General features: G+C 53.7%; 14 protein-coding genes and 1 non-coding gene across 15 annotated transcripts in view; 9 read left to right on the plus strand and 6 right to left on the minus strand.

Annotated features, from left to right (window-relative positions):
• NCLIV_047560 (hypothetical protein) overlaps window positions 1–416 on the plus strand; it is a gene marked incomplete at both ends in the record, with an annotated part of 14,852 nt that extends 14,436 nt beyond the window's left edge. Inside the window, one exon of the mRNA XM_003884307.1 lies at window positions 107–416. Coding sequence (XP_003884356.1) covers window positions 107–416 — 310 coding nt within the window. The remainder of the gene's footprint in view (window positions 1–106) is intronic.
• A 2,621-nt stretch (window positions 417–3,037) lies between these two features.
• Window positions 3,038–8,980, plus strand: NCLIV_047570 (putative rRNA processing protein; the record flags this gene model as incomplete). Its single annotated transcript, XM_003884308.1, has 10 exons — window positions 3,038–3,117; window positions 3,513–3,637; window positions 4,370–4,408; window positions 5,087–5,136; window positions 5,711–5,764; window positions 6,339–6,386; window positions 7,550–7,678; window positions 8,062–8,098; window positions 8,523–8,566; window positions 8,951–8,980. The coding sequence occupies 10 exons, from the start codon at window positions 3,038–3,040 to the stop codon at window positions 8,978–8,980; spliced, it is 636 nt and encodes a 211-aa protein (XP_003884357.1).
• A 4,194-nt stretch (window positions 8,981–13,174) lies between these two features.
• NCLIV_047580 (uncharacterized protein) lies at window positions 13,175–17,990 on the plus strand (the record flags this gene model as incomplete). The annotated part of the gene is made up of 2 exons (XM_003884309.1): window positions 13,175–14,993; window positions 15,685–17,990. 2 exons carry the CDS (start codon window positions 13,175–13,177, stop codon window positions 17,988–17,990), a joined length of 4,125 nt encoding a protein of 1,374 aa, XP_003884358.1.
• Window positions 17,991–22,866: 4,876 nt separating this feature from the next.
• Window positions 22,867–31,944, plus strand: NCLIV_047590 (hypothetical protein; the record flags this gene model as incomplete). The annotated part of the gene is made up of 11 exons (XM_003884310.1): window positions 22,867–23,109; window positions 23,410–23,570; window positions 24,166–24,295; window positions 26,219–26,284; window positions 27,745–28,158; window positions 28,601–28,683; window positions 29,154–29,209; window positions 29,646–29,719; window positions 30,294–30,391; window positions 30,742–30,877; window positions 31,501–31,944. 11 exons carry the CDS (start codon window positions 22,867–22,869, stop codon window positions 31,942–31,944), a joined length of 1,905 nt encoding a protein of 634 aa, XP_003884359.1.
• A 3,495-nt stretch (window positions 31,945–35,439) lies between these two features.
• On the plus strand, window positions 35,440–40,943 carry NCLIV_047600 (hypothetical protein; the record flags this gene model as incomplete). The annotated part of the gene is made up of 8 exons (XM_003884311.1): window positions 35,440–36,162; window positions 36,737–36,833; window positions 37,396–37,569; window positions 37,989–38,066; window positions 38,490–38,794; window positions 39,115–39,586; window positions 40,036–40,282; window positions 40,775–40,943. 8 exons carry the CDS (start codon window positions 35,440–35,442, stop codon window positions 40,941–40,943), a joined length of 2,265 nt encoding a protein of 754 aa, XP_003884360.1.
• A 2,410-nt stretch (window positions 40,944–43,353) lies between these two features.
• Window positions 43,354–47,430, plus strand: NCLIV_047610 (conserved hypothetical protein; the record flags this gene model as incomplete). The annotated part of the gene is made up of 7 exons (XM_003884312.1): window positions 43,354–43,570; window positions 44,126–44,204; window positions 44,995–45,089; window positions 45,555–45,625; window positions 45,944–46,069; window positions 46,526–46,633; window positions 47,383–47,430. The coding sequence occupies 7 exons, from the start codon at window positions 43,354–43,356 to the stop codon at window positions 47,428–47,430; spliced, it is 744 nt and encodes a 247-aa protein (XP_003884361.1).
• A 2,172-nt stretch (window positions 47,431–49,602) lies between these two features.
• NCLIV_047620 (conserved hypothetical protein) lies at window positions 49,603–57,892 on the minus strand (the record flags this gene model as incomplete). Its single annotated transcript, XM_003884313.1, has 5 exons — window positions 49,603–49,781; window positions 50,253–51,545; window positions 51,761–51,923; window positions 52,193–52,419; window positions 52,741–57,892. The coding sequence occupies 5 exons, from the start codon at window positions 57,890–57,892 to the stop codon at window positions 49,603–49,605; spliced, it is 7,014 nt and encodes a 2,337-aa protein (XP_003884362.1).
• Window positions 57,893–59,880: 1,988 nt separating this feature from the next.
• Window positions 59,881–61,136, plus strand: NCLIV_047630 (putative 40S ribosomal protein S18; the record flags this gene model as incomplete). The annotated part of the gene is made up of 2 exons (XM_003884314.1): window positions 59,881–60,084; window positions 60,870–61,136. The coding sequence occupies 2 exons, from the start codon at window positions 59,881–59,883 to the stop codon at window positions 61,134–61,136; spliced, it is 471 nt and encodes a 156-aa protein (XP_003884363.1).
• Window positions 61,137–61,830: 694 nt separating this feature from the next.
• Window positions 61,831–64,537, minus strand: NCLIV_047640 (conserved hypothetical protein; the record flags this gene model as incomplete). The annotated part of the gene is made up of 3 exons (XM_003884315.1): window positions 61,831–62,504; window positions 63,120–63,389; window positions 64,096–64,537. 3 exons carry the CDS (start codon window positions 64,535–64,537, stop codon window positions 61,831–61,833), a joined length of 1,386 nt encoding a protein of 461 aa, XP_003884364.1.
• Window positions 64,538–67,364: 2,827 nt separating this feature from the next.
• On the plus strand, window positions 67,365–72,858 carry NCLIV_047650 (putative nnucleoredoxin; the record flags this gene model as incomplete). The annotated part of the gene is made up of 8 exons (XM_003884316.1): window positions 67,365–67,477; window positions 67,966–68,044; window positions 68,503–68,587; window positions 69,206–69,315; window positions 69,776–69,936; window positions 70,322–70,391; window positions 70,836–70,937; window positions 72,790–72,858. The coding sequence occupies 8 exons, from the start codon at window positions 67,365–67,367 to the stop codon at window positions 72,856–72,858; spliced, it is 789 nt and encodes a 262-aa protein (XP_003884365.1).
• A 960-nt stretch (window positions 72,859–73,818) lies between these two features.
• On the minus strand, window positions 73,819–75,780 carry NCLIV_047660 (hypothetical protein; the record flags this gene model as incomplete). Its single annotated transcript, XM_003884317.1, has 2 exons — window positions 73,819–74,945; window positions 75,474–75,780. 2 exons carry the CDS (start codon window positions 75,778–75,780, stop codon window positions 73,819–73,821), a joined length of 1,434 nt encoding a protein of 477 aa, XP_003884366.1.
• A 4,277-nt stretch (window positions 75,781–80,057) lies between these two features.
• On the plus strand, window positions 80,058–92,296 carry NCLIV_047670 (putative myosin heavy chain; the record flags this gene model as incomplete). The annotated part of the gene is made up of 15 exons (XM_003884318.1): window positions 80,058–80,102; window positions 80,875–81,041; window positions 81,699–81,838; window positions 82,667–82,994; window positions 83,531–83,822; window positions 84,404–85,168; window positions 85,576–85,778; window positions 86,578–86,794; window positions 87,339–87,644; window positions 88,174–88,379; window positions 88,999–89,112; window positions 89,759–90,180; window positions 91,119–91,240; window positions 91,458–91,618; window positions 92,191–92,296. The coding sequence occupies 15 exons, from the start codon at window positions 80,058–80,060 to the stop codon at window positions 92,294–92,296; spliced, it is 3,594 nt and encodes a 1,197-aa protein (XP_003884367.1).
• A 340-nt stretch (window positions 92,297–92,636) lies between these two features.
• Window positions 92,637–92,708, minus strand: NCLIV_t120001. The gene has a single exon. It is a non-coding gene; the product is annotated as a tRNA-Pro (tRNA).
• Window positions 92,709–96,288: 3,580 nt separating this feature from the next.
• Window positions 96,289–101,012, minus strand: NCLIV_047680 (conserved hypothetical protein; the record flags this gene model as incomplete). Its single annotated transcript, XM_003884319.1, has 4 exons — window positions 96,289–96,851; window positions 97,214–97,425; window positions 98,102–98,304; window positions 98,823–101,012. 4 exons carry the CDS (start codon window positions 101,010–101,012, stop codon window positions 96,289–96,291), a joined length of 3,168 nt encoding a protein of 1,055 aa, XP_003884368.1.
• A 2,948-nt stretch (window positions 101,013–103,960) lies between these two features.
• Window positions 103,961–110,305, minus strand: NCLIV_047690 (conserved hypothetical protein; the record flags this gene model as incomplete). Its single annotated transcript, XM_003884320.1, has 8 exons — window positions 103,961–104,771; window positions 105,316–105,543; window positions 106,046–106,161; window positions 106,877–106,989; window positions 107,560–107,835; window positions 108,403–108,715; window positions 109,143–109,278; window positions 109,749–110,305. The coding sequence occupies 8 exons, from the start codon at window positions 110,303–110,305 to the stop codon at window positions 103,961–103,963; spliced, it is 2,550 nt and encodes an 849-aa protein (XP_003884369.1).
• Window positions 110,306–113,873: the final 3,568 nt, after the last annotated feature.

Genomic DNA, 113,873 nt, shown 5'->3' on the forward strand with positions numbered 1-113,873 from the left:
GTGGAATTGACGAGATATATACTGATCAGCTGATGATGTACGCAAGGGCTGTAGTTTGTGAACTCCTTGAGGGTGTCCCTGCGCGTCTCTTGTGATGTCCTCTCAGAGGCCAAACGTACTTCGAGAAGCTGCTTGCGGAACATCCGAAGAGGACCGACATTTGGTCGCAGTATGTAGATGCGCACATCGCAGCTCACACGCCTCCCCGGTGTGTCCCAGCCAATCTGCAGTCGATCCGAGTTCTGTTTGAGCGGACGACATCACTTCAGCTCAAGTTGCGCAAGATGAAATTCTTCTTTACCCGATGGCTCGGCTTCGAGAAACAGCATGGCACTGCCGAAACGCAAGCTCGAGTGCGTGCCAAGGCTCGGCAATTCGTTCAGAGCGTCGAAAACAAAATCCGGCAAGAATCCTGAGTTTCTCGTTCGGGAGCGGCGGGGCTTGGCCTGGTGACCCTGCTGTTTCGTGCTTGGCTAGCGTCGGAAAGCATCGCATCTGGCAAGTCGGGCATGAAGAAGCACCTTCTTCGCAGCGCCCACATGTGTGTTATGCGCGTTGAATGTTGTAGCCGGTAGTCTTAAATACGAGTTACTGCACGGGACTATCAAATAATCAAAGTCACGTAACAGTGAATAGGGGAGATTTACCACCTGGCGAACGGCGAGGTGCAGTTGAGATGCAAACGCGGATTCACGGAGTGTTGGCGAATATTGACGTAAAGAGAGACAGCGCTGCGCACACAGTCAAGTGGCGGGTGGGGTTGAGCTCTTGGTCAGCGTTCTGCCCGCCGCAATCTTGAAAGTGAAAAGTGCGGGAGCGCCATGCCCAGTAGTTTCTACGCATGGCCCAGAAGCAATATTCGCCCCTCCCCCGAAGCGATTTGTCTGTTCAACCGAATCTAGACCTAGTCAGTATGGGAGCTGGTAGGCGGTGGCTCTCAACGACGAATTGAAGCGTTCTGTTCGAATAGTGCACTGAAGTAGTCCACACCGATTGTCCATCAGCAACCTGAGGACTGTTCTAGGTCGACAACACCCTGTAGTGAAGACGAGTACACCATTCAAATTCCGCGACTGTCTTTTAGGTTTCCAACTCCTCCAATTCATGATAGTGTGTGGCACCATTGAATTTCTGACACTACAGAACCCACAGGCGTCAAACCAGCGATTCGCCCCTCAGAAAAATAGTGATGAAGTACTGACCAAGCTATCCCACAGTTCCATCTGTCGAATGCTTAGGTGGCGGATTCACCGTGCCGTGAGACTCGCATGCGCAGAGCTGGCCATCAGAGGTTTGATCTGGCAGCAGCACACGGTTAATCCGGCAGACGTTCGAGAGTAAATGGAGTAAACGTAAGTCCTGTTCTGCTTCTGCTTCAATCTGCTTGACACTAAGGGGCTCTCCGCCTTGGGTGGTGGCAAGCGTCCTGTCGGCAGCGATGGCTGCTACAGTTATCTGATCAATCGCTTGGTGAACAACTTCAACCTTTTGAGCAACTAATGATTTGATTCCGGCACACATTTCTCCTGGATTACTAAGCACACGGCACCATCTGTGCGTGCAATGTGGTTTTCGCCAGAGGGAAAAACTTTAGAGGCACGAGTAAATGACATGGCACCTACCCGGTTCATGCATCTGCTCGCACACGCGGAATGTGTGGACAGTGCCGACGTCGGTTTTTGCTGAAGGAGCTTACTACATGAGGGCGCATAGGTCGTGAGCAACGTTAACATTGTCGCAGGCGGAAACTGTTAGACTTATCGTTGGTGAGATAGTAGGACTTCCCATTCTTCGGTTGGCGTCGCCGTCCACTCTTTGGACGGCTGGCATTTCGGTGAGAGAAGACAATACTATATTTCCAAGCTAACATGCTTGTGCAGCTTCGGAACGAATCCTGGCGTTTGTATCTCTCTCCCTCGAATGTCCCAGCCACCACAAGCAAGGAGACACGTTTACCCCTGCATTATGAAAGATTGTACGAGACGCACGTGCCTCACACAGCTGCGTGTTCCTTAGTAGTGACCGTCCGAAGAAGTCGGAAGACTCGAGTGTAGCCCCACACGTCACTATAACCTCACAGGGGATCCATTTGTGGGTCAGGGATTCGGTCTAGCGTCTTGTCATGTGAAACGAGATGCCAAACGTGGAAACAAAGAACATGCTTGCGTCTGTAATTCATACGTCATTACTGCAGGCAACGGTTGAATGTATCAATGCACTGGGTAGGGGCAGTAGAACGTGCACTAAAGTCCCAGCAGGTCGTAATTCGCAAACCACGTGACGATCACGTAGCACCACATCCTCTGATCATGCAGCATCACACGGACGCAAAAATACTACGGAGCACGTCCTCCTTCCTGTGGTAACTCTCGTAGTGAAATGTATCGGTCGGCAGACACAAGTTGTTCTTCTCGGATCTTGACTATCGGTACGTCTACAATTGTACGGCTCGCCTCCTTGGCTCTGTAGAAGGATTGACGTCGTTCCCCCAATAACTGCGGCGCCGCGATTGTCAACGCCCCAGCTTACGAAAAGGCGAGAGCACGCGTCGTGTGTCGCTGAAGCAGTGTAGCGTAGACGTATTCTTCCACTTCATGACGGCGATCGAGACGAACGTACAACAACGCGCAGAAGCCATTCCGGAAAACGACGTAGTCACGCCCCCCCATAATCTCCTGAAGGCCGTCCGTCAAGTTTTTCCTTGTTTCATCCTATTGGCTTACAATTACACACTTTGGAGAGACGAGAGAAATTCCGTGTGGTACGTGTCACTGTGTGGGTTATGCCCCCCCCCTTGTGTTGCCGGTGGCGTCGCAATAGCTTTTCGTGCAACGCGTCAAGACCCGGTGAAACACGTTTCCCCATTTCAAACTTTATATTTCTGCCGCCAGTGATGGGCGGAGTTCGTGTAGTATCGGCTAACGATGTCCTGCGTTGAGTCTTTCCCGCATTGACTTTGGTGGTCTGGTCAGAAAAGCCGAGTGTAAATTCAAGGGATTTGGAGTGGCTGAACTCGCCCTGAGAATGAATCTGGAAGATGGCGTACGACAACGTGATAAACGATGATATAGAGGAGGATTTCATTTGGAGACGGCCTACAAAGAGAACGCGGGGAATGTACGTGCTTTATTTACCTAGATTGGGACCGGGTTTGTCAGGCGGTACAGAGGAGAGCGGCTGGCAGTCGTAGCGGTGTCGTACGAGCAAGATGGGTGACTGGGAAGCGTTTGATGCAGTGTTGGGTACGATGTGCACTGGCGAGAAAACGAAGGACGATTTTTTTCATTGGTATTTGGACGGAGATGGCCAGCATATATCCGGACAGCCAGGGGTCTACTGCCGTTGCAGTTTGTCCCGATGAGGCATATGTTGCAGCAATTAGTGTTGCCAGATATTTCCCCGCTGAAAGGACAGTCAACTTTTGTGTATGGGGCGGTGATGTCCTGGATCATGTTGGATCAGCTGAGGCATGAGAGGTCCATTCCGCTACCTTTTTGTTTCTGTTGCTTCAGCACGTTTAATACGTCGTCAAGGACAGGCATTTGGGGCAAGGCTCTCAAATGGGGGACTATGGCCCTGATTGGAGCCGCGGCCCTTGGAATAACAGCGAAAGCTGGCCGGGCTGCCTTAAATATGTGTAAGACGAAGAATAATGCTTGAACTGCTTGAAGGTCGGAGAGGTGACTTCCTTCGGGGCTCTTGGAAGTAACCGTCTTTTTGCTCATGGGGCACGAGTGGAGAGCATCTCTAAGGCGTTGACCAATGCGTGCTTCTCTCCTTCCATGACAAACAGTATTTGAGTTTCGTATATTTATCTGTGGTGCGTTGACAGTTCGTACCCGCTGGGGCACTGCTTTTCTCATACGTTGTTGCTAGTGTAATCCTGCGTGCGATCGTGCAGGGCAGTTGCTCCGGTGCCATGTGTTCTTCATCTGTTCGTAACATGTTGTTTTTGTTTTCTCTTCGTGTATGTGCTTCAGACAGAGGAGCAGAGTAAGTCTTACCCCCATGTTTCAAGGTACCACGGATTTTAAGCAGTCACACGATTGTGGCAGTTCACACAAGAGCCCTCACCTGCTGTTCGTTTGTTACCAGGCCACAGCCAGTAAGTGACTCCGACGTCCAGTCCTTGACGTCATGCTTGGGTTGTTAAGACGATGCATGTGCGTCTCGTACACGGGCTGCGTCGTGCGCCTCCAAAGTTTGACTTCGGCGGCGACGGCAACAGTGCATTCGTGCTGCCAGTTGTTTTAAAAAGGGAAGATAGGGGGGAACCCAGTTTTACAGGGGGGACTATTTCACAAACTTCAAGGCATTGGAGAGGCGGAGATTATTATATGTGCCCGGGAAACCGCTCTTGTGTGCGTAGGGTCAACAACCTGTCCTGCGCGGGTTCCCACGAAGGGCGGTAAGTAGATCCAAACACCATCGCAGCTCGAAAGGCCTTAATGAGCCCGGTGCAGTTGCGGGAGCAGCGTGTTTTATTACCAACGGCCGACTTGCGCAGCATACCGGGGGGGGGGGGGAGCGGGACATTCGTTTCTTCGTGATCGTAGTCTATAACGGTAAGGCAGCGATGCAGATCGTATCTCGCTGTGGCACTGCATAGCCCGTCATATTCGGAGCCACGTGGTGGCGGTATGTCGCTCAGAATTTCAACAAATCGTTATTGCGGCCTTCTGATTTTTTTTGTGAGGAAGAGGCTCGTGTTTGCGGAGAAACATCCAGTGCTTCCAGTTTCATGTTTACGTATCTCACCTTCATCGACACCATACTCGGGTGTTCGGAGGCGAGGGACTTCCTGAGGGGGAAGACAGACAACGAGCTGCCCTGGCAAGGTAAAGGGAAGATGTGTCTGGCAGTATTGCATGATGGGGGTCGAGCACCATTTTGTTTCTGTTCTGTAGTGGATCCTTGGATGGAGGCGATGGGCTATCTGCCTTGCGTTGGGACGTGCATCACGGAGAAGCCTTCGTGCTGTTCGGAAGCGTTGGCTTTTCTTGTTGGCAACAGAGGGGAAAACTTCAGTTTCGAATTGAGATGACCTTTCTGTTTGACGGTTACGGTTCGTGTTTGATTCAGGCAGGCACCAGGGCGCATCGAGCTCGGGGATATCTTAATGGTTCCCTGGATCGGGTAAGGATAGAATTTGTTGGGGGTGCTCGTTTCTCCGTTATCGTACTCTATAACGGTAAGGCAGCGACGCAGATCGTATGTCCGCTGTTGGACATAGCTCGTCATATTTGTCAGCCACGTGGTGGCGGTAGGTCGCTGAGAATTTCATCAAATCGGTATTGCGACCTTCTGATTTTTTTTTGTGAGGAAGAGGCTCGTGTTTGCGGAGAAACATCCAGTGCTTCCAGTTTCTTGTTTACGTATCTCACCTTCATCGACGCTATACTCGGGTGTTCGGAGGCGAGGGAGTTCCTGAGGGGGAAGACAGACAACGAGCTGCCCTGGCAAGAGTAAACGGAAGATGTTTCTGGCAGTGTTGCATGATGGGGGTCGAGCACCATTTTGTTTCTGTTCTGTAGTGGATCCTTGGATGGAGACGATGGGCTACCTGCCCTGGCGTTGGGACGTGCATCACGCGCAAGCCTTCGTGCTGCTCCGAAGCATTGGCTTATCTGGTTGTCAACAGAGGGGAAAACTTCAGTTTCGGATTGACAGGAGCGTTCTGTTTGACGGTCACGGTTCGCGTTTGATCCAGGCAAGGACGTTGGCGGCGGGAGCTGGGGAATTGTTTAATGCTGTCTTCGTGCTGGTAAGGACAGTTTTTGTTGGGGGCGCTCGTTTCTCCGTTATCGTACTCTATAACGGTAAGGCAGCGATGCAGATCGTATCCCCGCTGTGGCACTGCATAGCTCGTCACATTCGTCAGCCACGTGGTGGCGGTATGTCGCTGAGAATTTCAACAAATCGGTATTGCGGCCTTCTGATTTTTTTGTGAGGAAGAGGCTCGTGTTTGCGGAGAAACATCCAGTGCTTCCAGTTTCATGTTTACGTATCTCACCTTCATCGACGCTATACTCGGGTGTTCGGAGGCGAGGGATTTCCTGAGGGGGAAGACAGACAACGAGCTGCCCTGGCAAGGTAAAGGGAAGATGTTTCTGGCAGTGTTGCATGATGGGGGTCGAGCACCATTTTGTTTCTGTGCTGTAGTGGATCCTTGGATGGAGACGATCGGCTCGCTGCTTTGGCGTTGGGACGTGCATCACGCGCAAGCCTTCCTTCTTCGCTGAAGCGTTGGCTTTTCTTGTTGGCATCTGAGGGGACAGCATCAGTTTCGAATTGACATGAGCTTTCTGTTTGACGGTTACGGTTCGTGTTTGATTCAGCCTCCGCCGGGTCAAGCAAGGGAATATCGTAATGGTGCACCCTTCCCGGTAAGGATAGTTTTTGTTGGGGGCGCTCGTTTCTCCGTTATCGTACTCTATAACGGTAAGGCAGCGATGCAGATCGTATCTCCGCTGTGGCACTGCGTCGCTCGTCATATTTGTCAGCCACGTGGTGGCGGTATGTCGCTGAGAATTTCAACAAATCGTTATTGCGGCCTTCTGATTTTTTTTGTGAGGAAGAGACTCGTGTTTGCGGAGAAACATCCAGTGCTTCGAGATTCATGTTTACGTATCTCTCTCATCTTCATCGGCACCATACTCGGGTGTTCGGAGGCGAGGGACTTCCTGAGGGGGAAGACAGACAACGAGCTGCCCTGGCAAGGGTAAACGGAAGATGTTTCTGGCAGTGTTGCATGATGGGGGTCGAGCACCATTTTGTTTCTGTTCTGTAGTGGATCCTTGGATGGAGACGATGGACTATCTGCCCTGGCGTTGGGACGTGCATCACGCGGAAGCCTTCGTGCTGCTCGGGAGCATTGGCTTACCTTGTTGGCAACGGAGGGGAAAACTTCAGTTTCGGATTGACATGGGCTTTCTGTTTGACGGTTACGGTTCGTGTTTAATGCAGGCATTGCCACCGGCGGAGGGAACTGTGGCATTGCTGGGAGGGGGTACAATTTGCCTTCCCGCATGCCTCGGCTGACTGTTGCTTTCATATCGCTGATGCGCTGACGGGGAAATGGTGTGACGAGGCTTACGAAACCTCTCCTCAGCTAAGGCGGGTGTGGTGTGCAGGTTTGTATGGATTTTCTTCTGATGTCCTCTTTTCCGTGGCTCTTTTGGTCAGCAAGATCGGCCAACTGTTTGGGGGGGCAGCCCATTTTGGGTTTGCTTTCTGGGTGGGATATTCTGGGTGTTTTATTAAAATATTTTCTCATATACAGGAGAGAATGGCTGATTTATCCACTGGGTTGCTGACGCAGGCTGGGCAGGACCGGGGACAGCATGAAACCGTCTTGCCAGCGTCATCAGGAGCCCCGGCTTGGGGGCTGCCGGCAAGCTTCCTGAGCATGTAATGCTCTAACGGCACAGTAGAGAGATCGTAAACGCGACTGTGTGGATCACACATATTTTTCTGCGGCATATGCCTGGGTGGGTATTATGCTGTTGTATTTCTGTTGTTAATGCCATGCGATCCCTTGTGTACTCAGGGAAACGAACAAGAGGGCCCGGCTCCGTTCGTACCCCTGCTGCCCCAACTAAGCTGGTTACGAGGTCCGGACGACCAAGTCACCGAGACGATGCCGGTTATACCCCTGCCCGACATGAGGAGGATGCTAGTAAGTTGCGTCAAATCCCACTTCGAAAAGTGCTTACGGTTACGCATCGCCTGCTCAAGATGGGTGTCTTTCCAGGCGTATCCTGGAAGATATGGTAGAGGGAATAACTGTTTTTGGCAGTCAAAAGACCATTCAGGACACAGGGCTTCAGATAGACTACATGCCCATGTCCGTTCCTCTTTTCACAGAAATTGGGGTCGAGTTCCGCGTACCCAACTGGTGACTGCAGTAGGTGGTTTTCGATATCAGTTAGTTTGGTGGGAGATGGCACTAGCTATCAGAATGGAGCGGTGTTCATGCATTGGACCAGGATATCGTCAACACAGGTTTGGCCCTGTAGGGCCCTGATGATGCTTTGGGATTGCGTGTCGTTTGGTGTGCAGGATTACGTGCCTTCGTCCGTTATAGAAACTCTGAACAGTGTAAGCATTTCCGCACTCCTCCGTGCCTCGGTTTCTCAATCAGTGTGAGCCGTACCCATCATAGCGCGTCCGTAACTGAGACTGTAGACTGTGATATGCACAAAAGAAACTCGCTTGCTCCAGTTTTCTCCATTATCTGTGAACCGTTTCGCTGTTACGTTGGCTCTGTGGCGTCTTCTTAAGCCAGGTGAACAGGGAATTTCATGTGGAGTGCTATTGTTGGTGGCATCGATGAGCCCCTGCATCACCTCTTCTGTTTCGATGACCAGAGTATGTGTTTCATGAACTCTAACGTGAACTTACGCACTAGCGGTAACATTGCCTTCTTCAAAGAACCCACGCTGAGGAATATCGATATGAAGATAACAGAAGACGCTGTCACCGTTGTAGTTTGTTTGTTTGTCATGTTCGGAAATTCACAGTGGGGCAACTACATCCGACGGGATTGAGGGACACAAGGGAAAAAGTAGGTCCGAGAGCAGAAGTTGATAGCATCGCGCTTCCCGTGCTTCGCCACTTCAGGTGCAGTCTTCATAGCTGGGAATTCTGTTTCCGATGGCTTCAGATCCATTTGGAGTTTGAATGGATAGGAACTTACGATCATGTGTGAAAGTTACCAGGGAATACGGCTGTCGTTTGAGACACTCCCTGGCTTGTGCAGAGTATGTCGAAAGCTGCGTCTTGCCCAAGAGTAGTTGCCAGTGTGTCCCAGAGCTCACCCCCCCCCCTCCAGGTGTTCTTGTGATATGTTCCCCGATAAAGGAAAGTTAGCGCCATATACCGGTGACAAGAGTCGCTCGGTTGCTAGATCTGACAAAGCTTGTGTACGGTGCCGTCTGTTTGTTATCAGGACATACACCTAGAGCGAGGGTCACAGTAGTCGTCGCAGTTCATAAATCTTCACAATTCCGACATTTTAATGGTTCTCCGTATAAATCAATCGTATATCTCGTGGTCTTCTGAATCGTGCTCTAAGTGGTGAGGCGGCAGTGTAGAGCTTCTCGCTCGAACAGCATTGTGAGTGTTGCAAGGCACGGAAGAGGCGGGCGTCCTTCTGCCTTCAGGGTATGCACGGTGTCCGAGGTACAGCATTTTGTTCCAGGGAAGAAGGAGCGCCCTTTCAATAGCGTTGTTTTGTCAGTGCATCTACGGAAATGCCTAGGGATGGTATTGTCTTGTTGAAGGAACCAGCTAGTTCACGACACCACGACTGGGGACGTCCGCAGCAAGAAAGGGAGATGGTCCAGCAAAGACGTTTCTGGCGAGGATAGCGACGTCAGTGAAACTATATAGAGCCGTATGCATGGTTAAGTTGTCGTGGGATAGTCGTGTCGGTATGGGGAAGACAGGCGCCAGTGACTGATCACAAAACCAGGGGATAGAGAATGAAGACAGAGTAACTTTCATCGAGAAGGGAATTCGTGTATTTTACAACGTACCTGTTGTGTAGTATTTTTACAAGCCGTGCTTTTTGAGTGATAACTATCTGTATAACGTTGTGAAAACATTGCCTTTTCGTCGTCCGTGTTTCATTACACGGCAGCGCAAGGAGGGGCAGAGAATGCGCACCACAATCGCCGTAGAGTGAGCGTGGGTGTTCTTAAAACATTTGTAGGCTGTGCCGCTGTCTAATGAGCGTATCTAATCTCCTTTATTGACATAGGGCGGTCCTGACGTCTTGGAAATAAGGAATACAGAAATAAAAAACTTTTAAAGTCTTCGGTATATGCAGACTCCGTGACGTTTTCTGACACACTTGTGACTTGCACGCCAGGTCCGGCTCGAAGGCGTCTCGTATTCGCTTCCGGAGCCGATTGCTTACTTCCTTGTGCCACAGGGCACACTTTTCGAGAAACAGTGTATAGATGATTACACGAAGACTTTCCACGCCGCTTAGATCCGGGAGATAGGATTTGTACCACAAGCTTAACAGACTTCTATCATTATTCCAAGTACTGAGCGGAGAGCACTCCTGACCCAGCATTTGAAAGAAGCGGCAGGACAATTGACCCAAAGGCAGCTGTACGAGACTTTGCTGTTGCATTTGTTTGCGGTGGCAGTCGACAACGCTGCCCGAGGAGCTGTCCGCACGCTGATCATTGGCTGATATCATGAGTGTGCCTGGCTTTCAAACTCTCTGTAGGAGGACGCGGGTAAAAGTTTGCCTGTTGCATGAAGCAAATTGATGTCGATTACGGTTGCCTGTCCGCGCTCCCATTACACTCGGACAAGGGCTGGCCAGCGGCTGCGTTGTGTCTCTGGAGGTGTCTGTTGCATACGTTTCTAACGAGATGATCTGTAGTTCGGAAGATTATTTTATGCATGGGAAGCTGTGGAGAGCAAACCTTGTATTTGGAGTCTCATAGGGTATGCGTGTGTACTAGTTCGACTTGATCAATAGTAGAAGGCATTTGCTAGAAGTGTTGACAAAAATTATTCCACATCGGATGTGTTCTCGGTGTTCTTTTTCTCCCAGTCTGCAGCAGGTTCCTGCCATTGGAGAACTCATCATCACGAGTCATCCCTGTTCGTCAAAGCCAATTGAACCACACTACGATAAATAGAGGTAACTCGCTTGCGAAGACGCTTCCCCCCCCCCCCCCCCGCATTTCACCTGCGACGCTGTGAAACTCGCCGCGGTATCTGCAATGGAAAATGAAAAACAGATGGAATGCATCCCTCGGCGGCAAAAATACACACATCCCCACTGTTAGTGAACATCCGATGTTCCCAGACTCAAACAAGAAGATACTTTTCTAGGGTGCGGTGGACAAATAGGTCACCTGTCGTGCATTGCCCGCGAGCACGAGAGAAGCTGGCATCAGGGCTGCAAAACTAGAAAACGAGATACGGGGAGACACGATTCTGCCATCTCTCTGCTTACAACGAAGAAGGTAAAACACCGGTTCTTTTCCCCTTTTCGGGATCCTAGGTACTCTCGAACTAGGCAAGTTTTATCTGGGCGTACGGAACCTTTGATTGTTGCCCCGGCAACGAGACGGCCCGTGGATACCTCTTCATTGAAGCTAGATTTCTCAGATATAGCTCTCAAAATGAAGAGAAACGGTCTCTCTGAAATGGCATCGACGTAAACGGAACGGAAGACCGCCGAATCACAGAATTCTGCTCAGGGAACTGGTATACTGGCGGCGGCACCCGCTGGCCCCACCGTGTCGGCGCACCCCGCCAGATAACGCTTGGCTTAAACCCGAGTTGTCGCGAGTAGTTCTGTAACACCTGTTCAATCTGCGTTTCCCCAACATGCCAGGATACTACACGAAGTGTACTTTTCCATCTAACCATTCAGACTCGACGGTAAGGGCATGTTCGGTCACACAGCAGGTTTCACGCGTGGATTCGGATTTGTGGGCAGGAAAAGTAACATGGCCCGCAGCTCGTCTCTGCCATTTTCGCCTGAGGTGCGTTCGCAGTCTCTGAGATCCGACCAAATACGATAGCACAGGAAAGTGACAGTTGTCCATCAGGTTATCTCTGAGTTGGAGAGTACATACTCTCGAGAGGGCAGCTGGATGGCCAGGCGGGAGGGGAAGTGGCGAAGGTGACTCCAGTCGCGGGTTGCGTTCTCGCACCAGCTCCCTCTCTCCCTTTCGCGTACGCCTCCTTCCGTGTTCGGACCGCGCGACCACCGGTTGGACGGGAGAGACACTGTGTCGCAGTCCTGTTTTCTTTCGCAGGCTGAATGGGGTCTGGTTTCTGCCAGAGTTCAGAGAACGCAGTAAATGTTTGTGCTTTCTCGCGGGATTCGCGGATTCTTTCGCCTTTTGGCCATGAGTTTGCTTCTTTGCTTCATGCGTTCTGTACGGAAAAAGGGAAAAGGCGGCGGGGGAAACCCCACGTGGTGAGGCACCGCCTGGTCCAACCGATGCAACGCCGTGTGTGGGCACGTACCAGCAAGTGAGTCCAGTGGAGCGCGCCGGTATATAATGGCGGCGAAAGATCGCCAATGCTTTTCCCCACGTACGCCACTTTGCAGCGCTCTTATGTTTTGTTGAGTTCTCTTTTTCGGCGAGGATTTTGTTTGCGCTTGCTGCCTGAGCAGGGCCTCTCAAGAGGTCTCTTCCTCTGGAAAGATCCCGAGGCACCACGCGGCCCCCGGCCATGGACGAACACACTAGGCGCATTAGTCTGCGTGTGCCCGGCGTGCGCGAGCGTGCTACACATGCGTTTATATATGAGTTTTGGCGGATGTGAGTGCTTGACCGTAAACGATGTTCATGTTGGTCTACACAGGTTGTTGTGCCTATTCATGCACATGCGCACCCTCGAGAGGACTTTAGGACAAAGCAGCATCTGTGCACGCGTTTGGGAAAACAGCTGCGTTGCCCCCCCCCTCCCCCCGTGCGCGTGAGATGCCCCTCTTACTTGATTTCGTCTGCCTCCTCCATTTTTGGCATCATACAGAGAAGTGGCCTCGGCGGGTTTTCTTCATCATGTCAAACACCATGGAAGGATCGACATGAACAGAGAGGAAAACTTTTTTCCGAGGGACGCCGATGGCACAGTCGTTCGCGTGACGTTTTTGCACATCGTGCCCACGTTCACTACCTAGGTTTTTCTACCTTTAAAATAACACAACGCAGTGGGATGCACCGGAGAAGGCGCCCAGAATTATTTGTATACACGTCCGGGAACGTTTGATAGACGTTACGCGACGCCTTCCAAAGAAGAAGCGCCACCGGCGTCGGCGTCTGCATGTAATGCTGTTTGTGGATGTACACACATCTATACGAGTCTATGTGTATACCAGCGTGGAAGCTCAGAGGGGGGATTTGGTATCCTCTGTGATCCCAAAGTCTATATGTGAGGCAGGCGAAAAAGCCTGGCTGCCGTTTTCCAGGAGCAACTCGCACAGGGGGATTTCGTGAAGTACAGCCCCTGGGGCGCCAGCGTCGGCTTTCAAAGCTCCAGCGCTCAAAGAAGCCCTCTGAGTTGTGTCCCATTCCGCAGCCCAATCTCCATGCAGTGATCGCTTTGCTCCGGCTTTTCACTGGACGTTTCCACAAGGGCGATTGGTTGCCTCGCGGAACGACCCGTGCAGAGGGACGGCCGGCCAATGCCAGAGTGGGGTTGGGGCGGAGACGACGCCGAGATCATGTTGACTGGTCTCATCAGATGCCCCGTATCTCCTGGCGAGAACGCGACAGGAAATTTGGGTGACCGGCATCAGGGACAAATGGGGGACGGCGTCAGTGAGGCCACCGGTGGCTCCACGCCTGGGAGACGTCGTAGACCGCCCTCTCTGGCGAGCTCCTCAGAGCGACAGGGAGATCAAAGACCCGCGAAGAAAACCCTCGGCTCTCACGGAAGACATGCAGGGAAGGGCGAGGCAACTGCACTTCCCTGCAGCTCCCATGCTATAGGTCAAGGCGGTGCCGGAAGACCGGAAGAAGAGCTGAGAGGCCTCAGACGCGACAGCGGGGAAGAAGGGCGAGCGAGAGGCGGCGGAGTGGGGAGAAATAACGACGACAGGCTTAACCAGGATGACACCGGGCACGAGCTAGGAGTGGGGAGAGTCCCAGAAAGAGCGTTAGACGACGAGAAACGGAGGACCAAGAGGCGACGCGGTGCCGACCGGGACTCCGGAAGAGAGGGCGAGTCCGGTGGAGCCGGGGACGCCTCTGATTCGCTCGAGGCGCTTCTTCTCGGCGGTCCAGAGCCGGCGCTGGGAGACGTGGAGGCGAGCTCGGCGATGCAAGCACAGTCGAGCAAGACGTGTGCCGAGCCTCCGACCTCTCAGTCTCTCTCGCTCCTCACGGACGGCTTGGACAGCGTCAGGAGAATGGCAACCTATAGCTCGCGCTGCAGCAGCGTCGACACCACCGCATGTGGCCATGGCGGGACAGCCTCGAGCAGGCAGACGGCTTCCTTCCATAGGTCTTTCTCCTCTGACTGTGGTCTTCCCTCCACGGTGATGGGGTCGAGTGTCTCGACAACCCCTTCGGGCGCGGGTGCCGATTCCCACTCGACCGCAGCCCCGAACACGGGCATAGGGTCGATGTCTCCGGCCTCTAGGTCCCGAGACCCCTCGCGCGTGGGTTCGCCCACTGTGGTGCAGGTCGGTCTGGAGGGCTCCTCGCGCAGTCCGTCTGGAGAGCTGCGAGGCCGGTCGCAGTCGCCAACAGACGAGTGCGGGTCTGTGGCATCCGCAGTCGATGTCTCTGCGCAGAACGCCCTCCGCGAAGAACTGCAGACGATGGTCAGCCTCGGACTCCTCTATTTGAAGCGGGAACGCGAGTTCGATGGAGAAGAGTCCCCCCATCCGACTCGCCTCTCTGCCTCCAGTTTCGTCGACAAAGACGAAAGAAGCGAACAACCCAGAAGCGACGCGCTCGCCTGGCTCTCCGAAAATGATTGGACTCACGAACGCCGCTCGGCGTCTCTCCCCCTGCAAGGTGGCGAAGACGACTCGGCCGCAACGCAAGCGCACTCGGACCAGCCTCTTTTCTACGGGGCGTTTTGCTCTGCGGCGGGCCGAGTGGGATCTCAACTGTCTCTCGAAAGAGAGCCCCCAGTGACCCGGACCAGCCGGGGGGACCGAGGGAGCGCTGTGCAGCGCCCGCGCGTGGGCCAACCGTCCCCTTGGGCCACCGACGCCCGGCAACCGAAGGGAACTGTGGGGCGGCTCCGCGCACAGGAGGCAGAGGGCGAAGAGAGACAGTCGCGGGGCGGGTTGCAGACTGGAGATGACGGCGACCAGGTAGAGGCTAGGGGTGGGGAGGAGGCAGGAGAGGAGACAGAGACGTGCGAACGGAGACGAGGCATTGAACACGGAAAAGACGGCGCCGCTGCTGCCGCCCTGGGAACTGCGGAGAAACGCCTCGGGGTTCACTACAGCCGCTACGATCGCTCCTGGGTTGCGCGTTATACTCAAGGTAAGAGGCGGTTATGTCAAGTTTTCGGCGGTGTGTGTACTGTGCTGTGGATGGGTTTAGATCTTGAATGTCTGTGTTTTCCGGATCCAAAGCCGATTGTGTTTGCACGGTGTCGAGACCGCTCAGGATGACTCGATTCCGGGGACCCTTGTATGGTATCGCTGTTTCTTTAGATCGAAATTCATCTTACAAGCGTAGGTTTCGATTTGCAGCGGCGCGTGCACGCCAAGAACGTATAGGGATCCCTCTACCATTTCGATACACTTTAGAAGCCTCGAGGAAGGCAAATGCTGCACACTTTTGTCCGACGGCGTGCATTCGACTGGGATGTGCATGCGCCGTGGATTTTCCCAGCTTTCAAGAAAACGACACGACGTAGGTTTCGCCTGGCACACCCGCGCGTGTGGGGGAGTAGCCAAGGCTGGAGGAACTTCCTAAGGAAAACGGCCTTCAGGGCGTCGGTGTCGGGGACGCGGTGGATGATCATCATAGAACTGAACTGGCGACAGTCGCGAAGCGGCGACGGCTTTCCGCTGGTCTTAGGCTCACGCGTCTGCGCCGACCTTCTCGAATGCGTCAGCGTTCCATCTGTTGCGTCCTGCGCCGCGGCGTCCGAGTGTGTGCATTACAGTCGTGTGTGTCGTGCCAGGTCATTGTGGATGTCTCGTGGATCGTCTGCTTCCTGGTTCAGGCGGACGGGTTCTAAAGAAGTACTTCTCCACGAAGGTGTACGGACACGAGTTGGCCCGTGCCAAGGCGGTTGCGGCGCGACTGGAGATGGAGCAGCAGGGGCAACTGAGCGCTGGAGGGGCGCCTGGGCCACTGTCGGCTGCGTCGCCCGGCAGCGAGAAGGCTGCGTCTCACATTCAAGACGGCAGCGGCGAAGCTCCAGGGTTCGCTTCCGCTGGCCTTGCAGGCCCCGGGAGTCAGCGCCACGTCCCTTGCGTCTCCTCTGCCGTGGGCGCATCCTTTGCGTCTGCTGCGGAATCCCAGGGAGGCGCGCTGAGCTCGTCGGGGGCCTGCGTGGGAAATGTTGCGGGTACAGCGCCCGGGCAGTCGTCGCTTCATCCGAGCTTTGCACCATGGCTTTTCTCCGTGGTGCAGGCGCCTGCAGCCTCGGCAGCGCGTTCCCTGTCTCCCTATGCGTTTTCGGCCCCGCTGTTCTGCTTCGCTTCGCCCTTTTCTGGCCCGGCCGGTCTCTGCTCTCCCGGTGCGCAGCCTGTCTGGTGTACGTACCCCCCGAACTCATGCGCAGCCGCACCCTTCCAGCCTTCGGCGCAGCTCAGCAGGTTTTTCTCCCTGGAAAGGTCCCACGCGGGCGTTCCAGAGAAGCCCAAGGGGAGCGAAGCTGCGCATGCGGTCTACTCGGAGGCGGGCGCTGGCCAGGCCCCGCCGGCGACTTGCGTCACTCCCTACGGATGGATCACCTTCACCCCCTTCCCGTCGTTCGACCGAAACACGAGCTGCAGTTCGCGCGAGGACGTGAAGCGCCGCGGCGACGGCGAACAGAAAAGCCGGGAGAACGCGGACGCCTCACAGAGAGGCGAGGGGGACCAGTCGCGGCAGAGAACCGCCGAGAAGCGCGCCTCCCTCGCTGCTCCGGAGACAGGCGATGACCAACCACCGGCAGAGAGAAGAGAAGACTGGCGACCCTGTCAGCGAGGCAACGGCTGTTTTTCGGGCAACGCTCATGCCCCGCCTCTCGCTTCGACCTCTGTCTCTCTCGCCTCGTCCGTCCAGGGTTCTGTCTGTGCATGCAAGATCGAGCCCCGAAGCGACGGCGATGGAAAGCCCGAGCTGGGACCGTCTTCTCGGCCGATCGAGGAACTCAAGAAGAGTGCCGCGCGGCAGACGCGAAGTGAGTCTGTGGGGGCGTCCTGCGATGTTTCCCCACTCGGCTTCCCAGGCCCGGTGATTGGTCCCGGCTGCTTCCCGCCGGGTTTTCCGTTCTCGCCGTTTCCTTCCTCTATCGCGAGTTTTCCTGTGCCAAATGTTCAGCCCTCGGCGGAGATCTTCTCGCCCTTTTCCCCCTTCCCTCTCTGCTCCTCTCCTGTCGCCGAAGCCTGCCAGTCTCCCGTCCTTTTTGGGCGTGCAGCCTCGGGCTCTTCCGCCTCCACAGAGAGACCGGAGGCGAGCCGCTCGCCGTCGACCTACGGCTCCGTCGACGGCGGCGACGGCGCGCAGGAGTTGGAGCGAGAGAGCGAGCGGGAAGAGAGAAGCGGCGAGGGAGAGGAGGGGCGACTAGGCGAAGAGTTTGAAGCGAACAAAGAGCCGCGCGAAGGCGAGGGAAAATCCGCAGGCTCTGGCGCAGAGGAAGAGCATGCGCCGCCCGGGGGCTGCGAACAAGGGACACAGGCGAGGAAAGAGCCTCAGGGTGGAGAGAGCGAGGAGGGGCGACGTGGCAACGAACAGAGGAAGCTCGACGAGACAGCAAGGAGGAAACCAACTTCGCTGTCACCGGTCGCCGATCTCGAAGGGCCGGTTCCCACCGAAAGTCACGACGCAGGACAGGACGCAGTGGAGAGCCGGAGAGAGAGTACGGAGTCCTCAGAGGGTCAGGATGATTTGGAGAGGCTGAAGACGCCTCGGGCGTCGCGAGATGGGTCTGACAAGCTCTCAGAGGACAGGTCAAAACACCTGCGCAGCGGTGGCGCGCGCCCCTCGGGCTGTGTCGCCGGGTCTCCACCTTCCTCGCTAGGGCCTCATGTGTCGCCGTGTCCTGCCCTCGCGCGGTCGCCAGCAGGCTTCGCCTCACACCTCCTCTGCCACGGCTTTCCATCGGTTTTCTCCGGCGTCTTCTTTCCCCCGAGTCCCCAGAGCATCTTCTTCCCAGCTTTTGTCCCTGCCACCCATCCGCTGTCTCCCTCCTGCTTCTTCCCTTCATATTCGCCGGTCTCGCCCCTGGGCAGCGTCGCCTCTTCGCATTCGAGCGTGCCCGCGGACCCGACGCACCTTCCGTTTCCGCCCTGCAGCCCTTCGCCCCGCTCAGCTGCATGACTGGCCACTGTTCGCTGTTCTTCCTTCTCTTCGACGCTCACGCTGTTTTGTGCTGTCTCTTCCTCGGGGCGCTCTCGTGTCGCTCCCACGCGAAACGTGACTGTGGTGGGCGTGGGCGCGGATGGGGCTGCCAAGCGCTGGGGCCCGACGGCCGCATGCAGAGGAAAGCTGAGAGAGAGGTGGTGGGGAAAAGGCGACAAGAACAAAAGGCGATGCGTTTCCGAGAATGCTGTCCGGCAAGAGACGCGACGGAGAGAGCGAGAAATGGAGAATTCTTGGCCGACAACAGGACCAAACAGACTCTCGATCGGCGACAAAAAGTGGACGTCGGGGTCCCAGAAAATACTGGGAAGGACGGCAAAATGCCAGCTCTATATATGGAAGCCTGTGCTTTTCCCCAAGGCGCAAAGCGTCACCCGTGGACACGATGGACAGCGACGTCTCCTGTGGCGCTCCACACTCGCGGCAACTGAAACCTTGTGCGCGCGTCTGACGACTTCGTTTCCTAGCTGTCGCGCAACCTCTCCCCATGGTAGCGAGAACGGCGAGGCCGCCGCGCGATGCAAAAAGCGATGCAAGAGATGTTCTCCCCTTGTCCCTTTTCGTAGGCTGACGGTGTCTACTTGATGTCGTTCAGTGGAGTGAAACAGGGAGGTGTCCATGATTTGCTGCTCCGTCTTTCCTGCCACAGGGTAGCACAGCGAACGCGACGACGCTTTCACGCGAAGCGGTTCCGTTTTTCCCGAAACTCACGCGTGGAGACGTGGAGATATCCCTGTGACAGCCAAAGGTAAGCGGAGAGCGTACGGCGAGGTCTCGTCGGTGTGCTACACTAGATGTGGCTTTTGCACCTGACGAGGAACCGAGCAAGCATACGCACTGCGCGAAATGGCGTCTTGCCTCGCGTTTCTCTGCAACTGAGCAGAGAAAAACGCGTGCGGGTTTGTTTCCAGAGGCGAGATGACGTGGAGAACCCCGTTCCTTGCCTCGTTCCTACTACCGGGTGTCTGGAGGGGGGTCGGCTGTATCTGCAGAGGGCGCCCAGAGACCCCAGTGTGTCGACTATTTGTCAGTGTTTTCGTGGCGGTTTCTGTCTGTGCGTCGACGCACTCGAACCCAACCGTGCGAGGAAACGTTCCGTGCGTGGTCCGGCCTTGTCGTTGTTTGCATGATGTTCAATGCACCAAAAGTGCCAGTCGAGCGCGGACCTGAATCTGGCGCTTGCCGATCTCATTTTTTGTACGCCTGTCGCGGCGGCTGCGCGGTGACGTTTCACAACTGCGCTTTGTCCAGCTGTATGTACACCCGTCGATCCTCGGTGCTGTGACCTGGGCTGTCTTTCTTCCGCCAGTTTTCCATCTGACCCCATTACGGGGGCAGGCACGCCTGCGAGCCTTCGCTGTGGATGTTTTGTGTGTTCTGTCGGACGCTTGGAGAGCGCGAGCCCGCCTGTGAAGACGCGCGCACTCGACGGGGAGCGAGGCCCGTTGCGGCGTTTTCGTCAGCTCCTCTTTTTTTATCACCTGGCGTTCTGTATCCGTGGGAGGTGGCCGTCGCGCAAAAGGCAGCCGCGTTTGCGGCGTTCAAGGCCTTTGATGGCGCGCGTCACGAACGGGCGTACAGAAAAGGAAGAGGAAACAGGCAGTGCAGCACACCTGCAGGCGTACATTTCGCCCGCTCTCTCGTGTGTCTCTTGTCTGTGAGAGAACTCACGTCGCCCGCCCCAAAGTAAGCGGAAATCCTCGCTCAGCTGGACGTCAGTGCAAGGCCCAGGCCCTCAAATTTTGTACCCAGTGCATTTCTCGTACAGGGTCGAGACGTTCGCGGCAGGCACTCACAACTGTCTATGTGTGCGTGATTCGGTGTCGCTTGTCGGTGCATGTTAATGGCCGGATGTTCCGTTAACCGTGTGCAGTTACCCAGCGTTTTGCCTTGCACTGCTTTGACCGGTGGAACCTTTCTGTTTCGAGCACAGGGGACTGTTTCTGTTCACGTCGTTGGTGTGTCGGGTTAGGGTCCCCCGCCCGGGGGCTCTGCGATGGCAGTCTGCTCTTAGCGTTTTGTGCACCGCCCGACGGCAAGGGAGCTTCTCTCCCGGTTCTCTGACGCTCGCGTGTTTGCTTGACAATCTGCATTTCTGTTCCGGCGCTCCAGCTCCTCTCACGTTCTGCGCCCGCCGCAGCCCAAACCCCGCCACACATGCGCCTTCCATGAGTGCATGTGTAGCGCTTCGTGCGTGTGTAGCGCTTCCAGTACCACAGTCTTCACAGTGTGGCCCCTGTGCATGTTTCGTTTTTTCATTGGCGTATTTGCCTTTTCTCTGGCATCTATTTTCGAGCTTTGCTGAAACTCGCGCGTGTTTCGGACACGCCCGACACATACTTTGCTCCGTCCGGAGCGTAAGCACTTCCTCAGTTGTGCACAGATTTTCCCTTTTCCCATTTTTGGGCCAGACGCCCCTCGACGCGAAACGATTTTGCACAGCAGGAGGGTCCCCCCCGCGGGGAAAACGTGTGGACGAGGACCTCGGCACACACCTTCTCCGCAGTCGCATTTGCACTCCAAAGTCGTGGTAGCCAGCACCAAGTATGGAACCGGATAATTTCAACACCTGACCGCGTGCGCAAGGGCCCCAAAACCCGCTTTTATCTCGAAGGTATCGGCAGGTCTTCCGAAATGAAGGAACGTGTCAGTGGAGCAAAGAAGGAAACGACGAGGAGAAGGGAAGAAACGCACACATCTCACAGTAGGCAGGCCGCCTTTCGGTCCTAGTCAGCCTTTGTAAACTGAGGCAAAAAGCCGCGTTTTTCCCGGGGAAGTCGTCGGCGAGAAATAGACGTTTCAGGGTGACGCGGATAGTTCGTCAAATCAACAACAAGGGAAAGTTTTGTGGCACTGAATAGGCCCGGCGGCGACCCGCCGCCGCCACATGTGATAAGGAAAAATGATGCGCTGAATTTTAACTGGGTGAGAACTAACAGAAACAGAGACTCGTTCGTTCATGCACAGATAAATCTAGAACATGAATGTGGACTCGAACAGAGGCAGCTCGAAAAGAGAAATTTGAGTAGAGACCGAGTGCTGTCTTGAATGCGCTGGCTTTTTACCAGGATTTTCGGTGGAGCTGAGGCTCCACGGGCTCGATCTCGCAGGAACCTTCAGAGATCAGTGAAACAAACAACACATCTGGGGGGCGTTTCTGCCGCACATGGCGAGGTTGAAAACTGTAATGCGTTGAGAAAGTCGGCCGATACGCCATCCTAAACTGGGGAGCATTTTGCGGAAAGTGCTTTCTTTCTTGCGCCTCGAACCGGTTACCTGCGAGGTCCTCAACGAAATGGGGCGTCTCGACACGCCGACTCGAGACCCGTCTTTTGGATTTTCCTGGCAACCTGGCCAGCTGTTCATCCAACAAATCGTTCTTTTCAGCGTAGGCTCACCTCATCGGCACCACTGAGGACGAATTGCTAGCTCTGTCTTTGGTGTTTCAAGTTACCTTGTCCCGTCGAGAGGCGGTCTTCGCAGGCACGCGCAGTCGAGACTGCAAAAGGCTGGGGTTGCGTCGCGAGAGGCGTTGTGGGGGCAAAGATCCGAAGATTCAAGTTCTTTCGGTGCACACGTGGCGGTGCTGGAGTCTACTTTTTTCTACAGGACATCTTTTTTTGTTAGTGGTATGATACAGCAGCGCTGTAAAGGCGTCGAGTGCGGTGTGTATCGGCAGGTTCTCAAAGACTGTCGGCTGTGTTTGACTTGTAGCCGGCACGACCACGAATAGGTGAAAGCTTCTATGACAGTCCAGCCGATCCAAACAAGTCAACACATCTTTGCAGTGGCTAGGGTGTGCAGGATTGGAGATTCTGAATAGATGTCCTACGCGGTTTCGTTCCCGGTTTCGTTCTCTTTGTCGACGAACAGCCCCAGTAACAAGCCCAAGGTCGGCACACACTGCGGCAGCGGCAAAGGCCACTCGCTGTGGCGACCGTTTGGGACTCTTTCTCGCGATTTCCCCAGCAGGCAGAGATGCGCGAGGCCCCAGCGACTTTTCGTCGTTTCCTCTGTAAAAAACTGTTTCCGCAAGGCACCGACTCTGACACCAGGAGCGGAGGAAAGAAAAATGAAGAGATGGAGACAGGGACAGAAGAGGGACATAGAGAAAAGGAAAGAAGGAAGACGAGAGAGGAGGAGAGAAAACTCGGAAGACTAAGAAAGATGACGAAAAGGGACGGCAGAGAGAACGTCGAAAGACAGTTTGCGAGTGGAATTTCTCGGTGTGTATCGGCATCCCTCCAAAAGCGGAGGATGGCTATGCGACATGCACATCTCGGCAACGCATGCACGGCAGCGATTTCCAGGTCTTCGGTTTCCTTCAGATTTTTTGCTGGGAAGAAATCGGGAGAAACACAGAAACCGACTCGACAAGCGTCTGGATGCATCCCTTTCAACTCAGTATCAAACCTCGATGCGACGGGAGAAATCTCGCTCTTCGTCGGCGTGAGGGTTTTGTCTTGGCAGCACTAGAGACACAGCCTTCTTCACAAGACACTCCGACCCCTCGCCGTTTTCCTTTCTCCTTCTAACTCTTTCCTTTTCTTCTCCGTCTTTCCCCTTTTTCTTCTCTCTTCACATTCTCCGGCCACTTCTTTCCTTCTGCTGAGTGTGTCGGTTTTTTCTTCGCTGCCTGGCCAGAGTGTCGCCGCACCGGGAGAGTCTCCGTATTTCACGTATTGCCGAAATACCTTTTTCCAATTTCTCTGTTCGTCCCCCACCGCTGGGCCGCTTCCCTGCCGCTTCTCAGAGGCAAGCGTTTTCTTTGCACCGTCACAGCCGCTCTCACTTGGTCTTTTCTCCTTGCTCTCTGGCCATCGTTTCTTCCAGAATGCCGTACAGACCGGGCCCCGTGCCTCTGGGCGCACCGCCTGCAACTCCTGGCCGTTATCGCGATTTCTTGAAAGCAAACGGCCTTCTCGACACAAACGCACGCGCGTCTTCTCCTCCGCAGGCCTCTCTTTCTCTTCCTTCTCCCGCCAAACAGCCTCACTGCCCGACTGTCGCTTCCGCTCCGAGTTTCCTTCGTTCTCCCTCGGCCTCCGTCGCCGGTTGCTCTTCTTCTTTCGTCAGAGTAAGCGCCGTGTTGCAGGCAGAAGAAGGAAGCCGTTACACTCCCTCTCTCGCCTCTGCGCGCTTCCTACTTCCATCTCTTTCCTGTTCCTCGGTTCACGCACGTTTTCTGGACACCAGCTTCCTGGGTCCCTCCTGCTTCACCGCCTCTCTTCGCCACGCTGGCATTCTTTCGAAGCGCAGTCCTTTTGCTCTGTAGATCGTACCTTGTCTCAGCTAGACAAGCAGAGATGCTCACACAACCCTGTTCAGACTCGCACCCGAGTCTTCGTTTCTGTCTCTGCGCTGCGCCCCACCGCAGGAAGAACCGCCGGCGAGATGCGAGAGTGATGCCTTCTCTGGCCTTCCGGAAGATCCGCCTTCCTCAGGTGTGTATACACCTGAAAAGATGCGACGCTCTTCCCTTCCCTTCCCGGAAGAAGCGCTGAGATCCGCTGACCCGGTGCTCCTCGATTTCCTTCAGTAAGCGAGCAAGCAACTCCTTTTGTCCAGACTCCGTTTCTCTTGTGAACACTCCGTCGCTTTTCCTTCCCCGTCTGGGCATGTGCTTTCAGTTGCTGACCCGAACACGCATGCAGAATTTCTCATTCACGCAAGTACTCTCTGTGAATGGATCTGGGAATCCCCACATACGGAATATATATATATATATATATATATAGGTATACCTTAATGCATGCAGAGATGTGCATAAAGAAAACTATACATATACGCACAGCGTGGCGTCTTTTTTGTGCCCATCTTGATTTCTGGATACTTTGGTCTTAAAATCAGGACGAGGTCCGGAAGGTTATACACGTAGGTGTACGTGCACCTCAGCAGAGGGGACAAGCATGCAAACGCTCGTGTGCCTGGCGCACGCCTGTTATCGTTAGCACTCGAGCTGTCTGTGGCGCCCTCTACCTTTTTGCATGCAATACATACACATATATATATATATATATATATATATATATGTTTCCGCACGCATGCGCGTGCTTAGATCAAGCCCGTGTCTCGCGCCTTTTTCGTTTCACGTGTGAATTTTGACGCACCCGAGCGGAGTTGTTTTCTGCAGACACCTCGAGCAGTTGTCTCCGGCGCAGAGACGCTTCTTGATGAGCCCCTACCTGCCAGAACGCGATCGCACTCCTGCCGCCGTGGGAAGTCCCTTCCAAGAAAGTGGAAAACTCGAATTCTGGACGCGAGTAGGTGCAAAGGCCCGCCTCCTTGTCACAGAGATGCGCGGAGCCGACGAAAACCGGGAACTGGCGAGTTGTACAGACACCGCAAATTCGCATCTACACCTGCTTCCTTCGCAGATGTTGCTCTCCACACGGACCTCTGCGACATTCCGAAAAAGTCTGAAGAGCTGCCTAGTCGGCGAAGCCTGCCGGTTTTAGGGTCGACTCGCGTCCGACTTAGCCTGGCCGTCTTGAAATAAGCATCTCAGTTCCTTCACCAGTTGCAGAGACATCATTTATCTACATATATATGTATATATATGCGTATACCTGCCATATTCATACGCATCTATGTTCATGTCTCTCTGTGAATATAGATGCCTCTGTGAGAACGTTTATGCATGTGAATTTGTAGCACAGGCATGACAATGTCTATAGTTACCTACTTACATGGGGTTGTCGAATTGGCGCATGCCGAGGTGCGTCGGGGGCTGTGTGTTTTCAGGCTTCCGATGCGCTTTGCCGTCTCCGTGGAAATCCGTTTTTTCCTTCTTCGGCTCTCGCGCGTTTCCTACCTGCTCTCCTCGGCTCGACAGAATGTCCCTGGACCCTCATGGGTAAAGCGAACGACAGGGGACGAGAAAGAGCGAGAAAGGAGAAAGAGAAACCGAAAGCAGAAAGAAGACGAGAAGGGAAGCGTGGACAGGGGGCGAGACGGAGATGTCTCGCGGTGAACTGTGTGTTTTCCGTCCCTGATGCAGCTTCGCCTTTTGTCGGTTCCTCCTTTTCGTCCAGATCCTCAGCGTCTCCTTCGAGGCCTCTGCGACGCAGGAGCTGTCAGGCGAGCTGCCGACTTGAGAGAGGTCTACGGCGCTGCCTCGCGGCGAGCGACTCAGGATGCGCAAACGGAAATGAAAGGACGGTCCGAAGAGAAGAGTCACACGCTTTTCGAATCTGTCCTGGGCGTGCAAAGCCCGCAGAACCCCGCTGCCCCTTTCCTCGGTGCTCCCCTGTCTCCCTCGCCGTCTCAAGCTGCCTCCTCCCCACTCTCTTCCCTTTCGTCGCGACACCAAGTCGCTCCTTCCCCCTCTTCTTCCTCTTCTGCTCTCTCTTCTTCCTCTTCTTCTCTCTCTTCTTCCTCTTCTTTGTCTTCTCTTTCCTCTCTGTCGTCTGTGTCTTCGCTGCTTCTGGAGAAGGCGGCGCCAGTGTGCCGGAGTATGTACACCCGAGTTGACAGAACCGCGCACCGTGCGTTGGCTGCGGCGTACCGGAAGGTCCAAAGCTCTCTGCAGAGTAGAGATAAACGCGAGAGTGTCTCAGCGCGCAAGAGGCGAAGAGGTGAAGAGGACGGGGGGACGAAGAGGCGAGCACTAGACAAGAGCCGCGAAACAGACAGCGACGTGTACATCTGCACAGCTGCGATGGAGGTAAACAGTCTTTGGTGAAGAATGAGTAGCCCAACGTCACTCTTTGTCAACTGTGCTCAACTGACGGTATACATTTTTGCGGTCATCCGTACATCTTTGCACATGCAAAATGAATATCTGAGTGTCTCTTCTGTGAGTGCTCCCTCGTGATTCAGCCTCGTATGTATCCATGCATCAAACATATATATATATATATATATATCTGTATATGTATGTATGTTTTATGCGGGTATGTGTAGGCGCACGTGTACTGAAGTTGTGTGTTCCTCTTGTTAGGAACGTGATTGAGGTATTGAAAAGAGCGCGTCTGTGTCTCGAGGTTCAATGAGGTGGAGTGGGAGAATGAAATCCAACCCACTTTCAGCCGTGTTAACCGTACCTGTGCGGGGTGGTGCACAGCAATCACGAAGAACGTGTTTGTGTGCATATCTCACAACTGGAGTCCGTTTTCCCCCTGGCCATTCCGCACAGAGGAGACGGTTGTGTTTGTCGCCGCACGAGCCCTTTCCTGTGCATGCAGGAATGGACAGTTGAATTCATCCACTGGCTGCGCACGGCCCAGGCGCCTAAGGAAGGAAATTTACTGGTGAGACGCGATGCCTTTTCAGGAAAGAAGGAAAGTTGCAAGAGAGGACGAAGGGCGAGAGGAAAAGATGCGAGAGGCTGACAGAATAGACACGGCACCCCTGAGGAGCCTCCTGGCGTCTGTGCTCTCCGTTCTGGGATTTCTGGTACTTGGAGGCCTTTGCTGTTGTGGACTAGAGTGCACACTATGGAGAGAAAGCCTTTGAAGCGGAACGCAGAAACACGTGTTGTAGCGGCTCTCTCCACAGAGAGATGCTTCCTTCTTCCGTCGCGCATGCAACCCCAGTCTGTCTTTGCACCCCGCGGCGAGGCAAAAAGGCGACGCGTCTCAATGAAAAAGAAGCGAGGGAGAGGATAGAAGAGGAAAAGAAAAAAGAGAGAAGGTGAAAGAGAGCAAGGTCGAAAGAAGAGGCGGAGAAAAGAGGGAGAGAGAAACGGTAGGTCTTGAAGAAGAAAACAAAAAGTTTCTCTCGGACGAGGCGGAAGCGAGTTTTTTGTGAGATTGCTGTGAGCTTTCTGCTCACATTTTCTTTTTTGCTGTCACATCTCTCTGGTCTTGAGAAACGCGGTGTTTGTTCTCGCGCCTGTCGGGTCTTTGTGTTTCTCCTTCCCGTATCACCTCTGTTTAGTTCCTTTTGCTTTCTTGGCGCCTCGCTTCCAGGACGAGGAGGGGGAAGAACGGGAACTCGCCGCAGACGACGAGCATGCAGGGAGCAGAACAACCTTCCTCCTGCCTGAGCAACTTCTCCTGACCTTCTGGAAGACGCGCGAGACGCCGCAGGTGAAAAAAGCGAACCACGAATCAACCTGGCGCAAAAGGTCAAAACCATTATTTCCTGCTCAACAGCTCCTATTTTTATTTAGTTTTCACGCTTACATCTATACGCATATACATCTACATATGTATGTATCGATGCAAAGATATTCATATATATATATATATATATGTAGGTATATGTACACCCTATATGTGGTGATCTGTGTTGGGCTCAGCGCAGATCCGTATGTGTACGTGTGTGCAGTGCGTTACTTGTATAAGTTTCGGTACAATCTGCGACCATGTCTTTGTGCTTGTTGACAAGTTGGTCCTTCCTGAACTTTCGACGAGTCGTTGCGGCTCCGTATAGCGAAGGGTGCATACGCTGCCCTATCTGCATCCATTTCGTACGTCTCGCCGTGGCTATAAGAGCAGTGAGTGAATATGGAAAAGGGGGAGAAGAGCGGATGCACTTTGAAGAACGGGACGGCGTTTTCAGAGGAAAAGGAGGGGCGAACGAAACAGTATGCCCAACGCTTCTCCCTCCGCAGGAAGAAATCGGACGCCTAAAGAGCCATCCTTTCTTCTTTGTAGCTGGTTGTTTCTCCAGCTTTTATATCTTGTGTCCCTCGTCTGTTTCTCCTCTCTTTTGCCCTTTTGCACAGGTCTCGAGCTCGTCGTCTCTCCCTTCCTTCTCCTTCCAGTGCTTCCTCGGCTACCTTCTCAGTCGTCCTTCCTCTTCTTCCTCGTCTTCCTCTTCTTCCACGTCTTCCTCTTCTTCCACGTCTTCTTCCTCTTCTTCCTATTCATCTTCCTCCTGTTCCTCTCCTTCCTCTTCTGCCTCTTCTCCCGCCTCTCGTCTTCGAGTCAGTTTGTGTCACTTGCCGATTTCTGCGATGAGTTCGTCTTTGCCGTTGTCTTCCGATCGAACGGAGGATCAGGTCGGGAGAGACGCAGCGAGGACAGGAGACGCCCCTCAAGCGGCCGAGCGGAAAGAGTCTCTCTGGCGTCGTCTTCGCCGCCTGTGGTGGAAGTTGCGGGAGACGCCTGCGCGAGACACCGCACAACCCCACCTGCTCAGAGTTGTGAAACTCACATTCCGCGACACAGAACTCGCGGTAGGACACGCATGTAGAGGAAAAAACGGATGCGCCCAGCACCAGCAAATGTCCAATAAATTCTTTTTTAGCATTCTTTCAACCTTTACCCAAATGCGGCTGTCGCGGCTGTCTGTTTTTGAAAAAGGTCAATCCACAACGTTTTGTCGAACGTATTCATTATAGGGAATGCGTGTGTGTTTTACTGACGCCTGTGACTGCATGTGGCCACGTCCCCTTGCGACCGCGGCAGCTGAGGGCTTCTAAAACGCTTGAAAAAATCCAGAAATGGGAGGGAATTCTCAAAGCTCGCGACAAAGCTGCGCCGGCTGTCTGTGGAACAAGGTTCCCTCATCGAAGACGTCACAGCTGTCGGACTGTCTCCTTTTTTCGCATGCCTCGGCTGTCCTTGGCCGTGCATTCTTTCAGTTCGGTTTTCTCTCCTTTTTTGCAACCTTCCCAGGTTACACAAACCGAGAAAAGCGGAGCTCTCTGTCGCCATGCGGCGCGCCAGCTCACGGCGTCAGCAGGCCGACTGCGCGATAAGTGAGAACGAGTGTAGTGAAGGCGCTGCCGCTCTCGTGGTGCCCTTCTTTTCTTCTTCTCTTTGTCTTTCCCTTCCTCTGTCACTTGCTTCTTTCTCTCCATTCTCAGTTTCACTCTCTTCTGTCTGCATTTTTTCTCGGCCCTTCTCCTTCTCTTCTTTTCCTTTGCCTCCGTTTCTTTCTTTTTTTCATTCTCTTCTCTCGCTTCCTCATTATTCTCTTCTGCCCCGCTCTTCGCTTTCGTTCTTCGCTTCCCTCAACTCTCCCGCCCCGAGTGTTGTCTCTTGCCTGCCGTTGTCTCCCTACACCCGTTTCTCTCCCTTTCTCGGATGAGCACTCAACAAAGCGCTCCTTCTTCTCTCGGCGGCGCCGCGCGTCGCGTGCCCGTGGCAGTGTATGTACACCGCAAATCCATTTCGCTCTTGCTCGCTCTTCTTACCTCTTTTCGTTTTCGCTTTCCCCTCATTTCAGGATCGCCCACCTCCGGAACCAGGTCGTCGCGGCGGCGCGCGGTGGAGACCGCAAAAGTGAGAAAAAACCTCGCATTTCTTCTCGTATTTTCTGCTCTTACCTTCTCTCGGAAGACGGCGAATCGAACGCGGCGCGCGAGCTCCAGGCAGTCGCGTGTGCGCGGAAAACGGCAGTCTTTCTCGACTTTTTGCGAAAAAAACTGCGTGGTTGAGTCGATGCCCGCGAGATGTTTTCCCGAGCAAAGCAAGTCGGAGCTCTTTCAAACGGAGGGAACGCCGCGGTGTCTGTTTTTTCTTTTCGACGTGCACGTCGTCGCTTGTGTTCTTCTTCCTTGTGGGCCGCCGAGGCGATGCATCTCTACAGACGTTGGACTGAAGACAGAGACAGCTCTGCTGGGCCTTTCTCTGCGCTTTCCTTTTATATGCACACTCTTGTTTTTCGGCGCACATCGATATCGCACGATGCCGCGATTCTTCCCTCTTTTTCTCTCAGGTGCGTCCCACCTTCTTCGCTTCCTCAAGCAAGTGGAACAACGCCGCGATGAAGTTGACTTTCTTCTCTTGCAGGTGCGCCTCTCTCCCCACTTAACAACGCTCTCAGTCTTTTCAGGTGTCCAGGGCAAAAAGCTCAGAAGAAAGATCAAGAGAAAGAAGAAAGATCGAGAGAAGATAAAGGAGAGGGGAGAGACAACCCAGGGGACAAGAAGGGGAGGAAAAGGTCCGGAGATGCCAGAGAGCCTCTGTGAACTGTTTTTGTGTTTTATTCTTTTCCTTCATCGATTGATCTGACTTCCTCTTCATTATCTCAGTTCCTGTTTGATGCGCCACTCCTTTTTCCCTCGTGTTTGCTTCCTCGTTTCTGCTTTTTCCTCTTCTTCCATTGTTCCTCATGTTCTTCTCTTCGTCCCGCTTGTCACATGCCTTTCTTTGTGTCTCTCTCTCTGCGCGCATGTCCCTTCCCCCCTTCCTTTTTGTTGTCTCTTTTCCCCCTTCCTCTCTCGTCTTTTTCGACCTCTCTGCTTCTGGGCTCCGTCGAGCGCCTTTGCCAACCTCCAGTGTTTTCCTACGTTTCGCCTGTCATTTCCGCTCCAGCATGTCGTCGCCTCTCCTTCTTTTCCATGCTCTGCGTTTCCTTTTTCAGGTCGAGAATTCTCTCGGCTGCCAGGCTCGCATCCGGTCGCTCAGCGTCGTCGCGGAAACCCTGGCCGAAAACGATCAGGTTCTCGAAAGTCATCGACAGTAAGACTCTCTCGCTCTCTCACTCGCGTGTCCTTCCATCTCATCTTCCTCTTTCTCTGTATACACGTCGGCACGTGTATGTACGCCGCTCTGTCTACATGCGGATCTATGGACATATATATGTGTATGTAAGTATATGTGTGTATACGTAGATGGGTATTCGTGGTGTATCGGCGTCTGTTCCTTAAGTATCTATTTTTGTATGCCTGCATCTCTATCTGTACATAGATGTATGCATCTTTGTTTCCTTCTCTCTCCCACGCGTGTTTCTCTCTCTTCTTGCTTCCATCCGTCTCGTGGTTCGGTATTTTTTTCTCAGTTTCTTGTCTTGGCTGCATTCTTTTCTTCAGAAGCAGTGCCGCACTACTCGGTTTGTCTCCCGAGAGCCTCACGGCCACGATCGCAGAAACGCGAGAGACGCAAGAGGCCGTTCAGCGCGTGGCGGATACGTTCCAAGTCTTCATCTCCCCGGGTGTATCTCCAGCGGTAATCTCCACACGAAAAAACAAACACGCAAAGAACTTCTAAACGAGCTCACCCTATGCGACACAGTATATGCGTGTGTATAGCCGTATACGCATGTGTTACACGCATACGTCTAGATATAGATATCTACATATATGTGTGCCTATGATGGTCCATTTATGCGTAGATCGGAGCATGCATCTTCGTGTTTTGATCCACGCATTCCCAGCTGTGCATGGATGGGTTTTTAGACAACGCTGGAGAGACGCAACAGCAGAAACTTCTTTCGGAGCGGAGAGGTCTCCGTTACGGGATCAATGTGAAAAAAAAGGATCGGCAGGCACTGAACAGAAACGTTAGAGACAAATGCGCACGCAGCACTCGCGGGTCTCCATATATCCGTCTATACATATCAGTATGTAGACACACGTTTTCCCATATTGATCTATGCAGACGCAAGATATCTATTTATGCTTGTATAAATCTGTGTGCCATAGCGTGTGGTAAGTTGCTTTTTCGTGTTTCCTTCTCTCGTTTGGACTGGCACTCGAGAGCGAGATTGTCTTTGCGTCTCGTCCTCGTGGAAGCTGTGGCGAGTATTTGCGCAAGACGCGAGGGCCCGCTTCGAGTGTTTGTGTTTTCAGGACGCCGATGGAGCTTTGAATGCAGAGTTGGAAGACCTCGAGAGACGCGTTCTTGAAGAGAAGACGGCGTCTCTTCTCTCTGCCTTGCCCGAGGTTCCTCAGGCGCTGTCTCCTCTCGCTTGCTCGCCGCTCCGCGTTGTCTCTCCCCGCCGCGCGTCTCCGTTCCTCCCGCGAGTTGCACTACTCGCAGGCCGCAAGACAAGCGCCGCGCGGCCGACAAGGAACCTTCCAGGGGGTCAAAAACGCACAAATTTGTCGGTTTCTTCTCTTCGGCCTCCCTCTTCGATCCAAACAAAGTACAGAAAGGGAAACAACCATTCCACCTCTCGCCTCGCCAAACGCAGACAACCGCCGCTCCCCTCTTTCCCGTCTTCCGCGTTTAGACATCCACATGCTCTAAACACAGAGAGAACGCGCGAGTTTACCTTAGGCAGTCTCGGCTAGAGGACAGCAAGGCACATCTCCAGAGAGGAGAAAACTCAAAAGGCGCATCCAACTGAGCAACTGACGAATGTCACCAAGCAGGTCGGCGCAGAGCTGCGCTTTGAGTCCATGTTGAGCTGTACTTCTTTGCGTGCACATAGCCAGTGTAGACGAATCACTCATCTGCATACCATGTACATTCCTTTGTCTACCTAAACATATATTCATACATATATACATATACATATATATATATATCGAGGTGCGTTGTCGAAGTGTATTCGCAAATCAGTACATCGCGAGGACGCGTTGGAGGGGTGGGATCTTCGATTTCCACCAGTCTCTTGACCTCTGTGTGTAGACTGGCGCCCTCCCTAATTGTTCCACATCCCTACGTTCCGACTTATGTCGAGGCAGACTCGCAAACTCACTTGAGAGAAGCACCGCCCGTGCAAGTCTTGTCGACTTTTTCTTGAATTTCTTTCTCGCTTGTCGGAGACAGGAAATGCGATGGTGCATGCGTCCTGGCTTTTGATCCTGGCCAGCCACGCGAAAAATCAAAAGCGCGAACGGGCGCGTTTTTCGAAAATCTTGTCTCCACTTGGTCCGTCTTGCGGCGGTGTGCTGTAGCAGGCGACTTCAGAGGTCCCCGGTAGAATGTTTTTTATGGTCGGATTGTCACATTCTCGATTTTTGGTTTTTCGTAAACCACTTTCAACATTCTCTCCCTTCATGCGTCTTTCGATCTGTGTCGCCGCTTGGGTTTCTTTCGAAAGCGAACCTTTCTCTGGCGCGGAAAAATTCGCCAGTTCCCCGCCGTGGACGCTTCGTCACAAGTCCACACAGAGCGTCGCGCACATTTCCATTCTAGTGCCTAAAATTCTCAGTTGAAGTCTCATTGTTTGCGATTCCTTCGATGCCGATGCCCGCGAAAAGGTGCATTACCCCAACAGTAAAAAGGGCGACGACACGCATACACAGACGTACCTATTCACTGGCGCATAAAAAACAACAACAGATAACTGACCTCGGTGGGAGCCTTACATTCACTATGCCCCATACTCAACTGTACGCACATAACTGCGCCTGCATAATCATACGCATTCATATATATATATATATATATATATACTTATGTGTATATATGTGCGTGGGCGTCAAGGATAGATGTGCAGATGCGTAATGTGGGACATAGGACAGGCGGTGTGAAGGTGTTCTGTGGACTCTCCTCGCTTCCAGAAGGGGAGTTTGTGGCAATTTGCGGAGTTAGACCGCCAGCCTTAACGACTCTTTCTTTCAAGTCTCTCTTCCAGGCGAGCAAGAGACATTCGCCCTTGGAGAATGTGCTTGGCTTGAACCGTTTATTTCGCACAACGTCACAAAAGGCCACCCCTACACAAAACAGCGACGCTTGAGGTCTCCTGCGCTCCCTGGTTCGAAGCAAGCGAGGTCTGCGCCACCGTTTCCTTCTAGCTGGGTCCACTCAACTGTTGTTTATAGTGGTGCTCGTCACGAGGAGGTATCTTCCCGCAAGGTACTCGGGAAAACTGTGTTTCGAAAGCTGCAATTCTACGGCAGGTGGTGCGACTTGTGTTTCTACGCTTCTGAACGCGTACTTCAATGGCGGAAACAGCCGCTCAGCCCCGCTTGCTGCTCTCTGAAGCCAGCGCCTCTGGATTCACCCTCACCTTATCGTCGGCGCCTTGCTCAGGTCGGGAAGCCGGCGCGATAGACCGCGCCTGGAGTCGACGTTTCGGGAGAAACGCGAGAAAGTGACGAAAGCCCTCCACCTCGCAGCTGGCGTGGCGCCAAGAAGCAAACGGCGAGGGGCAGATTCGTAAGAAAGAAAAGCGCTCTCCGCGTTGTCGCCGACTTTCTGGCTGCTACACCCCCCTCGGTGGACAAAAGTTCTGCTCGTCTCCCTGTGCCTCAAGCTTCTCTTGCCCGTTTGTTTTCCCTCCAGCGGCTGTTCGCGCGTTCGCGTTGTTCGAGGGAGGACGGCGATTCTGCGACGTCTCCAGGGGTTACCGTCGGGTCTCTGAACGAAACTTTCAAGCTAAGCTTGTTCGGGCCTCCACCTTTTCCCTCTGGAAGTCTCTGTTTTCTTAACAAGTGCACGTACCCCCTCGATGTGGAGCCTCCCTCTATGTTCTGTTTGAGTGCCGAGGGCCACCGGCCGAGCCTGCGCGCTTTTCGCCCTTCTTGGGGAGCGGCGAAAGAACGATTCACTGGCCACACAAACCTGCTTCCGCAGCCAGAACGAACACTCCACCTTTCTCGTCCGCATCAAGAGTCCTCGTTCCACGCGCTGGCGCGTCCTCTCTGTACCCCGGGAAGTGTATCGCCGGGATTCGCTGACGTGCGGTTTTTGCCTGGAGAAGGCGAATTGAGCAGGCAAAAGTGTCGAGTCCGTGTCTGTGTCTTGCAGATGTTCATCTTAACACGAATCGCGAAGGAAAAGACCCCAAACGAAGAAACCCCGAGAGTAAGCTGGTGCTTTTTTTCGCTTGGGGACCTCGAGTTTTCGGCGCCCTCTCTTGTCAATTCAGTTTCTCGTGTCTGTCGGAGTCGACACTCCGCGGAATCTACGGCTAGCACGTCGGGCAAAGCCTCGCGTGCGGGGTTTCTCCATTTCCCGGTGAAAGGTTTTTCCCAGCGGCCTTTCTGGGGACAGAGAGACTCGGGAGGAGGGAACGTCCTCCCCTTTCGTTTTCTCCCGTCCCAGAGAGCGAGTGTGGAGGCTGCTTTCCGAGAGTTCTAACTTTGCAAGAGAAGACTCAGCGGGGTCAGAGAGTACAAACACGCGCAGCCTGCGGCAGTGCCCAGTGTCTTGAATTTGAGAGAGCGTTCGCGGCAGAGAAAGGAACTAGCGACGCGGCAGGCAGGGACACGCGCCCAATCGTATCGCTTTTTCTCGCTTTCGGATCTTTTTTCTCGTCACCTTACCTTTCTGTGGCCGGATTCCCGCAAGGTTTTGCGTCGCCGGCGCTTCAACCGGCAGTCTCAGCCTCGCGGAACAAAACCCGAAGTGCGGCACTCGTGGCCAGGCGCTTTCTGTTCGCGGGAAAACGCCTCAAGGCTCTCTAACCAACTTCTTTTCTGCTTTGTTCGCCTTCCTTTTTCCTTCTCTTGAAAAGGCCAACTCGCCGCTTCTCCGCTAGCCACGCGAGTGTAAATGTCGCGCTCCCAAAAATTGAGGGCTCGGGAAAGCGCTGATGAGGACGGTCGCGCGGACTTGAAAAAAGAACTGAGAGCTGGGGGGGGGGGGAAACACAACACGAGAATCGGAGAAGAAGTTCCCGGAGTTGGAGCCGAGGATTCGCAGAGTCCCCTGAGCGCTGGGGCGAGAGTGGATGCACGCGCGCGTCAAGGCTGCCGGAGACCCCGAAAACGAGCGTGAAACTGACACAAACGCACTGACGCAGTGCGGGGCCCAGAAAAGCGAAGGAGGAAGTGGTCCTCCTGTCGCGACTGTGTCGGTTGCCTCGAATGTGTCTCTCTCGTTCTGCCTGCACAATGGAGGGCTCTCGCGTCGCCTCGCGGCCGTTTCACCTTCCGCTCCTCGCTCTCTCCAGTCTCGTGTCTCTCCAGTGTCTCATATCCGTCTCGCTTTTCCCGGGAACCTCCCTCGCCGCCGCGCCGCCTCTAGACTCCATCTCTCCTTCAGTTTCTTCGCCGTTTGCGTCCCCGTTCTTCTCTCCGCTCCTTGCTCCGGTGTCTCCGCGCTCGCCTGTCGCTGGTGCGCCGCTCTTTGATGTCTCCCCGCAGTCCCCATCCGACCCCGTTTCGCCCGCCGTGCGCCCGGAGACTTCCCAATGGCCTCTGGCGCCCGGAGCGCCCGCGTCAGGGCCCAGACCGTCCTTCCTCTCTGCGGTTTCTCGCGCAGAACCCGGAAGGTTCGCGAAAGCCGCGCCTCGCCTCTCTCTCCTGCAGGTGCCGCTCGAAGTCACAGTGCTAGAGCACCGCGCAAACGGCGAGATTGTCGAGCACCCGGGACTCGGGACCCGCCCCGCGACCCCGGCGCGGGGCGAATCGGAGGGGAAAGAAATCTTGGAAGAACTGGACGCCGCCGGGGCTTCGACCTCTGCCGTGATCAGTCCAGGACTGAAACGCGCCTTGTCGGAGGAAGGCGACGACGAGGCAGGCTCTTCCGCCTCGTCTCCCGGAAAGACGCGAAGCGCTCAGAGCCGCGGCTTCCTTGGCGGAGCCCGGCACTGGCTGAAAAAGAAAATCATCGGGGTAAGTAAGAGACTGGAGATGGGAAGGTGTCGGGATGCGGAGGCGAGGAAACACACACACACCGCAGTGAAGGTCTGGGAGAGAGATCCAAAGGCACAGGCAGTTTGGATGAAACCCTCGAAACGGCCGGCAAGAGAGACTTGGGAACACCTCTGGGTTTGCATGAAAACGTTTTCTGAGAGGAAACACAGACCGGGAAAAGCTGAAAAACGTGTGCTAGGAACCGAAACCTACGCACGACCGCACTCACGCCTTCGCAGACCTACGAAAACAGGCGGGGATAGGTCAGACGCGGCCCGCGTCCAGATTCAGTCGTTAAACATAAATAGATAGGAAGATGTTTAGGTAATCCCATCCGTATCCATCTATAGAGAGACATATCGTGTGACGTTCGAGAAGACAACGCATTTCGAACGAGGCAGTCCTACGTAGATTCTATTGGGCCCAGGAAGGACGCGTAAACACTAAACGAGTCCTGACAACCGATACGGCAGCCTCCGTTTTCAGATTCCGCGCGGTAGTCTGCTCCGCCAACGTGCCAGAATGTGCCTGTGGCGGTGCGTGGGGGGTTCAGTTTTTCATGCGCATCTTCAACCCCACAAGTCTCAAGAAGAAAGGCAACGAAGCCGCAGCCATCGACAAGTACCTCGAAGACCCGAAAAAACTTGACGGTGAGCCTTCCAAAGGGCTGAGTGACCGGGAGATGCGGGAGGAGACAGACTCGCGCGTTTCCCAAAACGAACCTTCGCAACAGAGCGCCATCGAGAATCGCGCCACAGGCTTAGCGGTGCAATTGGTCTTGCTGGGAGAAGCGAAGAAAAACCCAGGACTTACTTGGAATACAACAACAGAGGCAGAAATCTTAACCTGCTGATGCGGAACTTGGGCTGTCTGGATCCTTTCACAATTCTCCGTCGCCGCACACGGCTTGGTTCTCTTTCTTGTATTTAATACGTAGTCTTCAAGTGGTTCTTTTCCACTAGAGATCTATCAGCTTAACTGTGCATTTACAGATAGAAATATGCATATGGGCGCTACTCGTTTCTCTCATATATATATATATATATAGGTGCATATGTATCTTCACATGGATATGGATATACATGAATATTGTTACCATAGGTGAGTATGTATATAGCCGTGTACACGTCTGTATTGTATCTGTCGAACGGTAACAGCGTGTACACTGTCTTGCGTACGTGAAGTGCCTGTGGTGTGCGTCGTGTGTTGCAGCGGAGCTCAAGTGTGTGCGAATTCGTGACGAAAAGGCGAGGACCAAGAAGTTCTCCGCGTTTTGCAAGAAGTTCAAGGGATGGCCCAAGCTGATGGAGCTGTGCACTCTCTTTTCAGGACGCATCAATCACAAATTGGCCGACAACCTTCAGTGCAACGGCCTCAGCTTCCGAGGTGAGAAAAGCGAAGGGACCGAACCAGAAACGAGCCGGTGTCTTCCAAACGGCGTCGCCCACAACTTTATTCAACCGACTCGGTCCTCTGGCAGAGAAGGCAACCGTTCTGCTGTGTAGCTCCTTGGCAATAATAATGCCGACGTGCCTACCTTTATGAGAACGAGTGCGTGCAAGCAAACAAATATAGAGTTACAGCGCAACTTACTTGTACCTGCGTCTATGTTTTTTCTACCGCGCCCTGGTCGCAGATGTACCGCTCTCTCCCCCTTGTCCGTGGATCTGTGAGGAGCTCTTTCTCTGTAGCTCTTCCTCTCGACATCCCTTCGGTGAAACCTAAGCGCGAGGGCGCTCCAGTGGAGATGAAGCAGTGCCCAGAGTGGACGGACACGCGATGTGCCTCTCTGTTTCGCTTTTCAGAATGCTTGGAAGCCATCGAAATTCCTCTCGTCCAGCCCTTTTTCACTCACATGAACGAACTGACGGTCCACCACATGAGTAAGAAGACACTCGCAGTTCGATCCCACCCAGGCGCGTCCACGAAAAGGACGCGAAGGCAGTCCGTACAGCTGAACCGTTTTCCTTGAACCAAATGGCTAGGTCGCGTTTGAGGCTAGCGGGCTAGCGCACGCGGTTTCACATGGTGTCACTTTCTCCTTCCTATCGCGATCCCTATTGGTTCCCTCCCGTTTCCTGATCCGCTCCCCTTCCCGACCCTCCTTTTCCCATTGTTTCAAATCCGGTTTTTCCTTCTTAGCTCCTTCATCTCTCCTTGTACACGGCGCAGTGCATGCACCAGCTGTCCATCCATCTCCCCAGGGTTCTCCTTTCGATCCCTTCCGTGCTCGGGTGGCCTCGCGCTCGCTCGTGGCCTTTTCGTTTCGCTCCACATCCGCGCCTGAGTGTATGCGCTTCTCTCAGGCGGAGACGCTGCGAACAGCGAAGGTTCATCTCCGCGGAGGCGACGAGGCGCGTTCGATCCAATCCAGAGAATACCGGTCGGGCCTGCCTCCGTTCGGCTGGGCGAATTCGTCGTTGGCGTCTCTGAATCGGCCTCCGCCTATGCAAAACATCTGGCGTCTGACGAAGATGGTGGTCCCGGCAGTTACCTCGCGCCCTCGTGTGTGTACCGCGAAGAAGTGTCGAGGAACGAGAAGACAAAGACCAGAAAACTGCAACGTGCAGGAAACAAAGGCCAGCGAGACAGGGTTCAGCACCTGCACAGTGTACGTTTGTTCCGGTCTCAGTGTTTGGTTCCGCCCCTCACACCCCTTTCACCAGGAGAAGGCGAATTTGCCAGGTTGTAGCGTGTGTCTGGGTGCGGCCGACGCGCCTTCCTCGTTTTCGCATGCTTTACATTCTCAGAAACCTAACGCATTTGCTTCTCTGGAAGAAAATAGTCACAGTCTCGGCGGGGAGTGCAACTGCTGCTTTCAGAGCACATGCGCGGCATCTGTGGCGATGGGAGAACTCTCCGGTTGCGCGTCCTTCAATCTTCCCGTTTTCCCTTGGCTCCTCTTGGCGTGTGCCTGCGGTGTCTCCTCAGCTCTACAAGCTAGTTCACCTCGCAGAGTTCGGGACGCCCGCAGCTTTTGACGGGATGTTCATCGCGCTGTTGACGCAAGTGTGGACCACCAAAACGTGTCCAAATGAGGTGCGGAAACTGCGGCGGAAGAAGCACCTTCTGAAGACGAGTGACGGGACGGTCCGAGTCTCCGGCGGCGACATTTTCACCCGGGCGCTGATCCTCAGCGTGGCCCGAGCCGCACTTCCTTCAGCCCGCGACTGCCTGGCGTCGCACCCCCCTTCGGGGAACTGCCTCGCCATGATTTTCTCCGTCAACATGGAGCAGCCGTGGAAACAATTAATGCACCTCGTGGCGGGAAAGGACACAGCGGCCGCCATCAAACTCATTGGGGAACTCCCGCACATCCTCCAGACGACAATTCCCACGGCTGAAGCGCTCGACAAAGCCCGAGGCCGTCTCACGGAACAACTGCAACAAATCTTCTCTCTTGGTAAGCCTCGTGACCACGTGCTGCGTGGGGGGGCCCTCGCAGTGCGCCCGTTGCGCCGCTCTGTCGCCAGTTTGAGCCCTTCTTCCGTTCGAGAAGGCGGCACAGTCGTGTCCCAGTCGGCACGACACGGCGTTCCTACGGACTTTTGGGGCGAATACGCATCTTTTTGCCATCTATCTCCCGCTCGTATCGCGGCGCTCTTCATTTTTAGATTCCGGGTGATGCACAAAAGCAACCGAGGAGGCGTGCACTGAGCACTGTAGGAGGCCCTGGAATTTCGTATTTCGCGTGCACGCAGATGATGAAGTGGAAAGCTCTGCACGTGTTTCCACTCCGCAGCAAGGCGCACGCGGGGGAATTCCGGTGAGGCACAGAGAAAACGCTCGAGAGCAGAGGGGACACCAAAGCAACCGACTGCCGTTTGTCGCGTGTGTTGCCTCTCTCTGCAGTCAGTGGTTCAGGGCGAGCAGGCCGCAAGGTATTGAACGTGATTGCCAAGTGGAAATGGCTGCTCAAGATGATTACAAGGCTGGTGTCTTTTCTGAGCAGCATGCACCGGGGTAGTTCGGGGGCGTCCTCGGTCGCGGCGCGAGTCGGACAGAGACTGGCGGCGAAGGGGCAAAACACTCGCACGGGGCATCTGGTCACGGATGCGATGCTGCTTGAAATGGCGTCGCGATCGGGAGCTAATATGAAGTGCGTCACAGCTTTGGCTGGCTATGGGCAATTCGTTGAAAAGTGTTTTAGGGCTGTCGCGAACGCGGAGATCAAGAAATCGAGGAGGGCAGTCGGTTCCTCTGGTAAAGGCCGCCGAAGCGCATCAGCTGCCTTCGTCAGTCTACGGGAGGAGAGTGGCGAAGACACGCGACGAACGGACTTGCGAACACAAGATTTTAGCACTGGCAGGTCAGCGAGCAGGAAGCGAAGAGATCAAGCAGGGAATGACGCGGCTCAGGCAGCCGAAATGCAAGTCATTTCGTTGCCTGACGGAGAAGCGAGAGCCCTTTCCTTTTTAGGAGACGAGAACGAATCAGACGACTCCGGGAATGTAAACGAGAAACAAAAGTCCAAAACGTCAAGGCACAAAAAGCTTTTTTATGTAATATTGGCTATATCCATTTTCCTCTTCATTCAGGCTGTTATCACTACTCCCACAGGGGTAGCAATCTTCGTCGGTGTGCTTCTCAGTATCGTGTGTGTAATTATGTACTTCCTGCCGGAAATCATTGCCATGGTTCGAAACCGATCTGTAGGCGGTGGGGGCTCGGAGGAGGAACCCCTGTTTTCCGGTGATGATGGAGATGGCAAGGGTGGCAACGAAGACGGAGACAATGATGGCGACGATGACGCGCTTTAAAATGTAAAGAAAAGCTTCGAAAGACTGGGCCGAAGTCGAGCCAAGAAGCGCCAAACGGAGATCGAAGAACAGACACTTCATCAGCCCACTTCTTCCCAGAGACACCCTCCGCTGCCTCAGCTGTGCGACCGACAATGCTTTTGCAGTGGTTGCATGGCCCGGTTTCCGCACGACGTGGATTTGCAGGGAAGGTTCAAGGGCAGCCAGGAGGTAACGAGGGAAAGGAAGCAAATCATATATGGCAGAGGGAAGAAATCGGAGCAAGATTTTCGCCTCAGGCTCTCGAGGTCCCTCCAGACGTGAACTTCATCATCCATCTGAATAAACGCTGCTAATGCTACATTGTGTAGCAATTCATCATTTGAAAATCGTGTTGAGGCAGCAAGGTGGTGTGACAGCGTTTTCTGATTTGGCAGACCTGCCACTGAGTGGAGGGTTTTCCCAGAGCCAAAGTGACGTTGCGCAAGTCGACCAGAGTTGGACACCGTTGCTGAACACGTTTCATGGTCAGCCTGCAGAAAAAATACTGCTCCTCTGAACAATATCACCCTACCCTCTTGTAGGAGCAGTGTCAACTCCTTAGCTCTCACCCAGATGCTGTCTACCAGGAAACATGTATCGTTCACTCCCAGCAGTTCTAGTGCCGGGTAGAAAAACGCTTCTCTACAACGCCAGCATTTCATGTAGCATTGATTAGATGAACTGCCGAGAGCCTACGGAAACAGCAAAACGTTCACGACTAAGTCCTAAGTTAACGCAACTCTCGGGACAATTCCGAAGGGGGAACGAACACGATGCTGTAGTACACAGGCGCATGCCTCAGACAGGACGGTTCCTTTCGTGATGAATAGCAAGGCCAACTTCCTCACACGCGCCTCGATGGAGATTGTGACATTTGTACGGTGAAGGGGTGTTCGACTTTTTATAAATCGTGGCTAGCCCATGTTTGTGGGGGAGCACAGTTATGTCGGTGGCACCAGGGCCTGGTCCCCTCTATACGTGCGTACTGCCGTGCAGTACGACTTTAGCTGCGAACCTTTTGCTTGGGAAAGATCAACAGGGTTTCTCGCTGTTTGTGCCTCGGCAGTTCTCTGAGACTGCCACAGCGGAAGGGAAACAAGCGTGGTACTTCGGGCCGCAACTCCGGAGTTACGGCAATCTACACTGCGGGAGGTTGTTCCGCGGCAGCCCCCAGTGGTATTAGCGCGACAGTCCTGGAGCTTCTTATCTCAATTTTAACTGGAATTTTGAAAGGTACTCTGTTCGTTGTTCTATGCGAGACGCGGCAGCGTCCATGGCTTCCGGTCCAAGCGGGTTGTGAGACAGAGCCAGTGATGTTAATGACATTTTGTTCATTGTGGCCGAGCCACCCAATGCACGAAAAGCCTTCTCGTTTGGCAGCCTACAGCCCACCGTGTGAAATGGGGAAAGCCAACTTTCCCCGTGTGTCCGAAATGATGTAAACGCTATTATGCGCACTTGATGCCCCAATGAAGCATGGTTTATTTACGGCGGCGGACTCTCGCACGCCACCGACGCTGCAATTCAGCTTACGAATGGATCCTACAGCGGTGTGACACACCAAGGTGTCGCTTGTAGAGACTATAGATTAAAAGCGGTTTTGGAACGCTTGTCCGTATATGAAAACGTTCGCAAGCTCAATTGTCTCTGAGGTCCGTGACTCCAGCTGTTCTCACCCTGATCTTAGGGTACGGAGAAAACCTAGGATTCTCCGTCCGTCGCATGCCGGCCTGCCTTTTTGGATTTCTCATGGAGTCTAACCCCATGGTAGTTCACTCAGTCATATTTGAACTGCACCTGTGTCACAGTCACGCCGACGTATTGTCGATGTCCAAACCAAGTCTGCCGGATGACGCTACGGGACGGTATACGCAGTTCTCGAGTTAAGATCGTGGTGCATGCAATCATCCGATGAGGGGCGATCATTAGTTTTTTCGGGCGCGCATGGCCAAGTACAGCGCATTTTCTCCTTGCATCCTGTCATAACAAAACACCTGGTTTTCTCTTCCCTGACCTTCTGTTAGCTGATATTAGATCCCACCCTGACATGTTCAGGGCGCGATCCCGGGCAGCATTTGCGCTTGCCCAGACTAACTGACTCAAACGTAACAGAGGAATCCAAATCTGTCTATCTTGGTTACTGGAACGCAGGTGAAATCAGAGTATATGTCCCGTGCTAGTTCGTATAAATGATGATTCCTCCATAGCATCGCTCAAAGGAGGATTACATCAAGGCTGCTCAAGGCCAATCCGACAGTACAGGCGACCTTTGTTTTTCGTCCGCCTGGGTCGCCGTGTCACCAGAGAGACAGACCCGTCAGTTTCTCTCTTCAGTAGTTGACCGTGATTGGTGCAGTGAACACTCTCATTTATAAAGACTGCAAAAGAAATGGGCGAGCCAGAGGAACCATTGTTTCCCGCTTCGGCCTTCCAGCCGCCTTCACCTTCACAGGACAGTGGAAATACAGCAGTGCAGGAGGCGCCGGCAGAGCCTCCTGCTGCGGCGCTGACGTTTGAGGAGGCGAAAGTCCGAAAACGGAAAGAGAAAATGCGAGAGTTCAGAAAATATCTGGTCGATACGCACGTCGTCGATGCGCTTGCCAAGCGTGAGCACAATCTAACTCAGAATATTTTGGGGCACGGTACAGAAAGATCGCACACGAACTTCGTGGAGTCGCTAGACCTCAAGCGCGAGCGGCACGTTCGTTTCGGGGCTTCTCGGTCCCTCAAAAGAAAACTGCTTCTACTTCGGTGGCAACATCGGAGACATAGCTGGAGAATCATGTTTTATTTCAATCTACGAAAACGTCACTGCGTTCAGATCCTTACACCCTGATGGATACTTTTTGTCAGCGCGCCACACACCGGCCTGTCTGCAAGTGTCTTTATCAGAGCTAGCAAAAACGTTTACGAAAAGGCAAAATCAAGAAACACCTCATTATTTGTGAAGATGTAAAGGTGCGAGAGAGTTCTGTCGCAGCCACTTTTCACCGGCAAATCATGTCGCTGGCCCGGGAGGAACGAAACCGCCTAGCCACTTATGTTCCACTTGTTGATGATCCATTGGACTCATCCCTGCTTACCGGGGGAAGCCGCAGCAGAAGGTCATTTTTACTTGTCAGCTGTTCCCCATTTATCTTTGTGAGTGCACTACGATGCAGTGCTCATTGCACTGTATGAAGCTGAGGACCGACCGGCGCGACCTCAAGAATATTTTGTCGACTACTTTGGGGAGTACAGGTGAGAGGTGAGGAGGAAACTCTACTACGGCCAAACTAAGTTGACATCATCCGTTTCTTGACAGTAGAAATATTAACGCTGCCTACCCTCGCCAGAGGAAGCTCTCCAGTACCCTTGGTGTCACTCACGGATCACCTGGTCGATCGAAGGAGAAAAATCCCTTTGCTGCGCTAAAACCGTAGAAACAACTGTATACGTTCTTTCTTGGGCAGTCCACACATGTCAAACCCCTGAGTTTCTTCCTCGTTGCAATCGGTACCTGAGCCTGAAGGTAATGAACCTTCTCTTCATCTCCGTCTCTGCTCGTGAAGGTCCCCATGATTTGTCTTTCTTGCTGATGGCCTACGAAGCGGGCTGCGCCACACGTCAGGAGCAGTGAGCACTGGTAGAACCGGAGATCAACCGGGATTCCTTCATGATGGTCAAGATGTCGCAGATGAAACTACAGTCGAAGACGCATCGGCACATGCATCTGTTTTGGTCTGATCATGTGAGAGAACTCCCACCCTGTCAGGACACAGGATTGCATGTGACACTCGGCGATTCTATTCGACGCGTTACACAGTTTCTGAAAGTTCACGAAGAGGCAACGTCATGAAGTTGAACGGAGAAATCTCTAAAACCTACGAAGCCGTAAAGGGAGGATTTGGTCCACCTCAGCCCCTGTTCTGGAAGACATGCCGGGGGGCTGGTCTAAAGCGATGCTGCCGCGCACATTCGGTCCCCGCAAGTCGAGCAAGAACGTCCGTGTTTGGACTGTCGATCTGCTTTCTTTTGGCTATACATGCAGGGATCCTGTGTTGGATGAGATTGAGGAGCTAACAAAACTGAAGAACGAGCTCACTTCCTCTAACATGCAACTGCTTGAAAAACAAGAAGAGCTTCGTAAGGGGAAAACGGAAACGCAGTACTGGGGTTGGTCCGCACTGTTGCAGCCCGCGCTTCTTGGCAACAGGGAATGCAAAATAGAGAGTTAAACAGAGCGACAACCGGTCAGCAGAAAAATCCTGCGAGCGTTGATACAGCGAGTTCCTGGGCACCCCGTCCACCTCAGGATGGAGGGAGGATCTTTACGAAATGCGGCGAAACCGAAACTTGGGTCCCTTGCGCATGCCTGTTGGAATCCTGCTACCGTGTGAAAAAATGTGAACGGGTGGGCCAAGCCCGACGGGGTCTGTGAGTCTACAGCGGCTGCAGCCTGGCGATGCAAAACAGAAGCATCCGTCTTGTGAAAGAGGAAGCAAAAGTGTTCTGCTGCTGGGAGAGAGCCTGGAAAATTGTCCCAAGCAAACCCTTCCTCCAGTGCGTGTTTGCGAGAAACCTGTATGCCGTGTGGTATGTTCATTCCAGGCGACGCAATTGTTCTGGTCACTCAGCAGCGCATGCGCCAGAAAATCTGGACAGCGATCTCTCGAGAGGCAGTAAGAGAAACGAGAAGTGCCTTCGGTTTCTCTCTGCATACCCCTCGACATGGCGCACTCACAGGGACGACCTGCGTAATGAAACCAGTCGGTGAATGCTCAGAGCGTGCAACCCTTCTCGGATTAGTGCGATGGGGCTGCGGACCAGTGCCCGAACACTTTCCCAAACATACTTAGCCAGAAAAAAAGCCTTCCGGTTTGCTTTCTCTACGAAAGTTCCATTCAGCTGTCTTCGCTTCTGCCTGCCCCATGAGCCTCCAGCGTGCTCTTTCCCGTTAATTTTGCTAGCACCTGGCCGTCTCCATGTTCGTTTCACAGGAGCGCATGACGAGCCTCCAAGTGTACCAAAGGCTCTGCGACAAAAAGAAACCAAAGACCACGCTGAAGGCTCACACATTCAACAAATCGCAGTTCCTCCGATTCCTGGCTGTGAGCACTCCACAGGTACGTGCCGTGCAGAAAGGACGGTTTTCTCAACAGCGAAAAAGGTCTAAAGCTGCCATACCCACGTAACTCTAAAGTAATATGCATCGTTGTGATCGTTTTTTGAAACACTGTATATCTCTGGATGGACTTATTTTCAGTCGTCTGTGTTTTCTTGTCGCCAAGGGGAGGACCACCACGGAGTGCGACAAGAAGTGTTCCCACTTGGCAGCATTTGCGCACGTGTACCAAGACTGTCTCTCTCTACCGGGGGTAACTCTGTGTAGGCGCGTCTACTGCTCTTTTCACAACTCCTCTTTTCGAGACAAAAGACGGAACAGGAAACCTAAAAATCGGAAAGAGATGTTGCCTCCACCCCTGGAGGCGAAACCTGCGTCTGAGTTTTTTTCTGCTTTTCCCGAAGACCGTGCTAGCGAATAAGAACCAGATACGGCTTCTGTCGCTTTCCTTCTGTAGGACTGGCAAACCCGGATTCTGTCAGCCCTCTATCCGCAAGGGGATAATTTCGAGTGTGCCACAGGCGCTCCGTTCAAAGCAGACCCCGACAACGATCTTGTGAGTTTGGTACGTCTGACACAAAATCGAAGAAACCGAAACCCCCGGTGGATGAGCATTCTCAGTTGTTCGTCTTACGGCGGCACACACGCAGAGTGGTGGCCTACAGTACGCCTTGAGCAACGAAAACCGAGAAGACGTATACAGGGGAGAAAGAAGGGAAAGAACGTTCAGTTACCAGGGTTCCCCTGATGACTGGACAACTAGGCTGAGAAGAAAAGACGCAAAGCGTCATTCGCTAACACGTGTACGTTTTCATTGTGCGATCGCTGACGTTCCCGGGACACGATGCCGCTTGCCGTGACGCTCTGATCCGTGGGTTACCCGAGAAAATCTGAAAGGACACTCTATGGAAGGCTACCTTCACCTGAGGAAAGCGATACACGCTTCCGGGCTGGTGTGTCAACCAAGGGAAGAACGGAGGAAAAGCTGAGAACCGTTTTCTGAATCCTTGCGGAGTTAGGCACCTGGCATTTGCTTCGCGCTAGGCTTACCTCATTTAGATTGAGTGCACGTGAAGCGTCTCGGGAAGGAAGGGAGGACCAGAAAGAGGAGGAAAAGGACATGAGAGAAACATGAGGAAGAAACGGACGAGCAGAATCCAAAATTAGGGAGGGATAGAAGGAGGAGACAGAGGAGCGGAGAGTGTGTGCCTTTTTGGTCTGCTTCGCGAGTTTCGGAGACCCCTCAGCCTGTTGCCCATCCGGAACAGCCCTTAGGCCCCTTCCCTGTTTCGTTTTGGTGGCCTTTCTTCTCAGTTTGTGGAAGCGAACAACATGTATGACACGAAGGCCACCGACGTGTGAGAAGCAGAGGGAACGGCGAGCCCCGCACGCCAACTCGGTTGTGAACGCTCCTTTGAGGAGTTCTCACAGAGTGCTGTGGGCTCTGCGTTCCTGTGCGCTTCCAATATCAATCCGTCCGACGAAGATTCGTTGTTCTCTCTGTTGTCCAAGTCTTCCTGCCCGTCATTTGCGTTTCCGGAACCCTCGGAGGGGATGAACATGTCATCCGCGGTTTTTTGTCTCGTCGCGCTGCGGCACGTGAGCGCTGCTTGCAAGCTCCGCTCCCTAGGAAGATACCTTTTCACGCACACCCCCTCGAGATTTCGACTGTTCGCGTAAATGGAAAAATGAGGAAGAGACAGAGGCCTGTCGGTGCCCGAAAAATATAAAGATGCACGGAAGGATCAGGCGCCCCGTACACCGGTCGCTGTATACGTTTATCGTACGTCTCTCGTACCTTTTTTTCGCACGAAGTCTCGAACGACGTTAGGAAAAACAGAAACGTCAACTGCTTTCCTTTGCTATTTCCCGAGAGGTGATTTGTACTAAGAAACCCGTCCTTCATTGCGAGTTTCTTTGCCGTCCACGGTCCCGCCTTCGAGTTTGCGGGGCATCTCGTCCTGCCCAGGAGACAACTGACACAGGCCGTCTGTCTTGTTCTCTCTCTCGCCCTCTCCCTTTTTCTTTCTGTGTGCTCGTTCCCTCGGTGTCCCTCTGTATACTCTTCCTTTACGGAGAGAACCCCAGCCGATACACAGAAGCACATGATATATATATATATATATATATAGCATATGTACATGACCGTGAAGATAGTTTTATGCAACGATGCACATACCTCTTCATGCAGGTACATATATAAAGATATACACAGGCACAGTTACATGCCTTTCGATAGAGATAAACATTCACATGCACCTTTCTATGTGACTCACTATAGACGTATATATATATATATATATATATATATATATATATAAGCTCCTCTATATGCGTCCATGCGTATATATATACATGTGTACATGAGCATAGATGCGTTCCTGGATTTGCCTGTGTAGCGTGTTTTTGTCTCGGTGGAGAGCAGTCACGTTGCTGTGGATTGGATACGGGAAGCGGTTTCTGTATGGACTCTACAAGCCGGTGCCTTCCGACCTTACAGCTGCATGCGTCAGCATGACTGCCGAAGCGAGCGTGAAAAGACGGGAAAGGTTTGCTTTCAGGGTCGTTTGCGCCCTGCAAGACATTTGCGGAAGAGCAGGAACTTTCGCTCCCTTCTCTGGCGCTCTGTGCACCTCACAGCACATCGCACGGAGTGTCCCACGCCAAGGAAAAAGAAAAACTCGGAGAGGGCCGGGCGCCTCTGTGTCGCCCCGAAACCACCTGTCCGGACGCGACTGGGTAACCTCGACGCTTGCACAAAAATATACACAAAGTAACACCTCCTAAACAAGCCTAGGGACAAAGTCCCCCTGCAAAATACCCCGCTGTGGAACGGCGCCTCATTCGATTTCGACACGGTGCAAAACACAGATGCGCGAGGAAACTAAATTGCATGCAAGATGCTGTGTAATGCTGGCCTCGGAAACACACCCCGGGAGAAGGGCGGTGAGAGGTGCGCCAGTCTGTAGTTTCACGAAAAGAGTTTCACTCTGCGGTCTTCTTCTTTTCTGCCCCGTTTCCACAAGACAGCGATGCCGGACCGGCGGCTCTAAACAGCCACCTCCCTGTCGCTTTGATGGTTGCGAACTCTGCCTCTCTGATTCCTCTCTCCTAGAGAAAAGGCGACGTCTCTGCTCTCCTGTTCTTCTCCAGTTCTCCCTGACTCCTCCGTCGCCTCCTCACCGATCCTTCTTCTCTTCTCCAGTCCTGATCTTTGCCTTCGTCTCTTCTCGTCCCCCCTCAATCTTCGTCTTTCCACTTTGTTCACGTCTGACACAAACGGGCCCGGGACTTGATCTATGCTGTGTCTCTCTGCTCGCCACCTCCGTCTTCCTCTTCATCCCGCTTCTCTCCCAGAAGAGGTCCAACCGTCTCTCCTTTCTCTCCTGCATGTGCTTTCTTTCCTTTCTCTCCTGCATGTGCTTTCTTTCCTTTCTCTCCTGCATGTGCATTCTTTCCTTTCTCTCCTGCATGTGCTTTCTTTCCTTTGTTCCCAGTCTTTCCTTTCTCCACTTTATTCCGCTTTCCTCTCGCCTAGATCATCTGAAACGCCGCGAGTTGGTCGACGGTAAAGTATCCCCAAAAGGTGACCGCAGCGTGAGCGCCGCTGCGCTGCCCCGCCGAGAGAACGAGTGGGCCGCCTAGCGGGTGACTCACAAGGCTGCGAACGACGTGCTGGCTCGATGCGGAGACCGAACAGCTGTCAAGAAAACCTAAAAACACCGAAACACAGCAGAAATGGAGAAGGAGCTAAGGCTCGGAACAATTTCTACGAAGATTTCCTGCGCGGGAAACCGACGCGGCAGAGAGCAGCTCAAAGCAGAGAGACCACGAGGAACGTGGCGACGACGAGAGAAGATCCTTGAAAAGACAAGGCAAACGGTCGCGCGGAGCTGTCCCTCCAGCGTTTCTCCAAAGACCGAGGCAGACGCCTGGCCACGCGAACCAGACACCTCGAGTCCACAGAACACACATCAATGTTTGTGCATGGAAATCGCCACTCAGATTCTTCCGGTCGTGTCGCTGTTTCTCCCTCTTTTGCCAATGCTCGATCTTCTACCCCCCCCCCCCCTTCTTGGTTCCTCTGTAGTTCCACACAGCTGTCCTCCCTTCTTTCTCGCCTGGTTCCCGCGATTCCAGCGACTGCTTCCCTCCGCTTCCTCTGTTTTGTCCTGCCTGCGTACCTGTGGAAGCATCCCAGAGTTTCATTGCACCCGCCAGATGCACAGGCCCGCCAACGCCCACGACTTTGTCTCTCCAAAAGACGCACTCGAATCTTCGCTGCGGCCACGCGGCGTCTCCACCCAGGTCGCCCTCGAATCGTCGAGCGGATTCGCGCATCCAGTCGAACAAGCGCGCCTCGCGTTCGTCCTCTCTACTCGCGTCTTCTTCCTCTCCATTGCTCGCGTCTTCTTCCTCTCCATTGCTCGCGTCTTCTTCCTCTCCATTGCTCGCGTCTTCATCTTGGCTGTTTTCAGCTTCATCTCCGGTCTCGTGTTTGCAGTGTTCGCGGAGGCCCAGGGGACCGATTCGGGTGTTCGGTGGATCGGAGTTTCTGTCTTTCTCTCTTTGTGTCGACGGCTGCAAGAGCGAAGGTGCATGCGCCGGCGTGAAGGCCGAGGCATCGTCTTTTCCTCTCATCTCGTTCTGGATCAAAACCGTCTCCATTTCCGTCTTCTCCTCTCCCTCTTCTTTGTTCTCGAGACTTCTCCCCCTCGCGCTTGTGAGATCACGAGCCGCCACGCAGGCGTGTTCCTCGCCCCGCGCGCACGGGGCCCCGCGGCCGGTGACCAGCTGAGAGAGAGACGGGCGCGCTGTCTCCTGCGTCCCGCGGTCCTTTCCTTCTTGCAGGCGCAGCCCTGGAGCCTTATCGAAACTCGCCGCCGTCGCACCGAGAGAAGGACGAGCAGGCGAAGACGATCGCGGGTAACGAGACGCACTGGTATTCAAGTACAAAAGATACGGAGGAACAGAGCATCTGCCCATCTCTTCTCTTTCTTCTCCTCTCCCTACCTCTCTGTCTTCTCTTTCTTCTCCTTCTTTCGTTTCCTTCACTGTTCTCCCGTCTTTCTCTTCAGTCTCTTCTTGCGTGTCTGTCCTGTGCCAGGCGCCTGCGCAGTTCCAGGTGTGTCGTGACAGTCCGTTTGGTCCACTGTCTCTGTTCTTGGGGTTTGTGGTCTCCTTTTCGAGCTCTCGCCTCCGGGAGCGTTTCACCTTGTCGCTCTTTCTCGCTTGCGGGGCGGTCTTGCTCGCGAGGGGGAGGAGGTTGTCCTCGCGATTCACTGCAAGCGCTCCTGGGAAGAACGCGAACGGCAAGTCGAAGAGAGGCGCCGAGGCGCATGCACGTGCGCTCGAAGCGACCCGGCCGCAGGGGTAACGCCGCATGTGGGGCCAGAACGACGCGAAGGTGTGCAGTTTCGCGCGCTGTTTCGGGTTTTGCAGATCCCACACTTCACAGAACGGATAGGACAGCAAGCCTGGGGCGCAGCGACAGCACACACACCAGCCAAAGAAAAAAAGAAATGAAAAGGGCGGAGACCCCGTGCGCGGCTGCCTCAGCATGCGTCGGCTTCTCGTGTGTGACGCGAAGGGCGGGTGTGCGCGTGCCGACATCGGGGAAAAGAAAAAGAGGAACCACATAACGCGGCAAGGCCACGTGGCGAGTGTCTGCCGCGGCAAAGCAGAAGCTTACGCGTGGCATCGCGCATGCGCTGAGTGTGCTGCCGTTCTCCCTGGACCAGGAGACACCGGCTGTTCGGGGAGAATGCGAGCGAAGAAAAACAGTCGAGCTCGTTCAGCGAAGGAAAGTGGAGAAGCTGCTCGCAAGGCTCGACGCCGATCGGCGAGGTCATCACCTGCACACAGGCGAAGGCAGAAAAAGGAGAGACGCGGAGAGGTGTTGCGGTCCGAAAAGAGAAGAAGGAGACACGAGGAAAACAGGCGACAGCGAGATCGCACATGGCCGAGACAGACGAGGTCGACAAAGATCCCACAGAACGACGACAAAGAGCGCAAGTACGAGGAACGCAGTGGACGCTGTCTACCTCCTCGCTACGGCGACGCAGCCTGTTTCCGTTTCCTTCGTCTCCTCAACGTTCTCCGTTCCGTGACTCTCTCTGCTCACCAGCACCTCTCCAGAAAGGCTCGCGACTGCGAAAAGCGTCTCGTTCACCGAGACGCAGAAAGCCGAGACGCCGCTGTCGGTTTTAACCGCTCGGAGCAGCCGCTCGTCCCACGGAGAGCAGGCGAAGGAAGAAACGGATGAGACGGAAGAGAATGAAGAGCGAGAAGGCAGAACGCGGAGATCCCAAAAACGAACGTACATTTCTGTCGACGACGACGTGGCACAAACTGAGCAAGAAAAACACACAGCGACACGCACAACATATATATATATATATATATATATATATGCATCCGTAGATGTGTAAGTGAAGAGTACATTTGATGTATATATATATATATATATATATTTATATATGGCTATATAAGTGTGTGTGTGTTTTAGAGTTTGCATGGGGTGGGAGTCGAGCGCCCTAGGGGAGAGCTGAGAGGTGAACAGGTGCGCTGCGGATGCTGCCTGCGAGGGCGAGCATCGTGTTTAGCAAAGGAAGAGCCCGATAGAGAAAGAGGACAGACTGCACAGGCCGGAACTTTTTCACGAGAGCGGACCGTTGTTTCCAATAAACTGAAGTTTTTCGACGGGGCCGCGATGTGCCTGCCACGCCGTCGCGACTCGCTGCATCCGCGGATCGAAAATCTGCACTGCGCCGCGCTCGCGGCCTGCGCCCAGAAACTCTGCGCGTTCGTGCCAAGAGAGCGACGCGACGTTTTCGCCCTCGCAGCCCTCGCCGCCTGCTCGACTTTCCTCCAGCGCCGCTCGAGACCCGGCCAAGGCGGACGCAGAGGCGGCAGAGAGGGGACCGACGCGCGAGACGGCGGGAGAGGCGACGTCGAAGAGACCGAGAAGGCCTCGCCGAGTGCCGGCGGCGCCCAGGGACCGCGACGGGAGATACGCGACGGCTGAGGCGGAGTCGGAGATCTGAGAAGAGCGCGCTGCAGACGCTTGCAGCTCCAGAACGTGTGTAGGAAGAAAGAGCCCTGGACAGCCTGCATCGACGGTCTCGTACGGGTCTGCAAAGGCGGGCGGCGCAGGCGAGCACGCTGCGCCCTCGCCGAGACGCTCCTCTCGGCTTCTCTTTGGAGCGGTGAGCGCCGAGCCTCGGGTTTCCTCGTGGGTGTCCCCCGTCTGTTGTTGGGCCGCAGCAGAACGCGAGGAGAGAGACAGAAAGCCTTGTGCAGAGTCTGCAGATGTCGGATCGCCGCGCCTTCGAGTCTCAGCCTCCGTTTCGGCCTCGTCCTTCGAACTCTTGAAAACGCCCTCACTGCCGGGTGCGCGTCTGTTCCCGCTTCCTGCCACCGTGGCCCCGCTCCCGTCCAGCTCAACGTTTCGTGTGTGAGCGTTTCGTGGTCTCGCTCTTGTCTCCAAAGGTCGTCTAGGTCGAAACACGTCTCGAGCTTTCCGCATTTTGTGCAGGAATGACGCAGCCCCACTGCAGCTGGCGGTCTCTGCCGCAGGCTCCGACGCGATCGAAGCGAGGCAGCTTTTCTGACACCTGCACGCGTCATCGATTCCGTCCTCTCCTTCGCTCTCTCGCCATGCGTCTCGCTCCCCTTCTCGCCTTTCTTCTTTCCCACTTTCTCCGTCCAGGAGATAGCTGTGGAAGTCGCCCATGCTGCCTGCGACCTCACTGGCCAGTGAGGCCCGCGTGGCCTTGGCCTCGCGATCGAGGAGACTCGCCTGCCGAGCAGCTGCCTGTAAGGAGGCGAGCAGAGACAGTCCCTTTGTCCCTTTCTTGTCTCCACAAGGAGAGGAAAGGAAGGAGGGGGGCGACGGGACGTCGCCTGAAAGACAGGCGAGCATTGCCTGGGCTTCGTAGAAACGGGGACGCGGAGGAGACGACGCGTCTGCGCACTCGGTCGCCTTGGTCTCGCGCCTCTCCGCGTCGTGTCGCGCGCCTTGCCCTCTCTCCGCTTTCGACGTCTCTCGGCTGCCCTGGGGTTTTGCCGGCGCTTTTCGCTCGCGTTTTCTCTGTTTTCTCAGCTTGCGGGAGAGAACTGCCAGGTCCGAAGCAGCCTTCACCGCCGCCCGAAACAGCAGACTGCTCGCCTCTTCCCTCTCGCGCTTGCTTCTCAACCTCCCCCGTTCACAAACAAGAGACGAAGAGAGTTCTTCGTCTTCTGACTCGTACGACATGTCAGACAAAGACGAGAGCGACCAGGACCAGTCACTTTCACTCTGCGGCTTTCGGGCATCCGGCGTTGCACTTCCTTTCTGTCCTGTGTCTTCAGTTCCGCCCTTCGCTGCTTCGCGCTCGAGCTCGGAAGCCTGTGTCTCCCCCTTCTCTCTCGCGGTCCATTCGCCTTCGCTCTCGTCCTCTTCCGACTCTGAGGACTGCGCGAAGGCGTCCGCTGGCGCCGAGCCCTCCACTAACTGCGCGGCCTGCATTTGCCGGAGATAGGCGGCGACTTGCGAGTCTCGCTGCAAGGCGCCGCGCGAAAAACCTCGCTTCTCCGCCGCCTTGGCCCCGACGAAACGCCTCCCCAGCGGCGCCAGCAGAGACGGCCGAGGCTCAGCAGACTCCGGTGCGCCCAGAGGCGAAGCGCTGCTGCCGCGTGCACTCTTTCCTCCCTGGCACGAAATGTCCCCCTCGAGAGAAGGCCTCAAACACACAGATGCAGAAGAGGAAGAAGAGGAAGAAGCAGAAGACGAGGCGGCGGTTTTCTTTTTGGGGCGTTTGATAGAGACGCCGCCAAGAAGCTGCTCGCGGCTGAAGACGGGAGCGGGAGACAGAGTCGAGGGAGGCAGAGAAGAAATCGAAGCAACTTTCGGCTGGGTTGAGGAGTCTCCCCTTTCTTCCGAAATCTTCCGGGGTTGCACATTCCGTTTCGCCAACCGCGGATCCGTGAAGCGCGTCTCGCGACTCGGCGTGTCCCCGTGCTTCCCGTTCTCTTCCACTTTCTTCAGAGGCTCCAAGCGCACGTGCCCGTTGCTCGCCTCGCCTCCCACCCCAGCAGACGAGACGGAACGAAGCGATGCCAGGGAAGAAGGCCAGGCGGTCGAGGGAGGCGAGACCATCGCACTCGAAGACGCAGAAGACTGGAGAGAGAGAGAAGGGCGGCCAGCTCCAGGCTGTCTCCAGGGGCCTACCGTCGGTCTTTGGTCCGGCGCTTCGCGCTCGTGTCTCTTGTCGCCTGTCTTCTCGGTCGCCTCCATCGTTGCCTCCCTCCTCTCTGTCTCCTGACAGGGAAAACCAGGGTCAGCCGGAGTCGGCCGTCCCACACGCAGAGGGAAAGGCGGGCAGCGCGGACGGGGAAAGAGACACTCTGGAGGCGGAGGAGGGACACTCGGGGCGGCGCGCTGGTCGCACCCCCGAGGCGTCGCAGAAGGCGCGTGAAAAGGCGGAGCAGCGGGCGGAGCAGCGGGCGGAGGAGGGTCTCGGTCCACGAAGGGGAAACAGGGAGACGCGGAACCAGTCGAAACGGGAGGAAAAAGAGGAGGGGCGTGAGAGGAAGACATTAATCGCAAGTTAGGGTCACAGCCGGAGACAGTCCACGAAGAAAAGTCCGGAGAACTGTCCGTGGCTCTGTCTCCCTGGTGCGCTTCTCGCCACTGCGACGAGAGAGCCTGAGACGAGGCACCAGACGATGCAAAGGGGGGCGATGAAAAGGAAGAAAACGCAGAAGAGAAGGAAGAACGTGAAGAAGAAAAGGACGAAGCCGGAGAAGGAAACGGAGAGGAGGAAAACGAAGAAGACGGCAGCGGATCAGACGATGGAGGCGGAGGAGGAGGGCGAGGAACAGCAGAGAAAGAGGGAGCGCTCAAGTCTCTTCCCGCTTCGTGGTGGGGAGGAAGCGAGAGCGGTGGATTTGCCTCGCGAGAGGAGGCACAGAACGAAGTCCAAGGGCCCCGAAAGGAAGCAGCGGGAACCGCGTCCGAGTGAACGTCAGCTGTACCTACACCTGGGAAAAGTTCGCGGCCAGATCCTTCGGTTGTAGCATCACGTGGACGTTGCTCGTGAACCAGGTGTCGGCCGTCATCCGCCGACACGCGGCGCTCTTCGGGGAAAACAAAACTTCCCGTCTGTCTATCTTCGCCTCCGCTCGAAGAAACTTGATTTCGGTTCGCCAGAGATCCACACGCCGCACGCGGAGTTAGCACAACGGCGGGCGACGAGGCCGGTCCAGGTGCACATGCACGTGGAGCAGAAGAGGCGCAGCCGACAGTGCAGTCTGAGGACGCGGGGGACGAGACGAATGAGAGGGAAGAAGGCGGAGGAAGAGAGTTGTAACTCGAGTGAGAAGCCGAATTGGCCGCGCCCGCACTGGGGAGGCTCGACACTGAAGAGGCATGCACAGTCCCGTCTTGAGCGTCTCTCGTTTCCTCCCTACCTGGAACTCGGGCGACGACCGAGACGGAGGCACTCGCGACGCCTTCGTTCCTGTCTCCAGCGTCCTCCGATCTGTCGCCCTCTCTTCTCTCTCTTCTCTCTCGTCCAAATTCGCGACTGCCGTGCACTGAGGGAGGATACTGCTCCCGCGAAAACGAACGGCCGTTGCGAGCGAACATGGGAGCCGGAATGCCGCGAGAAGGCGAAGACGTTCCTCTCTCGTCACCCTTTCTTCCTCCGTAATCCTCTTTCCTTCCTCTCTCTGCCTCCAGATGCCCGTCGCCATCTCCAGGTCCGCGCGACGAGGCCTCGCGGGCTTTCCTTTCTCCCTCGCGCGGCCACCCTGCGTCTCGAGGGATTTCTCTCCGTGTGTGTTCACCGAAGCTCCTACCTGGCGAATATCTCTGACGAGACGAAGCCGTTCTCCCCGGGGAGTCCCCCTCTCGCTCCTGGCTCTCCTCTCTCTTCGATCTCTGTCTCCCATTCTGTCTGCTGTCTTGCGCTTCACTCATCCACGACGATCTCTCCGGGCTGTCCCGTCGATGGGAAGTCCTGTCTTCCCTCCCTCTCCTCTCTTCTCTTCCTGCACCCTTTTGGGCTCTCGTCACAGACAAGGAGCGAGAGCAATCTTCTCGATCTCTTCTGCTCCACAGCCTCTCCTCTCGTCTCTTTTCTCTCTCTCTTCTCTCTTCTCTCTCTCTTCTCTCTTCTCTCTCTCTTCGCTCTTCTCTCTCTCTTCGCTCTTCTCTCTCTCTTCGCTCTTCTCTGTCTCGTCTCCATTCTCCAGTTCCCTCTCCTCGGTCTCGTCTCCATTCTCCAGTTCCCTCTCCTCGGTCTCGTCTCCATTCTCCAGTTCCCTCTCCTCTGTCTCGTCTCCATTCCCTCTCCCTTCTCTCCCCTCGTTCCCTCCTCTCGTCTCTCTCTGTGTTCCTCTCGCGCCTCCTCTGAGGCGACTGGCGACAGCGCCGCGAAGAGGCCGAGAAGTCGGAGTCGCTACAGCCCGGCGACGTCCACTGGTGAGGCCGGGAAGAGTCGCTTCGGTGATGGAAAGACGAGAAGGCGTGAGCACCGGCAGCCGACTCCGGGGAGTCTCTTCTCTCTAAGGCTCTCCCTCTGTGTCCTGCCTTGCGGCCTTCCCGCGACGAGCTCCTCGACCGAGTTCTCCGGTGACTTCCCTCCCCTTTCCAACGGTGCGCGTCCTTCCTGTCTCCCTCTCTCTGCCCGTAAATCGTCCTCTCTTCACGGCTGTGCCCCCGAGGAGAGTCGCTGCTGGAAGGTTTCCTCTCATTGCCTTGCCGTCTTTCTTCTGCGTGTCTATGTCTCTCCCACCCTCGCCCTCCCTTCTCTCTGCTCTCCCGGTCTCGCTCCCTCATTCTTTCTCCGGATTCGTCTCTTTAGCTTCCCTTCGTTCCAGTCGCCTTTTTCCTCCCGGGCTCTCTCCGGCTTCATTCTCACCTGGCGCTCCGATTCCTTCCGATCTTCATTTCCTCTTCTCAAAATAAAGCGGCAGCGTCCAGGTGGGCGCGAACGGCTACCCACCGTCCATGCACGCGGTAGGGCCCAAAGGTCCGTTCGGAGTCTCGGTTCGCACTTGCCGACGCGCTTTCTGTCCTCCCTTCGCGTTTTTTCTCTCTGCCTCTCCACGAACGCCAGGCGACATTCCACACTCTTACATATTTTCCTCACAGCTTCTCTTCACAGATTCGCTTCGCGTCGTTGCGTACAAGGATAAAAACGCCCTGCTGCATCTCGATTTCTCGCCTGCTGTCTTGAGGGCTCCCTTTTTTTGTCTCCTGTCCCTCCGCCATCATCTAGTTCACTCTCTTCAGCTCCTCTCTCTTCTCCCTGATCGTCGTTCCCGCGCAGCTGTTCCTCCCTGCCACGCGACGCACCACTCTTCGCAGCACGCTTCACGAGGCACCACAGAAAAACGTTGTTTTCCTGCCTCCTGTTCTTCGCCGTGCCGCTCCTCGGGTGTCTAGCCACATGTGGAATGCACTGGAGTTCCGTGAAAAAACAACGAGTCAACAGAATGTACAGACAGTTCCGTTCAGAGCCGCCTCCATGTCGCCTTGCCTTTTTTCAGGAGAGTGCCTGGGCACAAAACGGCGCTCGCGAGGCGGTGACAGCCAGGGGTGAGATGCCACAAGCGAGGAAAAGGAAGCGACAAAACAAAGAGCCTCTTCACAAAGACACAGACCGCAGAGAGGAAAAACAACAGGCTGTGCACGGGCACCGCGCGAACCGCCACGTGCGAGGGAGTGTCTCGCTGTCGAATCCGTGAGATTCGCGGCTCTTGGCTGGTTAGTTTCCTATTGCAGGCAAGAAAAAGAGAAGCCGCGTGCAACTGTGAAGGGTCGAGGGGACTTGTACTCAACGGAAAGCGTCCAAGGAAGACCTCGAAGTTTCGAGACGACGCCACCCCCGGAGACGGAACGACGGGGCAAGTGGTGAAAAGGCGCTCCAGGCAATCGAACAGCGGAGGCACACGGCCAGGAGCGCACAAGAGCACAAAGGAGGGCGTGCACATGCGGTGGGCTGTGAAAGCAGTTCGGGAACTAGGGAAAAACGGCTTTTGCCTCATACGAGCGTGTCGAGGCAAAGTAAGTGTGCGCAAACAGCGGACGCGGTTGTACATAGAGCGCGCGCGTCGTTTGTCGCGTGTCGCGGCGAGTCTCTGTGCAGAGTTTGTCAAGACAAGGGCGGGCCCTTTGAGCAGTTTCGTCTGTGTTTCTCCTTGTTCCTGAGAGAAAATGCACCGCTTGCAATCGGTACGGAAAGCGTGCGCGAGCAGTCGGAAGTGGATCGTTCCGAAAAGCTTCCAAGACCTAACGAGCGCGGTCACGCGTCAACTCAAGGCGAGACTTTTCTCGGTCTTCTCGGTGACCCGCGCGAAATGCTGGGAAAGGCTCGGCAGCACAGCGCCCGCCGACTCGCCATTTTCTGCATGCAGGCAAGTGACAAGATATCGCCGGGGTTGCCTCGCTCCTCCCACAGATGTGGGGCGCGCGTGAGCCTGGCGGATGCCGCCTTAAAAACTGTGCGCGCCTTTTCTTCCCAGCAACGAGTGGAGGGAGAGGCCTTTCGCATGCGACCGCGCGGGAAAAAAAATCCCCCAACCCTGCGACCATGTGGCGCAGAGGAGCGACGTCTCCCTCGGCTGATTCGAGTCGCATGTTCGCAGGAAGGAAGCAAAGCGGAGAGACATTCTCTGGTTGTTTGGAGATTCCTGTGTTGTGCGTGGTTCCCAGCGTCTCTGTGGACGTTCATGTTTTTTGCTTTGTGACCACTTCTCTTCGCGTGGGGAGAGCCGCTGGCGCCTGAACATCGCCGTGTGGGTAACCGACCGCGTTTTTCCAAGATGTCGATCCAAGTCTCCAACAACCAGGACTTTCAGCACATTCTCCGTATCCTCAACACCAACGTTGATGGACGCGAGAAGGTCGTCATTGCGCTCACCGCCATCCGCGGCATCGGGCGCCGTGTGTCGAACTTGATCTGCAAGAAGGCAGACATCGACACCAACAAGAGAGCGGGCGAGTTGACGGCCGACGAAATCAGCAAGGTGAGATTTCCCTCTCTGGATAAGGGAAGGCGATCTGGGGCGAAAAATGTGGACGGGGGACGCTTTTGCTTGGACTGCATACGGAAATCTGCCGCAGAGGGGAGATGTCGCGGCAGAGGAGACACGACAGGGTAAATACCTGCGGCGCTGAGAGGGAGTATGCAGCGACGGAGAAGAACGCTTTTTTCCAGAGTTGCCCGCCATGTATCTGCGAGTGTGGCGAGGCGCTGTGGTGGAGCTTGACGGGGAAGCGAGTCAGATATGAACAGCGTGCTCAACTAAGTGTCGCTCTGTAGCGAGGTGTCTCCGCTTCGTGTCGCTCTCTCAACTCTTGTCGAAGTTTTCGTGGACCCGCGGGAAGGGGTCTTCTCCTTTGTGAAGGGAGTTTTCGCGTGCGCTGGTGGAGGCAAAGAAGGCAGCTCGACGAGCGCGCGGACGCCGGGCTTCTCAGGTGTACAGACACTGGAAGCGGTCGCCGAGCCGCCCCGTCTGGAAATCCAGTGCCCGCGCCAGTGGATGCGGCCAGCGCTGTTCTCTTTTCACCCAGAATCAGCTGTTTGTCCCGGAAAGAAGAGAGCCATCCCCACATTCGGATTTGCCCCCCATGGCCGACATCTGTGTATGTCTCACCACTGTGGGCGACTCCTCGAGGGCTTATAACAAAATGGATGTGCAAATGCCGACCGTCTATTCGTAACAGTGGGTTTCTACATGGGACGCGCTGTCTCGTTTCGGCATGCAGAGGTTTTAATTGTAGTTCCAGGGACTCCTGTGTTTCTTTTCAGGTAGTGGCTATCGCCTCGACCCCGCAACAGTTTAAGATTCCCACGTGGTTCCTCAACAGACAGAAGGATGTGAGAGACGGCAAGCACAAGCACGTCGTGGCGAACGGTTTGGACACCGTGTGGAGAGAGGATCTGGAGCGCCTGAAGAAGATGAGGCTTCACAGAGGTTTGCGTCACTACTGGGGACTCAAGGTCCGTGGTCAGCACACCAAGACGACTGGCCGCCACGGACGCACCGTCGGTGTCGCGAAGAAGAAGGGTTGCTAAACGCCAGGCTCCCCTGTGTTTTCTCTTCGTCTGTGCTCTTTCGACCGGTGTGCGAGTCCCTGCCCTTGAGAAAAGACGTGCGCGCGGCGTCTTCGCCTCGATATACCCTCTTCTGCAGTTGCTCGATGCGCGTGGGTCTGCTGGGTGTGTGGATCTATGTGTATCTGTGCGTAGGTCTGTGTGCATGCTTATGCCAGTGGAGGGTGCAAAGAGGTGGAGGGGACCCTCCGAGAGTCTAGGGAAGAACTGTGACGACGCACGACAGACCTGAAGCTTTCCGCACCTCTGAGAAACGAACCAGCCACGAGCCTGCTCCTCGGATATATATATATATATATATATATGTAGGTGGAGCGGCTCGACGGCGCGCCTCTCGCTCGCTTTTTGAAACGAGGAACGCGACACACACGAGACAGAAGAGTCGCCTGAAGCTGCAGATTGCACCTTTGTGTCTTCTAGACACATTTACACCACGCACACGCACGCGGACCCACGCCAACGCCTCCGCTCACCGGAACACAGTAAACGCATCAGCAAATGCAAATAGGGCTGTGTAGACGGCTACGGGAGATAATCCGGTCAGTATCAGTCCTCGCGAGCGTTGAACAAACTTTTTCGGAGGTCCACTTCCCGATAGACTTGGTCACTAGTGGATGCTACGCGAGGCCGCATGCAGTTGTTGAGGACAGACGGTTTACCGAAGGGAAGCGGAGGACTTTCGGTCTTTGATGACTTTCTCTGCCGCTTCCTTCCAGCAGTTCAGGATTTCTTTGTGGAGTCCGTCTCCCACAGTCGGGGGTAGCTTTTGCTTTCCGCGCCGCCCGTGTTCCGCCTCGGATCTCCCTCGAGCCGAGGCGGCAGCGACTGTCCCCTTTTTCCCGACCCCGCCTGGGGGTCTTCTCTTCTCAGTGTATTCTCGCGCTGTGCGTGGAGACGCCAAGAGCTGGAAGGGCTTAGTGGCTATCCGAGACCGCATGGCTTTAGGACTTCTCTGGCTTGCCGCTTCGCTGGCACATCTGCGAGATCCGAGAGAAACAGGCGACGTGCGCCAGTCGAGCACCGGTGGAAGAGAACTCTGGCTCTTCTTTTGCGGCGTCTCGATTCTCCCCAGCACAGGCGAAGCTGAAGGCCGCGGCGACGCCTGCGAGCTTGGGGCTCGGAGCGAGCCTCCAGTGGCAGAGACAGGAAGAGACAGTCCCCGCGGGGAAGGAAACACTGTGGGGTGGTTGTCTTCAGGAGCCTCCTGGGTCTCACACTGTGCCTTCTCGACTCGGCGAATGTGCGTGGAGACAGCGGAGCACACGAGGCATACGCCTTCATCGGGCTTCAGGCACTTCAGCGCATACAGGGCCTTCTGTAGCTCCAGGCCTACCGAGAGGAACAGACGGAAGCATTTCGTGCTGACTATTGAAAACCCCAAAAGCTCGCCACTCTGTCCTGGAAACGAGTCAACGTTTGACGCGCAGTGTTGGTCGGAAGTGACGACAGGTCTTTTGTCAGACGAGAAACGTGGAAAGAAACACATAGTAAGAAACAACCGTACTCCTCCTTGTGTTCGCACGAGGTCCCATCTACGGATGCAAATCTTCTGTAGAGGGAGATCAATTCGGCAGGGATACAAGGAAGAAGTCTCCAGCTTCTGTTGGAAACCCAGACAGAAAGACGTTGGCCATTCGGGTAAAGAGAATACACTTCAGGAGAACAAAAGCTGAAACCGGTCTCACGAACAGACATTCTTTGTAGATCTCAGACTCCCCTAAATATCCGCGCATATACATGGGTGTATATACACAGTGCAATTCCGCATACAAACAGACGGAAACACACTTGATTGTCTGTATCTCATAACTGCAGTCAGCACAGTGGGCATATATAGATATGTATATATTTATATATATGGGGACAGAGAGAGGTCGCGATGTATTCGTAAGGAATGCACAAATACATGTCCACAGAGAAGCACTTGCCTTCTCGTATGCCCACCTTGCACATGCGTGATACTCTTTCGGAGTCCCTGGTGTTTTCTCCGGAGCGTCTCGACCATCGCGGCATTTTGTCGGTTGTAATACTCAGTTAGACGCTCGACTTTGCTTTCAAACGCAGCGCGCTCGGCCTCGTGCGTCTCTGTTAGTCTGGCAGCCTGCCGTTCGCGGCGAGCTTGCCGAGACGCTTCGTGTTCCTGCGCGTCCAAACGCTGCTGAGCCTCGAGTCGCCGCTGCAGCTCCTCTGCTTCGTCGTAGCGTCCTTGATGGCCTGGAAAGCACACATTTTTCAGCGTTTCCTTCATAGTCTCTCTCACAGACATGTGTTGCGTATGCGTACGTCTACAAAAGGATCCTTAACACGTAGACACAGGCAAAGCCTATACACACATGTATATGGTTGTTTTTGGAGACAGGGCATGTGTATATATGCGGGTGGCTTCTTTGTATGGTCTAGTTCGGTTGGCAGGAGGGAGACGCTGAGTGTTGCTCTAGCGATGAAAAGAATCATTCGACGGGGGGTTTTCTTTCAGAGCGAGTGGGCCTTTTGCTTTGTTGCACATTCCGTTTGCTTAGCTGGCTTCCTGTGGAGACGTGGAACGCAGTTCGGTTTGCGCCTGCGGCCGTTGTCCCGTTTCCGTGTGACGCTCCAGAGACAAAGAGTGGCAGGAAGTGTTTCCTTCACGAGGTCATGCATTTCCGTGTTTCTGTCCCAAAACTGCTGTACACCTTCAAAGGATCGCCTTGCCGTGTCAATGCATCGGCGCTGGCAGCGAGTGGAAACAAGGTGGACGCTTCGCCGGAACGGCCGTTCGCATTCAAAGCACATCTGAGTCCGTATATACGGCTAGGCGCAACTTGCCAATGCCTCGGGAACAAAACAAAATGGTCAACCAGTCGGCATGTCCTGCTGCCTGTTGGACAAACACTTTCGAGTCCATTCAGCAGCCGTTGGCATATCGTGTGCACTGCCTGACCGAGGTACTGCATTTTCTTTTGCAGGTCGAACGCCTCCTTCTTGAATTTCGGCTTCGATTTGCTGTCTTCTCCGGCTTCTTGCCAGGAGAAACTCTGGCGTTCTGCGCTTTGTCTTGCCTGCAACTGCGACTTCCATTTTCGAATTCTGTCGACGAGCGCCGGTAGCTGCACAGTTTTCCACTGCGTCTCCAGCGAGTGGAGCTGGTTTCTGTGCGCCTCGTCGGCGTCAGAAAGCTGCTGGTACTGATAGCAGAAAAGGCGACAAAGACTCTCGAATTCACACCGGTACTGCAACTCATTAAGAGCCGCCTGTGCCTCGCGTGCCTTCCCAAACTCAGCTGCGTCTTCGCACTCTCTCTGGTGTTGCTTCAAGATCCGCTTGATGGCGTACTGGAGATCCTCGTTCTTTGTCAGACACGTCGAACTTCCCGACAGCTCCATTGTCCACCAAAAGAGAAAGATACATTTTAAAGAAATGTCGCGCTGTCGGGGGGCAAGGCGACTGGGGGGAGTGAGCGGACCTCGTAACAGCTCTAAAAGATATGCAAGTTGAGATGCGATCAAAACGGGAAAAAAACGAGTCGGCTCGCCCCCTGGACGGCTTTAGATTAGAAACGACAGGTTACTTGTCCTTAGTCCTAAAGAGGAGTTAAAGATATCGCTCAACGATCTGGCGGAAAGCTGACGTCCAGTGCCTTTCCCAATGAAGAGCAGTTCTGAGGCTGCTCAGGACGAGATAGATTTCGAATGGAAAAAATCTACCGGCTGCTCACTCGTATGAGAGACAAAGAGATCTCTTTGATTGTGTCAGCAAACGCAAAAGCTGAGGCAAGAAAGCACGGATCACCTTCCCGTCGGGTGGTCTTGTATTCGGGACCAACACGTCTGCCGCAGCACAGTCTATCGCAGAAGTCCTCCTGTCGAAACGGCTTCCTCTCTCTTGCCCACGGAGATGAGACGCAGAAACGCTTCGCTAAAAGATGTGAGAGCATGAAGTAAACCCGGAAGTGTCGTGGTCCGGGGAAACGTCTATTTTCTCTCCGGAATTCTCACACTTGCTCCTGACGCTTGCACTCTACTGAGAAATGTGTTGCGACAGAGCTAGTTGCTTGGCGCGGAAGGGAACTCGCAACGAGACTGAAACACAGACACCGGGATGCAGGGGCTGCTTTGTGTCTAAATGTGACAACACGAGGCAAGCTTGCGATGTCGCTAGGACGGGCACACGTCAGTCATTTTGAGCGCAGGGAGGAACGGGAGCAAAAGGAAGTGCGATCAAAATTCCGTTTTCTACATTGTCACTGCCGCTGAGGGCTGAAAAGGATGAGGACGAAAGTGAAAAGCGGCGCTCGTGTTCAAGGTAAACAAGTCGAGGAAGTCCGGTATTTGCAGGCGTTTTTTCGTCTTCGCGCCGAGAGGCGCGTTGGAAAAAGCCACGGCACTCAGAGTGAGGGGCAGACATGCATCTGGCTGCAGACTGGAAGCGAGTAAGGAAATCGAGAGGCTCTCGATTTCGCACCACAGAATTAAGAAAGACCGAAGGAGAAAGAAACCAAGTGCGCCGAATCCCGGATGACAACGAAGAGCTCCGACGAGGTACCTCGCGTCAGACGACAGGTCGCCTCTCTCGTAGAAAATTGTGAGGACCCAGTCCGATGCCTAGCAGACTCGAAGAAAAAGCTGGCCTATCTTTGCAATCACCACAAGAACAAAGGAAACCACAGTTTCTGCTGGGTTTGTTGCGCAGCACTGAGTGCCGAACAGCCGTTCTAGCTGCAAGCGACGAATGCCTCGTTCGCTCCAGAAAGCTGCTCCGAAAGAGCCTCATTCTCCTCTTGTGTTCGGCTCCCTGACGGGGAAACACAAATCGGTTCACTCGAGAGCACTCCCAAAGAATTCTGTACAGGCACCACCTACAACTGTACGGAACGTGACAAACCTCCAGGCAAAGAACTTGAGATTCTGTTCTAATTACCCGTGGTAGACACAATCAGCGAATGGCGGAAGGAGCTACACGACTGCAGCTGCTGTTCCTGACGCTGGTGCCGTGGACACACTGCCGCACAAAACGTGCCACAGACAATCTTTCCTTTCGCAGTGTGTCGCACACGCATGCTCAAAGGTGGCGCGTTTGACAGCTAGCTCTTTGTAGTCTTCCGAGAAAAGCCTAGCCTGCCGAATACCACCGAGACGAGACGACAGACCTGTCGAGGCGGCAGCCGGCAGCGCCCCGTCAGGGCATGCCGATCAACAACAGACTAATCATGCATGGAGCCTGTCCGTGCACGAGATCCTGTTTGAAAAGCTTTAGGTAACAGTGTCTTCTTCCATGAAGTAGCGGTCGCGTCACAGGTACTGCGTTGCCGTGATTCAGCGCATCTGTCCATCGACAATGTGCGGTTTCGAACGACAGCTGCGCCGGCCTTTACGAACAGACGCGTGGGGATACCGTAAGGACCTCAATGTACCTTGAGCGGGCTCCAGCGACAGGAGCTCCCATTTTCTTCTGTCGGTGAATGCTTTTCATGGCTGTCTCTGGTGGCACGGGTGTTGTCACCTTGCTTGAGTGTACGTACAGCTTGACGCCCTCCAGCGAGATTGTCCATCTGTCCGACCATATCTTTGCCATCTTCTTTCATACTTCTATGTATGCACGCAAAACACTACGCGAGCATACGTTTCTTCGTCTGTGTTAGTCTTTTTACAGGAATAGATGGTGAAACGGAACTGCGGACATGTGTTCTCGTGTTTCTGCGACCGTCCTGCGATAATCGAAAACGAGCATGCGCACCTGTTCAGCGTAGAAGACATGCCGGGAACAAGGAAGACAACCGACGAGGAGGGATCAGCCTTTCGGCGAGAAACCACTTCCTTCTTTCTCCCAAGCCCTCAAAATACAAAGAGAGAAGGAACGAACGCTCTTGTCTTCTCTCATTTCATTTCCATCTCCTCGTAATCCGCACCGAACAGCCGAAGAGCTGGAAACGGACTATCTCCGACTCCGTCCGCTCCCTTTTGCTTTGCTGCTTCCTTTTCTCCTGTGTCCCTATTTTCCCGTTACTCTTATCCTTTTTCTTCTTTTCTGTTTTCCCCTTTCTTCTTCGTTTCCCCATTTTCATCTTTTTTTCCGTCGTTTTCTCTACCGGCTCCAGCCCTTCATCTTTATCTTCGCTGTCTCGGTCCGCCCGCCTTTTCTCGTCTGTCCGCTGCATCTTTCGCCGTTTCATCCTGCCCATTCTGTGTCTTTTCTCCCGTATTTCCCTCGAAAATGGCAGCGCTCGAAAGGCTGTTGGGACCGACGTTGATCGGGAAAGGCGACCGCGTCGTGCAAACTGCCTCGCTCGACTCGGGAGTCATTGGCATCTACTTCAGCGCCCACTGGTCAGCTGCAAAAGAAAATTTAAATGCTTCCTCTCCCGCCTCGACACAATCAGTCGAAAGCGTGCCGCCGCTTCCACACATGCATGCATACTTCAAGAATACCGCTACACAACGCCCTAAAACCAGTCACACCTGCACGTGCATAGGTGTATGTACACGTATGCATGTATATCGCTCAATCCACAGGTGTGTATATATTGCATATGTCACTCTATATCAACGTGTCTCGATCTGTCTATATATATTCACATATATCTGGACATATATGAAGAGAGAGTGGTATAAGGACGCAAAGGGAAAACGCACGAGACACTGACGCTGCGACATAGAGAGAGGCCTTCTCTCACCTGCGTGCGTGTGTATGTCGGGGGTATGTGCCAGAGGGGCCTGCCGTTACATCCTAGTGAAAACCTGTGAGTTTTCGGAGAGATCAGCCACATGAATAGATAACTATAAAAATATCGGTGCGTATGCTTGGCTTCTTCCAGGTGTCCTCCGTGTCGGCAGTTCACACCGATGCTGGCGAGGAGATATCAGGAGTTGAAGAATATGAATAAAGCTTTCGAGGTGAGGAGCAGCGATGTGTTAGGAGGTGTTTTCTTCGTGTTGCTTCTGAAGAGGCAGGCACGTGGAGAGTTCCGACACATCGGCTTATACCTCTGGCTGTCCATACACCCCAGCGGTATCACCGAGAACGGCGTTTCGCTCATGTTTGATTCATCCTTTCCGTCTGGGCTCCGCAGCATGTTTTGCCTTCGTTATCATGTGGCATAGGAATGGGCATCAGTTTATACGCTTGACATTTCCCTAGTAAGAAAGGAGATGCTCGTGCACAAGTGTCCAGTTGTGTCTTGGGATGCAGTCCACCGCTCGCCCTGGAGATCTTTGTCTACGATTGCTTTGCTGTTGGGAATTGCCTCTCCCCGCACGCTGTGCATTTCCTCTCGGCGGCGTCGCCTTTCCCTGCCTGGAATGTGAAGGTACACCTCGTCTTCTCTCGCTTTCTTGCTCACCCTTTTCGGCAGGTTGTCTTTGTCAGCTCTGACCACGACAGAGCTTCCTTCGATGAATATTTCGCGTCCATGCCTTGGCTGTCGCTTCCCTTTGATGGTACAGTAAACAGCGGAGATCTGGGACGACGAAAACAGATCACAAAAGGGCTGACACCGAGGAGACAGATATAGCGGTGCACTCGAGATGGAGATAGATGTGGATGCACATGCCCATAAGTTAGAGGAGCCTATAAACACACATCTGATAGCATTCGAGGTAGATGAGGAGTCGTGGATATGGATGTGCGGACACTTGGAAATGCACAGACAGGCAGAGATAAATACACTTAGTTATGATAGAGACTGAGAGAGACGCAGATTGATTGAGAGAAGAACGCAGTAGCTCTTGATTAACTGCAAAGAGATAGATGCAGAAAGACAATCATATATGCAGATACGTGAAGTGTCACGTTTCTCGTTTAAGGCTCCCACTCGGTCTTTCACTTTGCTTTTTTCAAGCGTTTGTCTTCCGTGTCTGTGAGCTTTTTTTTTGCTGTTTTTGGGGGACTCTGCCCTCACCAGTCGTGTTCCTCGCCTTTCTTCGCAGAGCCAGCGCACCTCACGCGCCTGGTCCTCCTCGGCGTGACCACACGCTGTGCAGGTGGTTCTTTTTGAGTGTACGTACACCGAAGCCATGCGCCCTTTCGTTTGCATATCGGCCCACATGTGCATGCAGATCGCGCACGAAAAGCCTCGCTCTCGCAGATGTACACCGTCCAAGGCATCCCCACTCTCATTCTCGTTGACAGTAAAGGGGCTCTGGTCGATCGGAATGGCCGCCAAAAAGTATGCGAAACGCAAAACCCCTCATTTTCTCGCTCGAATCGTTTTCCCCTTCTTGTGCCGCGTGACGACTGGGAAGCGGAAAACTTTGGGAAGGCGTCACCCCTGATCCAGAGCCCGGTGTCTTCCCCGCTTGCACAGACACAACAATCTGCTTACTTCCACACCTCTACAAAAACATCTAAATGACCTTTACCTATCTACCTACGTCTGTGCATCACATCTATTCACAGACGTGCGCGCCCCAATCGTTCTCTAGGCAAACATGGATATGTCAAGAAACGTGCATATACAAATGTGCAGGTGGAGCTAGAGATTCGTACTGTGTCTATATATATATATATATATATATGGATACGCTTCCACATGCATATATGTATATATATGGATGCGTATACCTTTTAGTGTGCTTGTTGATCTCGACATTCTCGTGTGGTGCTTCGGATGTTTTTGTTTTCTGCAGGTGTTTGACGCAGCGTTCGTGTACAGTTTACCTGACAACGTCGATGCGGAGGTCAAAGGTCTCACTCTGGAAGGCGTCATTGACGCGATCAGCAGCGACGCAGCCCTCAGCGAGGACGCGAAAGTGACCGGCTACTCCACAGTCGTCAAAATCGTCAACAAGTGAGCTGGGCAACGGAGCGTCTGCATGCACGGCCCTGTCTACCAAAATATACATGTCATGAGAGAGAAAGTCAGATGCCGACGTTCTTTTGCTGAGAGAACGATGTGCACAACAGCACACTGATCCACTCGTATACCGGCAAGTCTGCTTATATATATATATATATATATATATATATATATATATTGCATATATATGTATGAATAAATGACTCTCTGCATGCATGTAGGGGTATCCAGGTATGTTTATATTACCTTTTGGTGCCGGGCATAGTAGAAGCAGGATTTCGTGTGGGATGGTTCGGAGGGAAAGGCGGCGGGGCTTTTCAGTGCTCATTCACGTTTGCAGACTCACGTTTTGCTCTTTAAAATGTTGCCTTTTCAGCATCCTGAACAACCCTGGAGATCCGAAATATTTGTCGTTGAAGAAAAACAATGCTTCAGTTCAAGCGCGGGTAAGGAGGCTTTTCATTCCAATGCTTTCGTTACCCGCTCGACTCCTCGTTGTGCACGAAATGTGCCGGTCGCTTTCCTTTCCTTTCGCGTGCTTTCCAATCTCTCTGCTTTCCCTTTTCTTGAACGCAGCCGCCGTTCTTGTTCAGCGGCGGGTGTGCGTCAGAGCCCACCCCTCCTTGCATCTGCTCATATCCACGTTCTGCATTTTCAGGTGAAAACTGTTCGTCCATGTTATACTCACGTCTGCATGCGGGATTTTCTGCACGGCCTTCTGGGTTGTTCTGCCTGTTTGCTCGTAGTTGCATGCGCTTCTACGCACCCTCCTGGGGATCACTAATCGGTTGTTGAGCGACATGGAGATCGCGCCTGTCGTTTCTTGTTAGGATTGGCCTGTCGAGGTGCCTCGGTCTTTCACTTCGTGGCGCGTTTCCTTTTTTCTGCAGCTCGGGAATCGAAATTTTATTAAAATCCTGAAACTCGCGGGTTTCCAAGAGACGCCGGATGCGTACAAATGCAGCGAGTGTCCAGACACCGCAAAGTTGAGAGTAGGCGATCCAGAACTGTATAACTCAAATCGAATAAACAGAGAAGTTCTAGTACCTAGGGCACTGAGTAAGACTCCGAGTGCCTCGTCTCCCTCCGAGCTCCTCCGCTATCGTGAGGGATGTCCTCGGTGGAGAGGAACCTTGAATTTTCTGCGTTTCCTTTTCCGACATTCCTCGAAAAGGGATCTTCGTTTTCGCCTCGCACCGGTTCTCGTCCGGACGGATTTCAGATCTCGTTTCCGCGCGTTTTTTGCGTGCGCCTCCCAGTCACCTGCTTGGGGGCTTTACGTTCCAATTCGCTGTCTCCGTTTTTCTGCTTTGCCTTCTCTGTCTGGCAGGACGTGCGCGACGTAGTGAGCTCACTGTTGTTGAGTTTGTCCTAGGCAACTTCCATATTTTCACTGCCAGGAGGGAGAGACAGTGCAGGTGTGCGTCGTCTCGGAGACAGAGTGTGAGAGGCGCAGCGGACAGCAAGAACAACGCAGGTCAAGACGGTGTCGTCGCTGGAATGTCCAGAGAAGATCCTGGTTTGGGGAATCTCTCGCAGTTCAGAAAGGGAAACGCGTACCGTACTTCTTCAGGTTTTTGAGACGGCACAAAGAGCAGCAAGAGAGGATTCGCGAGAGGGAGAGAGGTCACTGCATGCGCCTCTCTCTGTTGTCGCCATCTCTGAAAGCTGCTCGTGTCGAGGACGGAGATACACTCTAGGAAATCCGAGAAAGGAGGAGCTGGAGTGCGGTGTTCGCCTTCCGCTCTTTTCGGCGAGCATGCGAAGCTTTGAGAGGGAAGGAGGCTGTGCCAAAAAACACAGGGAGAAGTGAATGACAGGAGAGAAAAGAACAGCCCACGGAGATTCGAGAAGTCGAGTGTTTCTGCCTCTCGGCTTTTCTTTCCGACCCGCGCAGATCTGTGGGACCACGATGCCAAACTCTTTGAGAACACGGGAGCGGCAAGTCTAGGCAGAGACAGTGTCTCAACGCCTGAGATGTGTGTCCCTTTTTTCGCGTCCCGCTCGTCACGAGGGACACGGCGGCGCGAAGTGAGACGAAGCGGCGATCTGGGACACAGGTCGGGAAAACGCGGCGCGTGCGCGTTTTTTTTTCTTCACCCCGCTTGGAAAGAAAAGGGTGAAGGTACACCCACGCGATAAGGAAAACGCGAGAGAAAAGATCAGACGCAGGCGACACACGCGACCACCGCTCTTGTTTTATTCCCAGGTCCAAAGAGCGAAGCGAAATGTGAAGCAGCCTTCGATGGCTCTCGCTTTCTTCAGACCTCGAAAGAAGACAATGTGAGAGTGTAAAATCAACCCCCCCCCCTCCCCCCGTAGGGAAACCCGTCACGTAGAACTCCAATGAGAGAGAGGGATAAAATTCAGTGCACATATGAACACCGACAGAAACCTACAACTCCACATGCGCCAAGATTTTGTAGAGGTGAATGTGTGCACTCACAGACTGAGTATCTGCGTTGGCACGGGCATCTGTACACCGCGAGTGGATATGGATCATGAAATTTATGTGCTGGACCTGTTGAGGCCCTCGTGGAAGCGCTCGTCTCCAGTTTGGTGGGGAAAAGATCGCTTCCGCTGTCTCGGCGCCTCGCGCCCAAGGTGAGACTATCGGACGCGCCCAACACAGAGGCGGAGCTCGGGTGTCTTCCTCTTCCACGGATACGGAAGCCACGTGCGAAGGCAGAAATTTTCTATCTGGTTCTCGACATCTGGAGAAAGGGCAAAAAGGGGAAGAAGTTCCCGCGTCCGAAACAACGCAATTTTCGTCTTAGGATTGACCGCGAAGTCCCGTCTTGAGCCTCTAAGGTTGCAGCCTTTGTTGTCGATCTCGTTTTGCAGTGCGAAAAGGCTGCCGATAAGCATCCTGACAGTAATGTTCTCGAGAAGAAAGCGGTTGAAGGCTCTTAGAATTGCTCTAGCGGCTCAACACATGTGCGCATGCACCGTGGATGTCTGATGGGGCACCATTTAAGCAGACATAAATCAGGTCCAAATATAAACAGTTACTATGGATAGGTCGTAGATACATACAAAGAGCAGTATAGAGGTAGAGGTAAAAGAGCTATCTATGTCGACTGTATAGAGATTCGATTGCCGGCGTTTGAGAAGACGATCGCAAAAGTTTTCTTCTCATGTGAGCGGGTGTGCATATGTATCCGAATGTCCGGTGTGGACTCTCTCCACCTAGAAGGCAAGGAATTTCAAAGCCCCTGAAGACACAGAGGTCAGGTGTGTAGCGCTTTCGGGGGTTCTCGGCTGAACCGTGTCCAGACGGCGAGCTGAAAGGTTTTGATATTCCAGTTCCCTGTCGGTTTCTAACTCTTTCAACACTGATGTGCAAGCAAGCACACGCCACTGCAGATTCAAGCACCTACATGTGCACACAACTCCATATCCGCATAGACACTGATTTATGCGACATGAATGTGTAAAACTATAAGTGCAGAGATGTGTCGATGCATATATATATATATATATATATAAGCCGAGGTGCCTGTACACCGGGAACGAGGCGCATTTGGAAGCGGGCGTTGTGGCGTGCGCGGGGAATTGAGAAGAACCCTGCTCTATGTTGCTCCTCTGAGAGAGGAGGCTTCAGGATCCGCCGTTTCTCTTTCAGCTCTTTCTCCCCTTCTCTCACAAACATTCCGGAAGATCCCCCGTTTTCAAAAAAAGCGCCGGCGAAAGACCGCTCCAGTATGCGCCCTCGCAGCCACCACCTGTTCGCGTCGATCCTCTCCCGCGGAGCATCCCACAAAGAATTTTATACAACTCCATGCACACGTTTACGTACGCGAGCACGGAGGACTAGCCTCGTTTTCTCCCGGCAAGACGCACCGAGCAACACAGTCGCGTACACCGCGCAGTTTAGTAGCGATACGAGGCGGATTTGTAAGGGCCCTCCGGTTTGATTCCAATGTACGCAGCTTGTTCCTGGGACAGCGTGGTGAGTTCGCAGCCGAGAGAGCGGAGGTGGAGGCGCGCGACTTTTTCGTCCAGTTCCTTGGGGAGAAGGTAGACGTCGTTCTGGTACCTCTTCGTGGCCACGTTGTCCCACAAATCGATCTGCGCGAGCGTTTGGTTCGTGAAGGAGCACGACATGACGAAGGAGGGGTGACCCGTCGCGCAGCCGAGGTTCAGGAGGCGGCCCTCGGCGAGCACGATGACGCCGTGATCGTCTTCGGGGAAGACGAACCGGTCGACTTGCGGCTTTATGTTGATCTTTTTGATTCCCGGCCAGCTCGTCAGGCCGGCCATGTCGACTTCGTTGTCAAAGTGACCAATGTTGCCGACGATCGCGTTGTTCTTCATCTGACTCATGTGCTTCGCCGTGATGATGTCCTTGTTTCCGGTCGCGGAAATGAAGATGTCGCCGACGGCTAGCTGGCTCTCGAGCGTGACGACGCTGTAGCCCTCCATCGCGGCCTGCAGCGCGCAGATTGGGTCGACTTCCGTCACGACGACGCGCGCTCCAGCGCCCTTCATCGCGGCCGCGCAGCCTTTACCAACGTCTCCGAAGCCGCAAATCACCACGCGCTTTCCACCGAGCATCACGTCAGTCGCGCGCATGATTCCGTCCGGCAGCGAGTGCCTGCAGCCGTACACATTGTCGAACTTGCTCTTGGTCACGCAGTCGTTCACGTTGATCGCAGGGAAGAGCAGTTCCTTCTTCTTCGCCATGAGCAGCAGGCGGTGAACCCCCGTGGTGGTCTCCTCAGATACACCCTTCAGGTTCGCCGCCAGGCGCGTCCACTTTTGCGGCTCCTTCTGGATGCCGTCGGCCAAGAGCTTGAACACCACTTTCATCTCCGCGTTGTCGGTGGACGCGGGATCTGGGAGCGCGCCGGACCGCGCAAACTCCTTCTCGGCCTTCACCCCCTCGTGGATCAGCAGCGTCGCGTCGCCGCCGTCGTCCACGAGCAAATCGGGGCCCGCCGCGTCGGGCCACGTAAGAGCCATCACAGTGCACCACCAGTACTCCTCGAGGGTCTCACCTGGAGAAAAACGGGCGAGAAGAAAAGGCGCGGTGTCGCGCGGTAAAAAAACAGGGAACCGCGTGTGTGCGGACACAGATCCAGGGAGAGAACGCGCAGAGGAGAGTGGAGACAGCCTCGAGGGGCGTGAACATCAACGAAATATACGCCACGCCAGGTTGCGGTGTCGATGCACACACGTGTGAAGATCCAGATGGACACAAATGCCGAGACAGAACAACCCACACGGGTGCATCTTTACACGAAGCGAGAGAGAAATACATATCCACGATGCTCTCGACTCGAAGGTAGAGAGACCGATCCATCTAAACATCCACACATATACACACACTCTACGTTTTTGGGTAAAGAGCGAAGACCGCGCTCATCGCTGGCACAAGCCCACAAAAAAACAGCCAAGTCAGAAAGCTCACCGAGTGAAAAAACATGGTAGCGTGCAGCATACGTCAAAAGAGAGCAGCATTGCGGCAAAAGCGTCCATGAATGTGCACTGCTACGTTGAGGGATTTGTGTTCCTTGAGAGCTCACCCTTCCAGGCGAAAACGGAGGCGGAGTTGCTCTTGACAATTGCAGCGGCTGCGTGGTCTTGCGTCGAGAAGATATTGCAGGAGCACCAGCGGAGCTCGGCGCCGAGGGCCTTCAGCGTTTCGATCAAAACTGCGGTCTGAACGGTCATGTGGAGAGACCCGCTGATTTTCGCGCCCTTCAGTGGCTGAGAGGCTCCAAATTCCTCTCGCAACGCCATGAGACCCGGCATCTCGCCTTCCGCCAACTCGATCTCTTTGCGCCCAAAGGCGCTGAGCGTGAGGTCCTTCACTTTACTCTGTTCCGCCATTCTGGGAGAGAACCTTGCGCGGGAAAAACTGGGGCGACCGGACAAAAGCAGTACAGACGGAAAACGACTCGCGACCGAGCGGAGCGGATACAGAGACAGACACGAGAAAAAGAAAGAAAATGGGTCCACACGAAGTAGAGCTGCTGAGACACCCCACAGAGCGTCGCGGGAGAGTGAGACAGAGCTCAGAGCCAACACAAAGCCAAGCCCAATGGACACGCCAAGAGGAAACGACGGAAAAAACAAAATTTGAAGCAGGCCCTGAACTCAAAGCAGACAAAGAAGACGAAAACGCGCGAGGAAGGACGATGAAACGTCGACGGAGACTTTTCTGGTTGGCGGCGGGGACCAGGGGAACTGCATGCGAGAGCGCGCTCTTCCCGTCTCGTTCCCGTGAGGCCGCTCTCGCTCTCCACGGAGCCCCCTTTTCTTCAAACAGCAAAACTGCGCTTGTCGCTGTGAGGGAAAGGAGACTCCTCGAGCTTTCAGGGTTGTTCACGTGGGAAGAAGTTTTTACTGTTTTCCAAGAAGAAAGGAACGCGTTTGAAGAACGAAACATGAGCCTTGGAAGAAGAGCCTGCGGGAAAAAAAGCGTACGATACGGAAACCTGATGTACTTTCGAGACACAGGGGGGGACAAGCTAAAACTACCTATTTGTAGATTTCTTCGTTGCACTCTGAAACGTGGCAAGTGGGAGAAACTGTGTGTTTCCTTCCCCTTCGTCGAGTGTGTAGATCCCCAATTACCGCGTTAACAAAGATGGACTTACGCATAGATACACACCCATATCCAGCTGAATCTATGGAGGTATCCACATCGGTATGTTCCAATAGACGTAGAGGAGGGTACGTGTATATAAGGTTAACTGAAGCTGGAGGCGTAGGCGTAGGGCGAGTAGGTGAAAAATACTGGACCCACTGAGGTTTTTGTATCAATACCAAGGTCCAAAGAAGGATGCGGAGACCCGGACCCCAGTTTTACCGTCGCCCCACTTTTCTTCATTTTCCTCCTTCCAAGAGAGGCACTGCCCTCAGACTCCTGCACATTTTGATTTCGTGTTTTTTTTTTGAGATGGGCTGCGCGCGTCAGGCTTATCTGCATCGCCTCTCCGCGTTGATCTTAGAAGACTTGGAAACAGTTCAGATTGTGTCGGTCCCCGATAGCAATCAAGTCCATTCGTGCCCAGTGTTCTTTCGCGCGTTTCTAAACCCGGCAAAACGCCAGCACGGTTTTCGCCGGGGATTCCGTTCTCTATCCACTGCCTATCTGTTTTCAAATCCGTTCTCAAGTTTGCACAGTCGAAAACACAGTGAAACACCTGCAAAGGACGGATCGTCTCGTTTTTTGGACCATCTTTTATTTAGCGTAGAGTTTGCAAGCATTCCCCGTGCTCCCCATGCTGCGGTGACTCCTCCAATGACTGTGTTGGCAACGCATCGCAGCCGTTACATTTTAAGGCAGATCTCTCTGTGGAACAGTTGGCACCGGTGTTTCCGAGGCCTTGTCTGTCCCAAAAAGAGAATCTTTGGCCTGTGTGAAGCTGGTTTCTCTCCTTCTTTAGTGGATCCGGTTTTCGTAGAGTCAAGGGCTGATAGAAAAAGTGGAGGAAAGAACACAATCGGCCACACGTGCCAGTGAGCGGGGAGCAGCACTGCCCCAGGCGTCGCAACAGAAATCCGAAGATCCTCGCGTATCGAACAGTTCGACGCTGCCACACTGAATGACAGTGGTCCAAAACCGGCATTCCCCTTTGGTCGAGCGACTTCGCCTGAGGTCAGGCGGGAGTCCGCACAGCGTTTCGCTGTGCAGTTTTGGTCATCTTAGTCGAACGAAGTTGGTCTACACGGCAATGGCGCTTTTTGATGGGCCAGTGCGCTGCGTTTTAGCAAACTCTGCCTGCTAGAAGCGCTGTATCCGCTTGAACAGCGCAGTGTTGTGCAAAAGTGGAAAATGGTGTTTGAACGGTGAGCCTGCAACACCTTACTTCCTTTCCACGCTGCAACTGCTCTTTTCTAATGGGTGTCTATGCCCGTACACCTCTACACATTCGCAGGCGTTTATGCGTAGATCTAGAGGGCGACATGTTCGTTTTTCCTCTTCATGATGAGCTGTACGTCAATCCACGGTGGTCCAAATAGCCCCGTGCTTTGTCCTTTGTGGCTGGACATGTATATATGTATGTACATAGTTATTCTTCTGTTTACAAGCGGATTTCAGAGTATGTTGCGAGATTCAAGGTAAGCTCACGAATGCGCCTGTGCAAGCTGTGGCACAGGACGTCCAAAGTTACCCTTAGGGGCACCGCTTTCAAGCGTTGCAGCAAGGAGCATCAACCTAAGGACAAATCTGCAGGCGCGAGTGGCGGTTTCCGTATTGGATTCAAGTTGAGGAAAAAGATCAAAAACTCCGACTGTAAGTCATGACCAAACCGACGAGATTCACAGTCGGACGTGCTGTCGTATCGTCGGCGAAAAAAACGGATTTTGCGCCCGTGGATGAAGATGCTTGACTCCAACGAGCCTACACCAGTTTGCAGAAAGATCGACGAATTGCCACCGAGATACCGCCGGCGTCGTTGGACGTGTATGTCCCGGGAGTCTGTCCTGCTCTTTCCGTGTGGCGTTCAATATGTGGCGACTCTGTCGAATCTGTTGACCCTGTCTTCGCGAGATGGATTGTGTGACCGAAACGGAGGGAATAAGCGCAGCATTCTTTTAAGAGAAGGCTGTCCTTTGTGGTGTCGCCCCACAACCCCAACGCCTTCTTTGGAGCCCCGCAAAAACTTTACGACACAAAAGCCCGAAAACTGAAAATCGGAGCAGGCGGTTTTGCGGCATGCATTTACGACACATCCGGCCCCAGATTTCGCTTTTTTTCTGCGATGTGGCTTTCTAGTCAAGGCAGAACACGCGTCTCGTTTTTTCCCTCAAATGCTGCTCTATCGGCGAACTTGCTTAGTGATTTCCCAATCTGAGAGTGTCTGACACATCTATAGAGAACCAACTCCACGAAGGAGTTTGTGAAGCAGGAACAAACAGACCAGTCCCAGAGAGACCCCGTCTACTTCTTCATTCTGTGCTTCACACGGCAACACTCTGTACTTTATACCAAATACGATGTACAAGCACTGGGGTAACTGCTTACGCGTGCATATATGCAAAACCTCTTTGGATCGCTCCATCTTTCTAAAGAGAAAGAAACGTAGCACAAATTAAGGTATCCGAGCGAAGCCCCCCCGTTTGATTCTCTCTGAGTTTTTGGAAGGCCTGCGCTTGTAACAACTTAAGCTTGCGATTCGGAGATGGACGTGTGCGAAAAAAGTCTATCTGCGCAAAAACGTCTGAAACGGCTCCAGAGGAGAAGAAGCGTGTACATCGCGTTCCAGGAAACTGCCCACCGTCCGATTTGTGTAGTCAGCAGGGTGGTACTCTCTGCGATCGAATGGGATTTCCGCTGAGAGAGAAGATCTCTCATCAGCCACAGAAATTTGAGCCTACTCACACATGACATTTATATACCCCAGCACATATATCTATATTTCTCCATACGCATGTGTTCCTGTCCATCTGTGGAGGACAGAAAGAAACTGTAAGATTCTACATCTATTCGTCAACGTCCATGCATAGCCGTAGGCGCAACAGTAATCTCTCTCCGGCAAAAAGGCTTAACGGATTCTCGCTTCTTTCCGCGGAGTCAACTGAGCACCGTGCCCAGACCTCAAGAAATAACACTGTCGCACACGTAAAGTGACTGAGAGGTTGCTTTTCCGCGTTTATCACTCAAAACTTTAAGCACTCCCTGAAGTCTAGAGGGTGCCCGAGAGTTTTCCGCTCCCCGACTGTGCGTTTCCCCCTCAGTGTGAACCGTTGCTGAACGGGAGGGAGCCGAGATCGGGACGAGCGCTAGCCGACACAACAACAGCGCAACCGTTTGGTGAATGGGGTTGTTCTGGGAGAATGAGACGCCGCCTGGTCCTTAGGACAGGCGAGACAACGGAGACGTTGTCTCAAGAACAGGCGAAGAAAGAAACAAGCGCAGGAACGGCGAAGCGGCGAGAGCGAACAGCCATGTAGGGAGGGGACGACGAAGAATAGCAAGCGTACTCGCGCCGGCGTCGCAACACAAGCAAACGGACCACGACGGGAAGTGCACCAGCAGAGAGAAAACGGAAGGTGAAGCACACGTCTTTTCACGAAACCAGCGGCCTACAAGAGGCGTCACGCGAGGAACAAAAGACACCTGGAGGCGCGAAACTCTCGTTCCGACAGAGGGGACGATGCTGAGAAATGACAGCACCCAGGATCTTCAGTCCATTCTCGCGGTAAGGAAGTCATGCTGAAACGCACCTCGACCTCCCCTGGTGCGGGAAACGCATCACGCGACGCCACGATTGTACGCCTGGAGTAACAGAAACCGAAGGAAAAACAAATGACCGTTGTCGCGTGCGGCATTCGGGCGCAGCCTGTCGATGTTAGCCTCGCTGAGCAAGCTACAGGCCGGTCGCAGAAGGAAGAAATGCTTTCAGTTTAGGGCAGTCCCTCTCCAGAACTCTCCAGAACTCGGAAGCAGTTGCCGTTTGTTCGCAGGGTTGAAAACACGAGGAAAATTCGGAACCCTCACTGGTCCTGCTCTACACTGCTTCAATCCTGATCTGCCTTGTTCTCGACCTTCCAACAGTCCGGTTGTCTCCACAAAAAACGGAGCTTTTTGACAAGCCCCAGGTCTTTCTACACCGTCCCCCTCGTTTGTCTCTGCCCGTCCGTAACCGCTTCGGTGTCTAGAAACATCTGTTCGGAAACAGTTACGCAAAAATACATGTGCGCGCCTATGGGAAACACCCGAGGCCAGTCATAGCTCTGCCCCCAACTTAAGAAACATCTCGAGGCGGTTTAACACCTGTCTCTACGGCAAAGCACACAGCACTCTCGGTGAAGATTTCCCTTCTGTTTTTGTGAGGAGACGCCGCACTTGGCATCCGAGATGAATCGCTTTAACCCCGCGGGAACTGCAGTGTGTCGCCGGTGTACCCATGATAGTATCTCTATCTGTCCATCTCGGCAAACAGAACGTGTGTATTTGCCTGGCGCTCGCAGACTGCTTCAGTCGCCTGCGAAAATTGTTCCTTTGCCTCGCCGCTCAGGGTTGCAGGTACGCTTCGCCCGGGAGGACTGGAGGGGATCCGACGAGCCCGCAAGGATGCGCCGGCGCGTCACTGGGGAACCCAGCTGCAGCGCTCGCCGAACTGCGTCAGAATCAGAAGGTGAGGCGAGGGCCCAAACGCGAGAGAGAAAAGGCGAAAAGGAGCGGAATGGGGAGACGAAGGTGAAGGCAAAGGGAGTGGGACCAAAGGAACAGTCCCAGACAGGCGACAGTCACTGCAGAAGAGAGAAGAGCCATCGGACTCATTTTGAACGATACCGAAAGCGCCTGTGTGGAGATTTGCCGTGATGCGTTCGTGCTGCATTTCAACGCTAGTCCTTGTTCCTTTCACCCTTCGTGCCAGAAACTCCGCTCCTATATCTCGACAGTGCCTTCATGGTTGCACACTACTGCCTGCTTCCGTTACCCTTACCACAGTACGGCACTCGTTGCCTTTCACTCGGTACCTCGCTGAACGTTCGCGTTTGCTGCTGTTTCACGACTCATTTCGTTTCCGCCCCATTTCGTTTTGTGGAGGCCCGCCTCCTCTCGAAATGCTTTTCCTTCACCTGTGTATGGAACCTGTCTCGCTCCGTCCCCGCGTTGTCAACGCGGCGCCTCGCTTGCCATTGTTCCGAGCGGTGCTTCGCTGCTCTTTTGGACAGGCAACTTGGCCGAGGTTCCCTAATTGTGGTTCCCCTGAAACGCCTCTTTCATTTAAGAGGCTGCCTCGGTAGCAGGACTAAGACGGTTCTGTTGTCGGCGACTTTTTAATCAGCGCGCACCTCGTCGAAACTGTTTGTGCAATTTGCCAGGATCAACTCTGGCGTATCCAGCGCCTTTGCGATGAGAGACTCCAGGGGTTTGCCGACAAAATCCGTTCCGTTTGCGGAGACATCGTCGGCGATGAAGCCCTTAGTAAGCTGGGATTCATTCGACGCCTTCAGGGACGTGCAGTTGGACAGGCCAGGTGGCCCCGAAAGAAGTAAACAGGAAACTCGTGTTCGCCAGCTCTCGGATAGAAAGCTACAGGACCTCAGGGGTGTCGGTGCGCCGTCTCTCATCCGCATGTTATCCTCATGCCTGAAAGCCAGAGGGTCTGTAACAGACAGGCGGGACGCGATTCTCCGAGAACACCGCACACGAAAGAGAGTTCATCCACAGGCGACATGGCCCACGGCTTCCAGTGCTTCTTCCGATGGCGCCAAACACAGATTCGGACTGAAACGGAACTCGCGGCAGCATCCTCTTAGACACTGTCGCCTTGGCCGTGACGGCCAAGAGCCTCTTTACGCCTGTGAAGACATGTAACCCTCGGGAAAGTGAAGGGGAGGGACAGCCAGAATTCGAGAGACGGGGAAGCTCGGAGACAGTTCTGTGTGTTTCCAGTGCAAAGAGAGTCTGACGCAAAAGTGCCCAGCTGCACAGATGGCAGAGAAGAACTCTGAAACACAGCAAGTTCGTCCGTTTGCTCAATTGTTTGCCTTTTTTTCCCTCCTATCTTGATGACACGCCCCTGGAGACAAGGATCCGAGGTATTGGAAAGCGGAATCGTAGAACGGGATCTTTTGCGTTCCGCTCGGCTCCTGTCGCTGTTCGAACACCCCAGAAAGGCGTAAACTCGTGTTGCGCACAGATGACCTCGAACCGCGAGAAGACAGGAGGCAGAGAGACCGAGGCTCCTCCGGCGCTCCAGAGAACCTCATCCTTTCCAGTTTTTCTGCCTCTCTGCGACCGTGTGGTTAGCCGCGCTGCAGGCCGCTTCGGGCTACGGGAAACTTGCGAATCAGCGACTGAAAGACGTGATCGAAGAGACCGTCGTTCGGTACAAAGAAAAGGAAATCAACAGCTACATTCGACGCGTAGCGGCCTTGGAAGCAAGCGAGGAACATTTGCGGAGGGAATTAGAGGAGAAGGACATTCAAGCGAACAAATCCATCGAAAGGATCGTGGGGAGCAACAATGTCGGTTTGCGAACAATCATGCGAGAGGTCCACGAACTCCAGGCAACCTCAGCACACCAAGGAGCAGAGATCGCACGACTCTCGAAAGACTGCGAACACTACAAAAAGCGGTAAGGCGATTCAGGCATAAACATCCTCGTATGTAAGGATTCTCTCATTTCACGTCTCTCTCTCTGTCCATTTTCATGAGGAATTGCTTGTCTACACTTCTCTGCATTTGTACACATGTACCGATGCATTTATATATGTACACGCTTAAAAGAAAACACAGAGGCATATCGTCAACACATACATGGATTTATCTCGGTAGTGGATATGGATATTCCTTGTCGATACAAAGAAGAGAAAGGGAAACAGATCGTGTCTTCGTCTTGCTCCGCTCCAGTTTTTCTTCACTGGTTCACAGCGGAAGGCACAAAATCTGGTTCGACGCGCAGTAACTACTAAACTTGATCAGTCACTTTCGTCGGTTTTCTCGCCTCAGGAACAGTCGGTAGAGTGTGGTTTCGATCTTCAGCCCACGGAAAGGGAACCCTTTCCGTGGGCTTCCTTTTTTTCAGTTCCTTTCTCGCTTTCCTTTCTCCCTCACACTGCCTTCCCGTGTGAAGTTTCTGAACTCCTTTTCTCTTTTCTCTTCGATGTGCAGCTACGAGCAAGCGATGGAAGAGTCTAGTCAGTTCCATGAGGATCTGTTGAAGGCGAGCGCGAAGGAGGCGGCTCTAGAGGAGAAATCGCGAGGTCTCGAAAGTCAGGTTTCTCAGCTGAAATGCGATTTAGCCGACACAAAAACCTGTCTAGAGGAGAGTGAAAAGCGCAGGACAGCGATAGACTTGCGAAGCCAGCAGCTGGAGACAAGGCTAGAAGACTACATGGACCGCGAGGCGAAGAAGCATCAAGAGATCGTTCAGATGATGGATAAAAAGATGAGCATTGCCACGGTAAACACTCACGCCGACAGGTGCCTCAGCAGACGCCCCCAGGTTTCTGAGTCAGTAGGCCATGCGTCTGTCGAACGTGTAAAAGTGGAAACGCACAGTAGACAGGAACAGTTCTAGAGACACACATATATATGGTGTCGGTTTTTTGCTGGCGAGGACCGGGGGGAGTTGAAAACGAAGTCGCGCAGCACTTCGCTGCGACGAGCGTCCACATACGGGCGCCTCAGCGCACAGCTCGAGGAATGAATGCAGTGAGGAGAATCCTTTTTCCAGTGTGTATTCGAAAAACCAACATTTGTATAAAGCTGTGCGAATATCATGCTTTTCACTTTGGTAGTCTCCTTCCTGGTGTTAGTCTGTACGGAATATTCAGGTCTACGTATGTATATTGACGATAGTGGATTCGGTAATGGTTTTTTCAAAGGCCGATTCACCGCAGTGATGCTGATCCGCCGCCCACAGACTTATGTGCCTGCATACGCAGGCCTGCGTGTACGTAGTGAGGCCTTTCCGCCTGCGTAGCTGCTTCACTGCACAGAACTGACGCCTTGTGTGCATGCGCCATGTGCGCTTCCTCTCAGCTTCGAATTTCTCAGTACCGCGATCAACGGCAGAAGTTGATAAACGAGTTGCGCCGAGGGAAGCAGCGCACCGAACAGTTGGACAAGCATCTCCAGGAGAAGACGCGAACTGTCGAAGAACTCAAGTGCCAGGTTGACGTGAAGGACTGCGAACTGCAACAACTCCGATCTGTCGCGGAACACGAGAAGACTCATCTAGATGTCCATCTCCAGCAACTGACACAGGAAGCCCGTGCAGCTCGTGCAGAGTGCGCAGTGAAGGAGACGGCGCTGGACGAAACGCGGAAGGAGTTGAACGCGGTGAAGGCGCTCAACCAGCAACTAAATCAGGAACTCGAGTGCCTTCGGACCGACCACGAAGTCCGGGAGGGCGAACTGCTTTGCATGCGCAAGGCTCTGGATCACCAAAAGACCCAAGTTGACGCGCTGCTCCAGGAGCGCGCACAAGCGATCGAGACGCATCGCGCAGCGCTCGAAATAAAAGACGGCGAAGTTCAGCAGCTGCGGAAACGTTTGGATCACCAGAAAACGGAGACCGAGCAGGAACTTCTGAAACACCAGCAAGAGGTTGAGAGCCTCAGACACGCGAACGACCTGAAAGAAAAGGAGACGGGTCACCTCCGGAAGCTCCTGGAGCAACAAAAACGCGACTGGGAAACCGACATGCGCCAGAAAGACCACGACATCGAGATAAAACAGCAGGAACTGCAGAGGGCCAGAGAGACGGCAGAGAAGAAACAAGTGCAACTTGACGCGACCGTGCAGGTAGAGACCCCAGCGTGGAAAAAAAAGAAGAGGGGAGACGCCGACGCGAGGCACGAAGTGAAACAAGATTACGTCTCAGCTTAGTCTCGGAGACCGCCGGAGTGTGAACCTGTATCAGATACCTCTGTGTCTCTCTACGATGGGCATATTTGCAGTTGGACGTGAATGCATATCGTCACTTATACGTATACGCATTTTATGCGCTGTTCATGTTACTGGACGCCGCTGTCCAAAGTTTTAAAGATTTGCAGTTTCGAGAGCGCCGCCGTGTCTTCATACGCCTACGTCGTAAGCCAGTCCGCGTGTCCGAATGCGTACACTGTATTGGGATGAGTCGGATGCATGAATGGGTCTAGTGCATGCGGGTGGTACCAGAAAGGGCTGCCTGTCTTGGCATTCGCCCGCAGGAGTCCGAGCAGAAGGAGAGCGTGATTGCCGAGTTGCGGGCCTCCGTTTCGGAGCTGAAACGAAGGTGCGAGGAACTTGTGAGCAGCCACCGTTTCGAGGTCGAGCGCGTGAACGAAGACTTTCACCGGGAGTTGACCGCGAAGCTGAGGGAGAAGGAAGAAGAGAAGGACTTCGATCTGCGGCGGAAACTGGAAGACGCGCGGTGCGTCGGCCTGCACAGAGAAGGGCGGAACGCGGGCTGAAAAGCGCTGTAAAGGCATGGGAAGACCGGCAGGGGAGAAGAGGCGAAAGAGAAACCAATCGAAAGGAACCGCTCTCATGGCAGGAGACAAGACCACAGACCGTGTGTCGGCAATAAAAAGAGCTAACTCGCAGGGGAGAGGCGTGTCGTGACACAAGGAAGAAATGCACGTGTCGTACACCAGCTACAGACGAGTCGGCTGTAGTCCAGTAGAGAGGAAAACGTATAGCAACTCTCCGAAAGACAAAAAAGGTCGGCTGCCTAGCGTAGCAAGAGTTGGTACTCTCGTCGCCCAAGGGGAGCGGTGATAACCTGGAAAGATTGTGTCCCAGAGAGAGCGTTAAGTAAAGGAGTTTTTGTTGGATGTTAAAAAGAACTTGGAACACAACTGGACGCGCTGGAAAACTGAGGAGAGCGGCACATGCTAACCCAGGAAGGTGTATCAGTAGGCAAGCGTGGTGTTTAAACGTCCCGGCTCGGTGCCTGCGAGTTGACTTCGTCAGACCCAGGCCTGGGAAAGCCTGGGAAAGCGCGTGCCGTCGCTCCCGAGAAAGTTCGCTCTCATCCTGCAGAGGACCTAAAAATATTTAATTTTCTGAGGCGAACGTTTCCCGGTTTTAGGCAGGGATTGCAGAGGTTTCTTTCGCGAAGCCAGATGCCGTTCTGCGAAGAAATTCTTCCAGAGGTCCCTCATCACGTGCGTTGTCCATGGAGCCCCACGTGTGTTTTCTCGACTGTGATTTATCTTTTGGACGCTTAGTGAAGAAATCCGAAAGTCGGAGTCTGAGGCGACGGAGATGCAGCGGCGCAAGGCTGCAGCCGACCTCAAGCGCATGCAGACGATGATCGTCACCTTGACGAATCAGAATCGGGGTCTCGTGAAGCAGTGTAAATTGTTAGCTTCGAAGCTGGAAGAATCGACGGGTAACATCGAGAAGCTGAAGGACGCGCTGCAAGTGGAAAAATGCAAGCTGTTGGTGAGACCCACGATCGCTTTACAGACACCGCAGAAACGGTTTTGTGTGTCTCAGGTCTTACCTCAAAAGCTTTGCGTCTCTCACAGCTGCACTGTTTTTGAGGCGTAAATGCACAAAGATACACGAAAACCCATGCTTTTTTCACGTTTGCATGGTCACCCACGTTCTGGGTTCACTGCAGGTCTATACATGCAGATACACACGGACGTACGTACCCTGATTTATATAGACGTGTAAGATGCACGTGCACATACGTTCGGACGCGTATGTATGTATACCCATGTACAAAGAGAAAGGCACACACAAACGCACGCACATGCAGCAACCTATCTTCCTGCCCGTGTGTCTCCGTATGTGTATTCATTCCCATCAGCGAAGTTTGGTATCCACTGCCTCGCACAACGCTCGATCCTGTGATACGAAGCCTTCCTCTACCTGACTACATGCTAGCGCTGTGGAGGCTGCCGAAAGTATATCTTTGTGTGTCTGACCGAAAACGGTGTCTTCTTAAATACCTTCCCCATGCGTATTTGCCTTTTTGCAGGAAAGTTCGGAGAAAGCGAGAGACGCAGGCCTGCTGCGTCAACGCGTCGCCGTTTTGGAGCGCAGTGTGAGTGACAACAAACAGCAGACCCAGAATCTTGTTGTCGAGAGGAATTCGCTGAAAGAAGACCGCGATCGCCTCGACAGCGAGGCACAGAGCCTCAAACGAAGGTGCTCTGCGCTCCTGGAAAACTGCGATACACTTGAAAGCCGTGTTGCTGGCCTCGAGAGCGAGGTCGTCACATGCACGCAACAGTTGAGGGAGCGTGGGAACGACATCAGTTTGCTGCAAGAAGAGATCCGCGCGGTGAGTCTGGGGGTAGATCAATCTACCCGTCTCCTGGAACAGAAACGGATCACCCAGCAGCTCCGTTTTCCAACGCAAAGGGTTCGGTTTCAGCGGATGCAGGCCTTCGGGATGCCTCAGAAAGAGCGAAAGAAGACGCCTGCAGCCCCGGTCTGTAGGAAGAACATCGTCCGCAACTTCATTTTTCATCCTTGGATGTACCGAAAGCTATATGCATACAGAGGCATATATAAACGGCACTGAACGCCCATCAAATCTATACGTGTATACGAAGAGGCAGCAAGTCAACTACATTTATGCAGGATTTACACTAGTTTCAGGAGAAATAGCGATATACGTATTTGGATGGTTAGCGACATAGACTTAGATCGATGGAGACGTAAGAAAGGAGAGATGGCTGAAATCATGCTCACGAAAGGCTATGGGGGAACGCCGAGGTAGACAAGTAGACGGATTTACACATTTCTGTAGACTACATTTCGCTGAAGGCTTGTGCCGATGTCTTCTCTGTCCTCGAGTTGTTTCCCAGCGTGCAGAGGAGGCGATGATTTACAAAGACAACTTGAAGGTCATCTGGTCCTCAGTCGTCGAGCACCTTCCAGTCAGAGAGAGAGATCAAGAAGAAATTTGTGTCTCGCAAAGAATGTCGCCCTCAGCAGTCCGAATGGTGCATGCGCTTCTCAGCGATGCTGTAGATGAAGCGTGCGCGAGGGCTGTTGACAAAATTGCGTCTGTGTAAGTCTTCGCTTACCTTCTTCCAGAGGGTGCTACGGTTCGAGTGAAACGCGAAACGGACACGGCTTCACACCGCTGTCGAGGCTTTCTACACAACCATACATCAGTCTGTATGCCTACAAATCTCCGTGTGGAGACTCACATGCATGGCTATCTCGATGTGTGTACACCCACACAGAAAACGAACCTGCATGGCCACGACAAACAGAGGTTTACCGTTCCACGGAGGCAGGAAACAGGACGTGTTTTGTTGCATCTGAGCTTGCAAGACATATCTTTAATGTATCTGTTTATTCGAATATAAGGTACATATTTGACCATGAAAAATGGGCTTGCGGAAAGGTACGTCTCCAGGAGACAGGAGGATACTCGGCCGACGAGGTTTGGATTCCACATGCCTGCAAGGATGCCTCCGCCGGAAGTCTGTGTGCTGTTCTCCCTTGAAGATTGACTAGAGGCGCTCTCAGTTGAAAATAGGAAAGCGCGGGTTCTGTACTCGAAACCAAGAGCCTGGCTTGCTCCCCTTTCTGTTCTGGCGTTTTTGGCGCGTTGTGTGGGGCTGAAACGCCGGCTGCGGAGATGTCGCCTTCTCGTTTCCCGGACTCTGTCGTCTTTCCAGAAAGTACAACAACAGATTTCTCGCTTCTGCCCCCCACAACATGCATTTTGCGATTGCTACACCCCCTGCTTTGTTCAATTGCAGCGCCGATGAGAAGGTGAAGACAGCGCAGGCGTAAGCATAGCTTTCTTCCTTATACTCGCTCATCACGCCTCGCTTTGTGCCTAAATTCTAAAAGAACACCTGAGAGCGCCGCCGACACACGCATCGCCGCGATCCTCTTAGGAATGACAATCACAGGCATAAGCACCTGGCCCATTTTTATCGAAGGCTATTTCGTTGCTTGGGGCGTCTTTCTGTTACGAAACCTCTTGACCTCACGTATTACGTGGACGTATTTTCGAGGCTATCCTGGCAAGTGCGGGCGACAATGCCGGCATTCTCACTAAAAGCGGCGCACAACAAGAAAGCTGGTACAAAGCTCTATAGCGGGACACAACACACTCTCTATTTTTCTGCATATATGTATATACATCGAGACAGGTCTAGACCCATCCACGGATGCAAAGCTGGATAGAGAGGTTGATTGCGAGATGGACTCACGGTATAAGTATATGTATATATATACGTATATAGGCAAATACATATATGCAGATAGAGCTCGTCGGCCATTTTGTCGAAACAGAGTGGGTTTCAGGGTTGAAAGGCCCTGGCCAGTGTCCTGGCACTTTGGGCGTTTGTCTGGTAGATACCAACGTTTTGGCGGATTTCTCAGGTTCGTTTCCGGCGCCTCATAAATGCGTTTTCACCGTCTGTGCAGCGAGGCAGCGCAAATGAAACAGGAGAAGCTTGCGGAGCAGAGGATGCGCACGAGTTTTGAGGAGCGGCTTCGAGCAAAGGAGAAAGAAGGTGCAAAACTGGATATCGCACTGGCCCTAGCGAATGAAAAGCTTCTCGCGAGTGAACAAGAATTGTGCATGTACACCGCATCGAAGACGCAAATGCAAGAGAAGCTACGAACTCTCGAACAGGCGCTCGATGAAGCACTGAAAGAGAAGACGGTCCTCACAAAGAGGACGGAGGGTCTCGAGCAAGAACTCGCTGCAATCGCGGATTCCAAATCCGAGATCCATTCGCGATTGGGAATGCGAGAAAACGAGCTCGTGAATATCTGCAAGGAACGCATGGAAATCGAGGAACGCCTAAAAAGCTACGAGAGAGAGCTCGATTCTCTCAAGACCGGTAAAAAGGGGAATCATGGCACTGGGGTGCGACGCATGTCTCGGGTCAGTAGCAAAACGTGAGAAGACTTTCCCGCGATATTTGACGGAAAACGCGCATGCGGCAACACCCAAAATAACCGAACCTGTAGTTACCAGATCTGGAACCGCATACCGAGACCCCGTTTCCTCGTGTTTCCAGCTGAAGAACATGCCTAGACACCTGCGGAAAGAGAAAATGCATGTCGGCAAAAACGCGTTGCATTTCAAGTGCGGTTGAATGCTGTCCAGCCTACAGATAGATATAGATATACATATATATATATATATACATTTATATATACATTTATACATATATATATATATATATATATATGTACATTTATATATATATACTTTTACATATATATATATATATCTATATATATATATATATATACATTTACATATATATATATATATATATACGTGTATATATATACATATGCATATATTTTCAAAATGCGTGAACATCCTTTTCGGGTGCACTTTTGACAGACCTTCGGCTGAAAAGTAGGAATGTGGGCCATCTTTTAACGCGCGTCGTTCACCCGACGGCATACCGTATAAAGCGTAGCTGAAGACTATCGAGTTCCTCTGGTGAAACGTAAAGCGGTCGTTTTGCCGCTTTGAGGGCAGCCTCGGCGTTCGGGAAAAGACACGAGGCCAGAGGCTTCACGGAATGAGTCTGTAGCGGCCCCCTCCGTCCCTTTCCAAACGTTCACAGCGCGCCAGAAAAGGCGAGACTCACGCCGTGCCTCAACAGCCTGTATAAAAACTTACATCGAGCAGATGGTTGGGAAGGTGGAGATACACGTGGAAAGACCGACAGTGCGCCGCCACGCAGTGCGAACCGGGTTGCTCGGTGGAAACTATACCGCAAAGAGCGCTTGTTTCTGACCTTGTATTTTCTGTGTGAAGAGAACGCTCGACTGGAGGCAAAGGCGACAGCAAACCAGCGGGCTTTGTTGACCGAGAGGCAGAAGAATGAGGACATGCAAGCACTCGCCTTGGAGCTCGAGAGGAAATGTCGCAACACCAAGGTAAACGCAACGCCTGGGACGAATTCCTAGACACAAAGAGACGCTCTACATGGAAAGCCCGAGTGCGAAAGGTTCCACGTGCATCCACCTCTCGTTGTTCTGCAGGCGTGCAATTCGCATGCGTCGGAGTCGCTCCTATATTTAGGAAAAGGTCTCCTTTCGCTTACACACATTAGAAAAAACTGTGTTGCAACTTGACTTTCTCTTTCCCTTGTAGAAGGAGTGCGAAGTGCTGCTCGAGGCGAATAAAACGAACTCAGCCAACCTGATGAAGCAGTCAGCCCGCAAATTCCAGAGCGAGATGCAGGCTCTCCAGTTGAGGCACCGAGAGGAGCTGGAAACTCGCGAAGTTGAGAGCAGACGCCTCTTGAATTCGCGGTGCGCTCTGGGGAAGATGAGGCAGTCGTATCCGCAGAAGAAAACCCACGGAAACCAGGGAAAAAGGCAGTGGTCTTGTGTGCTTTCGGAGAAGTTGTCTGGACTTTTTTGTCATCTTGCTGCTTGCGCGAAACAGGCTACCTTCTCTCGCTTGCGCATGATGCCCCAGCGTGACGGTCACACTCGCAGAGCCTCTCCCCCTCCATTCCTCGCGTTATTTTGTCTGCACTTTTTGTTCTTCAGCCTCATTTTTCTCCTCCGTTTCTCTCTCGTCACTGTCCCTCTCGCTCCCTTGTCCCCGCCGGTTCTGCCTCTCCCGAGCCCTTTCGTTCCCTCTCGCTGTTCGTTTTCGCAGTCCGGAATGGGGCTGTAAAGCGGAAGCCATGTCGTTTTGGCGCTGCGTCTCAAGCAGCCGTCACGAGTCGTGGCGAGCTCGCGATTACACCGAATGGCATCTCCAGTGATCCGGCAGATTGACACGGGGCTGTAGACGTTGGGGCCGAGCCGTGCATAGCTTTGCTTTCTCGGCATCCCCATCCTCGCGAGACGATCGCGTCGTCTGATGCATGCAGGATCGAACAGCTTGCCGCCGAAACTGCTCGCCAGCAGGAGAGGCTCATGGCTGAAGCTGAGGCGACAAGGCGAGATCAGCAAACGGAGATTCAACTCCTGAGGTAAACGAACGCCCGTCCTCTCCATGATCCGATTGCCGGCGCGCACCTCTACAAATTCATATATATATATATATATACGTAAAACATGTAGTGTTGATCAGGCTTTTTTGTGTCTATACACGGATATTCATGCGGGAATGTCCTTGCCACGAACGGAATAGGTTAGGCAGTATGGATGTGTGTCGCCATGTAGATCATATTGTGGTAATCGTATGTACACAGTATACACCCGCTTTTGGGTGTTTCCATGACACCAGCGCGCCACACAAAAGCCCATTTTATCCGCCGTGCAGGGGAGGCGCAGAAGGCGACTTCTCTCTGAGAGGAAGGACAGAGACAAGGAGGGGCTGTTCCGGGAATTGAACCCGGGACCTCTCGCACCCTAAGCGAGAATCATACCACTAGACTAAACAGCCGACAACGCTTTTTTGTCGTCGGCGGTGCATGCAGTGAGAGAGGCATGACCCGTTGAAGAGGCGCTAGGGCGAGCACAGCTGCTCATGGGGCCGCCCTTCGCTCCCAGTCCGGAGTGAAGCCGTCGAAAACAGACGTTTCACACAAAAAACGTCTCCGAAAATAAAACTCGTTTGCTTCGCCGTTTTCGAAACACGAGAGTCGACGGTGTACAGATGTGTGCATATATATATATATATTTATTACTATATATATATATATATATATATTTATTACTATATATATATATATATTTATTACTATATATATATATTTATTACTATATATATATATATATTGTATATCTTGCGTCATGATGTATGCAGCAACATACAGCATCGTCCTTAGGTTTCGGCCTTCATCTGCATCTATGTGTATATATGTGTAATGTACACAGAGATAAGTAGATAAGGGTATATATCTATGCAAATATAGATGTACTCGTGAGCAATCAAGCAGTTGAGGGTTTATTGCATCGTATGCCTACAAACTCTGCATTGTTGTACGCGAATACGTCGGTCTTCCACGAGGCGCATGCTTGCGCCTTCTCGTCTCTAGAAACTCCAGTGATTGATGCGCTGTGCGTCCAGGTCCAAGATAGCACGAGACCAGGAGAAGCAAACCGAAGGCCTTGATGCCATGTCTCAGCTGAATCAGGAACTGAACATTTCCGCAGGTACCTGTCCCTGGAGAACTGTGGCTCATGATCTCGATCCTACAGAAGCTGTCAGGACAGTCGCATGCAGACGCCAAGTGAGCAGAAAGAAACTGAAATAAAGGCCGCACCTACAACGGGGGCTACAACGCCTGCAGAAATTAATACCGGATCTCTGCTTCCAAAGAAGCCGCGACAAACGCGTTTGTACTGAGAGGGTTGCCCTAACTCACTGCAGGTTTGGGGGTTCACGGAGGCAGAGACAGGCGAATCCTTGTACGGTTTGGACCTATTTGAGTCTTCGAGGAGTCCTGTCTCTGCAGCTTTTGTACCGTTGCATTCAGGGAATCCACCGATAAATTCGACGTTGCCCTAAGAGGAAGAAAATCTATGTGCGCGTCTTTCGTACACAGAAACTGTTGTGCTCGTATTGAAGGTATCTACGCAACGTCACGTTCATGCACAAAGAGGTTCGAAAATGGACTCTATATACGCAATTGCATGCCTAACACTCTACCCTCCATGTATTTAGGTCTGAATACGTGGATATAAATTCGCTGAAGAGAAGCAGGAAGAACCGTAGCGGTTGTCCTGAGAGACACAGCTTACGTCTCGACATCTACCGCAAAGAGACACGTATCCGCAAGGCGTGTGGCATCTAGGGCCCGTGAAACGATGTTTGCGGAAACTGCTCTTTGTGCACTGCAGCGCTCGCCGAGCCTAATGGAGTCCACACTCCACTGCGCTCGAGAAGACTTCTCCAGTGGGGGCGTCGCCCATGCTTCGCGTCGCCATGTGGACGGCCTTTTGTATCTTTCCTCTTCTCCCCTGACAAAGCGGTCGCCTGGGTCGCGTTGCCAGGCAAAATCGCCCGATCGCCTAGCGGGTGCGTCGAGGTGTATTCATTCTTTCGAGAGTGTGCAGAGAGCAGCACAACGTCACAACTCAGAATAGGAGCCCGAGGTTGGATGGGTCAAAACGCGTTTCCGAGTACTTTTAGCGGTTCATCCCAGAGCGCGCTTTGAAGGTGCTCTGCGAATAGACAAACGCGAGGTCCTGTTGTGGACGCTTTTGCCAATCTCCTTGCATAGTTTAGACACTTCCACGCCCGGTCGAAGTTCCTTCGGGGGATGCGTTCGATTGGTAGAAGGGAGGGTTTTACGATTTGGAGGCACTGCATTTCCTGGCAGCCTAACGAATAATCCTCTCAAGCAAAAAGACGAACGCTCGGTGCACGCTAGGTAACGCGACAGCATGCACACACCCATAGGAACTGTCAACACCTGCACTCAGTGTAGCAGTAGGTAGAGGCTTTTCCGAGTCGAACAAGAAAAGAATTCTGTCTTTGAAAGAGCTAGCCGGCCGACCCGCGTCCTCAGAACACACAACTTCAAGAGGTAAATAACTTGTTTTCCCCGTTCCCTCTCCCGTGTGAAACTCGCAATCATCTTCGGCTCTCGGTTTTCTCACCTTTGTGCTTGCCTCAGACTGCCCGTTTCTGCTTCCGGAAACTACGGCCTTCTGCGTCCAGCCAGCTCAATCTCCCTCGCGCCTGCACTCCGCCTGTCACCCTGTCCCTGCATCACACCGTCCTCGTAGAGAATCCCTCGTTTCCACGTCTGAAATCGACGGGGCTCCCAGCGCGGCCAGCTCGCCACGCTGCAGCCTTGCCAAGACGTGAAGGCTTCTCAGCGATTGCGTAAAAACGGCTGCCTCTTTGTACCATCATCAGTTGTATTCTCTCATCTCTTCTCTCTCTTGCCTCTACAAACTTCTGCCTCGCACGCTTCTCCGTTACTGTCCTACACCAACTCCACAAATATATATATATATACGTATGGATATATGACAATATGCTCATGTGTCCTGGGGAAAGGACGCCGAGGCCTCAGACGCGTCTAAACGGCTACCCGTGTCGCTTCCCGGGTCTGCGTTTTGCGTGGGAAGAGGCCCTCTGCGTCAGAAAATGTGCACTTTTGGCTCTGAGTCGACGTTCCCTTGACAAACTGCCGCATGCGGGACGGGTTCAAATGTGGGCCCCGTCGAGAAAGAACGAGCGGATGGGCCGCGTTCACGCGTTCCTAAAAAGTCTGTGGTGGGTAAAGGTGGTCCTACGTTGTCGCGAGTCGGCCCAGCGTTTGACGAGCTGCGCGCTTTTTGTCAAAAACCAGATATGGTTTCAGTCGAGACCCAAAACGGGTCCACTGGTCTCTGGGACGCCGTCACTTCCTAGAACAGCGTTCACTTCCCAGTGCGCGCGCTCTGCTGCTTTTTCGGCCCCTTTCCCCATCTGGATCGACACTTAGTTATCTGTCGTGGAGCGTTTTATCGTGGGGCATCTGTACGGGTAAGCTACAGTGTTCAGGTCGGCTTTCTTGAGAGTAATGGTCGGTACCTCTCCACACGGCCGCATCGCCTCTCAAGCACACCTGAGCTTATCGAGGTGGCGACCCTGGCCAAGAATTCGCGCGTCAATTGTGCATATGCCGGGCTGTCCTGGAAACATTCCGCCGTGGACTTGTGGGAATCTTGACGAACGACCGAGACCCCGCAGATTCAAATTTCCCCGCGACACAGTCCCGGCGCATACGGCCACCGTATCTGTATATCTATAATATATGTATATATATATATTTTTTTATAATATGCCTGCGCGACTCTATATGCTTTTTCGTGCATTCACTTGATATCGAGTATTCTTGACCCGTTTCAGTCTGCGTGTACGTAAACCGAGGATATTCGGAAGACATCGTCCCCTCCACATTCCCGGCACATTTTAGCGGGGAACACAAGAGTGTCCCTGAAAAGCACACCCATTCAGCGCTTCGACCGAAGCGCCCCCTTCGGCCTCCGGGAGCAGCTATCGCGACGCGTGTGGCAGAAAAGTGCTACGCCTTGCACCAGCCGTCCACGTCTTCACCCATCGAACGTGGAACGCAGCCCTTTTCCTGCATGCCACACTTGTCCACAGTTCCCTCATCCGCCAACCTCGCGCCCTCCGCAGAGGTGTCCGTTTCCGCCGTACTGGTGAGGGAACGGTCTCGCATTTCCGCAAGCACGATGGACGGGGGTTGACGGTTGACTTCTCTTTCGAGATCCGTCAACACATCTCGGCGGAGCGTGACGACCTTTGGAGGCGTCCGAATCTCTCCGACCTCGATTCCGTTTCTCAGCTGCATGTACAGCCGATACTGCTGCCGAAGCCGATCGAGTTTGAGCGGCGTCGGCACCACAAAGGTGGTGGCGTCTGCCGAGGGCGGGAAGCGGTTTTTGTACTCCTTGGCCTGTTGCCGCGTAAGAGCCGCAGGCTTCCCAGCAGGCAGAAGGCGGTCTGTTTGGCTGTCGCCACCTGTGTGGAAATGCGCCTCGGTGTACGTCCGAGCGTCCGGGCCACGCTCCGGCGCCGGCTCCCACCGCCGTCGGCGGACCCAAATCGTTGGCGGCGGGGGCGCTGAGGGACACAGTCACAATGGAAGGCAGGATGAGGCGCGAGAAAAACTCAGAACCTCTGGCTTTAACGCGTGAGAGAGATCCAGAGCCAACGGTGGCCGTGGAAACGCGCTTTCAATGCGACTTCCCTGGCACCCCTCTGACGCACGAGTACGCGTGCGAGAGATACTTCAAAAGGAAACAGGGACCAAGACACATGTTGAGGAAAACTGGAAACCAAACTAGTCAAGGCCAATCCGAAACACGTTCAATGAATCACCTACCTGTATATACATACATATACATATATATACACATGGTTGTGTGGTTGTCTAGGCTTCCCGCTGAGGAAGAGGCGTTTTAGACAACTCAGGTTGGTCTTACCTGCAGAGGGCAGCTCAGACTCGCACACCGCGTCGATGATCGCTTCATTCGGAATGATGCGCGTCTCGACTTCCCTCTCCTCCAAGCGAATATAACGACTCCAATCGCGCATGTTGTATCGCTCCGCCTTCTTCTGATCTCCCTTTTCAGACGGGCCCTTTCGGAAGTCCATGACGTTCGGCAGGTAGCCGCCTCGAAGACCATTCACCCAGCTGGAAAAACCGCCACAACGCAGACGGAATCTATGAGCCACGAAGAAACTTCTCGGAAAAACCCACAAGAAAAACGGTTACCTACTTTATATATATATATATATATATATATATATATATATATATGATACAAATAGCAGTGGGCAACGTGCCTATCACCCTCTCTCTCTCCCCACCATATATATATATATATATGGACGTGTGTAGAAGAGGTACAGAGGTATGAATCTGACTTCATCACCCAGCAAAGATGCCATCGCATATTGGATAAGGCGAAAATCGTCTCCGTTCTAGGCACGCGTCCCCGACAGCGTGGGCCAGTTCCAAGGTGGTGGCGGCCCGTTACGGCGAGTTGGATGAGAGCACATTTCTGGCTCGGTGACGAGTCAATCTTCCCAGTCACGAGACTTCACAGTTTTCCCCTCCTTTTCGCGGCCGACTGGAGCTCCCAAGCCCCTGACACGAGAGGTTCGTGGAGAAGAGATCGACTGCTCCTCTCTGGGGGATGCAGACGAAAGACCGGAGAGGTGAGTTCCTTCCTACGAACAGGAACGTTCACGGTTTACGGCAGGTGGACCGAGAAGGAAAAATTCGCAAAGACTTGCCCAGGCACCAGCGAGGAAAGACAAGAAAAGCTACGAAGAGCGGCCCGTTTGAGTTTGCAACGCAGACTCACGCGTTGTAAGGCGTTGTGCGGTGTCTGGGAAGAACAACGGACGGTTTTTCTTCCGTCTCCTTTTTGATTTGAACGACAATCTCTCCGCCGTCTTGAGAAAGCACTGCGCGCTGGCTTCGATCCTTCGCCGCACCGCGGTACTGGGGCGACCGACCCTCAACTTCCCAGCGTTTCCAGTTTTCCTGCGGGTTTTTCTCCGCCTCCTAAAGAGGGGCAGAAAAGGTCGCCGCAGCAAAGCATGCCAGCGATCGCAGGACAAGAGAGGCGAGAGGTTTCAGCCAAAAGACCACGCGTGTTCCCCAAGATCCGTGGATATATGCACACAAATTTATATATATATATATATGCATATATGGCGACGCGTTTGAACGTGGGTATGGATTTCGAGCTTTCCAGGGGTTGTGTTGCTTTCTGGAACGCGCGCTGGCGTTTGTCGAGCCGAAGCTCCGGTTTCGACTGTCCACAACGAGGCTCTTCCTTGAAAGGGACAAGCGCGCCCTCAGCACCAGACCTATTCGGTTCGCATGCCGTGCAGCGCTCTGTAGCTCTCATCGGGACACGGGCTTCATTTGGGCGGTCGACGAAGACATGTGCGGCCACATGTGCATGTATCCGCACACTCGCGTTGCGCGTGTTTTTTCTGCCACCCTCCGTGCGTTTTGCTCAACCGAAATGCGCGGCGTATTTTTCTGCCGCCCCTCTGTGGTTTAAATGCGTTTACCTGTTCGTCTTCTGAAGCGGAGTAGAGTCCGGCATCGGTTTGGAGCCATTTGTTTATATCTGCGGCGAAAATGTGGTCAAAGGGCCGCTCGATCGATTTGAAGAGGCGGTCGACTCGCGACTCTGCATCCGCTTTCTCCGGAGTCTTGCCTGGGGCTTCGTTCTGCTTTCTTCCGGGAATGCGCGCCGGAAGCTTCTTGCCGGCTGCTTCCTCACTTGGCTCGGCGCCAGCATCCTTCTGGATTTTCTTCTCCTGTGCAACGAACTTGTGGATGTTGGGTTGGAAGGTACATTCTCGAATGGCCTCGACGAGTCGCGGATACTCTCGGTCCTCGGTGTACTGCGCGCAGAATCGCTCAAGAATGACGAGCGGGTCGTCAGGGGCTCTCCGCATGCGAGAGGCCTTCTGGAGATACTTGGGGTACGCGTTGACGGCAGGGTGAAACGTGCAAAACTGGCCTTCGCGCATGTCGTCCAGGACTTCCTTCAAGTGCACAAGTTGCTGTTTCTTCCTCAAGTAGTGATCGATCTGTTCGTCCAAGCGGTTCTCCACGCGCCGCAGCCCGACGAAGGGGAACTTGTTCGCATCCTCAGCGCGATCAAGAGCCTCCGCCCCGAGACTCGTTCCACGCCGCGTCGCGCTGCGGAGGGAAAATTCGGCAGATCTGCCCCGGCTGAAGCCTTCTCGTCCCTGCGCCTTGGCCTTTCGGCGCCGCGCGTCCAACTTGCGCGAGTATTCGAGAATGTACGGTTTGAAGAAGCGCTTGGCTTCTTCGGGATTCACTTTTCCCACGAGTTTGCGGCACTCGCACATGACTCGGTCTCGGAACATGTCGACGTCCGGGTTCCCAAATTCGTGAGCCAGGGCCTTGAGGGCGACGCTCTCGAATTTCCGGCGAGGCACAAAGAGAGACGGCGTCGCGGAGGCATCTGCGCCGAGTTTTTCGTCCACATTGAGCATGACCACCTGGTTGTGTTCGCGCGCCAGGCGCTTCGCCGCCTGGATGGCGACTTTGTTTTCCCTTTCGATTTTCGCGCCTTCCGCCTCGGCATCCGCCTCCAAGCCGATACGCACAGGGTCAGGCGCATGCGGGTACGGATAGACAGCCGGCTCCGTGGGGAAGACGACTGGCGGGTTGGCGCTCCCCTGCGCCCCCGCCGTGGTGAAGCGCAACGCCGCGTCGAAGTGGGGACCGAGCGTCGCCCCGTCCTTGACGATTTGAGCGCTGGTTCGACTGACGGCGATTTGGATAAAGTGCATGACGCAGGCCTGAACGAAGCGTTCTTCGACGGGCGACACGCCCGCGCCTTCTCCCTGCTCCCGTTCACCGAGGCGTCCCCGACGAAGCTCCTCTCGGTCGTCGTCAGATCTGTGCAGCTTGCCTGTCTTTCGCTTCTCCCCGCACGACGCCAACCGAAAGAGATCCACCACGCCTTCACCGCGAGTGTCCAGCTTCTTCCAGAGCTCCGCCACCCGCTCTTTCCGGTAAACGTCGATGATTTCGCACGACTTTTCACACAGCGTCGGCGCAAACTGATACACCGGGATACACCGGCGGGAGACGCCGCAGTGGACAACTCGCGACTTGCTCAGCGCCCGGGATTTCGCGCCCGGCTCACCGGCCGACTGCGCCGACCTCGACTCGCCAGCCCACGACTGTCTCGGGGAGTCGCGAACCATCAAAACTTCGTCCGCGTGCATCAAGTCCACCTCCGGCGGAGACACGTGGGCATGGTAGCCGGCGTATTCATCCCAGTGAATTCGGACGCCGTACCCGCCCGTCTTGAGCATGCGGTCTTCCAGGCCTGTCGACGTGCGTTTCGGCCGCAGCCGAGGCTCCGCCGGCGCGCAGCCAATGTATTTTTGTCTCGCTCTCCCCCGCTCGCCGTTCGGCTGGCCCGGAGTGCCCTCGTTCATTGCGCCGCCCATCCCGGAACTGGGTTGGTAAAAGCGGGGCAGTGTGTCCGGATGCACAGCGCGTCCAGCTGCCGGGGCCCGCGAAGCCTCGGATCGACTCGACGGCCGGAACTTGTCGATATCAGGATGACTGACGAGTTCCCTGTCGTGCTTTCGCGGCGCGAAAGCCGGCGCGTTTCCCTGGCTGCATCGCCCACGGTCAGAACCAGTGCGCCTGCCTGAAGAGGCTAGGGCCTCGCAGAGAAGACGAGACCGTCCTCGTGTGGCCGACATTGAAAGCAATGGATATAGGGTGGAAGGCCGAGAGAAATGTGTGGAAGGCTCGCGAAGAGAGAGAAGGGAGAATGGACCCACAAAGCCGCAGAAAAGAATTCCAAGAAACGCTGAGGTTAGTGTGCAACTTGAAAGCAAGTCACCACGCGTCAAAAAGCTCGCGTCTGGTGACGTGCACTCGAGGACCAGAAGGGTTCACGAGGACCAGAAGGGTTCACGAGGACCAGAAGTGATGAACGGCGAGCGTAACAGTCAACAGGGTTGAACGCGTGAGCTCTCGTCCCTGGCCACAGCAGGAAAGCGGGCTGTCACGCCGCGCACTCAGAGCACATCTTGCGCGTTCTTTTCTTCCGAGGCAGGAAGAAAACCTTTTGAAAACCTGCTGAGAAGTTTTGAGGGAGAATCGGGACGTGTTTGAAGGTTTATCTCTCGCGCGCATCACACTTCCGCCTAAACCGCGAGGATTCATCCCGGTTGACTTCGCGACCGACGCTGTCCGCCGCGAAGCTTTGAGGGGACAAAAAACAAATTCGCTCGGAAGCTCGAAGGTGGCGAGGGCGCCCCAAAACGCAAGATTCAGACCGAGAAATGCGTTGCCAATTACCTTTCGACAAGAACGCCGAGATCGACGCACGCGCGAGCGAGGGAGAGAGACCGCCAGCGAGCTATGGAGTCCGAAGATTTGCGCGAGAAGCTGCATCCACTAGGATGCCGAATCAATTGCGGACGAAAAGGCGAAAATGCCTGAGAGACGGCGCCTGGAGAGAGGGCCTCGTCTTTCGGGAAAGACAACCACGGACATGATGCTTTTTTAAAGATCTCCCTGAGCCTTGCTCACAAGACAAATCACGCGACTCGGGGGGACAGCCCTTCCACACCACGTTTCTAGGCCAGCCCCGACAAAAACAGCCACGTGCCAGCAATGCCACACGAGGAGGCGAGAGACACAGAAAGTGCACTTCCTTGGAGAAATATTGGTACTTCCGAGATCGACAAGTCCGTTTCTCCCTCAGAGGGAGACGCTTGCAGTAAAATACCCCGAGGGACGTGTCAGGCCTTCCAAGTTTCCGAAAGACAAATCGCCACGCACTGCATCCAGAAACCCGAACTCGACCTTCGTTCGCTATACACAGAGGGCTTTTCTGTCCCGTTTCCCGTGCATCTTTTTCGACAAATAACGCGATCCTTCCCAACTTTCCTCCTTTCCCCCCCGTCGTTTCGACGCTTTCCCGTCGTTTCGCTTTGAAGTTGAACCTCTCCGAACACGATCTACTGGTTTCAGTCGGGAAGTACCCCGGTTCAGACACGCCGCGCTGAGCCTCGAAATCTCGCAACGACGCGGGTTTTGTAGGCTTTTCGCTCCGCTGTTTCACAGATCCGCAATGTCGAGGCGCGCCAGGAACTGGCGTGCGATGAATGGAGGCTCTTTACCGCGACACAGGCACAGTTTTTACCGCTGGTGATGGCTGCCTTGCCGGCAAAAAGGGAACTCCGCGTGCCGCAGCACGTAGGGAATTCTCTTGTAACCCAGGAAAGGAATGTTTGACGCCCAAACTCCACTGTGGCAAATAGAAGAAGAAGAGTGTCTGGGGATACTTGCCTGTACGAGTTGCTCGACGGGCTACACACTTGCATCGTATTTTCCGTAGACGATCAAGCAAGAACCTGCACATTGCTTACACGTGCGCGCACTCACGGTCTGGCTGGACTCCTCCTGATATTCGATCGTTGCTCGAGTGAACCGAATTCTCGAGTCGACACAAAGAGTTGCTTGCTAACTCTCTTTGGCAACACCGTGGGGTCCGAAGATCCCCCTGAGCAGCGCCTAAGTATTCCGTACAGACTATCATCAGGAAGGAGACTACCAAAGTGAATGATATTCGTACAGCTTGTATACAAATGCTGGTTTTTCAAACATACGCTGGACACCACTATACTTACTGCACTTAACATGATGGTCATGAAAAGCACAATAGAACTTGGATCCGGTAAACAAAGACATTCAAGATGGACTCCCAACGCTCGGGGATTCACCTTGCTGAGGTTTCCGCGCTTCTTTGCATCTACCACTCTTTCAGCTTCCCTGACATCCTGAATCCTTCCGTCTGGAAACGACCGTTTCCACCAGTTTCGTGCAGAATTTGACAGACAACTGAACCGATGCTCCAGGGGAATTTGATTCCTTTGCATTAACCGTATTGAGTAAGAACATGTCCGTCCTTTTCTGAGGCGGCGGGAAAACGTCCAATCTCCTCTGGGTTCCTGTGGAAAACGCGTTTGAAGTCGCGTTGACTGAAAGCAAGTTCATGCAGCTTACTATACTGCAGGTGTTTGATGTGGCAGCGCCTGAGTTTTACCATCGAAAGAACGCTGCTGCGCAACAAGGTGCGGCAGGATTCTTCCAATCGAACGGAGTACGCTGACCAGAGCGCTGCAGTACTCTAGCGGACCGAAATACATCGGATTCAACCATCTTTATTTTTTCCTATCCCCCATTTCCCGTCCAAGCACCACGAGTGCCACATATGCACCAAAAAAGGGACAGGCACACTGTCCTAAAACGTTTAGGTCGCGACCTTGTGAAAAAAGACTGCCTAGAAACCTGCAGTTCATATATATATATATATATATATACCTAAATATAGGTATACTTAGACTTTCCTCGAAGACAGGTGTTTCGGGAAAACGCGCGCGGGAACCTGTCGAGAGATCTCACAAAACGCGAGAAGCCGACCTCTTCTCGGGTGACCGAAACGCGGAATCAAAGAAACCAGTTCCCGACTCAAAATACTATCACGCCTGCTGTTTCTTCCTCGCGGTCTCAACGCTCCTCTCGAACTTGCCCAGTCGCCTCTGGCCTCTCTGGCTGCGCTCCTCTTTGTGTCTTTGACTTGTCCCTTCCCAGCGACCTCTCTTGTCTCCTCGATCTTGCATCTCTCCGGCCTCGATCAAAAGGCGCAGCTTCGGAGGGGCGACGCAGGCACCTCGAGGCCGCACGCCCCGCAGGAAGGCATCGGGTCCCTTTCCTTCTCTCCTCTCAAAGCGTCTCCCGCCAGAACGCTCGCTTGTCTGAGGTTGCCCCGTTTCCTCTTCTGTTCTTCTCCGTGCTGCTCACTGTCCCCTCTCTCAAGACACACACGGCCCGCCTCTCGCCCTCTGGACGCTTCTAGGCCACCTCCGTCGTCTCTCCTCTCTTTCTCTCCTGCCGCAGGCCCTCGCACGCCGCCTCGACTCGCCGCTTCGGATTCTCTCTCCGCAAACTGACGAGGCCCAAACGCCGCCTCCTCGCAACGCTGCGATCGTCCGCCGACTTCCTTTTGCCTCCCTGCCGCCTGCCTAACCCGCCCTTCTCTTCCAGGTGTGCCCGCGCTCGGCCTCTCTGCTGACGCCTCCTGCGCGTCTTGAGACTCTCCTAACGCAACCTCGTCCACTCCTGGCCGGGAAGATGCATCTGCCAGGCCCTCACGACCGGCAGCAGAAGAGGAAGAAGAGGAGGAAGACGAAGAAGAGGAAGAAGACGAAGAAGAGGAGGAAGACGAAGAAGAGGAGGAAGACAAAGGAGAGGAAGAAGAGGAGGAAGACGAAGAAGAGGAAGAAGGAGAAGCTGCTCGAGAGGCACGCGGTTGTGCTTGAGAGAGACGAGATGGGTCAAGCAGGGCCCGAAGTGTCTCCGCTTCGACTGCGTCTCTGCGTCGTTTGATGCCGATGATCGCCACCAAGAGACAGAAGAGCACGGAGACGAGGACGAGACAGAAACGGCTGCGACATCGCCACAACAGCGCAGAAAGGAGAGACAGGGAAGAGGCGTGAGAGTCACGGCGAAAGATCACAAGAGATCGAGGGCAGGAATAAAAACGAAAACCCGAGAACCCAAAACGTCTGACACGACTCCCGACTGGTACTCAGCGGGGTCAGCGACAAGCAGGAAGTCTAGAGGCTAAGAAAGAGCACCGAAAAATCGCTGTCACCTCCGTTCTTTTCGTCTCCTCGTTTCTCGCCCCGCATTGCGCCTATACGCCCTCTTTTCCTTTGCGTGTTTCTGTCTTCTCGGCGCGGGACTGCTCGTCCCCCCCAGACGACGTGCGCCGTGTGCCAATATGCGGAAACAACTTGAGAGCGCCTCATCTCCAAATTTCCTTGCGCCCTCCCTGTGGCTGCTCCATGACGAGAAACGGGGAAGACACGAAGCGTCTCCCCCCGGTGGAAACAAGGGGGGCGACAGAGAGAAGCGATGAGCTGAGCCTTTTCGTTTCTGTCTCTTCGCACCTCTTCTGGGGACGTTTCTGCGCTTGCTCTTGCCTACCTCGCTGCATGCAGTCTGGCGTTGAGAGCAGCAGTGAAACGCGACGCCGTCTCGTTCAGAGCGGCCCCGAAAATCGGCGCATCTACGCCCTGGCCTTCTGTCTCGCGATTCACGTCCAAGTAGAGAGGCGTCTCCGACGCTGTCCGGAAACCGACAAGCAGCGAGATGGCGAGGAGGTCCAGGAGGCGCAGCGCCAGAATGAGGATCGAAGATCGACCTTGGCGGGGGCTGCCGCACAGAAACGAGAGGAGACAAAAACCCATGGCGACGCGCGCAGAAAAAGAAAACAAACGAGTCGGTTTACTAGACAAGGAGAGCCCAAGGCGAGGACGGGAGGAGAGTGGCGATGGAGAGGTAAGTGCGGCCATTTCTAGGAAGGAGACACACACGCAGGAAGGGGCGGAGACAAAAAACCCCGAAAACCCTGATCAGGACACTGCGCGCGCAGAAGACTGAGGGAGAGAGGGAAGGCGCGCGAGATCAGAGAGGGGAGAGGAAGGGAGGAGATGAGGCGCCCGCGAACGGGGCGCGGAGAGCGCAACAGGAGACAACGCTAAAGAAGGGGAGAGACAGACGGCGAGGAAGGCTACGAGGCAGCGAAGCAGAACGGGGGAAGAGGTCAGCAAGAACGAAACGCGCAAAAATGATACGAGGAAGCTGGAGAAGGAACAGAGAACAGCGGAACAGGGAAACCAGGCTCTGCATCCGGAAGAACCGCAAAGCGACTCACGTCTCAGCGTGGATAAGGAAAACGTCAAGAGGAGAAACCAGGAGAGAGAGAAGACCCCGAAGAAAGCAATGGAGGAAGGAAGAAGACAGGGTGAGGTACAAAGCTAAATTCAACGTCTGAAAAAAAACACAGAACACACGACACGAATGTGAACCTACCAGTTTTTCATGCCTTCGACGCACAGAAGCGTCCACGTGTCTTCACATACCCAATTCTATACAGAAGCGCTTATATATATACACATATGTATATATGGTTATGTATATTTATGTGTGGTGAACGTTTTTTTAATATTTTTCCATATGCACGACTCGCAATCTTTCAGCCGCAGGGAGAACGTTGGGCAGTGCGCTGACTAAATTTCCCAGTACGCGGAAGCAAGAGAACCGCCACAGCATTCACAGACTGAAGAGAGCGGGAGGATCCCCAGGAAAAAACCACAAAAAGAGAGACTCTCGGTGCGAATACACACACCCACACACACTTGAAACTTTCGTTCGATACTCATGCATATGGCACAGAGTCCGCCTTACGTACATATATATATATATATATATATATAAAGATTTCCACGTATGCATATCCACAGGTGCACGCTACTGGAGACGCGGGAAGCCGAAGAAAAATACACTCGGAACGCTGCGTAGGCCCCCTCTTCAGAGCCTCGGCCTTTTGCCGCGACGCGTTTGTGAAGCTTCTGTCTTCTTTGCGGCTGGTAGGCGTGGCGCCCATCGAAAAGTCGTCCGTTTCTCGGACAACGCTGCGCCGTCTGTGGGGCAAACAAGTGAAGAGTGTTTCGGTTTCCGCGTTTTTCGTCTGACCAGCACACACCTGGAGAAAGAAGCAACAAATGAAGTTGAGGGGGGCGTACACCTCGTCGCTGATGAGGCACCAGGTCCAGATCCTCACAAAGAGGTCGCCTGTGTGGTAAACGAAAGTTAGGCCTGCACAGGAAACACGAGCGGCGCCTCTGTAGCGGTTCAGGGGGGAGAGAGACGCGGAACGTCAGAGCAGACCAGGATTCCATGGGGAACCTTTCGTCTCTCCATCTATTTCTCTCTTTTATGCCTGAAAGCGACGGGCTTAAAACATAAAGAGATACCCAAAAGCATGCACACGCGTGGCAAATGAACACCGCCTCATATCACTACTGAAAAAATGTGCTATATGTGCATGCACATATAGCATATGCATGCGTATATATGTGCATGCACATATATACGCGTGCATGGACAAACCTGCGTTTGTTGTACAGGCATTCCGAACCCATATATGCACATGTGTATACATGTTTGTATGTGCATATGCGTACGCCTCGAAGAAATGCATACGTCTACATATATATATATATATATATATATGTAGGTGTACCACTTCCTCCACTTTCTTTCCTGCCTCGACTGCTTCGCATGCAGACACAGATTAAAACGGCCACCGGGTGACTTGAATCTCGACGTATCTCCGTAAGTGCGTTTCGATGCGAGGTTCTCCGAATCGCTTTTGTCTCGTCTCACCGAGGAGAAACTGAAAAGATCTTTCCTGCATGACCTGCCGAAGATTTCCTCGGCGCGCGTGAGACTTCTGGTGGTGGCCTATGATCCTGTCAGCCATCAGCCAGCCCACCGTGACGCAGGAGAGGAAAATTGAGAGCGGCAGGAGAACGGCCGAAAACCCCGCGACTGCGGAGCTCTTGCGCGTCTCGCTGAGGAAGGACGAAAGCAGGAACGGTGGGGAAACAGGCGACGGAGAAAAACATGCCAGACGGTCCTCGAAGCCGAGAGCTTCGTCACCTGAACACAACCAGACGGAGACCCGCAAAAAACAGGCGTAAAACAGGGACAAGCACAACAGAGCTCTAACAAAATCTGGCACTCTCTCCGCATCAACCCAGGCGTAGGCAACCATAAAATGCACCTATACGCAGACACACATGCATATATGCATACATACATACATACATACATACATACGCACATACTGTTGGGTATAGAAATATAGACATGCATGCGAAAATGCGCATGTCAACAGCGATGCATTTATACGTCTCTCCATCTTTACATATATATATATATATATATATATGGATAAATGTACATGCATGCGCATATGCATGGAGAGATGCGTTCAACATAACTGGTTCCGGCAACTGTGTCGGTTTCTCTCTTTCTTTCTCTTTGTTCTCAGAGTGTGGACAGTGCTTGCCGCGCCCGCGTGTGTGTGTGTCGCCTCTCCGACTTGTCTTGCAGTTGCTTCCCGGGTTTTTCGGTTTCGGTTTTGGAGGGTCTTCCGTTTGACACCACCTATGCTGCCAAATACCGGGCGCGATCTATTTCGATCCGCTGCCGTGTTTTTCTCACCAGTGACAAAGCGGTGCCCAGTTCCGTACAAGACGACATTGCTGTAAATGTAGAGGAGGGGAATCTGCGTAAGTCCGACCCACGCGTTTTGCAAGTTCTGGAGGTAGACCTGCTGGGAGACAAGCGACACCCGGCCTCGTCTCTCTCCCGGCGCCAGTGCGACTCCGTCGCCGGAGACAGGGCCCGCGGAGACCGCCGGCGGAGACACCTGGTGGGTCGAGGCCCTGCTGGTAGGCTCCAAGGCCTCAGACCGCAAGGCCGAGGATTCCTCGGCCGCCAGGTGACGACGAGAGGCCAGAGGAAGCGGCTGAACCTGCGCGGGGACGAGAAGAGAGAGAAACTCCTCGTTCAGAGAAGAGCGAATCGCGACGACGAGGGGCGGGAAGTCGCTGTTGACGCACAGAGAGGCTACGGTTTCTTCTCTGGAAGCACGTGCAGCCCCCCCAAAACAGGAAACAGACGAAACAGGGTTAGACTACGAAGCAAAGCTTCGTATGTGTGCGGCGACACCTGGGATAATCTCAACGGCGTCTGTACACGCGGGAGAAACCGGGAAGAAGGCCAGCGAGAGAATTCTTCAAACTCGTGGAGCCTCGTACACGGCCTCTCTCAGTACTCTCTCCATCGCCAAAACCGTTTGCTTGTCCTTCTGTTGACCCGAGCGACTATCCGACACTCTGGCGCAAAGTTTCGCCGAAAAGGGACCAAAAACGCGCCTCTACGTGGCCCCGGACGCGTACCTCCATAAACACGGCGAGGCCCAGGAGGGCGAGAAATGCCTTCAAATATTCCCGATCGATGACGTAAAGGAGAGACGCAAAAACGCACGCGGTCGTCTGGGTCAACAAAATCACCGCGCCAGTCGCTGCCTGACCCCTGAAAAACAAATCAAGAACGTTCACTTCCACACGTCAATGAATATATGCTTACCTTTTTGATAAACATATATAGATATATATGTATGTAGATATACACCTACACATCTATACCCATACGCGTACATGAACAGGCACGACTCGCAGACGTGGAAATCACAGCGACGCCAGCACAAGGCCTACACGTCGAGAGACACCCCACAAGCACCGTCTGTTCTTATTGATAAATACTAGTATTTTACACACATGCACTTGCATGCATATATATATATATATATATATATATATGTATACCGTGTGTGTGTATGGATCTCTCTTTTATATTTAGGTCCATGAGGATTGAAAGCTTCCGATGTTGTGCTGCAGACTCTCTTGTGGTTCTCCCTCTTGAAAAGAACGGCCGTTGAGGACGAGAGTCTGCCTATTTTCTCGCGTTGTTCGCTCGGCGGTAGGGGATTCCCTGCAACGTACTTGAGAACGAAGAAAATCCCGTTTATCGAGTGTAGCAGCAGATTCGCGACATACAGAACCAGAGTTGCCTCCATTCTCCACTGCGCGACCTTTCGATTGAACAATCTGCTCTCCAGGCTCGGGCTCTGAGGCCGCGAACCCCTGCCTCCATGTCTCTCCTGAGACGCGTCTCTCGCGGGGCGCCTTCCACTGTCTCCTTGACTGTCTGCTCGACTGTCTCCTTGACTGTCTCTTTCGTGTTCCTGCGCCAGCGCAAAGAGGCTCATAACCCGCGCCGTGGCGTCTGCGAGGCGCCGCGAGGCCCGCGACGAGACACTGTGGTGGCCGCGCGTGGGCTGTGGGGCAGGAGACAGTGGAGACACTTCGTCCCTGTCTGTCTCCGGTCTTTGGGGAGTCTGGTCTCGGGTGTCCTCGTGGGAGAAGAACGACTCACGGCCGCGCTTGAGGGGACTGGAGAGAGAACACGTCTCGAGGGGAATCAGCCGAGGCCGGTCTGAGCCGTCTCGAGAAGACTGGAAAGAGGACACTGTCTGTGTTTGCGGCGCGAAAGTGTCCATTTCTTCTGCATGTTCAGGCGTCCGCCTCCTGATCCGCCGGGGTGTTCCGAGAGCTTCCGAAAAAGCTGGGTCGGCGAGCGAGGCATCGCATGAGTCGCGGGCTCTTCTTCGAGGCTCGAGGTGAGTCGGCGACGAAGAGACACGGGAAGAAGACGGGAGACGCGAGGGAAAACGCGAGCGAGAGGGAGAGACACGTGGGGAAGAGGGAGGGGAGAGAGGCGGAAGAGGCAGAGACTGCAAATCCGACTTCAGGGGATCGGCGTCGAGAGCGTGCGATGGCGACAGCGGATCGGAGTGCACCTGGCTGCCTCGCCCTGGAGAGCGGGCGAAGGAAGTCGGAGGCGACATGAGGAAGGAGGAAGAGAGATACAGAAAGAGAGAGAGAAAGAGAGAGAAAAAACGGAGAGGTGGAGAAGGAAAGAGAAAGAGAGAGAAAAGAAGAGGGACGGAAGGAGAAAAAGAGAGCGAAAGACAAAGAAAGAGAGGGAAGGAAGGAGAGAGGGAGATCGAGAGGGAGAAGGAAAGAGAAAATGGGATTTAAGAGGGTTCAGCGGCTCGAAAGCTGGAGAGGAGGCGTAGAAGAAGGTAAAGATGGGGAAAGCGAGCGCCGGAGGAAGTTGAAGACGCGACGTGCGGATTTGTTCAGAGGCGTGGAGCAAGTGTAGCGAGGAGAGACGAGAAGCCGAGAACTTAGAAAAGTCTGCGAAGTGAAAGAGAGGCGACAACTCACCAGCCGTGAGAAGAGCGGGAGATTTGTGAAAAAAGAAGATACTGAGTGTGAAATTCACCTGCTAAGAAGCCAAAACCTGGCAGGAAGAGACGCAAAACGGCAACAAGAACGACGAAACAAAGGCGAGGAAACAGACAAGAAATGCACAGCTCCGAAACGATCACCCGCCGCGGCAGGGAGAGAAGACGCCGGGGAGGTTATCGACGTAGAAACACGTGCAAGCCACAGTGGAGAGCACGGAAAAGAAAGAAGAAAGAAAAAGACAAGAAACGAAGTGGAGACGAGAAGGAAGAAGAGAAGGAAGAAGAGAAGGAAGAAGAGAATGAAGAAGAGAAGGAAGAAGAGAAGGAAGAAGAGAATGAAGAAGAGAAGGAAGAAGAGAAGGAAGAAGAGAATGAAGAAGAGAAGGAAGAAGAGAAGAAAGAAGAGAAGAAAGAAGAGAATGAAGAAAAGAAGGAAGAAGAGAAGGAAGAAGAGAAGGCAGAAGAGAAGGAAGAAGAGAAGGAAGAAGAGCGTCTTGGAGATTCGACGCTCAAGAGTCGACCACGAGGCAGGCAGGCCCAGAGCATGCGAATGGAGCGCACACCCTTTCTCGCGTAGAACGAAGTCGGAAAGGACGAAAAGGCCAGGGGCGAGAAGAGGCAGGAAAAAGAGACGAAAGGATCGAGGTGGACGATCGAGACAGAGACTTGTCGAAAAGCGAAAAGACAAACCCTGTCGGACACCGCCCGCCTCGGGAGGAGTCGCGGCGCCTTCTGAGGCTGCAGATAGACCTGAGGTTTTTTGCCGGAAGCATTCCCACTTTTCCCCACTTTTTTCTGCGACGTGGTCTGGGTTTTTGTTGAAGAATGAAGAGAAACTGCGGGAAAAATAGAAGAAAGCGCAGCGTCGAGACCGGAGAAAAGAAGCACGGGATACTCCGGGCGAGCTAACCTGCCGCTGGGCCCTGAAGGCGCCAGAAGGAAGACACCGAAGAGAGACTCCGAGGGAAACGCACAAAAAGAAAAGACGCAAAGGAAAAGGCGCACAGAAAGAAAAGGCCGCAAAGAAAGGAAAAGACGCAAAGTAAGATGCCAGGAAACACTCTTGCATGCACCGGAAAAGAGAAAAAGGTTAGCTTTTTCAAACACATAGAATCGCGAGCGGTACAGACAGAGACGACCGCCTTTCGCGGCGCGCGAGACGGGCGAAAAGCCGGGCACTTAGGTCAACAAGAGAAAAGTTGTTGCGTTTCGAATTGTAAGTCTTTTCTCTTTCTCTCGCTCGATGTGCATGCAAAAAGTGAGAAACACAGGCACTGCCACGAATCGATAGTGAGGAAAGCGACTTGCGGTCAGAAGGCTCTCGCTCGCTTACTCATTCGGAGGCGGCTAGGCCTGAGAAGCTCTTCATCAGCGCATCCGCGCCCCTGGAGAAGTCGCTCTTTGAGAGAGGAAAACGGTGCAGTCCTGTCTCTTATGGAGTTCTTGTCTCTATGCGAGTATCTATACACAAGACTCTTGGGCTCCAAGCAGAGAGCACGAGATAAACGAGGGGGGGCGGTCGAAACCAGGGAAAGAAGAAGCCGAAAACTAGCTTATGATACACGAATGAGTCTTCGTCAACAACAGCTTCAACTCTGTGACTCGTCGACAGCCCACCGAGACATTCTCTGTGTTTTTGTAGCTGCGGTAGGGGTTCAAAAACGGAACGGAAATGTGAGGACAAGAAGGAACGGTGTCGCAGTCTGTCTCGACTCTTTTCCTTACACAGAAGTGACAAAAACAAAACACCCTTCACACTGTTCGCCTTGTCTCACCGAGCAAACAACAGACACCTTGATTTTACGTGGGCAGAAGAAAACCTCTTTCCACGCAAACGCCTTCTTTGAGGTGTTTGCGAAGGAAATTCCCAGAGTAGCTCTGCGAGAGGCAACCTCCCTCGTCGGCGGTTTCGGAGTCAGCAAAAATGCTCCGAAAGACGAAAGCCACCCTTCAGCATCGTACAGATGAAGAACTGCCCTACCTCACCGCCTGTATGAAACTTTAAACACTTTGCAAACGATCGCCATGCGTGTGGAAAAGTGCGTCGAGACATGTAACCGCTTACAGCCATAGTGGTATGGATATGCACATCCATAAGGTTTATACGTGTGTACTGTTTTTTGTAGAAGCACGGTCAAGTACGGCCGTAACTATGTGCAAGCATGAATATTCGCATGCATATATATATATATATATATATATATATATATATATATATGCACGCTTGCGTCTGTAAGCCAGCTACTAGTGGAGGCCTGTCCTATGAGACGAAGAGGGCGCGAGACGAGAAGAGTATCCATTCGACGCCTCTGTAAGTGTAAGCGCCTGGATGTGTTTTGTGCGTGTTCAGCAGGCACCTCTTCAGGTGCGTGCACCGGTGCGCCTGCATGCGCCTGCGTTGCGCCGTCGATTCGAGAATGCAGCGATGGGTAGGGTAGATCCGTTAATCGCCAAGAAAAGAGGGACAGACTTCGCGGCCGACTTGCGCCCTCGTTTGTCCCTCGTGAGAGAGACCCAAGAAGGAACGAAAAAGCTGAAGAAACCAAAACTTGGTGCACGCGGTCCCCATGCGAGTGCGTGGAGGCCTTGTCAAAAAAAGTTCTTTTTCAGATGGAAAACCCTCTGTAGTGCTGCGCTCCTCACAGAAGACGTGAGGGACAAGCAGGAACCTTTTGAAGGGCGAGAGAACAAGAGTGAGGCCCCAAAGGGAAGACCAGGAAACGAAACGAGACAGATACAGCAGAAACACAGTGGCAACTGCGCAAGAAAGAGAAGACGCGCGGCGAGAGTGTCGCAGAAAAAGAGAGAAGAAAGG

The sequence above is a fragment of the Neospora caninum genome, chromosome X, assembly GCF_000208865.1.
Source record: "Neospora caninum Liverpool complete genome, chromosome X".
Classification (NCBI taxonomy): Eukaryota; Apicomplexa; class Conoidasida; order Eucoccidiorida; family Sarcocystidae; genus Neospora; species Neospora caninum.